We start from the raw sequence: 136,191 nt of genomic DNA, 5'->3' as shown, positions 1-136,191 counted from the left end.
TATATTGTGTAACTGTGAATTGCAAGTGAATTTTCTCTTAAATAGACAGATAGGTTTAGGGAGTAGGGACTAGTGTGTAATTGCAGCCCTTTTAAGGGCTAGGTTACAGCAGTTCCTAGCACTTTTTGCCAGGCAGGTCTGTGCCAGTGCGGTGCAAGTGTTTTTCACAGCATTTGGCTAAATCTAACTAAGCCAATCCTTTTGGGCCTCTAGCAGTGTGTGATAGTCAGTGGAGTAGCCTATCTGTGTTGCAAGCTACACCACCTGTGTATCTAATACCATTTTTTTACTGCACCTAGCCAAGTAAAACCTTTTGGGCATAGTAGCAGTGTCTGTTACTCATTGTAGTAGCCAATCTGTACCAAGCTCCACCACCTTTGAATTTAATAATTTTTTACTGCATCTAGCCCAGTAAATAATTTTGGGCCTGTAGCAGTGTCTGTTACTCATTGTAGTAGCCAATCTGTACCAAGCTCCACCACCTTTGAATTTAATAATTTTTTACTGCATCTAGCCCAGTAAATAATTTTGGGCCTGTAACAGTGTCTGTTACTCATTGTAGTAGCCCATCTGTACCAAGTTACACCACCTTTGAATTTAATAATTTTTTACTGCATCTAGCCCAGTAAATAATTTTGGGCTAGTACCACAGTGTATCCAATAAAATTGTTTACTGCATCTAACCCAGCCAATCCTTTTGGGCTAGTACCACAGTTTGGTCACTCAGCTCTGCTCGGTTTCCATCCATCGTTTTTGGTGCAAACAACTACAGAGTTGTCAATTAGTTAACCACCAAAATGAGTGTCAAAAGGCCTGCTGCTGGTGGAAAGTGAAATAGGCGTGTTGGAAAGGGAAAAAAAGGTTGTGTCCGTGGGGTAGGTGTAAAAGCAACAGTAACATCTGCAGAAGAAGACCATCTTCCAACCAAACTAAGATGTCTACTTCTTTTCGTGGACAATGTGATACGATCCCTTTCTTACGAACATGCCCATTGCTACAAATTCCAGATGAGGCACAAAAACAGCAGGTGCTTCAACGGATATCAAGTGCTCCTTCAAGTGGGCTCTCCTCCACTTCAACTTCAACATCACAAATACTCCAGTCCTCAGAGGTGTCACCCCAATCGCACTTGCTTCCTCACAGCTCCCAAGACTCCAGCTGCCCGTCTGAGTATGGGGTAACACAGATGGTTCAATCTGCAGAGCTGTTTACTCATACTATAGCCTGGGAATTGGAGGTCTGCTCCAGAGCTTCTGTGAATCCAGACGAGGAAATGATCTGCACTGATGCCCAGAATCTTTATGAGTCGGATCCAGGACCAGATGAAGACGGTTCTGAGCATAATGTAGACCCTCGTTCCCAAACGGTAACTCCTGTTGGTGGAGACAAAGATGAAGACGATGGTGAGACTCAAATACCTGATTGGAGCGACAACTTGACTTTTCGGTCAGGCAGGAAGAGGTTGGCTCTGAGGACGACGGGTGTGAGAACACACAGGGTGATGATGACGAGGTTGGAGATCCCACTTACTGTCAACCCACAGTCAGCCAGTCGATGAGGTCAGCAGAGGAGGTGGAGGAGGATGCTATTGATGACGAGGTTAGGTTACGCCTTCCTGGACATAGACGGAGTATTGAAAACACGTCAACAACTGCATCCTCAACCACAACTCTGCCTCTCACCACAAGTCGTGGTGGCTCTTCAGGTCGCATAGGCTCAAAGCCTTGCATAGCCTGGGCATTTTTTTCAGATCGATAAGGATGACCCAACTCATGCTATCTGTAAAATTTGTCACCAAAAACTAAGCAGAGGCCAAAAAATACATAGTTTGAGTACTTCATGCATGAACCGTCACATGGATATGAAGCATGAGTTGTAGTGGGAAGCTCACTGTGCTACAATGCGGCCTAGCGGGCCGGGCCAACCACCGTCTGCCCCATCTTGTGCATCCGCGGCCTCTTCATCCTCTGGGACTGGGGGGACAGCAGTCACACTTGTTTTTGGACGCAGATTGTGTGATTGGCAGATCATCATTTCATTTGGAAGTGGAAACACCAGCTGGTGTTGAGCGCTCTCCGACATCGAGATCACCACCTTAGGATCAAAGCAACCTAACATGTCCGCCTGCATCTTCCTCACAGACCGGCAGTTTGCCGGGGACACCCTACTCAACCCCGTCTAAGCACAACAGCCAGCCCTCGGTCCCTCAGATGTGGACAAGTAAAAGACCATTTCCGCCTAGCCATGACAAAGCTAAGAGGTTGAATTTCACCATCTGCAAGCTGTTGGCTACAGAAATGCTGCCTTTCCGCCTGGTGGACACAGAGGATTTTCGAGACCTTATGTCCGTTAAAGTGCCCCAGTACCAGATGCCCAGTCGGCACTACTTCTCAAAGAAAGGTGTGCCTGCGCTACACCAGCATGTCGCACACAACATCACCGCTTCTTTGAGAAACTCTGTGTGTGACAGGGTGCATTTCACCACAGACACGTGGACAAGTAGGCATGGACAGGGGCGTTACATGTCGCTGACTGGGCACTGGGTAACTATGGTGACAGCAGGGCAAGGGGCTGCTGTCCAAGTCTTGCCGTCCCCACGAGTTGTGCGTCAATCCTCTTTATCTCAAAGTTCCTCCACTGCTTCTGCCTCCTCAACCTCCTCTCGGTCCTCCACCTGCACCCAAAGCCTGTCTGGTAATGCCACCCGCTTTCTAACTGCGCAGAAGGAATCCTGCACACCTCCTTACTATACTTGCAGCAGGGCTCAACGGCATCAGGCGGTTTTTACTTAGAAATGTCTGGGAAATGTGAGTCACACAGCTGAGGAGTTGTGGTCAGCTCTGGAGACCCAGTTACATGAATGGTTGTCTCCACTGGAAGGCCGTGTGCGACAATGTTGCAAACCTGGGTAACAGTAACACAGTATCTGCTGGTAACAGCAATTTTTTGGAATCATTTCACCACTTTTTTAGACCATCCTTTGCAAGGCCACAGGAGACAAGAAGTCTGACACATAGTCAACGCCTAGTGAGGATGGTACAGGAGTATCTCCAAGTGAACATCGAAGCCATGACTCTGTCACTGGACCCTTACTAATTTTGGGCTTCCAATCTGGAAAAATGGCCTGAGCTCGCCTCTCACGCCTTGGAGATCTTGTCATGCCGCGCAGCCAGCGTTCTCTCTTAACGTGTGTTCAGCGCTGCTGGTGGTGTGCTGACAGATAAGCGCACGCGGCTGTCCACTGAGAATGTAGACTCACGTTCATAAAGATGAACAAATCATGGATCCGCAAGGACTTTTCGACCCAGTGTCATCCTGGGGAGACTAAAAGCTTGAGGATTTGGTAAAATCACCTCACCAACCGTTTTAAGCAACTCTGGGGCAATTGATGCCTCTTAAGTGTTGTTTGTGCCACAGTTTTTAGAAAAAATGGAGACTCTTTTTGGAGTCCCCTTGCTGTGTTTTACGCGACGTTGGCATCGTCAATTCCATGTGGGTTGGGTCGCTCCCCCCCCTTTTAACCGTAAGAAAATACATACACTATGGCTTGGGGTAACACAGATGGTTGAGTCTCAAGAGCTGTTTACTCAGAGGTCTGCTCCAAAGCTTCAGTGTCTGCTAGTAAGCATAGTAGCCCAGCTGCCAAGCAAGCTGCACCGCCTGTGTATCTAATAAGAATTTTTAACTGCATTTAGCCCAGGCAATACTTTGAGCGTAGTAGCCCAGCTGTGAAGCAAGCTGCACCACCTGTGTATCTAATAAGAATTTTTAACTGCATCTAGCCTAGGCAGACTGTGGGGACCCCCAACCAAACCCAGACGCTCAGCCCCCCTACCGCCCCCCTTTCCTTGACAATACAATAATGTAACTCTTACAACTGGATGGGTGAGGATCGGTCACAGCTTTATTAACTCTTTATACTCATTCCATTAGAAAGGCATTTTATTTCTAAAATAATTCAGCTTGTTGCAGCATGCCCTGTGTCTCCACACCGGCAAGTTGGCCAACAAGTGTAACTCTCCAACATGTCCTTTCTATTTCCAGGCCACGGAGGATCCTGCGTACTCGTATGCAGGACTCTGACCCCCATCCATCACTCTTAACGCTTCTTCCACTCCATCCTGGAGTCCTGACAGGAATATGTCCAGTCCAATATCCATTAAGTGAACACCGTCGGGCCGTATGAGGCCTGCTTTATCTCCTTCCAGTTGTCGGTGTCGTATCACTACACCGCCTCTGTCTCTTATACATTTTGCCATCCGAATATTTATTACCCGCCTTGTCCGTTCGATGGCCGTGATGTCTCGCGCACCTTGCCATACCGCGATCGGCACAATCTCTGACCATACTATAGTTAGTTTTGTGAAAAATTCTCTGAAGCGCTCAGTGTCTAGTTTCATTATTGCCATTAGTTATGCGCTCTTGTGATGACCTAGGTCGTTTCCCCCGGCCTGTATAACTAAGATGACTGGACCTCTTGCCTCTCTCCCTACCTTGATTACCTCCATTAGTACCTGTGGCCATTGCAGGCCTCTAATACCTCTCCAGTTGAAATATGTGTTATAAAACTCTAATTTCCTCCCGCCTGGGCGGACTTTCGCCCTCTTTTCTGCCCAATATATATATGAGTGGCCTATCACCCACACTGTTGGCTTAGCATAACCTGTAACAGAAACAAACCACGTTAGGATAACAAGTCCGGTCTTATGTATCTCGCCAAACACGTGGATCGCCATCTCCCTATCCTCTGAACTTCCGTTTCTGACAGTCCTGCTCTTGCTGCTTCCGTGGCCGCGCCTATGCAGAGTAAGTGTGTCCAGTTTTCCACCCTTTTATGTATTGTCTGATGATGAATCTCTTTGTCACATCTCCCCAATTCAGTAGTTGGAAGTGAAATGCTACTCCGGTCAGCCACCGCTGCGCTGATGCCCCTGATATGCCCCTCATCATTAGCTGGTGGAGAAATTCTATGGTGACTTGTAATCTGGCTTGTTCACATTGGTCAACCCGTCTGCCTGCTACTAGTCGTGTCCACAGTTCCCATGCCTTACCGTATGCTTGCCACGTCGACGGGGCAACTGACGCTCTGATTAATGGCATCAACTATTCGCCACTAGATCCCATAAGTAGGGTGGGCAACTGTTGCCCGATGGGTGGGCGTTGGGGAGGAGCGCTGTGAAAATCTGCCAATTGAATTGTGATAAAGCGTTAGACCCCTCACCATCCAGGCTAGCGCGGACCCATATATTGTGTTTTTGGCACAGGAATGCTAGACGGCGTAGTAGGCTTAGCACTGGGAGAGACGATGATGCCATCTTATTAATGCAGTGCGCTAGGCTGGTGTTTTTTGTTATGAAGCGTATATTTTTGTTAGCCAGGCGCGCGCCCCATATTTCTATTGCTACCACTATTGGGAAGAGTTCCAGGAGTGTCTGTTTTTTTGTCAGCACTTGTTCTGCCCAATACCGAGGCCATAAGCTTGTGCACCATTGGTTATTTAGTATCGCTGCATATCCGCCTGATTCTACCACCCCGGTGAATAATCTTAGTTCAATGTTGGACTGTTCTGCTGACATAAATAACGTGTGACCGATGAATGATAAGAAGGTTTTCCACACCTCTAAGTCCGCCCGTAGCTGCCTGCTGATTCTGATTCTATGACTCGGTTTTGATGCCCCTTTTGTTGCGGGCGATAAATGACGAGAAAAAACCCTTCCGACTGGCATCACCCGGCTCGCAAACACGAGGAGACCTAGTAATACTTGCATCTGCTGTAGTGTTACTTTCCATACTGCGCAAAAACCCTCGATCAGGTGTAATGTTTTGGTATTTTTTCCAATGGGAGGCGGAACAACCTTGCTGTGGTGTCGATTTCGATGCCTAAGAACGGTAGCTTTGCTGTGGGGCCTATGGTTTTTGTTGGGCATAATGGGACTCCAAACCGACGGGAGATGTTTGTGAATTCGTTGAGTAAGGGCAGCGAAAGGGGATGACCAATAGCTACGGCCCGCGGAGGGGCCACCACAGTCAGTGACTCCTTCCTTATTTAGTATAGAGTCTATCAATACTTTGGGCGTAGTAGCCCAGCTGTGAAGCAAGCTGCACCGCCTGTGTATCTAATAACTATTTTTTACTGCATCTAACCCAGCCAACCATTTGCTAGTATTGCTAGTAGCAGAGTCGCATGGGCTCTAAACCTGGCATAGCCTGGGCATTTTTTCAGATCGCTAAGGATGACCCAACTCATGTTATCTGTAACATTTGTCACCAAAAGCTAAGTAGAGGCCCAAAAAACAATAGTTTGAGTACTTTATGCTTGAACCGTAACATGGATATGAAGCATAAGTTGCAGTGCGAAGCTCACTGTGCTACAATGTGGCCTAGCGGGCCAGAACAACCACCATCTGCCCCACCCAGGTCATCCTGGGGAGACTAAAAGTTTGAGGATTTTGGAAAATCACCTCACCAACCATTTTAAGCAACTCTGGGACAATTGATGCCACTTAAGTGGTGTCTGTGCCACAATTTTTGGAAAAAATGGAGACTCTTTTTGGAGTCCCCTTGCTGTGTTTTACATGACATTGGCATCATCAATTCGAGGTGGGTCGGGTCTCTCCCTCCCCCCCCCCTTTCAACCGTAAGAAAGACGGATTTAGGTAAGACCTTACCTGTAAAATCCTTTTCAGCGAAGGAAGGGAGACACATTACTAGTGGTAGGCGGAGCCCCACAGGGATAGTTCACCTCAGATTAGAAAAAGTGACGACCGGCCCCTCCAGCTTAGGCTCCTCCTACTCCCATGTTCCTCAGTCCTAAAGAAGAGCAGATAACACCAGCAGCACAACACAACCCCTTCTGAAAAATCAGAAATACGAGAGAACAGGTTATGCATATAAACAGAAAGAACACACAGTCCCAGGCACTACTCACTGGACCTGACAACTGCGATGAGCTGGCAATGCTGGAACAGAGCCCTAGCGCGCTGACCCCAGTCCCGATGACTGCCATCAGAGAGGAGTCGCGCCGCATCTGGAAAACAATAATGCACTTCTGCCTGGGAGGGTGCTGTGTCTCCCTTCCTTCCTTCGCTGAAAAGGATTTTACAGGTAAGGTCTTACCAAAATCCGTCTTTCAGCAGCAGAAGGGAAGGAAGGGAGACACAGATCCATTACTAGTGGGACATCCCAAAGCAGTCCAGAACTCAAGGGTGGGAAACAGTGGCAGAATCGCCAACACCCCAACAACTTAGTCAAGCGAGCAACAAGCGCCAAAACTAGATAAAGAGATAACCTAAACCACCGCCGCCTGCAGGACCCTGCGTCCCAAGGCCGCATCGGCGGAAGCACTCACGTCCACTTTATAAAATTTAGTAAAAGTGTGGACGGAGCGCCAGGCAGCCGCCCGGCAGAGCTGCGCTGCCGAGGCCCCCTGACGAAAAGCCCACGACGAACCAACAGCTCTCGTGGAATGAGCTCGAACCCTTACCGGACAAGGCTCGCCCTTGACCCGGTACGCCTCCAGGATAGACGAACGTAACCACCGAGCTATAGTGTCCTTGGAAGCCCGCTGACCACGCCGACGACCAGCAGGAATCACAAAAAGAGAGTCCGACTTCCGAAACCCTTGCGTGATTGAAAGATAGAACTTCAATGCTCGCACCAAATCCAACGAGTGCAAGGCCCGCTCCTTTGGACTCTTCGGTTTCGGACAGAGGGAGGGCAACACGATATCCTGATTGACGTGGAACCTTGATACCAACTTAGGCAAAAAATCGCCACGGGTACGAAGCACCACACGATCCGAGTGGAATTCCAGGAAAGGGGGCGAGCAAGACAGTGCCGCCAACTCAGAAACCCTTCTCAAGGAGGTGACCGCCACCAGGAAGGCCACCTTCCAAGAAAGCAAGTAAAGTGTAGCTGAATCCAAAGGCTCAAACGGCCCATGTTGAAGAGCCTCCAAGACTAGATTGAGCCACCAAGGAGCCACAAACGCCCTCCGAGGCGGAAACTGACGTGCAATCCTGTGAAAAAATGAACGCACATCTCTGCGCGAGGCAATAGCCTTCCGAAAAAGCACAGACAGTGCAGATACCTGACCCCGCAAGGTACTAACTGCCAGACCCTTGACCAAACCACATTGCAGAAAGGCTTAAGAAGTTGGGAATGGAAAAAACCCTCGGGTTTCTTGATGAACCAGAACACCATGAATTGAAGGCCTCCCCAGTTCTGTGATAAATCCTAGCCGTAGCTGGACCTCTGGCCGCCAGCAAGGTGGAAATGACATCGGCTGAAAACCCACGACGGGTCAAGATCTCGGTCTCAAGAGCCAAACGAAGAGACTTCAAGTCCGGATGGCGAAAGGGCCCCTGGGTTAACAGGTCCGGACGAAGAGGCAGTGGAAACTGAGGCGCCGCCAGAAGAGACACCAGCGATGAATACCACGCTCTCCTCGGCCAATCCGGCGCCACCAAAATCGCCGAGATCTGTTCGAGTTTGATCCGCCGGAGCACTAGAGGGAGTAAGCATACCGGCGGAAACACGTAGATCAGCTCGAACTGGTCCCACGGGGCCACTAGAGCATCTACCGCCACAGCTTCCGGGTCCCTGTACCTGGACATGAAGGTCGGGATCCTGGCGTTCAACCTGGATGCCATAAAGTCCACTTGGGGAGTCCCCCAACGGGAGCACAGCAGTGCAAAAACTTAAGGATGAAGGCTCCATTCTCCGGAATCCACCTGCTCGCGACTGAGGAAGTCCGCCGTGATATTCAGCGCTCCTGGGATGTGAATCGCGGATATGGCTGGAACCTTGGACTTGGCCCAAACCAGGATTCGAGAGACCTCCATCATGAGTCTGGAACTCCTCGTCCCGCCCTGATGGTTGATATACGCAACAGCTGTCGCATTGTCCGTCTGAATCTGGACCGGCAGACCGCTCAAAGGGACCGTCCAATGTCGGAGACAGAGAAAAAATGCTCTCAACTCCAGGATGTTGATCGGCAGAGACGACTCCTCTGACGACCAGACCCCCTGAACCCAGATATCGTTCTGAACCCCCCCCCCCCAGCCAGACAGGCTGGCATCGGTGGTAAACACCAGCCACCGTGGGAGGAGGAAGGATTTCCCCAGGGATAAGGCCTCCGGACGTAACCACCATCCGAGAGACTCTCGCACCCTGCGGGAGATAACGACACAGCGATCCAGCGAAGCTGGCGATCGATCCCAGCGGGTCAGAATAAGATCTTGGAGACCCCGGGAATGAAATTGTGCAAACGGTACTGCTTCCATTGCCGCCACCATCAGACCCATAAGGCGCATACCCTCCCGAAGGGACATCGTCATCGCCGACCTCATAGCCTGGACATGGTGACGAAGGTTCGCTTGTTTGTCCGGAGGTAGGGACACCGCTGCCCGTACCGTGTCGAAATGCATCCCCAAGAACAGGATTGACTGTGAAGGCTCCAAAGACGACTTCTTCCAATTGACCAGCCACCCGAAGTCCTCCAGGTGCTGAAGGGAGAGATCGCGGGCTGTCACCGCCTCCTCCGCTGTGGGCGACACAATTAACAGGTCGACCAGGTAGAGGAGAATTGCAACTCCTTGCCTTCGAAGGAGTGCCAAGAGCGGCGCCAGAATCTTTGTAAAAACCCTGGGTGCCGAGGCCAACCCGAATGGTAGGGCCACAAACTGGTAATGGGCCTGACCTATGGCGAAACGCAGGTGAGCCCTGCCGATAGGGACATGCAAATAGGCATCGCGGATGTCGATCGACACCAAGACATCGTACTGCGACAGGGCCGCCACGACAGAGCGAAGAGACTCCCTACGGAATTTCCGGGTCCGGACATAAAAATTCAAATCCTTGAGGTCCAGAATGGGGCGAAACTTTTCCTCCTTTTTGGGGACCACAAAAAGGTTGGAGTAAAACCCCCTTTCCCAGTCCTCCGGCGGAACCGGAACCACCACACCCTGCTGCAGAAGAGTGTCGATCTCCCGCAGCAGTGCGGCAGCCAGCTTGGGCTCGGACAAGATGCGTGACTGGCGAAACCTGTCCGGGAGTCGAGAATGAAACTATGAAATAGCCTGCCGACATAACCCGCGTCACCCAGGCGTCCGATACGTGGGACGCCCAAAACGACCCGAATTGTAGCAGACCACCTCCCACCCAAGAACCCTCGGGTGGGTTCCTGGCGTCAGTCCGCCTTATCGGGCTTTTTGTCAACCTCCCGTTTGTCCTGACGGAAGTGTTGTTTCCAGGGAGTACGGGATTTCTGGGTGGTCTTTTTCCCGGAAGATGAGGGACGACCCAATCTCCAAGAGGGCTGACTGAACCGTCCCCTGGGCTGAAAGGACCGGCGACCACTACCTGCAATTGACTTGCCAGACGTAGAAGCCGCTACCTTCCGCTGCGGCGAAGCCGAATGCTTGGCCTTTGCCTTGGCAATCCGCTCCGTGAGGTCTGAACCAAAAAGCTGACCGCCCTTGTACGCCAGACTCAGCAAACCTTGTTTGGCTACTGCGTCTCCAGTCCACTGTTTAAGCCACAGTGCTCTCCTGACTGTGACGGCCGAGGATTGAGCCCTGGACAGAACCGAAGTAGTATCCAGCACTGTGTCCCTGCCATATCGGGCCGCCTCTTCCAAAAGCTGGAAGAGTCTTTCCACTTCAGGCGGCGGATCCAACCACCGCAGAGAAGCCTCACCAGCCCACATGGCCCCCAAGGCCGCTCGGAGTCCATGACCCGCGGCCTCGTAGACGGAACTCGCCGCTAACTCCGTCCTTCTGTCTAGCGGTTCCTGTAGACTCGCCTTCCCTTTAACAGGAAGCAAGGAGGATTTGCTCAGCTGAGACAATGGCACGTCCGCTACAGGAGAGGAGACCCAATTAGCGATAGTCTCTGTGGAGCAGGGATACAGGGCATCAAAGAACCGCAACCCCTGGAAGCGTTTATCCAGACACAGGCGTTCTTTCTCCACCACCTTGTTAAGTTCATCATGCGCCGGCAGTGTCGAACGAGCCCGACGCGACTCCTGATACAGACGGGCCGACTTGCCAGGCCTCGTCACCTCTTCAGACAGCTGTAACGCTTCCCGCATGGCTCCAATAAGAGCATCCACGCGGCCCGAAAGCGAAGCAGAGCGACCCTGCCGATCCTCTTCATCAGAATCGGAGATCTCACCAGCAGAGCTTGTCGGTGATTCCGAAGCCTCCGATGCGCTGCGCGGAGGGGACAGCGCCACCACAGGCCTGTGGCGCTTCCTGCCTCGTGACGCCGGATGGGACTTAGCTGATACCCAATGACCCAGGAGGTTAGACAGACTGTCTAGGGAGCGAGTGAGCGCCTCCACTTTAACATCACTGAGACCCCCGACAAGTGTCGAACCTGACGCCGTCGAAGACCCCGGCGCATCAGATACACGTGACCGATCCTGAAGCGGGCCGGGAGAGAGGTCTGCGCCCCCTGGACCCTGATCCGACATGCCCCCCACGCAGCTGCGAGCGTCGCGGATAAGGCGGTAATAACCCTTTACAATGGGTACAGTAACCGGGAATATGTGATTCCGTTATCACAGCCTGTTCCCCCACAAAAAAATTCACCAAGCACTGAAGGGTTAAAGCTTCTCCTTAGAGGGAGAAAAAACTACCCCAGCTCTGCAGAACAAAGGTTAACCTATTACAGAAAGGGTTAACTGTTCTGATAAGGCCAGACCCCCAGAAGGGGTTAATGCTGCTGACCACGCTAAGCACCTTTGCCTTAAAAGGTCAGAGGTGTGCGTTCAGCAGAGAAGCAGCAGCGCTCTGCGCTGCAATGGTGAGAAAAAACGAAGGAATCTTCTGCCTTAAGAGACAGAAGTGACTCACCAGCTGGCCGCGTTGTTCCTGGAGCCTGTGTGTGTGAGGGGGGAGCAGGAAGTAATGCAGAGGGCCTGTGAAGAAGGAGAAGGGGGGGGCGGGGACAGCTTCAGTGCGCGCTTTTCGGGGCTTCCTGCTTGAGGCTATGATGGCAGGCAGCCAAGAGCGCGAAGCCACGCCCCCCGACACTAACGGAGCCCGCGTTCCTCTGTCCCTGCTCCCCTGCCACCCGGGGAAGAGGAGAGGGCTGTGCATCACCAGCTACTGTTCTCTGTGCTCAGCCAGTCATGGAATCTGCCAGCATGTGGGTCTCTGAGGGTCTTGTGATTCCGGCTTGGGGTGCGGCAGGAAGGAAGCACCCGTCTCCTCAGCAGTCAGGGCCTTACACCGGGGTGCCATAACCCTCTGCCTGCAAGGACAAAAAGGCAGTCACCATTCTGTTAGTAACAGCGGCTGCCGCTGAAGCACTCCACACACACAGAGGGCACTTACCCAGCTGAGCGCCACAGGGACCCCCAGGGATGTGTGGCGCCATGGCCCTTCGCACCCCCCCCACGGCGGAGCGCGCAGGGGCCCCACATGAGCGGTGTGCGTCTCCGCCAGGGAGCGCCCTGTATCCCCGGGGCCAGCAGGGTTCTGCGGGGACCTCCTTAGGGGGTACGCAGATCCGCCAGGGGAGGGCCAGGGGTCCCAGCAGCGCTGAGACCCCCTGAGACCTCTAGACCACGGGAGGTCCAGGTCTCCTGGTAAAAATAAAAAATTCTTCTGAGGAGCTGCAAAGGCAGCGACTATCCTCTGCGACCTCAAATTTTAGACTGAGGAACATGGGAGTAGGAGGAGCCTAAGCTGGAGGGGCCGGTCGTCACTTTTTCTAATCTGACGTGAACTATCCCTGTGGGGCTCCGCCTACCACTAGTAATGGATCTGTGTCTCCCTTCCTTCCCTTCTGCTGCTGAAACTACATACACTATGGCTTGGGGTAACACAGATGGTTGAGTCTGAAGAGCTGTTTACTCATATTATAGCCTGGGAATCAGAGGTCTGCTCCAAAGCTTCAGTGTCTGCTAGTCAGCGGAGTACCCATCACCTGTAGATCTAATTACAAATTTTTAACTGCATCTAGCCCAGGCAATACTTTGGGCCTAGTAGTAGTGTCTGCTAGTCAGCGGTGTAGCCCAGCTGTTAAGCAAGCTACACCACCTGTGGCTTGGACACAATTTTTTCAAAGGAAACGCTTCGGGCCCCCGGGACACTCCGTGAAGCGCATCGGGGAGGCGCCCCAAGGCAAAGGGGCTTGGACTGGCGGTAGCACGCCTTGCGGTGTTCCGCCAAGCTCGATCCTTATAAAAGCTTTTTAACTGCAGCAGCTTTAGTGGACGCTACTGGAGCTGGAATTACCGCGGCTGCTGGCATCAGACTTGCCCGCCAATAGATCCTTATAAAAGGATTTAAAGTGTACTCATTCAAATTACAGAGCCAATTTAAATTACAGAGATTAGACCTGCCTCCACCGCGGGGGGTCTCGACCCACCAGCGGACAGGCACCAGTTTTGGGAGAGGGGGGCTGGCCGTCAGGGTCCACCTCGGCTCTGGCACAAACCCGGCGACACGGAGGTCGCACGGACAGGAACGGACTGGCCGTGTCGGCTTCGCACTCCAGCGCAGTCCCTCTGCCCGCTCGCGCCCATAACCTCAAAGGGATGCGCAAGCGGCTTTTCTTCCAAGGGATGTTGCCCGTCCAGCAGGAACGTGGGGGAGCTCAGGTCGGTCTTCCACCGTACTCCCTTACCTCCCTCGCCCTCTTTCCTTCTTCCGTTCTCCATCTAACCCCTCGGCTCTGTGGTGTCCGCTCTCCCTCCAGCTCTCTCCTTCTCACGGGTGGACTACCGCGTGTATTCACACTGTGGCGAATCTTTTGGGCCCAGGCATAAGAAGTTGTCGAGGTAATGGATAATATGTGCCCCCTTAGAAACATCCATGACAACCCATTCAAGGAAGCAACTAAACGCCTCAAATAGTGAGCAGGATCTGGAGCACCCCATGGGCAAACAGCAATCTATATAGTATGCTCCTTCCCAGAAGCAGCCCAATAGGCGCCCCCTCAATGTCTGTTTTGGCCATTAGGGTGCCCCTTCCCAACTTCTTGACCCACCTGATTGCCTTGTCAAAGGATGTACAGTATATACTTCTGTACTTGGTTCCGCGTCGATGTTGTCGTTTACTGACCTGCCCCTTGGATATGACAAATGGTGGATTAGTCCGAATGTATTGGGTTCCGTTTTTGGCATGACTCCCAACGGGGATACCACTACGTCTTGTAAGGAAAGTGTTCTGAATGGAACCGCCATTCTACCTAAAGATATTTCTTTTTTTAATTTTCTTGTCACGACGTCTGGGTGTTGGTAGGCTGATTTTAGATTTTTACTCCAGCCTTTCTAGGTTTTAGAAGGGCATGACATGCCTATATCTGTGTCTCCCCCTCTTTTTACTCCTCCACCTCTTTTCTTTTCGCATGACTATGTGTACTTGTCACTTTTCCATGTGTTAGTTGTGTCTTCTGAACAGTTTGTCAGCTTTTGGACACCTTTGAAGGTGTTTTCTATGTGTTTCTATGTGTTTTTGTTTGCCTGCCATTGATTTTAACGGTGTTCGACGAACAGTTCGACGAATATACCGGTGTTCGACTAACCGAACACTACGGGGGTGGCTCAACTCTAGTCACGTTACTGTTTGCTAGTATTTTCACACTGCAAGGTCTTTGTGTTTGTAGATTTTTGTAAATCCTATTCACACAATGCAATCAAAATCCCCTTTCAGAGTACACTGTTTTTTTTTTTTTATAACACAGCATGCCCTCCATGTTGTATCTATGTATAGTGCCTGCTATGTATTTTCTACCATGGATTGGTGCATCTTGCTTCCACACCACACAATGAAGGAAGCTTTAGCACTTTATAATTAACTAATAACATTAATAACTAATGCCACAATACACAAGACATAACAAACACTACCTCATAACCTTTGACATTTACATTTTTATTGGTTGATATTCAATTCTGTCAAATGTAACATCTTTCACCCATGTTAAATAGGCCTCAAGATTGATTTCAAAATCATTTTATACATGTGTCGTATATACACAAGGTGACTGGAGAAATGCACTGAAGAACATAGCAATAAAGATCTTATAAAAGACAGCGGCATACGGTGCACGATGCATCCTAATGTTCAGTGGTTTGGAGATTAGCAGAATATCAAATATGCTCAGTGTTACCTTACCCCATTTGTATTCAGAGCGTATGTTCAGAATATATAGAAACATATAAGGATGCCTGTCACCACTTTTTTCCCCAGGAATAGCAGGAATTAGAACTAAGGTGAATAACTAAAGTCAAACAATGTGACTTATTAAGAAGTGGTCAAACAGGCCCTAAATATCTATTAAGCTGTGGTCACCAAAAAAAAAAAAAAAGTCTATAGTGACCTACAATAAAGTCAAACATTAGCCTCTTGCATTCGGTTACTACTGGACATCAAGTAAAATGATTAATTTTATGGCTTTTTACCTTGGTTGAATCTAAACATAAATAATGGTGGTTTTCTTTAGACTTGTCAGGGACATTGTGTTTTAGGTCATGAACTACATAGGAAATCTGTCAGACGATATGTCAATTAGATAATTTTACACTACAAAAGTAATGAAGGTCTTATGAAGATCAGAAAATGGCAGCAATCACACAACGTTAAAGAGTACCTATCACCAGTCTGAGGCAGCCCTTATTGTCTAACAGAACGACGGGCAACCTCAGAATAGTGAAGTTCTAAATAACGCCATTTAAAAAAAAAGAGGTCACAAGTCTCCCTAATACTCCCTTTAAGAAACCAACTTTCTAGTAAAAAAGTGGTCCAAACTTTCGGGGTTAGGGCTCCCGGCAAGCAGAGCAGGATCTCACATCCTTCTTGGGTCCTCCTCGCGGTGAAAGAGCAAGATCTCACTCACTGCACCAAACCAGAGTTGCTGTGCACCTTACTAACCTGTTACCAAATGGTAATTGGTCCAATGATGTTACTATTTGGTAACAGCTTAGGAAGTTACGCAACAGCGCTGAGTTAGTGCTCCTCCTTCTCGTTCAATGCAAGAGGAGCTGTGCAGGGTTGTGGGATCCCACTTTGGGTGAAGGGGGACACTTAAGTAGCATCTATTAAAAAAGGGATTTCTCAACATTCACCAGAACGAAGCTGCCCACTATTTTCTTAAATAAAAAGGGCAGTCCTAGACTGGTGATGGGTACTCTTTAAATAGAAATTCTATTTAACTATGGTGGGAACTGGCTGTCCTTCCTAGCATGCTATAATGCATTGACGTAGAAGTAATGAAGTATCAGGTATGTACATTTAACACTTTGGATAGTAATGGCTTAAAGCAAAACTGTAGCTGAAACACAAGGTGTTCAATTATATCTTACAAAACAGAAAAATAAAAGGAGAAGATGGTCACTAGATGCCCTGGAAGATGACCTCTCACACAATCCTATGGTGCATCACATTCCATATACAGTACATTGTTGGTTCTAACAACTTGTATGTCAGCTATGGGTTTAGTAATTCTTTACAGCAGATAGGTGGTTATTGGAAAGATAAAGGCAACATAGGCAACGTATACGTGAAGGGATGTTGATTTTCCAAAGCAGCATCTCGGTTAAACACCAACCATTTTTTAAAGCATATAATTAAAAACCTAGACAAGAAGGAGAAAATAAACACAAACTTCCAAGCCAACAAAACGCTGGTGCAGCACTAGATTGGTAACTGAAACTTCACGTCAACTTGAGCTTGTTTCGCCAGTGATACAATTTCTGACAGTTTTACAACCTAGAAAGAATGAAAGAAGATAGGTATTATAATGTGCGCAACTCATAAAGCACCCTATTAGACTTCATGTTTTGGATGGATGTGGACAGTCCACTTTACCTTCAAATATGTTTAAAAAAGTTTAGTTTCTTATTCTATACAGTTTTGACAATATATTATGTACGTTTAGAGACCATGTAGGAAAAAAAAGATTAAAGACAATAAAATAAATAAGATGAACTTATTAAATTATTTTTAATCTCTTTAAGTGCTCCATAACCATTTCCGGCACAATTCTCAACACATAAGAGAATTTCTTGTGTTGGAATCTCATCATGAGAGGCTGGCTTACTGCTAATTTCAATAGTTAAGTCAGCCCATCCTCTGCTTATGTATTAGCTGCTATTGCTAGGTCAGCCCCCTTATCTATAAATACGAGCAGTTAGCCAGCCCCCTATAGGCACCAATGACGAGCAAAGGTAAATGTTTATCCTGGGTAAAGCACAGAGATAGAAGTGGCGATGCCAAAACCCAGAGCTGTGCTGATGAATAAAGATCAGGATATATTTGGAACCGAATAATTATAATCACAAACACGTTTAACTGCATCCAGTTCGCCCTTAGACAAAAGCCTAAGCAGACGCGTTTCTACTCTGCAGTCTTCCAAAGCGTCACTGCATAGGAGCGCAGCTACAAGCCACCGTGCAGCTGCAGAAGTGGGGATCTGGCCGCCAGAGTGCCAACAGAGAAGGCACACATGGTATTATTTCTTTATTTAGAATGCTTACTTATATATCGCCATCATATCCTACAACGCTTTACAGACATAATCATCACTGTCCCCATTGAGGCTCACAATTTAAATTCCCAATCATTATGTGTTTGGAACCTAGGAGGAAACTTACGCAAACATGGGGAGAACATAAACTTGCAGATGTCCTTGGTGAGATTTGAACCCAGGACCCCAGTGCTGCAAAGCAACAGTGCTAACCACTGAGCCATGGTGTATTACCATCTGTGCCTTCTCAAGCGCTGAGCACGCAGTAATAGGAAGAGTTGACAGCGCTTCCTCCTCCATACACAGCGGTCATGTGATCACTGTGTATAAGGAGGGAGCAAGAGATGCTGGGTTGTAAGACACAGACAGCTCTCCTATCCAGCCAGGAGGTGAAATACGATGAAAATAAAAATCTTTTAATATTTAAATGCCCAAAGGTTTGAAATGACCTTATGGGGAACACAATGTGCAATTAAATAAAAAAACATGTAAATAATAAAGAAATAAAAATGGCACTGTCAATCCATAACACCACCATGTAAGAAAAAAAAAAAACCTGTCCAATATATAAAAATATTTGTTACAGAATGACGAACACATTTTTTAATGTATTTTAGTGGTCCTATGTGGTCATAAAAAATAGGATAAAAAGACACTTATTTCCCTTTTTCCACCAATATCAGCAAGAAAGAAAAATACATAGAAATTACACCCCCTATATAATGAGAAAAGACGCAAAAATTACTTGAATATTCAAATAAGCTCTTTAAAGGGAACCTGTCACGTCCTAGCTACTATCTACACTGCCCCAATAGCGTTGATAGTGATGCAATGTGCATCACTAACAAGGTTTTTACATTAAAATTGGTGGTAATATAATGATTTTATTACTTATATCCTACCTGCTTGTTTTCAGTCATAGGGGTATGATTCTCACATTCAGTCATGGGCGGGCGCAGCATTCAGTCACTGCTGGCGCCGCCCATGTATTTGAATATAGCTCCCAGCAAGCGCTATTATTGTAGGGCGCATGCGCATTTGTACATGCCCGGCCGCTGGTCCCGTGCCTGCGCAGTAAGGCTCTGTGACTACCAGCTTCACTGCACACTATGTTCCCGCACGTGCAAAGTGAAGCTGTGTAGTTCGCAGCTTCACTGCGCATGCGCGGGGAAGAGGGTCATAGCGCATGCGGCGCCTGCCCCTGACTGAATGTGAGAATCACACCCCTATGACTGAATACCAGCAGGTAAGACAAAGTATATCAAAGGTTATAAAATCTGTATATTACCACCAATTTTAATGAAAAAAGCTCGTTAGTGATGCACATTGCATCACTAACAACGCTATGGAGGCAGTGTAGATAGTAGCTAGAACATGACAGGTTAACTTTAAACTGCATGTATAAAAACACCCGAAAGTGTGCCTGGTCAGAAACCGGTAAATAGCCTGCTCTTGAACTGGTTAAAGATTTATTTTTAAATGGACAACCCCTTTACCAGACTGATAGATCATTATAAGGACTAGATGCTTAGCAAACTATGAATGTGCTTAAAATAACACATTGTGCAATTCACTGCTAATGAATCCTAAGGATTGTTTTCCCCATAGCTTTTATGCTCACCTTTAAGAGCATCGTTCAGTGCTGAACATACCAATCTACAGTGCTGGCCAAAAGTATTGGCACCCCTCCAATTCTGTCAGATAATACTCAGTTTCTTCCTGAAAATGATTGCAATCACAAATTCTTTGTTATTATTCTCTTCATTTAATTTGCTTGCAAGGAAAAAACACAAAATAGAATGAAGCAAAAATCAAATCATTGATAATTTCACACAAAACTCCAAAAAAGGGCCGGACAAAAGTATTGGCACCCTCAGCCTAATACTTGGTTGCACAACCTTTAGCCAAAATAACTGCGAACAACCGCTTCCGGTAACCATCAATGAGTTTCTTACAATGCTCTGCTGGAATTGTAGACCATTCTTCTTTGGCAAACTGCTCCAGGTCCCTGATATTTGAGGGATGCCTTCTCCAAACTGCCATTTTGAGATCTCTCCACAGGTGTTCTATGGGGATTCAGGTCTGGACTCATTGCTGGCCACCTTAGAAGTCTCCAGTGCTTTCTCTCAAACCATTTTGGAGAGCTTTTGGAAGTGTGCTTTGGGTCATTGTCCTGCTGGAAGACCCATGACCTCTGAGGGAGACCCGGCTTTCTAACACTGGGCCCTACATTATGCTGCAAAATTTGTTGGTAGTCTTCAGACTTCATAATGCCTTGCACACGGTCAAGCAGTCCAGTGCCAGAGGCAGCGGAGCAACCCCCAAACATCAGGGAACCTCCGCCATGTTTGACTGTAGGGACTGTGTTCTTTTCTTTGAATGCCTTTTTTTTTTCCTGTACACTCTATGTTGATGCTTTTTCCCAAAAAGCTCTACTTTTGTCTCATCTGACCAGAGAACATTCTTCCAAAATGTTTTAGGCTTTCTCAGGTTAGTTTTGGCAAACTCCAGCCTGGCTTTTTTATGTTTCGGGGTAAGAAGTGGGGTCTTCCTGGGTATCCTACCATACAGTCCCTTTTCATTCAGACGCCGACGGATAGTACGGGTTGACACTGTTGTACCCTCGGACTGCAGGGCAGCTTGAACTTGTTTGGATGTTAGTCGAGGTTCTTTATCCACCATCCGCACAATCTTGCGTTGAAATCTCTCTTCAATTTTTCTTTTCCGTCCACATCTAGGGAGGTTAGCCACAGTGCCATGGGCTTTAAACTTCTTGATGACACTGCGCACGGAAGACACAGGAACATTCAGGTCTTTGGAGATGGACTTGTAGTCTTGAGATTGCTCATGCTTCCTCACAATTTGGTTTCTCAAGTCCTCAGACAGTTCTTTGGTCTTCTTTCTTTTCTCCATGCTCAATGTGGTACACACAAGGACACAGGACAGAGGTTGAGTCAACTTTAATCCATGTTAACTGGCTGCAAGTGTGATTTAGTTATTGCCAACACCTGTTAGGTGCCACAGGTAAGTTACAGGTGCTGTTAATTACACGAATTACAGAAGCATCACATGATTTTTCAAACAGTGCCAATACTTTTGTCCACCCCCTTTTTAAGGTTTGGTGTGGAATTATATCCAATTTGGCTTTAGGACAATTCTTTTTGTGTTTTTTTCATTGAAGACAAATTAAATGAAGATAATAATACCAAAGAATTTGTGATTGCAATAATTTTCAGGAAGAAACTGAGTATTATCTGACAGAATTGCAGGGGTGCCAATACTTTTGGCCAGCACTGTATGTATAGAGGGTATATTACAGCCAAGATCATACTCCTTTTAGCCAAAATGCTCCAAACAAATTCCTTTTGGCAAATTGGAGCAACCAAACAAGAATGGCAACTCCTAGTTTGAGTCTAATGTATTCATAAGGAGGAGTGCTCCTAAGACTTTTTAGATGACAGGCTGCTGTGTAAACCTGTATACATAGCAGCCCATCAGAAATTGTACAAAGAGGGCAGGGACTGGTTCCCCTATGAACTCATCAGATTCATAGGGAGCAGTCTGCTATAATCTTGGTCGCAAAGTCAAATACTTTTTTTGTTCCTTTTAGCTGTATCAGTAATATGTTACCATAACATAGTCCAGCAAAGTTGTCACACATCTTTTTATGGAAGCTAATAAATGTAAATTGTTATGTACACATGATCTATCTTTGTAAATACTTTACATATAATCCTGAGCAATGGATGGTACGACAGCCCAAAGCTTCACACACAACATTGCAACCTTCATAGCAGAAATCTCTCAGCATCTCCCCTGGCAGGCTAAAAAACATATCAAGCTTCTTCTGGCTATTTGCATTCAAGATTATGTAAGACTTTATTGTGGGAGAAAAGGGGTACTCTGGGGAGATAAAAATGTATTTGAATCTACATTCTGTCTACTTTAAAGAGTTGTATCTTTCTGCCTGTTCTTATTTAAGTACATGTGATTATACTACTCCTCACAGCACTGCTACTGTTCCTGAGTCCTGCTCCTCCTCCATTCTGGGACACTACTTCAGAAATCAGGGGACATGACTAGTGTTCTTACTGTGCATGCAAGCCAGCCCCTGACCAGGGCTTCTCATAGTCTGTATGTGGATTTGATGACACTCTTCCCCTCACACTCGTTCTACACTGCCTGCACTTTCACAGCTCGTCTATGACCTGTCAAGGAGCGTGGAGTAACAGCTGGAGAAGCAGGGAGAGGGAAATGATAAGTCAGTACAAGCTATAAAGGCGCAGGCAGTTCAAAACAAGAGTGAGTGGTGGGACATCAAAACTGCACACAGACTGTAATACGCCTTGTTCAGGCTACATAGCTTATGAGCAGCAGGACATGGTAGCTACGCCCCCTGACCTCTGATGTAACATCGCAGAAGACAGGGGGAGCAATTAGGGGGAGCAGCAGTACTGGTATGTGAGGTCACAGTGAAAAGTAGTAAAATCACATGACGTTACATATAAGAACAGGCAGAGCGTTCTGAGTTTTTGAAGTTTTAGACAGAATGTACGCTAAAATACATTATTTCCCCAGGCTACCACTTTAATTTACTTTCTTTTGGAATTGCTATTCATTTCAGTCCTCATAGAATTTGAGTTCTCAACTTCATTGAAAGTTAGAGGGTCTACATCAAGTAAGAGCTCAATGTACTCCGGAGACTTCGTAACTCTTTACACTGACAGGCGGTGTTGAGATCTAACAACCCTCTTGTTGCCACAGATAACACAGTTGATAGGGGTGTATAAACGAAGAAAGCAGCAACAAATCAGTAGTATTTAAAAGGTAAAAACAAGCCACATTAATATGGGACAAGTATTGGAAGAAATACATATGAATTTCTAGATAAAAAGCCAATACAAAAATAGTCGTATTATTTGGAAGTAACTCCTGTGCATTAGTCCCAAACGTTTCTTGCTATATTTTACAGCTGGGAATACACAGACTATTATTCTACCATGTATGACCTTGGCATGGCTGTGAGGCTTGTTCAATCAAACAAAAATAACCTCAAAACATCAAATGTACCTTGCTAAAAGTCAGCTACATTTATTTCCACTCTCTTGGTCATGCTTAGCACAGCAGGGAGGCAGTATATAGTTCCCTCCATCACTAAGCTTCAGAAGAACAGACTGGATCTTGCATTACAAACACCGTGTGCTCTTAAGTCCACTCTACCTAATTAATACAACCGTGAAGTAATTTAAATAATTATTTGCAAGCCAAAACCAGGAATTGGGGAGAAATACAGAAGTGGTGGCGTGTTCCTATTATACTCTTCCTCTGATTGTTCCACTCCTGATTTTGGCTTACAAATACTGATGTAAAATACTGACCAAATACAGAATGTGTGAACGCGGCCTGAGTCATATACTCCACAAATCTGGCCTTTATGGAAGAGTGGCAAGAGGAAAGCCATTTTTGAAAGCGAAGCTATAAAAAGTCGATGCAGTTTGCAAAAAGCCATGTAGAGGACACCGCTAGAATTTGGAAGAAGGTGATCTTGTCAGATGAAGCCAATGTAGAACTTTTGGGCAGAATGCAAAACACTATGTGTGGCGGAAAACTAACTGCACATCACCCTGAAAACACCATCCCCACAGTCAAACATAGTGATGACAACATCATGCTGTGGGGATTTTTTTTCTTCAGCAGGAACAGAAAAGCTGGACAGAGATGATGGCAAGATGGATGGAGCTAAATACAGGCCAATCCTGGAGGAAAATCTGCAAAAGACTTGAGACTGAGGAGTATATTCACCTTACGGCAGGACAACAACCCTAAAAATACCACCAGAGCTGCAATGGAATGTTTTAGATCAAAGCATTTTCATGTTTGTGAATGCCCCAGCCACAGTCACAGCCACATGTCAGCCTCTAGATGTGCAAAGTTGGTAGAGACAGATTTGGTGCATAGAAACAGGAATATGAAAGCTCCAAAACCTATAAAATATATTATGAATCAGCATAACATTTTAGAACTATTAATTTAAAACTTAGAGTTAAATTCTGAAAATATTTTGATAAGTGAATGTCTACAGTATGATGAATTTTCAGCACTGAAAAGTTTTAAAGTCATGGCTTCATAAAAACAAAAACAAATATACATTAAAACTCAAACATGACGTGTGACCCAATAGTACGTCATGGTGACCTGGGCCGATTGGACCAATGACGTATTATTAGGTCATATGGCGATTGCGCCCGCACACAAGCGGTGCGGGACGATCGCCGCCGGGTGTCAGCTGTTTGTCCCTGCACATTAACCCCCTCAATGCTGTGATTGAAGTCGATCGCAGCATTGCAGGGGCAAGGGGAGGTGATCAGATACTCACCTCTCCTGTTGTCGTCATGACAACATCCGGGTCACCAGACAGCAGGAAGATACTTTGGTCATGCTCAGTGCATGACCAAAGTATCTCCTCCCTCTGCAGCAGTGACAGCCTATATAGCACAGGGAGCTGCTGCTGCTGTTTTCTATGCTATACAGGCAATCTGAAAATAAAATGTGAAAGTCCCATAGTGGGACAAGGTGTAAAAGTAAAAAAAGAATCCGAATGTGGAAAAAAAAAAATAGTAAAAATATTTTTCTAAAAATGAAAAAAATAATCCAAAAAAATAAAAATATATTGTACTCATAAATAAATATTATTGTGGAAAATTAAAAAAAAAAAACACAAAGTACCCATATATGGTATCGCCGCATCCGGAACGACCTGTCCTATAAAACTGTCCCACTAGTTAACCCCTTTAGTGAACACTGTAAATAAAAAACAAAACAAAAAAAAGAGCAAAAAATCATGCTTTATCATCATACCGCCAAACAAAAAATGGAATAAAACGCGATCAAAAAGACGAATGCAAATAAAAATGGTACCGCAGAAAACGTCATCTTGTCCCGCAAAAAACAAGCCACGATACAGCGCCAACGGCCGAAAAATAAAAAAGTTATAGCTCTCAGAATAAAGCGATGCAAAAAAAATATTTCTCCTATAAAATAGTTTTTATTGTGTAAAAGCGCCAAAACATAAAAAAAAATATAAATGTAGTACCGCTGTAATCATACTGACCCGAAGAATAACGCTGTCTTATCAATTTTAGCACACGCGGAACTGTAAAAAAAAAAAAAAAAAATCCGGAATCGTTGGTTTTTGTTTATTCTCTCTCCTAAAAATCGGAATAGAAAGCGATTAAAAAATGTCACATGCCCAAAAATGGTACCAGTAAAAACATCAAAAATTATAGCTCTTAAAACATGGCGATGCAAAAACTAGTCTTTGCAAAAAAAAGCGTCTTTTAGAGTGTGACAGCTGTCAATCATAAAAACCCGATATGAATCTGGTATCGCTGTAATCGCACCGACCCGCAGAATAAAGCAGTCTAATCACTTATACCGCACGAGGAACAGCGTAAAAAATAAACTCTAGGGTTAGGGTTGTGCTACGGTTAGTAAAACATATAAAGAGAAATAGTGAGGCACCAGTCACGATGTGCAGCATTCGAATGTCGCGCACTAGTCGCTGCACTCTACATATGAAAGAGTGTTAGCCTGAAAACCACGTAGACAGGGCACTAGCTGTGTGCATGCGAGCCAGGTGGTGCAAATTCCATATGTAGTAAAACTTGAGCCGTCAAAGCTGTAGAAATAGAACAGTGGACCCGTTGAAGCGCAGGACCAGCGCAAAACGGCCATTGTCCTCTCACCTCTGCACCCCAAAACCTGCATCACCACTCTGCATGTGTAATCCCGAATAAACAGGACTATTATAAAGCAACACTGTTGGTGAGTGCATTATCTGTTCCATTTCTACAGCTTTGACGGCTGTGCTAGGGTTAGGGATGGGGTTAGGGTTAGAGTTGGGATTTTTTCAAAAAGTAAAGAAAAAAAATGACGACGATATGGCGACTAGAGAGCGCAAGTGCTCACTACTTGAGTTTGCATCGGGTGCTCGGGTATGCACCGAGTATCGCGGGTGCTGGAGTGACGTGCTTGAGTCTCCTCCCCATATGTTTTATACAGCCAAAAAAACCTTGCGGTACTGCACGAGCGATCCCTGCATATTGTTTTTTGGGGGGTGTCTAATAACCGTGAAACATGCGGGTGGGGACTCGAGCATGTCACTTGAGCACCCGTGATACTTGGTGCATACCAGAGTACCCGATGCAAACTCAAGTAGCGAGCACTTGCGCTCAAGACTAATGACAACTTATTCAATATGATGACCTAATGTTAGCAAATTCTGTGTCGTTCCTCTGGGTTCAAAATGTTCACTACACCCCTTGATAAGATGTTTGAGGGGGCTAGTTTCAAAAATGAGGTAACTTGTCGGGGGTTTCCACTGTTTAGGCACATCAGGAGCTCTCCTAAAGCAACATGGCTTCCGCTAATTTTTCAACCAAATTTTACATTCAAATAGTCCTTTCCTTCCGAGCCCAGCCATGCGCCCAAACAGTGGTTTTCCTCCACATATGGGGTATCGGCGAGCTCAGGAGGCATTGCACAGCAAACTGCATGGTGCAATTTCTCCTGTTACCCTTATGAAAATGCAAATTTGGAGGCTGAAAAACATTTTTTGTTGCAAAAATGTGAAAATTTTAATTTTACGACTCAATGTTCTAAACTTCTGTGAAGCACCTGGGGGTTCAAGGTGCTCACCACACATCTAGACAAGTTCCCTGAGGGGTCTAGTTTCCAAAATGGTGTCACTTGTGGGGTTTCCACTATTTAGGCACATCAGGGGCTCTCCAAACGCAACATGGCCTCCGCTAATTTTTCAAGCAAATTTTACATTCAAAAAGTCAAATGGCGCGCCATCCCTTCTGAGCCCTGCCATGTGCCAAAACAGTGGTTTGCCCCCCCCCATATGGGGTATTGGCGTGCTCAGGAGAAATTGCACAACAAATTATGGGGTCCATTTTTTCCTGATCCCCTTGCAAAAATAAAAAAATTGGGGTCTAAATTAACATTTTTTGTGAAAAAAGTTGAATGTTCATTTTTTTTCTTCCACATTCCAAAAATTCCTGTGAAGCACCTGAAGGTTTAATAAACTTCTTGAATGTGGTTTTGAGCACCTTGACGGATGCAGTTTTTAGAATGGTGTCACTCGTGGGTATCTTCTGTCATAAAGGCCCCTCAAAGTCACTTCAAATGTGATGTGGTTCCTAAAAAAATGGTTTTGTAAATTTTGTTGGAAAATTTAGAAATCGCTGGTCAACTTTTAACCCTTATAGCTCCCTATCAAAAAAAAAATTTGGTTCTAAAATTGTACTGATGTAAAGTAGACATGTGGGAAATGTTATTTATTAACTATTTTGTGTGACATATCTCTCTGACTTAAGGGCATAAAAATTTAAATTTTGAAAATTTCAAAAAATGTTCAAAATTATCACCAAATTTCCGTTTTTTCACAGATAAACGCAATAGTTATCGAAGAAATTTTACCACTATCCTGAAGTACAATATGTCATGAAAAAACAGTCTCAGAATCAGGGGGATCCGTTGAAGCGTTCCAGAGTAATTACCTCAAAGTGACAGTGGTCAGAATTGTAAAAATTGGCCTGGTCATTAACGTGCAAACCACACTCGGGGGTAAAGGGTTACAAATGCATTTTTATTCAGCTTGACTTTCTATCTCAGCTGATGGCTCTGAAGTACTTCTTTGATATGGAAAAAATCCCACCGAAAGTGATGTGTTTGTATACAAGATGAATAAGCCAGGAGAACATTACGTGGGCCACAGAGTTGTAAGGATGCATATTTAACCCTAAAAGGGGACTTTTAATGGATCACCAATAAATGTAATACATTAACTAATTTCTAAATCTATTAAGTGAACAAAAACCTTTCATGCATCCGTAAGAAATCATCCATACTTAACAAATGCACAGTTAGGCTGGAATAACTCAAAGTGAGCGGCCTACAGTGATATCAGCTCCATTGTGCAGGCTGAGCTAAAGATAAGATCTCTCCGAGTGTCTTATCGGATAAGCCAGGTTCAAAGGACATAAAATCTAAAGCTCTTTTTCAGAGATGTCAATGCTAGAAACTTCTTAACAATTACCATTTTCGCAGCTTCATCCAGATCATCACATGCCAGGATTTTCAATCCGCTGGCGGTTATCAGGGCTTTGGCATCATCAACTCTAGTACCTGAGGGAAAAAAAGAGAAACTAGCTTGGTAAAGAAAGAGTAAAGATCTCACTGAACAGAAATCTTTTTAGTTCGGAAATTTTACAAGGAAACCTGTTTTTTCGGAGTCTCTATCTCAGATTCTGTCATATGTGACCGGAAACAAAAGAGCTACACGCCACGTTACTCTTCTCCCATCAATATAATAGACAACTTGGAAGAACGTGACAAACCCCTTTATAAGTTATTGGGGACCATCGGGCATTGTCACAATGGAGTCTGCAGGTGTGATCAGAGCATTAAAGGTGGTGTTCCATAAACATATATTGGTTATCCACAAGATAAGAGTATGATCGTGGGGATTAGATCACTGCACCCCCACCGATCACATGAACAGGGAATGCTAAAACTCTCTATAAGAAAAGATCACTAGTGAGCATGTGTGACGAGTGCTCCATTCACGGTGTATAGAAGTGGTGGTTGTACATGCTCCTTAGTGCTCTGTCCACACAGGGAACTTTGAAAGCTCCCCATTTTTGTGACTGTTTGAGGTCTCAGCAATCAGAGCGTAAACCATCACACATGTATCATATATAATGTGGACATGCGGTAAATGTTGTTTATGGCGCAAGCCCTTTAATTCCAGAGGTTTAAGGATTCTACAGCTGGGAAGAAACATGTAGGACTAGTAACATACACTATGCTTAAAATCCAAAAGAAACCGGAAGCTAAAAAACGTGAGCTGAGCTGTTACTGTACTGTATATAGAAACATGTAAAAAATATCTGGTAGCATGCTTTGTGTATATGAGATTATGAGCAATTACCAATTACTGCATTTTCCATATATGTTTCTAAAGCTTATTGGTGACTCATCTCCAATGACTGAACTCTCTGTATTGACGTTTCTATTCTATCCCTCAACTACACCCCCTCCAATTAATCTTTGCTCTCCCTCTACATCATCTCATCTTCTTCTTTTCCCGTATGTCCATTGTACAGACAAAAACAAGCCTCCAGAATAAAGGTCATATGATTAGGTGCACCGAGTGGTAGAACACTAAATCCCAGCATCTTAAGAGAGGCCTCTTGCGTTCTAGCACTCGTCACTAAGAAAATAAATGTATCCCTAAAACAGAATGTGCCTTTTATCCTTCAACTAAGAAATAAAGAGAACACAATTTGTGCCCATAATTTTGAAAAAGAATGCAAAAGAAATGAGGGGGCAACACATGTAAAGTAATTTTATATTCATATGCACTGTGTTCCAAATTATTATGCAAATAATATTTTCGCAGATTTTCCCAAATTACCTATATGAATTGCAGTCATTGTAATTTTCCAGTCAAATAACTATTAGAGTACAATTGAAAGGTTTTTGTACAAACTGCCTATGATAACAGTATATTTTAAAAAAAATAAAACACTCAAACTGCACTCAAAATGCATGTTCCAAATTATTATGCACAGCAGAGTTTTCAACCTTTTCATTTTAATAAAGAACAAAAAAATGGTCATTTTTGAAATTATAAGCATTAGCAGGTTATTACAAACTGAAATCAAACAGTTTTCAACTCAAAACTTTATTCTAGGTGATGTTACATTTTCACATAGGACCCCTTGTTCGAAAGGAGCTTCTGAACTCTCTCGTCCATTGATGAGAACTGCTTCCCGCCATCATAGACACTCCTTTTGATGATGCTCCAGAGGTTGTCAATGGGGTTGAGGTCAGGGTCGCATGGGGGCCACACCATAAGTTTGTCCCCTTTTATGCCCATAGCAGCCAGAGATGCAGATGTGTTATGTGCAGCATGAGACGGGGCATTATCATGCATGAAAATGATCTTGCTGCGGAATGCACGGTTCTTCTTCTTGAACCATGGAAGGAAGTGCTGTTTGAGAAACTCAACATACATTATGGAGTTCATCTTTACCCCTTCAGGGATCCTAAAAGGGCAGACAATCTCTATCCCCATGATTCCAGCCCAAAACATTACTCCACCTCCTCCTTGTTGGCACCATAGCCGTGTTTGCATGGGGTGTCCATCAACCAGCCATCCTCCACTCCATCCATCTGGACCATCGAGATCATTTTCATGCATGATAATGCCCCGTCTCATGCTACACATAACACATCTGCATCTCTGGCTGCTATGGGCATAAAAGGGGACAAACTTATGGTGTGGCACCCATGCTCCCCTGACCTCAACCCCATTGAGAACCTCTGGAGCATCATCAAAACGAGTGTCTATGATGGCGGGAGGCAGTTCACATCTAAGCAACAGCTCTGGGAGGGTATTCTGTCCTCATGCAAAACAATTAAAGCAGAAACCATCCAAAACCTGACAAATTCAATGGACGAGAGAGTTCAGAAGCTCCTTTCGAACAAGGGGTCCTATGTGCAAATGTAACATCACATAGAATAAAGTTTTGAGTTGAAAACTGTTTGACTTCAGTTTGTAATAACCTGCTAATGCTTATAATTTCAAAAATGACCATTTTTTTGTTCTTTATTAAAATGAAAAGGTTGAAAACTCTGCTGTGCATAATAATTTGGAACATGCATTTTGAGTGCAGCTTGAGTTTTTTATTTTTTTTAAAATATACTGTTATCATAGGCAGTTTGTACAAAAACCTTTCAATTGTACTCTAATAGTTAATTTGACTGGAAAATTACAATGACTGCAATTCATATAGGTAATTGGGAAAATCTGAGAAAATATTATTTGCATAATAATTTGGAACACAGTGTAACGTATTAGTTATATATCCCCCTTGAAGCAGAAATATGTCCCCCTTAAAGCAGAAGTCAAATATCCTGAATATAAAACACACAGGGAAATGTGCTCATCTTGTGTAATAGACCGTGCACATTTAGGCTACACAATCTTAAAATATACCAGATTTATAAAAATGCCTAATGCGGGATGATAAGTTCAGGCCATTGTTAGACTATCTGACATTTATTTGTTGGCTTAATTTTGGATCACTTTATGAACCTAAAAACTAGAGTACAACTTTAATAATGTTATTTAGTGTCATGTTTTACATACAACCTTAGCCAAATAAGCTTTTCTAGACACTTTCTAAAAGTATCTAGTAAAGGGGAAAAGGGTGTTTAAAACCATTAATAAATGTTATACATGGTATTCTGGCATTTTGAGACCAAATTCTTGTGCTAGTAAATTTTCCCCACAGTATTCAGATATTTACGGTATCTGGTTTTAGCTGCTTTATAGACTATGTATATACAGAGCCTGGTGTGGGCGGAGTTATCTTCCTCAGCTCTGCTGCATTGCTAAATCTAAAATCAATGTCAGAACCAATGCATCCAGTAAACTAAATGATACATTGTTAGATTCAGGGTCTCTTTCTGTACATCATGCTGCTCTCAGATGAGGTAGCAAAAACCTGGTGACAAATTCCCTTTAAGTCTGATAAATCAAGTTATAAATTTGGCTTCCATTATGCAAATTAGCCAGGACTAGTCCTGCATTGATTTCCCCTGACTAGTCCTACCTTGGATCTTGTAATCACGTCTAGGGTGGCACCACACAGATGACATCACCAATAGAACTGTTCAACTCTTGCGCATGAGCATAACATTCTGTCTTCCACGTGCATAGTCTCTGTCTTCATCAGCGCACGGTGTATGCCCAGGTAGGTTTTACTGCTAGTCTTAGTGAAGCAGGATCAATGTCAGCAACAACTACGAGCATGTGCAATGTGCTGATGAAGTTAGGGTGTACACTTGGCTTCATTGCACATGTCCAGGAAGGCAGAAAGTCACACTCATGCATGAGGGTTGCAGAGATCTGTCAGTAATGTCGCCAATGTGGTGGATGTTCATCACACTCTGCTCCCCCTCCCCCCGGCATGATTATTCTCCCAGACTAGTCCTGTCATGGATTTTGTAAATGGCCTGTCCTGACTTATCCAGGCTAATGTGTCTATCACAAGCCAAACTTATAATTAGACTTTTCAGCCCTAGAAATATGGCACAAAGGATCTTCTTATAACCAAGTTGTTGGTGCTAAGGGTGGCCCAACCAGTTACTAGGTTTAGGGGGCAATCACTTTTTCACACAGGGCCCTGTAGGTTTGGATTTCTTTTTCCCTTAATAATAAAGACCTTCATTTAAAAACTGCATTTTGTGTTTACTTGTGTTATCTTTGTCTTATATTTAAATTTGTTTTGTGATCTGAAACATTTAAGTGTGACAAACATGCAAAAGAATAAGAAATCAGGAAAGGGGTAAACACTTTTTCACACCACTGTATATGGGTACGCATGATCCTATCGGATGCACCTGCTGCAATTGTTTTTTCAAGACGAATAGACATCAGAAAAAAGCACTGGTCGCCATTGCTCCATAGCAAACACTGGTCCGAGTGCTATCTGATAAAACTGTCTATTGTCTATGTACACAGAGAGCCTGGTTGGGTCAGGTTTAGCTTTCTCAGCTCTGCTTCATGCTGCATCTAAAAACCCTGATTGTGTCACAACTGCTGCACCCACTAAACTAAGTGATACATCATTGGATTCCAGGTCTCTTTGCCTAAATCATGCTGCTCTCAGATCAGGTAGCAAAAACCTGGTGACAGATTCCTCTAAAAGCAATCATTTATATAAAAGAAAGTTGCACGAAACAGACTTAACAAGTGCAAAAAAAATTACGTTAATTATTTACCTTGTAAGCGGACCACAATAGGTATCCTAAGTTCCAGATCTTTTACAGCCATTATAATGCCTTGTGCAATAACGTCACATCTCATAATTCCACCAAAAATATTCACTAGAATAGCAAGAACCTAAATAGAGCAAATAATGACAGAGGTATACATCAATACTGAAGAGGAGCAGTGCAAATTAACAAATATCTTGAGGACAGCAAGTAAGCACCAACAGAGGCAGATGTCATTCAGATATTTCCAGGGACATCATTTTCCAGAATGTACAAGGGAAATATTCTACATGAAACAATCTGTAGGTGTGAATCTGAAATGTGTTACATGACCATAGAGACATGATTCAGGCTTAATACTATACACCTCATGGGTCTGAGCATTTAGCACTATTATTTAGCATTTCAAAACGAGCATAAAATTGCAAAGAATTTGCAATGTCTTGTACAATCTGGTTAATAAAGTGCATCTGTAACTATAAAACAAATTTCCATAAATCAATTAAAATTACAGTTGTCCATAAAAGTCTTCAGAGAGAAGGAAGCAGCTGAAGAGTGAAACACAGAGATCGTACTGCAGCTTTCTAGTAAGCGTTTTATCTCACTCCAGTGCAGCTGCTTATGAGAATGTGCTATAGAAAGTTAGGGGAGCAGGGTCTCCTCTTCTGTGTATGTGCCTTGTGTGTACTCTGAAGACGGATCTCAATGAATCTAATCGGATATATAAAAATTGTTTTATCGCTCTTTAGCTATGGAATTATGGAAAGTTATTTTATAATCTTTGGCACATTTTAAGCAAAGTCAACAGTAAAAGTGCTTTAAGACACCCGACAAACAATACTGCATGAAGAATTACCAGCATAACAGATAATTTATAGATATACATAAATTTCCAAGTTGAAAATCATGCGTTCTTATAGTCATGTATAAGACTTGGTCAAGGGATTCCATTAAGACATTTTACTAGCTGCATAAAGCTCAAAAAGAAAAAGTGACTGGTACCTTTTTATCAGATGTGATAAGTCTGAAGGCTTCTGTTACTTGGTGGACAGTAGCACCTCCACCAACATCCAAGAAATTTGCTGGCGTTCCCCCATGAAGCTTTATGATGTCCATTGTTGCCATGGCCAGGCCAGCACCATTCACTAGATATAAGGAAATAAAAACAATCATTATTGGCAAAACACATTCTCAAATGCTAGATTTCCCAAACTGAACAGTACATAGAGATATTTCAAGCTATTCATATAGCACTTGCACTATTTGTGGTGGCCACTCCAAGTCAGATTTGGGCCATCTACAAGAATGAGTATTCTAAGGAATTTGCCCAATAATTATTTTCCAATTCCCAATGCCACACACAATGAGTTTTGTCTTGCAGTTCTGACAATCACTTAAAGTAGCAATCCAGTGATTGTTGTATACCTGATTCTGTGATTAGTTCCCCAATACACTGTATGTAATTCAGTCAATATTACTTTACTTTATTCAATTGTTCCATCTTAAGATTCACAGCATATTTGCTGCATGTTAGATTATGTGATCTTATGGTGACCCACCCAGTTACCAGTACTACCTGCAGGGGCAGAAGCTTCTATCATGGTTACTGATGAGGACTACACTTCTGTCATACAGTTGTAATGGAGCAGATCACAGTTGAGCCTTCCTGACTTTATAAAGGTAAAATCTGGGAAACAAAATGGAAGCTGAAGAAAGGCAAAGAGAAAAGTGAACTGCAGGGAAGAGAAGTGCAGAGTGGGAGGCAATCAGGGTGGGGTGCATAGGTGGCAAAAAACTTAATGGACTGCTCCTTTAAGTTATGTGCACACAACGTCTTTTTCAGGCAAACCTGAAAACGTGCAGCAAATCCGCTGAAACAAATTAACATAATGCACAGCAATGTAAAAACCACATTGCTGGGCACATGTTCAGTCTTTTGTTACTTCTTTTAACTGCTTCAGGGTTCAGAAACTTTGTATTGGTTAAAAGAAGTAACCTATTCAATCTTCCGGTGGCTTCATTTGGAAGCCGTGCACTCTTTATAGTTGAAAGTATAGGGAACTTACAGAACTTGTAATGTTATTTTATTCAGGTGTTTTACTGTAGCAGGGAATTGCTCTCATCTTTGCTAAGGAAAAAGCCTGCTAGTAAAGAAAGCAATTCAATCAACTATTTAGGAAGTCTGACTTTTGGAATTCTATGAAATAATCATTAAAGTAAGCCACTGCTCTAAAAGGAATGTAAAGCTCTGCTTCTAGTGTGTTTATGCGCACTTTAAACTGGCTATAGAAATGATCAGCTGAAAGGTCATATTTGGACTTTTTTCTTGACTGTTGTAGATTCAACAAAGTTCTTTTCTGCAATCGATCCAATAATCACTGTACGGACTATCAAAATTTTGCCTTAAAAGTACCTGAAATTTTTGGCACAAATGTCATATAGATGGGGAGGCCTGCTCAATGTGACTATTACTTGTATTGCGATTATCTAAAAGTAAAGTTGGCGATTTGCAAGCTACTTAACATGTCTACATTGCAAGTCAGGTTACTTTGTGGTACTAGTTAGAAAATATCTTCCATACTTCCAATCAGACCACAATTTGTCATATTAATTTCTCATTCATCAGAAAACGACCTACTGTTAAATCGGATCTTTGTATTGTATGTGTTTGTTAAATTTTTTGGCAATGTTCATTTTTTTCCCCAAGAAAAACGCATTTCCGACATACAAGTTCTAACTCCTATAAGTACCTGTAAGTAACAACTTGAATATCTGAAAAGCGCAAGTTGTTACCTTTGGATTCCCCTTCTTTTTAATGCATTCAGCTTATTTTTAGACTCTTGCTTCCTATCTTTTCAGGAAGCGTTTTCACCAGACTCCTTATCATCAGAGGCAGGATTACAATGACAAGTAACATCTCTACACATAGCTGACAACACAGTACCCACCAATCACAATAGGTGATTTCACAGCTAAACATGGTCACCATCCCTGGACAATGACCTTTGCACAGATTCATTAGACACTTCAATACAAAAGATAGGGTTGAGGTCTGACCACTGTGGTTATGTGTTGTTTCCATAAAAAATAGGAGTTAAGGCCCCGTCACACTAAGCGATCTCGCTAGCGAGATCGCTGCTGTGTCACGGTTTTGGTGACTCACCAGCGACCTCACCAGCGATGTCGCTATGTGTGACACTTTGCAACGATCAGGCCCCTGCTGTGAGGTCGCTGATCGTTGCAAAGTGTCCTGGACCATTTTTTGGTCGTTGGCCTCCCGCTGGCCAGCACACATCGCTGTGTGTGACCAGCGGGACCAACGATCTGGCTGGTAACCATGGTAAATATCAGGTTACTAGGGGCACGCGCGCACTTAGTAACCCGCTGTTTACCATAGATACCACTCTGCTACGGTGAGCGGAGGCTCCAGCGCACCGTAGCAGAGTGGTATCCATGGTAAACAGCGGGTTACTAGGGGCATACGCGCACTTAGTAACCCGATATTTACCATAGTTACCAGCCTGCTCCTGCTTAAGCAGCAGGCTGGTAACGGGAGCAGGACATCGTGGAACGATTCTTTCCACGATATCGCTGCTCCCCTCATCGCTGGTGAGCCTGCCTGTTTGACAGCTCACCAGCGATGTATTAGCGATGCAGCAACGATCCCTGACAGGTCGTATCGTTGTCGGGATCGCTGCTGCATCGCTTAGTGTGACGGGGCCTTTAGAGTCTATAAAACCCCAGGGGTCAATTTGAAAATGGCAAGATTTCTAGTTTTTATTTATAATACCGACTGTGATATGGAAAAAAATACATTTAAAACAAAAATTAGATTTAAACAATAGATCATTTTCTCATGATTACTTCCCTTTAAGAATCTCTTAACCTCTTACCGACATATGACATATAGTTACATCACGTGTCAGCTCCCTGACTTTGATGCAGGAGCAGAGGCTGAGCCAGCAACTTTGCCGGCAGAGTTTGACTGTGTTATTCAGCCTTCAACCAGATCTTCTTCTAACAGCCATGCGCGGAGCAGAGCTCTGCCCGTGGCTGTTAACCTGTTGAATGAAGCTGTCAATGCTGTTTTAACTGCCCATTGGCACCACCAACTAAGAGGCACCGATAGGTTGCTATGACAGTCGTAGGTCTGCTGAAGACCCCAAACATGTCATGATGGCACTCTAATGAAAGCCAGCCTGTGGCTGGTACTCATAGGAGACTGTGATTTTTCCTATATATAGCAATACAGAGGTCAGCTCTGCTCTTCTCGGCTGCCCCTTTTCCCACCTACTGTCAGTGCCGTGAGATGAGAGCAGCAGCAGAAAATGATTTCTCGATGTCTGGAATAGATGCAGAGAGGTGTATGTAATGACACACAGCTCTGCTCTCCACCTCCTGCACAGGTAAATATAGTAGGTACCGGCGGTGAGAGCTGTGTGACCTGGATAGACACATCAGTTTCATATCACATATAAAAAGCTGGATCTGACCTCCTCTGGGGGGCTGTATATTTTTTCCTGCATGGCACCGTTTGCTTACGATTCGTCAATGTCATGCAGGGGAAAAAGTCGATTCATGCTGCAAAAAAATGGGCAGCATGAATCAGAGCCTGGATACACGATTGCAGCCAGGTATGTTTTTTTCTGAAACTCCGGAGAGAACATAGTTTGAGGAGCTGAATGGGGACTAAAGGTGGATAAGCAACTAGTCCGATGCTACCAGTCTAGTTGACTGGCAGGTCTCTCTCATGTGTAGCTCTTCAAACTAGGTTTTCTTGGAAACACTGGAGCTGCAATCATGCATGAAGGAGTGTGGCTGATCCGGATTTTCATCTTGGGCAGCAAAAATCAGAAGTGACACCAATATTACACAAAAATGTGGGTGTTTTATCAAAGGTTTTTAGGACTATCTGTATGTTTATTTACAGCTGTTTTAGTGATGTAAATAACCTTTATAGATACCTCTGCTATATTCTACCTAAGATCTTGGTGCTCAATAAGGCTGGAAAAAGCATTGTTCATCTCCAAATTGCTCTGGATCATTGAGAGAAGATGCTCTAGGAGGATTGTTTAGATACCATTCTTTATGGCAGTGTTCTGAAGCAAAATTGTGTGTGAGCCCACTGCCTTGGATGAAAAGCAACCCCACACATAGATGGTCTCAAGATGCCTTACTGTTGGCATAACACAGGACTCATGGTGGTGCTCACCTTCTCTTCTATGGATAATCATTTTTCCAGATGTCCTTAACAGTCTGTAGGGGGCTTCATCACCTCAGTCCTCTGTAGTGCAATCCCTGAACCTCCTGCAGAATGTCAGTCTGTAAAGTGTAGAGATTGAACTGCAGAGGACTGGAAAAATTATTATCTGGACAAGAAAAGATGAGCACTACCATGAGTCCTGTGTCATGCCAACAGTAAAACATCCCGAGACCATCCATGTGTGGGCTCACTCACAATTTTACCTAAGAACATAGCCATGAATAAAGAATGATATCAAAACATGTTCCAAGAGAACTTCTCCCAATGATTCAGTAGCAAATTGGTAATGAACTATGCCGTGATGGGGCAGCACGTCACAACACAAAAGTGATAACTTAGTGTGTCCACGGCCAGGAAACTCCCAAGTTCTCAAACCCATTGAGAAGCTGTGATCAATTCTCAAAAAGCAGGTGGACAACCAAAAACATAGAAATTGTGATAAACTCCAACCACTAATTAAATCTACAAATTAGAGCAGCAAACTTTTTGAAAAACAAAATTTATGTCAGAGTCTCAAAACTTTTGGCCACGACTGTATCTCATGTGTTCCAGTAAGTCTGAAGTACTAGTGAAGTATAATAGGAGTCTCTTAGCTAGAAAAATGGTGTAAATGTAAGTGGGGTATATTTCTGGAATGGATGACAGAGAACACGGCAAAATATTTGTTCTTTACGCCTTTATGTATATTTTTTATCTTTATTCAGACTCCTTCGCTTCCTCAAGCAGCAAAGTTGCTATTGAACCTCAAGAGCAGTTAAAAAAAGGTCACATTTTAGCTTCTCCGATGACCCGCTGGACATCTGTCAGCTGGCAAAGTTAACAATCAATACTGTCAGATAGAAAGACTCCTAGTGAATAATGCCGTCATGCTGAAATACCTCGAACCTTGCACTGCAGATCAGCAGGGATACCAAGATCTGAAAAGCTAAGCTTTATTACAATAATGTCTTCCCTACATTTCACTGTTACGAAGAAATCTCTGCTCAATATATTTATTAATGATTCCACTTAACCACTGAAGAATTTACATAAGTGATGAATTACACTAAAAACTATTTTAAAGCTTCACATATAAAACTAAAATTAATTTCTTTCTTTTCTAACCAGTTTGTAACACTACTATTTTTCTACCAGTCGATATACTGCTATCCTTTTAGACAAATATAATTTTTATAAATTTGTCACAATGGGCAGAGTTTAGAGTTTCTAAATGTTTTCACCAGAGTTGATTCACAAAATTTGTCAAAAAAGTAGTCCAATACCCTAATGGAATGATTTAATGTACATGAAATATTTTGGCTCAATTTTTGTGCTAAAAAGTATTAAAAAAAGGTTAACAACAAAAATAAAGACCATTTTTGACAATGCACAAAATTCATGAACATGAAGCGTGGGCCATGTAAAGAATTTTGAACAAAAATTGGCAACGAACTCGAGACAAAAAAAATTTACTTAAAGGGAACCGGTCATATAAAACACACTATTAACTTGCGGATATGGGGTTAATCTGCAGGTAAATAGCGTTCTGAAGCAGCCCGATTGACACACTGAGAGCCCCATTGCCGGGAAGAAATCAACTTTATTCCTCCCGGCAGCTTAGGGCTTTCAGTCATAGGGGCACGGCTTCAGTCACTGCTCAGCACACAGTCAGCTATGGCTGTAAGCCCATCCCAGCACTGACTGACAGCTGGATCTAATGCCAAGGTGCAGCTTCAGTGACCGCTCAGTGCATAGTGAATGGCTGCTGAAACCAAGCCCCTTTACTGACTGACTACTACAGCGCATCAGTGCTAAGCCGGCTGTCAGTCATTGCCGGACTGTGGTTACAGTCGCCGCTCACTATGCAACTGAGCGGTGTTTGAAGCCACGCCAGCACACTTCATGATCCGAGGCTGCAGAGAGGGATATAGTTCACTTCCTCCAGGCAGTGGGGCAGTCAAGGTGCTTCGGGGTGGACGCTGTCCGGTTTTGGGAACAATCCATTGTATGGTTTGTAAGTATTTGATACTTCTGATATATGCCAACTATGTGGTTCAATGAATATTGAACATTCCATGTGCGTGCACATTGTTGCACTGACTTCCACTCTATCACAGATGTATCTTGGACTATTTTTTGTGGCAATTGGTTACCATATGAATTCTCCTCCCTCTCCCCTCCACTATATTGGTGTGTGACATACATCGTGCAATTTTGCACATGTGTGGAGAGATTTGTTGTTGATATACTATACATTATATATCATATACTCTGTACATTCTCTTGGGGAGAGAGGGAGATATTAGATGCATTTTCACTTTATATATTGTATATTATCTTCTGTGTACTACACTGTTTTTGCACTGGTTACCTATATGTATTTATATATACATCTGTGATTTATTTATTTGATCTTTTATTTATTCATTTATTTATTATTTATTTAATATTTGTTCCCAACATGAACTTTCTGTATATCATCCGGACATGCGCCCCTGTTTTTTATCATTGTATTAATTATGTATTTGGTCTGCTATCCATCTGTTGTCACCTGTTATTAATAAATATACCATAGTTGATACTTGGGACTCTATGGTCGGTTCTTTTCTCTCTCTTTCTTACTGTTTATTTTCCGACTGTCCCCTTGGTCTACATTTGTCCTTAATTCTGTTTGGTGAGATATATATATATATATATATATATATATATATATATATATATATATATATATATATATATATATATATATATATATATATATTTGCATCAACCAGAATTAAGGACAAATGATGTAGGCCAAGGGGACACACATATTATATATATATATATATATATATATATATATATATATATATATATATATATATATATATATATATATATATACATATATATATATATATATACATACTCCTTTTTATTATTTATTTATATCTATCTATATCACCTCCGGAAATATACTCCTTTTGGCATCCTTGTACTGTGTTATTATTTATGTTATTTTGTATGGTAGAGCATTTCAAAAACTAGCTGTTAGGAAGTCAGAATAATTTTCATTTCCTCACTGTGATGCCCTATATCATAATGCATCTCTAGAGTAAAACACACGAAAAACCAACAACAAAAATATACTGGAGTAAGGACAAAAAAAATGAAGTAATGTCAATCATCCATCTAATATCGGTAGCAGAAGGCTATGTATCCGGCAGATAAGGCAATGTATGGAGAACATATATAATAATCACCACAGCAGCTTTGTGATATTATTTTCAGTGAATTAAAGGGTTTAAAAAAAAAAAAAAGAGAAGCACTTTTCTAATATACTTCAATAAAAGGGAACCTGTCAGCAGAATTGTAGGGGCTGAGAGTCTGATCCAAGCGATGTGTCACTTACTAAGTTGTGTGCTGTTTCAATAAAATCAGTATTTTATCAGCAGGAGATTAACACTACGGGACTAAATGTCTCTTGCCTCCTAGTCAACTGCACTGTGTAACCACGCCCTCACCACTGATTGTATACATTGTACATTGACAGAATGCTGCCAGAGAAATCAACCACTATCAAAATTACAGCATGCAGACCAGTAAGTGACAATGCTTGAGTCAGGGTCTCCGCCCCTCTATTAGCTGCTGTCAGATTAAATAGCAAAAAAACTGGTGACAGATTCCCTTTAAAAATTCCCTACCATTTCCTCTCTACTCTAACTTCCTGTGTTTTTTATTCTTACTTCTGATTCCATTTGAGTCTCCCAGCATGCACTGAGGACATCATCAATGGGCGGTGCTGTGGCTACTGTCACAGCTGCTGTCTACACATTGGAATGGATTATCATTGGGGACATCCTTTCAGGCGCTAGGCTATTTTCTGCTATACTGTGCATGTGGCGGTTATCAATAACGACAGCTACTCTGTATGTTGTCCCTGCTTGCCGGTGTGTTACTTTCATTACACATGCAGAATGCGCTCCCTCAGCGGCTCTAGGGAGAAGTAACGAGCCGGCAAGAGAGCACTCTCGCCAGCTCATCCCTTCTCTCTACAGCTGGCAAGAGAGTGCCCTCTTTCAGGCTCATCACTTCTCTTTACATCATTAAAAATAGAATCATATCAAATTCAGTTAGGTTTAAGATAATACCTTTAAGGAATAAGAAAAAAAAACACTAATTTGGTTCTTACTATATAACCTTAAATGTCATTTTTTTTAACCCCTTTACCCTCCAGCCTGTTTTCACTTTCCTAACGAAGCCACATTTTACAAATCTGACCAGTGTCACTTTATGAGGTAGGAGGTGGGAGAAAAAAAATAATAATCTTGCAGCTCTGATACCTTTTAATGGCTAACAAAAATAACTGAGCTCTGAGAATTAATCCTTCAATGGCTTTGATAAGTGGTGTGAAAGTTTTATAGTCCCAATATCCATGTAAGATCAGGGACCTGGAGCCCTCTGGAACAGATTCCTCAGATTTTGTAGTATATCATAAATCTTTGTGACAGATTTACTCCTATGTGGAGGGAATTATTAAAAGGGTATCATAAGATTATTATTTTATTTCTCCCACTGAGAACAATCAATCTTTTTTCAACTCGCTAACACGGTACCAAACTTTTTTTTTTCTTTTAACTTTATGTGGTAATAACTTTGGAACACTTCAACGAATCCCAGGGATTCTAAGACTTTTTTTCGTGACATATTGTACTTTATGGTAGTGGTAAATTTAGGTTGATATTTTTTGCATTTATTTTGTGAAAATATCAGAAATTGTGGCAAAATTTTTGAAAATGTTGCAATTTTTAAACTTTTCATTTTTATGCGCTAAAACCAGATAGTTATATCCCACAAAATAGTTACCAAATAACATTTGCAACATTTTCACTCCTCAAAACCACATTAAAGAAGTTTATTAACCTTTCAGGTGCTTTACAGGAATTAAAGAAATGTGGAAGGAAAAAAAAAAAAGTTATATTTGCCCACAAAAATGTTGCGTTAGCCACAACTTTTCACTAGGGGAACAGGAGAAACTGCACCACAAAATTTGTTGTACAATTTGTCCTGAGTACGCAATTACCCCATATATGGGGGAAAACTACTGTTTGGGCGCACGGCAGGGTTCGGATGGGAAGAAGCACCATTTGACTTTTTTAATGCAAAATTGTCTGGAATAGATAGCGGATGCCATGTCGCGATTGCAGAGCCCCTAATGTGCCTAAACAATAGAAAACCCCCACAAGTGACACCATTTTGGAATCTACACCACTCAAGCAATGTATCTAGATGTGTGGCAAGCACCGTGAACCCACAGGTGCTTCACAGAATGTTATTAAATTGAGCAGTAAAAAATAAAGTCACATTTTCTCCCACAAATGTGTTGCTTTAGCCCCAAATTGTTTATTTTCACAAGGGTAACAGGAGAAAATAAACCATATAATTCGGTGTGCAATTTTATTATTATGGTGCGCTGATGCCTCAATATGTGAGGGAAAAAAAATTGTTTGGGCAGATGGCAGAGCTTGGAAGGGAAGGAACACTATTTGACTTTTCGAACGCAGACCTGGCAGAAATAGACAGCAGGCACCATGTCGCATTTGAAGGACAGCTATGGTGCCAAAAAAGCATACACTACCCCCACAAGTGACCCCATTTTGGAAAGTACACCTCTTGAATATGCCTAGGGGTATAGTGAGCATTTTAAACCCACAGATTATTCACAGAATTGTGTAATATTGGGCTGCAGAAATTAAAATTATTTTTTTCTCCACTATAATGATGTTTTAGCCCCAAATTTTCAAAAACGCTATTTGGAAGAAATGGACCGCGTTATTTGTTACGCAATTTCTCCCAAGTTCACCAATATCCTGTATATGGTCGGAAACTATTTTTCAGGCACAGTGCAAAGCTCAGACGGGAAGGAGCGGGTTATTGAAATGCAGAAGAATGGTTTGCAGGTGTCATGTCATATTTGCAGAGTTCTTGAGGTGGCAGAACAGCAGAACCCTCTATAAGTGACCCCATGTTACAAACTGCACCCCTCAGTGACTACATCTAGTGATGCAGTGAGGATACTGACAGTACAAAAATGTCCCAGAATTTTATACCATTCTGTGATGAACTAATAATTACATATTTATCACTAAAATACTGTTTTAGCCCCAGATTTTGTATTTTCACAAGGGAAAATTAGTTAAAAAAAAAAAAAAAAGGCCACATAATTTGTTACAAAACTCCTCCTCAACGTGGCAATACTACATATTAGGCTGTATATTACAGTCTGGCCACACAGCAGGGCTAGGGAGGTAAGGAGCGCTATTTGACTTTTGCAGTGTAGATTTTCTAGAATAATTTGCGGACTCCATTTGCAGAGCCCCTGATATGCCTAGACATGGAAACCCTCCTCAAGTGACCCCTTATTGAAATTTACACCCCTCTGGGAATTCATCTATGGGTGTAGATTTTTACTTTATGGGCATAAAAGTTGGAAGTTGCAGAGTGAAAATTGCAAATATGTAACTGTAGGGCAAAGTACATTGTAGTGCCCAATACATTGTGCCCAGCTTCTGCTTCTGGAGCCACGCACCTGTAAATTAAGTAGGCTCTCCTCACTACGTTAATGTCATGTGGATGCTAACTGCAGTTTAGGCACATTGTGGGGCATTTGGATTTAGGAGCGCAGATTTCGCTAGATTTCATATGGTGGGAGCTATGTTGCTTTTCTAAAGCCTTTGTGATACTAGTAACTTAGACACCCCCCCTATATTTCTGTTAACACGTGACAAAGCCGAGTGGGGACTTGTTTTTTGTGGCTTCAATTGAAGCTTTTATTGGTGGCATTTTGGATCAGTTCACAACTATCCTGTGCTCTATACTGAGCACTTAACATCAGGGTTTTCATCTAAATATGTGAAACGTGATTCCGATTACACCCCTGGACGGATCCATTCACTAATGAGACAGGTGGAGTTACTCCATATTCCATTTTTCGGTGTTCAGCTTTTCAGGGGTGTACAAAACTGTGTCCTACCATGCTTTTGTGCACCCATAAAAAGGCACCTAAAAAGACAGGACACCACTGGATCATAGACCAGATGGCATCCAAATTGCCTCCATCTGCCTCATTACAGGGAATGTTCCATCTGAATCATGTATTTCAGAGATTTACACAGAAATCCTGGTGTAATCATTCAGCACAGAGCACAGGATAAATGTGAGACTTGGTTATTGTGATCTTTGGGAGGCAGAATGAACAAATCAACAGCAGGTGAAGAATTGGTTTTATTGGTTCATCACGCGGTATAAGTGATAAGACGACTTTATTCCTTGGGTCTGTGCGATTACAGCGATACCAGATTTATGTCTTTTTTATGTTTGGCTGCTATCACATACTAAGAAACGTTTTTCTTTTTACAAAAAAAGTTTTTGCATTGCCATATTTTGAGAGCTATAATTTTTCTGTATTTCTGCCGTCAGCCATATTAGGGTTTGTTTTTTGCAGAATGAGTTAACGTTTTTATTGGTACCATTTTCGGGCTCAACATTCGCTTTCTATTCTGACTTTTGGAAGTCAGAATTAACAACAAACAGCAATTCATTGTTTTTTATGTTTTTTTTTTATGCCACTCCCCATGTGATAAAAGTGATAAGGCAGCTTTATTCTTTGGGTCAGTATCATTACAACAATACCACATTTATATATTTTTTATGTTTTGCTGGTTTTGCACAATAAAAACTATTTTATAGAAAAAAAGAATTGTTTTTGCATCGCTATATTCTGAGCTATAGCTTTTTTTATTTGTCCGCTGATAGAGCTGTATGACGGCTTGTTTTCAACAATACCATTTTTATTTACATACGTCTTTTTGATCGCGTTTTATTCCACTTTTCGTTTGGCGATTTGATAAAAAAACGTGGCCGAAAACTGTTTTTTTCATTTACTTTTTTTACGTTGTTCACTGAAGGGGTTAAATAGCGTGACAGTTTTATATATCGGGTCGTTCCAGAAGAGCCAATACCAAATATATGTACCATATATACTCGAGTATAAGCCGACTTTTTCAGCCCATTTTTTAGGCTGAAAAAGCCCCCTTGGTTTATAATTGGGTATATACTTTATTGAATATACAGTACAGACCAATTTTCTCATCTAAAGATTTTTCTGTATTTTCATGACTTTGAAAATTGTACATTCACACTGAAGGCATCAAAACAATGAATTAACACATGTGGAATTATATGCTTAACAAAAAAGTGTGAATCAAATTGGCACACAATCCAGACATGGCACATAAACTAAATAAGGTATAAATCAGGCATACACAATGGAATCTGTACCAGGTTTTTGTTATGTAAGGTGAGAGCAGCATGATGTAGGGGCAGAGATCTTGATTCCAGTGATGCGTCACTTACATTGGCTGCTTGCTGCAGTTTTAATAAAATCTGCTGCACATCTACCAGTTGTCACATCACCACCACGGCCTGCTCCTGCTTCGCCTGCTTCGGGCGCCAGGCGGAGCCATATTTATTCTTCAGGTGGCACTGGTGATAGAAGAGATGACTTATCCAGCCCAGTCTGACAGTATGGGTGTGTGAGCTGTCCAGCTGGAATGATCAGCTCCCTGCTTCAGCACCACACCCTACAACAAGCAGCCCAGTAAGCAACACATAGCTGGAATTAGGGTCTTTGTCTCTGAATCACGTTGCTCTCAGATTAAATAACAAAAACCTGTTAGCAAATCCTCTTTACCAATATCCTATGCCGCACTATACAAGAAATTAAACAGGATTTTGAGATGAACACACTGCCCAGTTTCTGCATCCAGGTGTATCACATTCAATTGTATAGCTGAAGTAAGTGATAAATTGTCAGATTATAAAAAGGCCATCATTCAATTTATTCCTAATCTGTTTAATTTGTTTTTGGCACACTATAGCCAACAAAATATTATAATACTAAATACTATACAGCAAGCAAGTGAAGTGACTTACCAAGACATCCAATATTGCCATCCAGGCCTATGTAGTTGAGGTCCGCAGTTGCAGCTTGTTGGTCTCGCTCATCTTCTTGGGACCAGTCTCGAAGATCAAAAATGGCTTTTTGTCTATATGCAGCATTGGAATCAAAGTTTATCTTTGCATCCATACACATCACTAGAAAAAAAAAAATAAAAAGAAAAGAAGAGACAATGGATACTGCACCAATACATAATATTAGACAGATGTAAAATTATACTAACTGCCAAATTCATCCATTAAGGTACATAAATACCACTGCCAAAGGAAGTGGGCACATACAAGAACACTCCTAATATACAGTCGAGGCCAAAAGTTTTTATATTTATACAAATTTTGGTTGTCAGTTTGCTGCTTCAGGGGTTTTAGATCTTTAGTTTCTGAAGTACAATTATCAGCATTTTAGATGTTTCAAAACTTTTATTGACAAATACATTAAGTTTACATAAAGACTCGATATTTACAGTGTTGTCCCTTATTTTTAAAGACTTCTGTAATTCACCCTGGCAGCTGGATATCGGCTTCTGGGCCAAATCCTGACCGATGACATTCTTGTCTAATGAGTTCTTGGAGTTTATCACAATATCTGTGTTTCTGTTTGCTCACCCTCTTTTTGAGGATTGACCACAGGTCAGATTAGGATCGGGGAGTTTCATTGCCATCGACCCAAAATGTCAACGCTTTAATCACAGAGCCACTTAGTTATCAGTGTTGACATGGTCGCCGTCATACTGGAGAAAGCATTGTTCATTACCAAATTGCTCCTGGATGGTTAGGGGAAGTTGTTGTAGGATGAAAAGCATCACCACACATGGGTGGTCTCAGGATGCTTTACTGTTGGCCTCACAAAAACTTGATGTGTTTGTCAATAAAAGTATAAAAACCTTATAATTGTACTTTAGTAATCATAGAATCATCTGACTAAAGATCTAAAAAATACTCAAGCAACAAACAATGTGTTTCAGTATCAAAACTTTTGGCCACGACTGTATGCCCTGTGTAGCTTTTAATGGTTCCTATACTTCCAGACAACATGATCCAATTTGAAAATGTGTTAAATAGGCAATCTGAAAATCCTATCTTTTTTTAATTATGTTGTTCAAAACCAGAAAAATCAAACTAGGTGTTTACCTTCAATCCAACTTATTGTCAACTGCCTGCCATCAAGTGGAACACATGTGCAGTAGTAGAGACGCCGAGACATCACTGGAAATGGGAGTGGGTTTATGACTTTCTGCTTCCACTCTTCTGTTTATCAAGAGGCTATACCTCCTTACTGGACGCTCCTAGGGAGCCAGTTCTGGCGTCATCGGACCCAGTCGGGCCCCTGCTACGCGTGGATACCAATCACCAGGGTCCTAGGGGCCCCCGCAAGGCTGTGCTGGGTATCTCCCTTTCCGTATGCACTAGACTGTGTTGAAAGCTTGAGTGACATTCTCCCGGTTCGTGCGTTTCCAAAAATCTAGTTTGTTTATCACTGGGACGTATCATATTCCCATAACTGGGTGTTGAATTATAGTTTCTTACACAAAGGACCACATGGCTGGGCTGTAGCAACTTCACAGCTACTGGTGGGGGTTTGCTCACTCATGGCCTATCTGCCCCTTCCTTTGCAAGCTGCAGTGTAGAATTACACTGAACATGGAGATCTCTATAAAACCGGCCAAACAGGGCACAGTGATTGACATGGGATTATCTTCAATATTCTTCACAGGGGGTAATACACATGGAGCTTCCCAGGCTATTAATGTCAGCTCACAGCTGTATACTTAACCTTTACTGGATATTAAAATGGGGGACCCCCCAAAACGCAAAGACGTGGGGTCCCCCATATAATTGAGCAAACGGCAAAAGCTAAGCAGACAGCTGAGGGCTGATATTAATAAGCTAGGAAGAGGCCATGGGCATTGGCCGCTTCCCAGACTAAGAACATCAGCTCTCAGCCATCCCAGAAATGGAGCATCCATAAGATGCGCCAATTCTGGTGCTTAGCCTCCGCTCTGTGTATAACATATAATACCTGATGAAGGCGTCAACCCGACTTTGAAACATGTTGTATGAATGAATAATGATCCAGAGAACATACACCCTTGTCTTCACTCTGTGGCAGCGCCCGGGAATTACCGCTCTATTCTCTGTGTGCTTTGAATAGGTTTCTTCTCACCAGCGTGTGGGTCAGCGGTCGAAGCAGGAGCCTTTCATTCTTACAAGTACGGAGTTGTGCCAGGTCACAACCCAGGCAGGTGACCATATAAAATCCTTTGCTCGCTGTGTCTTCTATTGAGGATAACATATTTGGAGCCCATTTCTTTTTTTCCTTTGTCAAATTGATAGCGGCATCTAAATGGTTAATAGCAGGGACCAGAGCTCAGATCTGGCCACTGATATGTAAGGAGTCCTCAGAGAATGCGATAAGATGGTACTCATTAGGATATATCTTCTCATTACTGAACACAACATTAGTTATCTCCAGCTTCACCCCCCCTCCGTCAAGCTGACTGCTTTATAGTAGCGCACGGAGGCTGACTGCGAAGAACGGGAATACAAATAAACATTGAGGAGGATGAAGGTGAAGATAATCCCCGTTGTAGTAAGTGAGAAGAACATATTTCTCCAAATATCACAGCACTGCTCCTGGCCACCCATTTATGTGTGATCCAGCTCTTCTGTTAGTTGAAACAAAGGTCTCGGGAACTGTATACGTCTTCAGTCTGCAGTGCGTCCTGACACGACTAGGCTGGACTCAAGTTTGAAGTATAGCCCTGGCACCATGTTTATCACGATACTTTTCTTGTCCTGATGAAGTCTGTAGTACTTCAAAATGCGTTGACTTAAGAAAAACTGCGTGTACTTTCGGTCTGGAGTTGGATTTAGGATATGTGATACCAGCAGCGCAGATCATCTGCAAATTCTTCTCATCTGTGTTCTCTTCATATTGGCTATTGTGATGATTGAGCTGTTCTGCCCAAAGTATGAGCTCAGTAACCCGCTCCCACCAATGGTATGACAACACTACTGTGAGGTGGGACTAAATTAGATTATCGATACCGATAAAAATCAGAATTGTGAAGCAGGCAGATGGCAAACTAATTAAATTAATTTGACTAGATGCTCAACCCTAGTTACAACATATTAAAATTGCCTCCACCGGGGATAAACAAATCCATGGTGAGGATGGCTAGAAAATAACAGCTAGTTACAGATGATCATTGCCTTTAAGTAGATCTGTCAGTATAATAATTATATGAAACCCCCAGGTCAGAAAAGTTAATAGGACAAATAGCACTTGAAATATATACTACAGAGTCTTTTTTCCTGAATGGCACATTAATAAGGGTCACACCTGAGGTTGGCATATAAATAATAACCTGTTGACAACTAAGGTATCTCCATAATTTTCACAGATAGGACACAACCATTAAAGTCTATGATACTAATCACATCTGTTTTTGATCAGACTCATGGATCAGCATTAACATATACAGTGGGTACAGAAAGTATTCAGACCCCTTTATATTTTTCACTCTTTGTTTCATTGCAGCCATCTGGTAAATTCTAAAAAATTCATTTTTTTATCATTAAAGTACACTCTGCACCCCATCTTGACTGAAAAAAAAACAGAAATGTAGAAATGTTTGCAAATTAAAAAAGAAAAACTGAAATATCACATGGTCATAAGTTTTCAGACCCTTTGCTCAGACACTCATATTTAAGTCACATGCTGTCCATTTCCTTGTGATCCTCTTGAGATGGTTCTACTCCTTCATTGGAGTCCAGCTGTCTTTAATTAAACTGATTGGACTTGATTTTGAAAGGCAGACACCTGTCTATATAAGACCTCACTTCTCACAGTGCAAGTCAGACCAAATGAGAATCATGAGCTCAAAGGAACTGCCCAAGGACCTCAGAGACAGAATTGTGACAAGGCACAGATCTGGCCAAGGTTACAAAAGAAATTCTGCATTACTCAAGATTCCTAAGAGCACAGTGGCGTCCATAATCCTTAAATGGAAGAAGTTTGGGACCACAAGAAGTCTTCCTAGACCTGGCCGTCCAGCCAAACTGAGCAATCGTGGGAGATGAGCCTTGGTGAGAGAGGTAAAGAAGAACCCCAAGATCACTGTGGCTGAGCTCAAGAGATGCAGTAGGGAAATGGGAGAAAGTTCTACAAAGTCAACTATCACTGCAGCCCTTTATGGCAGAGTGGCCCGACGGAAGCCTCGCCTCAGTGCAAGACATATGAAAGCCCGCATAGAGTTTGCTCAAAAACACAGGAAGGACTCCCAGATTATGAGAAATAAGATTCTGTGGTCTGATGAGACGAAGATAGAACTTTTTGGTGATAATCCTCAGCGGTATGTGTGGAGAAAACCAGGCACTGCTCATAACCTGCCCAATACAATCCCAACAGTGAAACACGGTGGTGGCAGCATCATGCTATAGGGGTGTTTTTCAGCTGCAGGGACAGGACGACTGGTTGCAATTGAAGGAAACATGAATGCGGCCAAGTACAGAGATATCCTGGATGAAAACCTCTTCTAGAGTGCTTTGGACCTCAGACTTGGCCGAAGGTTCACCTTCCAACAAGACAATGACCCTAAGCACACAGCTAAAATAACAAAGGAGTGGCTTCAGAACAAATCTGTGACCATTCTCGACTGGCCCAGCCAGATCCCGGACCTAAACCCAGTTGAGCATCTCTGGAGAGACCTGAAAATGGCTGTACACCAATGTTCACCATCCAACGTGACGGAACTGGAGAGGAGTAGGTCAAAAGGTCCCATTTATCAAGGTATACCTTGATCTTGCCATGTGGACTGAAAGCAGGGGCTGGCGGATTCAATGAGATCTTAGTTGACTGTGAGCTGCGTGGAGCTGGGGTCACAGCGGCCGGCTGTCCAGGTACTATTGCCGCAAGTCAACACGAGGAGGTTTTAATGCAAAGGACATAAAAACGGAATTCAATTAATTTTCTGGTATTTCTATCAAAATGGTTGTTCTAATAATGACTTTGGGGTATTATACAGCCAGTGGGATGTTGTTATGCAATCAATTCATTATGTTAAATGTACTGAATAAAGTGCACCTTGTAACGATTTCTTTGCCCATTCATATTGATTATTTTTCCATTGATCAGTGTGTTAAAAGCCTAAATAAATGTAATAAAGTGATGCAACACAACAGGATAAGGGACAGTAATACTTTCAATAAGCAATGTGGTATCCGAAAAAGCAAATGGCAAGATTTTATATTCGCAACATGAAACAGACATTTGCAGAATACCACAACATTCTCTAGATGGTTACTTTCAGGAGACACATTAGATTTGCTTTGTGGCATGAAATGTTTCAATTATCTGAGCATCCACAATGCTCAGCAATGGAGGGTGAGTCAGAGGCATTGATGCCATGGGGCAGGCGAGCCACTCCGGCATCTGATCAGCAAGGTAAAACCAATGGGGGAGGACGGGAATATAATCCAATATAATCAACTACCATTAGGCATTAGGACTATTTCTGTCACCAGAAAAAAATGAAATGAGCAAGAAAGGGAGTGAAAATGTATGTATCAGTAGAAAATGTACGCTGTATAGCAGAAGGTTAGTGAGGGAACGTAAACCAAGTCTACACAACACAAATACCAAAGAACATGATCATAAAAACAGCACAAAGGATAGGTTTATTCCAGTTGTTTGTTCTCCAGAACGACTAAACTTCCAGCACCAACTGACAGCCATTCTTACATAGTTAGAAAACACAATCTAACAGCTTATTACCAATGTGTTTTTAAAACCATAAGTCATTAGAATGAATTATGTGAACTCCACATTATTATGAACGGTATAAGCATTTATCAGAAATCCATTCAGTTGAATAGTTCATTTAAAGGGAATCTGTCACCAGGTTTTTACCATTTAATCTGAGACGAGCATGATTTAGCGACAGAGACCCTGACTCCAGTGATGTGTCACTTACTGGGCTGCTTGCTTTGTGCTGATTATCTCCTGCTGATGAAACAGTGAATTTATCACTAGAGGACTAATAAACCTGCTGCCATGTAGCCTTCCATATTCATGAGCTCTGTATAGCCCCACCCCACAACACACCTCTGATTGGCAGCTTTCTGCCTATGCCAGTGTACACAGAAAGCTGCCAGTCAGTGTTGTGGGCGGGTTATATAGAGCTCAGCTTTCAGAGAACTGGTAGATCTGCAGCCGATAAAAGTGAATTTATCAAGACTGCAGCAAGCAGCCCAGTAAGTGACACATCGCTGGAATCAGGGTCTCTGCCCCACATCAAGCTGCTCTTAGATGGAGTAAAAAAAAAACCTGGTGTCAGATTCCCTTTAATGTGATAACTGTCAATAGTATGATCTGAATAACTTACAAAGACGACTTTTATAATACTTCACAGACGCTAAGCTAACACCACTGCTATTACTGAACATAAACCATATCTTCATTTTGTAATCTTATTTACATTAAAACATCATACATATCCTATAGGTGGAAGTACATAAATACACACAGGCATATCACAGTATAAAAAAAAAATCACCATCAGCATAGACTATTTCCAAGGGATTCATGTTCATGACCTTTTAGTAAGAAAAGGTTACTGATAAGCCGAATTGACAGATTTAAGTGGTAGGAATATCTTCAGGATTTTTACACTTCACACAACCTTTCAAGGCAGATCAAGTAAATAAAAGAAAGTCAAAAGAAGCAAAATCAGGGGCGCAACTATAGTGAATGTAGAGATTGCAGACGCATCCGACCCTGGAGCCATATGGAACGACAAGTCCTAATAGGGGCCCTGTAGGAGATTTTGCATTGAGGCCCAAGAGCTTCAAGTTCTGCCACTGGGCAAAATTACAAACTTGTTATATTTTTGAGACGGTTTTTATGGTGACATGCAGTTCCATCTTCTTTTGGATTTGTCAACAATTATTTTGCAAACCACTCTTGGATAAGTTAGGATTGTCGCCTATCATACGGATGGAATTTCTCATTTTTGCTTTGGGATAAGGTAGGTGCCCAAACGTGCATTGAGGAACACAGATGGACTTCAGGCCTTTCAGCAGCAGTCTGGCATTTCAGAGGTTCACTTTTCGCAATGGTCCCTGACAGATATTGGTTACTTTTTATTCTCAATCCCCGACCAGCAAATCCTTAAGCTTCCAATAACAAACTACACAAAGTTTAATTGAGACTCATTTACAAACAGAAAGGAGCTTTTCTATGAGTCTCTCTGACCACGTTCATCATTTCTTCCAGGTTTTAGATTACAATTAAATCTTATTGCATTACCTGGGTTATTCAACTATGTAAGTACATTTATCAGTTAAATATTATGACATTTCTGATGGAAATTGTATTTCAATTTGTCTCGAATTTTAAGATATTTGCAGAAAATGGACATATTCTTGTTAACTGAAATCAAACAGAAATTTAACCCACACAACTGATATTCTGCTACAACTCTAACCTTCCTAAGCAGCACCTGTAAGCTAAAAATCCAGGGATTCAAGGATGATACATTTTATAAGCAGATACTTAAAGGGGTAGTCCAGTACCTAAAACATTCTTTTAAAATACCTATCTTTACTCTCTAACCACTTTTGTAACTAGCTTTATTATACAATGCCCTCCACTTATGCCTATCTAGCTAATCCCGAAATGTGTTTGTTACTTCACTTCCTGTGATGTATTATTGGAGAGGAGTCTCAAACGAGATGTCACAGGAGGCTGGGGCTGCACTCGCTTCCCTGTAGAGTATATTGCCCCTCCTAAAACAGGACGTCATCAGGAGGCGGTGATGCAGTTACTTACTACAGTTTCTTGCACCGATGCCCGCTGAAGATATCCTAGTTCAACAGCGTGGATAGAAGCAGTGGGAGAGGCGAGTACAGCATCAGCACTCTACTTCTATCTCCGCCGCTGTATCTTCTAACTGTGAAGCAAGATTTCATCAGGAGGTAAGGATAGAAAAAATATCAATATTTAAGGTAATATCAAAAGGTCATATTTATTTATATTCTTCATCTGGTTCCTTTGATAGTATATTTGCACGTCTTGCATCCTTAGACCTTTTCTATATTGGTGCTCCTTTTGTCTTTATATACTTTACACTTTTATATTTTGCCCTTATCTATTATTGTATATTTTGGAGGTGGGGTACTTACATGTCCTTGATGTGGAACTGTGGTGTGTTTTGCGAAAACAAATTTTTCTATGTTTTGCTTTTTAATTGCTTTTATTGTAATTGTGCGTTTGTTTACTTGGATTAATAAAATTATATTTTTATTCAGAGTATGCAGAGTAGCACGTATGGATATTGGTGCTATTTTTTACCAAGAAAACACTCCTTGTTTTATATTGTCTCCTCTCCTTTTTTGGTTACAGCACACTGCCATTTTCACTTTTGGGCAGTGCAGGTCTATCTTTATCCGATAGAAGTGAGTGTCATCAGCGCCCACTCCACAGCTTCTAGCACAACCCTCAAACAAATTGGGATCAGAGGGCAGTGCTGATGTCACTCATACTGCTTCTATTTCTGCCTCCTGAAGACATCTTGCTTAACAGGAAGGAATATGTGGAAGCGAAGATAGAAGTACAGTACAGTGCCAGCGCTGCACTCGCCTTTCCCACTGCTTCTATCAGCGCAGTAGAACCAGAACATCTTCAGCGATGCATGAAATCGTAGTAAGTAACTGCAGCGCAGCCCCCTGATGGCGTCCTGTTCCAGGAGGGGTGATAGACGCTGCAGGGAATTGAGTGCAGTCCCAGCCTCCTGTGATGTCCTGTTTGAGACTCAAATTAAATCAGGGATAGGGAACTTTTTTTTCTGCCAAGGGCCATTTGGATATTTAAACCATCTTTCGGGGGCCATAAAAACTGCGCAAACTCCACCCACAAAGTAAGTCTTGACGCTGGGACTGGTGTCAGGATGTAATCTTTCATCGCACGTGCCTCAGCATTTAGTAGCTAACACTGCATGCATGTGCTCATAGAGCAAGAAATTAAATGGCTGGTAGCCATAAAAACACAGCTGCTGGGCCAAGCACTTTAATCCCCAGGAATCTGCCTGGGGGCCGGAGAACAGGTCATCGCGGGCCTAAGGTTCGCCATTCATGTTTTACATAAAACGTCACAGGAAGTAAAGTAAAAAAAAAATAACATTTATGGATTAGCAGTATAAGAAGTGTGGGGTATTTTATAATAAACAGTTAATTACAGAAGTGGTTAGGGTGTAAAAATATATATTTACAAAGGACATTTTAGGTATCTGACACCCCTTTAATAACAACCTATCAATATAGGAATGATAAAAAAATTGTGCTCCCGTATTCCTATCATTTCTCTAACAGCAATTTTCTCACATGCTCATTAATAAACTGGGATATGAAAAAGACCGTTCTCCTCCCAGACCAAAAGATAAAAATGCGTCAAAAAGCAGCAAACTGCATAAAGTCTGCCACATCTGACAGCAGGAAGAAATGAATGGAATACACACCCTTCACAAAAGTGCTGCTTACCTATTCCAGATGCATCTTCTACCATGGGATTGATTTCGACCATTGTGGCATCGTACTTCATGAATAGATTATACAAGTTGATCATGCACTGGGCGGCCTCATCCACAAGATTCTCCGGAAAGCCCATTTTCTGTGCAAGCTAACATTTAAAAAAAAAAAACAATAAAAATAAATAAATCGCAGTCTGATGAATCAGCTAAATTTCCCTGGAAAATATACTCTATCTACTATTGTTTTAATGTATATGGCTCACAGATGGAACGTACATAATCAAGGACCACCCATACAGACTTCTGGTAGAAGCACAACGGATTGTTTTAATACATTTTCTTCAGAGGTTTTACACTAATAACACAACCAAATATTTAATGACTTGTATAAGATGTAACTTTTTCTCTTGTGTAAAATTACTTTAATAATCCAGCAAACTGCAGGTAAGCATAAATGTAAGAGGAAAAGCTAATTACGTGCATTTTCTCATGGATATTGAATCCCATCTTAAATGAAAATGTATCGTCCATATATTTTTTAATAACCAAAACCAGATTATTATATACTTTTTTCTCATAATAGTATTTTTTTTAATTCATGGTTTGGGGACAATCTTGCCAGAGATTCTCTTAACAGCAATCTGAGATGTGCTTTACAACAGCAAGATGGACGACAGGAACCACGCTGGAGAGGTCTATTGACCTCTATTAGAGTGGGGCATGTATGCTCTGTGATCTGTGCAGAGGTCATTGTGCAGTGAGGAGGAGGAGGTGAGCTGTGATCATCACCAATTGGGAATCCTGAACCTTCTATTGCCTATATGCAGGTGAAACCATTCCGGAATGTGAGGAGATGACTGCTGAGAAGTTAAAGGGGTTATTCCCTTTCAATTAAATGTTTTCCTCTGGTTGCAGTTTGCTATAAAAACAAAAACAGCCCAGGCGACGTCCGTGCTGCAGTCAATACCAGACACTTGGAATAGCGATGAGACTTGCCAATCGACCCAGGGATGTTGGGTACAGGGCAGTTTTTTTTTTTCATAGCAAACAGCCTCTTGAGAAATTAAACTGAAAGGGAACAATCCCTTTAATCGCTACAGTACTGGAAGTGTTACTTTATAGTGAGAAATTTCAAGATTTTGTTTTAAAATAGGTATTGACATGGAAAATAAAACATCAAAAATTCTTGAGAAAAAAATATTTAAACTTGAATAAACATTATTAACCTGCAGATATGGGGTTAATCTGCAGGGGGAAATTAACTTTATTCCTCCTGGAAGTGTTCGGCTTTCAGTCATAGTTGTGGTGCCGGCGCGGCTTAAGTCACCACTCAGCGTATAGAGACCATGCCCCCGACACTGACTGACAGCTCGCTCATCATTACTGCCGGCAGTTAGTCATTGCCGGGGGTGTGACACAAACTATACTGATGTAAACCCTAAATCAAAAGTTCAATGTAAACCATAAATGATTTTCTAAACCAAGTAAGAACAGAGGTTTTTCATCTGCCCAGCTTAGCAATTTCATGCTTCAATAAAAGGTCAGCACTTTATTTGGTATTGAGCGCCTCTATTTTTTCTTACCTGGATTAGAACATAGTTCTCACTATGAGCTGAGCACCACTACCTGTGTTTCCTTTTCTACCTGCCTTGGGAAGTGTATTTAGATCCAAGGATGGTTGGTTCCCGCTTTGTCCTACTAAGTAGCTGTTATCTGGAGTTTGCCAGTGCCGCTGAGCATTACTCTTTATCACAATAAATCATTTTATGATGGCACATTTCCTTTAAAGTACCTATCTCCATTCTGGGGTTGCCCTTTTAATTTAATACAAGAGTGGGCAGCCCTAAACAAGTAATTTTTCTGAATATAAATTATGGTCAAAATAGTGCTGAAGGGTCCCTAATAATCCCCAAAAGAGCCAGGCTGTCTAGCAAAAGTCAGGCCGAAAACCTCTGTGTAGTAAGACCTCGGCATGCTCCCACACTGAACGCACAATATCTCGCGGCCCCTCCCACACTGAACGCACAATATCTCGTGGCCCCTCCCACACTGAACGCACAATATCTCGTGGCCCCTCCCACACTGAACGCACAATATCTCGTGGCCCCTCCCACATTGAACGCACAATATCTCGCGGCCCCTCCCACACTGAAAGCACAATATCTCGCGGCCCCTCCCACACTGAACGCACACTATCTCGCGGCCCCTCCCACACTGAACGCACAATATCTCGCGGCCCCTCCCACACTGAACGCACAATATCTCGCGGCCCCTCCCACACTGAAAGCACAATATCTCGTGGCCCCTCCCACACTGAACGCACAATATCTCGTGGCCCCTCCCACATTGAACGCACAATATCTCGTGGCCTCTCCCACACTGAAAGCACAATATCTCGTGGCCTCTCCCACACAAAAAGCACAATATCTCGTGGCCCCTCCCACACTGAAATGACAATATCTTGTGGCCCCTCCCACACTGAAAGCACAATATCTCGTGGCCCATCCCACACTAAGGCACGAGATATTCTGCTTTCATCATGAGATCTTGCTCTTTGTACTAACCCGCATCCTTTATTATGCGGTTACCACTTTAATAATGTTACCATTCAGTGACCACTTAATAAACAAGGCAGCAGCGCTGGGTTAGTACACAGAGAGAGATCTAGCAATAGCATCACTGTGAGAGAGTTGTCCACAGAGTCCTCTAATGATATTCCCCCATGGCTCTCTTTTTCCATTTATTTCCACTCCATCGGTCCTCCAGTAGCTCTAATGCAAGCATAGGCTTAGGTGCACCTAATCACCTTATCTAATAAAAACATCTGCTTGCCAGTTTGTAGATTAACTTTCCCAAAGATCCCACTGATACCAGTTGCATTTGCACCTAATGACCCTGTCTAATACAAGAAAAGAATATACACCTATGATCTTGTATATAAAAATACATTCCCCAGATACTCTGACTGCATCCTCATTACCCTGACAGCAATGGATGGTAGCACAGTATGCCTGCAGGGGTGAGTGTGATCATACTCTGAAGAACCTTATGTACCAACAATAAAATGTGGACTTTGAGTTTGTAAACAGAAATTAATATTGGTCAACTATCGAGTCACAATCACTACACTCAAAACTATCAATACTGACTTCATCCACAGAAATAACATTTTCCCATGTTGATATCTACGAAACACATACAAGATCAGAGGGGGAGAGGTAGCCTGCAGCATTAAGGAGAAGCAGTGTGCTGCTTCTGTTTTTCTGTTTTAGCAGATAAGAAAAGGATAGCCCATTCAATTCTTTGAAGCTAAATGCACAAAGGGGCAGAAGAAGATAAAAAAAATTAAAAAAAAAACACAAACATGCAAGAAAATTGATGATGGGCACGTATTTTAAACAATAATCAGGCAGATATTATGCTTGGTAAAAAAATATTGGCATTGTGGGTCCACAAACGTAGTAATGTTTTATGCTCTGCCTGCAATAGGGCAGAGAAAAGTGTGTTTGTACAAGCCGATCATGTCCCTGCGCAAGACACGTCATCCACATCTTTCAAAGACGAAGGACAGCGATTACCAGAGGAGAGGAGGGACAGACACCGCAGCAATGACGCCAATGGGACCGGACCATCTAGACTTGCATATAGAGCAGGAGCAATTCAAAATGTTTTTGGGAGGTATAAAAAGGAGTCAGGGGATAATATACAACTTTGTGGAATGCAGCACAGGCACCGATTAAGATTGCGGTATTTGTTCACATACGAAAAAAATGATTTTATATTTTAAAAAGGGAACCTGTCACCATTTACCCTAGCAGCTTGTTCCTTCTGGATGCCTTGTACAATATCAATTGGCTCTTTTACAATAGCATCAGGATTTTCAGCAGCAACATCTTCAATGTTAACTCCACCTTGTGAGCTTCCAATCAACACGGGACCCTAAAAGAAAAAAAGAAAAACATTACAAGGAATAGCAAGAAATGTAAAAAATACAGCAAAAAAAAAAGTATCTGAATCAGCAAAATTCAGATTTCTGTTATATGTTGGCGCACATGACCTTATAGTAGGTAGGCCTCTGGGATCGGAGAAAGTTCATGTTGGGCTACCCATTTAAAGTATGGTCCATCCTTGATTACAATTGCCTCTTCCAATTAACCAAATGATCAATGAGATCCCAATAGATTGGATTTCTAAGGCTAGATGTGAACCAGTAGCTGGAGTGGTATAAAACACATAATTAGACTTTGAATAGGTGACTTCTAGAGTGATGGATTGTGCTCTAGTAGTGAGCACTTTTTGCCAGGATGCATTGTGCCACTGATGAAGGAGAAATAATAGCCTGGCACTTTGGCACAGTTTGCACTCTATCCCATAAATTTAGCCGAGTTGAACCTTAAAGGGGTTGTTCACTACTCAGACAACCCTTTCTTAATCCCTATGTTTTATCCCCAGTAAAATAACACTTATACTCACCTCCAGAGCCATTCCAGCAGTGTCAGCACTTGCTCTCTTGGGCTCACGTGACGTTATGTCATGCAATCCCAGCAGCCAATCAACGCCAACTTCACTCTCAACTCCTTCGGACAAATTAAGACAACCGGAGGACGTGAGAGAGATGCTGCTGCCCTCTCGCTTCACCCAGATTTATGTGATTTGTTCGCAGCAGAGCAGAGTGAAGCCGGCGCTGATTGGCCCCAAGGAACACATGACAATAACACGTGAGCCCCAGGAGAGTGTCGACACCACTGGAATGGCCCTGGAGGGGAGGATAAGTGTTATTATTTTACTGGTTGGGGGGGGGCGCAACACAGGGATTCAGAAGGGGTTGTCCGAGTATTGGACAACCCCTTTATGCTACGGTATACATTCTGGAGAACTGCGACATACAATAACACAGTTAAATGTGATTAGATCATTTTGATCAATGTGTGCATTAAAACTATGCAGACACACGCACACACACCTTATCCATTTACTTCAGCAACCGTTTATATAATTCAATAAAACATTCCACAAAACCCAATTACATTGTTGGTTCACAAAGTGCCCTGAATTTTAAGATAGAAAAACATAGCCCGAAACCTAGCATGAGGCAAGTTAGGTCAAGCAGCCTATAAAGACGCTGTCCGTTGCACGCAGTTACACATGAAAGCTAGGTGTGCATGACACTGACAGGACAGATCATACTTCAGGATAAACCGCATTAGTTGAGGTTATGTGGAATACTGCTGCCACCTTGTGCTTCAGTATGGTAGCAGCACATGGGACATTTTTATGGTTACCCTTCTATTAAAGTAAGAAAAAAACACAATGGTCACTGAAATAATTACTTTTGTCAGTTTCAAGTTATCAACTTAAATTTGCAGAAAATCAACTAATGAAAATCAGACATTGCTTTTGAATTGTGGTTCAGCAGAAGAGTAACAAAAAATAGAAATAAATAATGAAAACCCCCTGGACAAAAATTATAGGACGCCTAGAAAAGATTCAAAATAATGTGACCACCATAGGGACATGTTAAGCTAAGGTGTGTCTTGTAATTAACATCACAGATGTCTACAAATTTGTAATCAGTCAGTCTGCCTGTTTACAGGGAGAAAAGTAGTCACTGTGCTGTTTGGTATTACGGTGTGTATCACACTGAACATGGACCAAAGAAAGCTAAGGTGAGAGTTGTCTCAAGAGAATACAAAGACAATTCTAGACAAAAATGTTAAAGGCAAAGGATATAAGACCATCTTCAAACAGCTTAATATTCCTGTTACTACAAGCGCACATAGTATTCAGAACTTTAAGGTCTATGCAACTGTAGCCAACCTTCGCGGGAAGCGGACACATTAAGAAAATTGATGACATGTTTAAGAGACGGATAATAAGAAGAACTAAAGAGATTTGAGGTGATCTCCAAGGTAAAGGTACATCAGTGTCAGATCACACCATCTGCCGCTGTCTTGGCCAAAGTGGACTTCATAAAAGACTACTGAGGTGGAAACCCCTGTTGAAAGCAAATCATAAAAAAGTGAGACTTGAATTTGACAAAATGCATACTGACAAGCTATAAAGCTTCTGGAGAATGTCCTTTGGACAGATGAGACAAAACTGGAGTTTTTTGGCAAGTCACTTCAGCTCTATATTCACAGACACAAAAATGAAGCATAGAAAGAAAAGAACATTGTACCTACTGTGAAACATGGAGGAGGCTCAATTATGTTTTGAGGCTGATTTGCTGCATCTGGCACAGGGTATCGTGAATCTGTGCAAGGTACAATGACATCTCAAGACTATCAAGTCATTCTGGAGTCAAATGTGCTGCCCAATGTCAGAAACTATGGTCTGAATGGCAGGTCATGGGTCCTCCAAAAGAATAATGATCCAAAACACAGCTAAAAACATCCAAGAATGGCTAAGAGCAAAGCATTGAACTATTCTGAAGTGGCTTCCATGAGCCCTGATCCATGATCTAAATCTTATTGAAAATCTGAGGAAGGAGCTGAAATTGGCAGTCTGGAGAAAGCATCCTTCACACATGAGACAGCTGGAGCAGTTTGCTCACAAGGAGTGGGCCAAAACACCTGTGGACGGGTGCATTAGTCTCATTAAAGACGCAGTCAGACGGCTGTATAACACTACCTAGTGCTATCCGATGTTCTATGCGATACCACTCGGCCTAATGTTATACTATGGGGCAGTGCAGATTTGCAATTTTTTTTCTCAAGCCGTGTCGGCATGCTGCGGGTGCATACAATGATCTACACTGCTCAAAAAAATAAAGGGAACACTTAAACAACACAATGTAACTCCAAGTCAATAACACTTCTGTGAAATCCACCTGTCCAGTTATGAAGCAACACTGATTGTGAATCAATTTCTCCTGCTGTTGTGCAAATGGAACAGACAACAGGTAGAAATGATCGGCAATTAGCAAGCTACCCCCTATAAAGGAGTGGTTCTGCAGGTGGCGACCACAGACCATTTCTCTGTTCTCATCCTTTTTGGCTGTTGTTTTGGTCAGTTTTTCATTTTGCCATTGCTCTCACCCCTAGAGGTACAGTAGCATGAGGCGGTGTCTACAGTACAACCCACAGAAGTGGCTCAGGTAGTGCAGTTCATCCAGGATGGCACATCAGTACGAGCTGTGGCAAGAAGGGGAGCTGTGTCTGTCAGTACAGTGTCCAGAGCATGGAGCAGATACCAGGAGACGTGGAGGGAGCCATAGGAGGGCAACAACCCAGCAGCAGGACCGTTACCTCCGCCTTTGTGCAAGGAGGAACAGGAGGAGCACTGCCAGAGCCCTGCAAAATGACCTCCAGCAGGCCACAAATGTGCATGTGTCTGCACAAACGGTTAGAAACCGACTCCATGAGGGTGGTATGAGGGCCCGACGTCCACAGATGGGGGTTGTGCTCACAGCCCAACACTGTGCAGGATGCTTGGCATTTACCACAGAACACCAGGATTGGCAAAGTCGCCACTGGCGCCCTGTGCTCTTCACAGATGAAAGCAGGTTCACATTGAGCTCATGTGACAGAGTCTGGAGATGCCGTGGAGAGCGACCTGCTGCCTGCAACATCCTTCAGCATGACCGGTTTGGCAGTGGGTCAGTAATGGTGTGGGGTGGCATTTATTTGGAGGGCCCCACAGCCCTCCATGTGCTCGCCAGAGGTAGCCTGACTGCCATTAGGTACCGAGATGAGATCTTCAGACCCCTTGTGAGACCATATGCTGGTGCGGTTGGCCCTGGGTTCCTCCTAATGCAGGACAATGCCAGAGGTAGCCTGACTGTCATTAGGTACCGAGATGAGATCCTCAGACCCCTTGTGAGACCATATGCTGGTGCGGTTGGCCCTGGGTTCCTCCTAATGCAGGACAATGCTAGACCTCATGTGGCTGGAGTGTGTCAGCAGTTCCTGCAAGATGAAGGCATTGAAGCTATGGACTGGCCCGCCCGTTACCCAGACCTGAATCCGATTGAGCACATCTGGGACATCATGTCTCGCTCCATCCACCAACGACACATTGCACCACAGACTGTCCAGGAGTTGGCGGATGCTTTAGTCCAGGTCTGGGAGGAGATCCCACAGGAGACCATCTGCAACCTCATCAGGAGCATGCCCAGGCGTTGTAGGGAGGTCATACAGGCATGTGGAGGCCACACACAATACTGAGCCTTATTTTGACTTGTTTTAAGGACATTACATCAAAGTTGGATCAGCCTGTAGTGTGTTTTTCCAATTTAATTTTGGGGGTGACTCCAAATACAGGCCTCCATTGGTTAATAAATTTGATTTCCATTGGTGATTTTTGTGTGATTTTGTTGTCAGCACATTCAACTTTGTACAGAACAAAGTATTCAATGAGAATATTTCATTCATTCAGATCTAGGATGTGTTATTTGAGTGTTCCCTTTATTTTTTTAAGCAGTGTATATAGATCTATAGGTACATTTGAAACATCAGACTGCACTCGGATGTCAAAGTGCAGTCACTTTCCTCCCTCCACTAACCTATCTATGCCCGATATTGCTCTGTCCATTTGTGGTTCTACCATTGCTCCCCAGCAATATGCCAACTGTCTTGGTGTCATATTTAACTCAGATCTTTCCTCCACTCCCCACATTGGATCACTTGCTCACTCACGTCACCTACACCTCAAACATTTCTAGAATTTGACCTTTGACTCGGCAAAAACACTTACTGTAGCTCTTATTTATTCTCGTCTGGACTATTGCAACGTTCTACTGATTGGTCTCCCTCTTACTAAACTCTCCCCTCTCCAATCTGTCCAGAATACAGCGGCCAAGATCATATTATTTTCAAACCATTACACCGATGCCTCTACCCTGTGCCAGTCGTTGCACTGGTTGCCCATCCGATACAGAGTTCGATATAAACTTATCACTCTCACCCACAAAGCTCTCCACAATTCAGCACCACTCTACATCCCCTCCCTCGTCTCAGTCTACCACCCTACCCGTGCCCTCCATTCTGCTAATGACCTAAGATTAACATTCTCAATAATCCAAACCTCCCATTCCCCTCTCCAAGACTTCTCGCGTGATGCACCAATTCTTTGGAATGCACTATCTAGGACAATTTGATTAATTCCCAATACCCACAGTTTTAAACGTGGCCTAAAAACACATTTCTTTAGACTGGCCTATCGCCTCACCACACTTATCCAACTATCCCCGTTTAGCCCAAAAATGATTCTTCAAAATCATGACTCTCGTAGCATCTGTTCACACACCCTCCCATGCACTTAATAGCCCTCTGTCTGTACTTGTACACATACTGGCTGGTGACCGGTTTATGCAGCGTTATGTGAATATCCTATTTATTATAATTATGGCTGGACCATACAATGCAAGCACTTTATCATTTACCTTTTGTGTCTCCCCTATTTCCTCATAGATTGCGAGCAGGGCGCTCACTTCTCTTGGTATCTGAGTTATGTGTTAATCTGTAATGATAATGTCTTTATTCTCTGTACAAGTCCCCTCTAAAATGTAAAGTGCTGCGGAATATGTTGGCGCTATGGAAATAAAAATTATTATTAGGGCTGCACCGCTCCCTTGCCTTGCGGCTTGCTATGTGCTGGGAAGGCGATTCGTTCCTAACAACTTGGACCATCGGAATTGTTGCACCACTGATCCAAACTATGTACTCTCCCTTACTCCTACTTCTGCCTCGGTGTCATTGGAGGAGTACAAAATTTTACAATTTAATTATTAAAAATCCTTTCCCTTCTCAAGAACAGTGGGCTTTTAATTCTATTGATTACTGCCGGTTGGGTTAACAGTCACTTCTGCAGTGTATCAGTGGTAATCAGTCTCCTAGGCAAGAAGCGCAGCACGTACAAGCTCTTTCCAAATAAAGCTTGAAAGCGAGCGCTGCTCTGAACGTGGCTCCGGCCAAGCTTCAGGGTGCCTGCGCTCCTCCAATGCTGCACAGACAAAGCTGCCACTCTGCTTACAGCATTGGAGAGTATATAGTTTGGACCAGTGGCGCAACAAATCAATGCCAATGGTCCAAACGGTCAATCAATCAGGAGCTCACTACCCCCGGCACTAGGAGGCCGGGAGGCAAAGGAGCAGTGCGCTTCTAATTGAGAATATGGGTCAAACTTTTTAAAGAGCTGGTCTAGGATAACTATATAATTTAGAAAGTAATCTAACACGAAGGAACCTAACAGTGATGTAATGTACTCACTGTAAGGATTCTGCTATTTCTACAATCCAGGTGGTCATCATATGCAGTTTTCCCTACTGCTTCTCTTCACTGTTTCAACTGAGAGATGCAGAAGAAAAACCGGTCGGCACGTGATCACAAATGTAAAAACTTAACAGTGAGAACAATACACATAATTAGGATTATGCAGGTTATAGTCTCCGCTAAATGAAAAAGTCCCAGACAGTCCCTTTAAGTGCTAAACATACTTAATAGTCAGGAACCCATGAATGGTCGGTAATATGGCATTCAACTTGAAGAAATAATTTTCTTATTAATTTTAATAAAGCTTAACACATTACTGCACATCTTTGATTAAAAACAAGTTAACATTTAAAAAGGCAATGAGCGCAGACCTATGGGGAATAGGTTAAAATGTTTGTCGTGATGTGATTCACAACTCTCGCAGATTTCAGGAAATTAATGTGAGGTATCTGTTCTCCAGGGCACGTTAATATTGGCTGCTAAACATCTGACAGCGCAATAAATCATCGCAGGCTTCTTCTAAAGAGAGATGAAGAGATGAAATACTGGCTCTGCTCTGGGGAACCACCAAGCACCACACACACTTCAAGGCACAGATAGTATATAAGTGTGCAAAGAGTATCATAGAGACACACAAAGCATCACGTACATTACTGAATGCCGGAATACAAAGAATTCTCCATGATCAGTCTCCATTCTACAGGGGTGAATGACAAGAACAGGGTAAAGCTACCACAAATACATTGCTCTGGCAATCAATTCACATAAACAGTCTACTCATTTTTATGACTTCTGTCTGCATTTTACTTACATGCATTAAAGAGGTTGGCCACTTTTTTTTTTTTATTATTATTGATTATGGGGTGCACCCCTGCCGATCAGCTATTACCGGAACCAGTCGCGGACGGAAGATCTCAGATTCTGCCAGAACACAACAGCGCCGTCACTCCTATAGACCCCAATGGATCCCATGTTGAGGACCTATCCTAAGGATCGTAGCACTGGACAACCCCTGTCTGCCCACCAAGACCAGCCTTTTGAGCAGACTGAAATGCCATGTCTAGTGTAAAAGTGATGGCCCTCACTGCTAGGGATGAGCAAACCCCAGGATGTTCGGATTCGTCCGAACATTAGGCCAAAGTTTAGTTAGGTTACGAGAACTGTACATGAACCCCAAAGAATCTGGAAAAGCTCTCTCTCTCAACACTAAAACAGACTTCCGGGAGAAGTCCATGTTCGCAGTTCAGCACCAGACACTAGGTGTCTGGCACGAACACCAAACTTTATCATCATCTCTACTCGCTACTGCTTTGGGAAACCCTGAGAATTCATGGTCTTTAGACTCATGATATGCCAATATACACAACCTCTCCATAAAGATGTAATGGAAGGTCTAAAGTCGTAAAATGGGTTAAAATATTCCAACCAATGTAGCATCCAATAATAACACAAACAGTCATAAAAAAAAAATGAAAATTATGCAACAACTAGAATAAGAAAAAACAATATTACAGTAAGTTCCATCATTCTGGATTATCATCGGAGTTTTTCGTATATAAGGATGATGCACTGAGAAACTCATGGCTGTCATTTTACTTTCTCTGAGCGAGAAATTGCTCATGATTGCTCTCTGCAGCATGCACAATCCCTATAGCTTATAAGCCTTAAAAACTCTATAAGAACGCGGAACTCACTTGAAATGACCTTTCCATAGTAATTGCAAAGTAATATTCTCTCCTGGGATATCTGCGCTCACAGATGAACACATGGTTACATATCCTGCCCTTCTCTCCCGTCTGTTTCGTAAACAGCAACTTCCCAATCATCTGTGAGGAAATAGCTTTGGCTTCTTCGGGACTAAAATGAAAGAATAGAAAATGAAGTATTAGGGTAAAGACGAAAAAGCAGACATGTATTTTAAGTGCTAGCACCCTGCCACTGCTCTACATTGCCCCCGCTCAGATGGATAAACAAATGACCATTATGGGAAGCATTCCCAGCAATGTCACCTCCACAAATTGTCCATCTCTGACATTTTCAACTTGTGTAAGGTTAGAGATGAGAGCAGATTCTTTGGAAATTCAATCACTGCATTGGAATGATTGGAAAAAGCTCATTTTCGTAGATATGTATTACCATGCACGGCTCGGAGAGCACTCAATAAAAGCATCTAATTCTGAGCAAGCTAAACTAAACTAGAAATTCATGATGTGCACATGTTCCTGTCAAATTACCTTTAACATCATTTTATATCTAGAATGAAAGTATTGGAAAAGGAAAACATGGCTGCTTTCTTCCAGAAACAAAACTTTTGTCTATGCTATTGCCCTGGTATTACAAGGCCATTCAATTAAAGTTAAAGGGAACCTGTCAGCTTGTAATGCTGTTCAATCTATAGGCAGTACAAAGGGAGTATAGGCAGGAGCCGAGGGGGCTGTAATGCTGTGCAATCTATAGGCAGTACAAAGGGAGTATAGGCAGGAGCCGAGGGGGCTGTAATGCTGTGCAATCTATAGGCAGTACAAAGGGAGTATAGGCAGGAGCCGAGGGGGCTGTAATGCTGTGCAATCTATAGGCAGTATAAAAGGAGTATAAGCGGGAGCCGAGGGGGCTGTAATGCTGTGCAATCTATAGGCAGTATAAAAGGAGTATAGGCGGGAGCCGAGGGGGCTGTAATGCTGTGCAATCTATAGGCAGTATAAAAGCAGTAAAGGCAGAAGGAGCCGAGGGGGCTGTAATGCTGTGTAATCTATAGGCAGTATAGAAGGAGTATAGGCAGAAGGAGCCGAGGAGGCTGTAATGCGGTTTAATCTATAGGCAGTATAGAAAGTATAGGCAGGACCCGAGGGGGCTGTAATGCTGTGCCATCTATACGCAGTATAGAAGGAGTATAGGCAGGAGCCAAGGGGGCTGTAATGCTGTGCAATCTATAGGCAGTATAGAAAGTACAGGCAGGAGCCGAGGGGGCTGTAATGCTGTGTAATCTGTAGGCAGTATAGGAGGAGTATAGGCAGGAGTTGAAAGGGCTGTAATGCTGTGCAATCTATAGGCAGTATAGAAGGAGTATAGGCAGGAGCCAAGGGGGCTGTAATATGCTGTGCAATCTATAGGCAGTATAGAAGGAGTATAGGCAGGAGCCAAGGGGGCTGTAATGCTGTGCAATCTATAGGCCATATAGAAGGAGTTTAGGCAGGAGTTGAAGGGGCTGTAATGCTGTGTAATCTGTAGGCAGTATAAAAGGAGTATAGGCAGAAGGAGCCAAGGGGGCTGTAATGCTGTGCAAACTATAGGTCATATAGAAGAAGTATAGGCAGGAGCCGAGGGGGCAGTAATGCTGTGCCATCTATACGCAGTATAGAAGGAGTATAGGCAGGAGTTGAAAGGGCTGTAATGCTGTGCAATCTATAGGCAGTATAGAAGGAGTATAGGCAGGAGCCGAGGGGGCTGTAATATCTATAGGCAGTATAGAAGGAGTATAGACAGGAGCCGAGGGGGCTGTAATGCTGTGCAATCTATAGGCAGTATAGAAGGAGTATAGGCAGGAATCCGAGGGGGCTGTAATATATATAGGCAGTATAGAAGGAGTATAGGCAGAAGGAGCCAAGGGGGCTGTAATGCTGTGCAATCTATAGGCAGTATAGAAGGAGTATAGGCAGAAGGAGCCAAGGGGGCTGTAATGCTGTGCAATCTATAGGCAGTATAGAAGGAGTATAGGCAGGAATCCGAGGGGGCTGTAATATCTATAGGCAGTATAGAAGGAGTATAGGCAGGAGCTGAGGAGGCTGAATGCTGTGCAATCCATAGGCAGTATAGAAGGAGTATAGGCAGGAGCCAAGGGGGCTGTAATACTGTTTAATTATAGGCAGTATAGAAGGAGTATAGGCAGGTGCTGAGGAGGCTGTATTGCTGTGCAATTATAGGCAGCATAGAAGGAGTATAGGCAGGAATCTGTAATGCTGTGCAATCTATAGGCAATACAAAAGGAGTATAGGAGATAGTAATAGAAGCAGATATTAATGCTCTGCTATCTATAGGCAGTATAGAAGGAGTATAGGCAGAAGGAGCCAAGCAGATAATAACGCTGTGTAGTCTATAGGCAGTATAAAAGGAGTATAGGCAGAAGGAGAGGGGTAGATTGTTATATAGTTTTGTGGAAAAAGATTCAGTATAACAAAGGTATTAGTTGATAAAATTGTGTACTTTTTCTATGCTTAGAGGAGTCTGGAGGGCGATCCTATCTAGTGATTGACAGTAATTTCTGTGCGCACAGGCTGTCAAACACTGACAAGGTATGCCCACTGGACGCACAAACAAAAATAAGCAGGGATTCACATCAATAAATTGCATGTTTTACTGAACCCATAATATAGAACTGAACTCTGGCTGCAACAATACTTTCTAAACCAGGAAAAAACAAACAAAAATAGTAATGGGGCCCCAAAAAAACTCTAATTAAGAATAAAAAACGTGTTTGTTTTGAGGGAAAAAATTATTTACTGCATTCAGTTTGTAGAAAAAAGAATTAAATAACTTTATAGTACGAGTCATGATGGGGGCAGGTATACTACACCTTATTTTTTTTTTTTTTTATCTATTTTTTTGCCATTGAGATTTGTTTGTTGTTTTAATATATTTTAAAATTGTGATTTTAATTTTACGCAAAAGTAGTAAAAACTAACTTCATAAAGTTTGGTTTTATTGCAATGGCACACACCTGCAGAATAAAGTTAATTTTGTTTAAAAAATAACTCTAGAATTGTTCATTTTTGCTCATTTCATCTCCAAAAACATAATAAATGTGCCATAAAATGGTACCAGAGAAAACTACACAGCTTGTCACTCCAAAAAAAAGGCCTTCACGCATGCCAGTTGACGGAAAAATTTAAAACATTAGAGTATGGTAAGAACAATGATTTTTTTTCTCAGTTTATATTTTGTTCAAAGGTAATACAAACATGAGTATAACTATATAAATTTCATAGGTAAGGAACTTGCGCTGTTAGGGTGCGAACAGAAGTGATGGAGAGAGTAAAATATTTAAAAAAGAGCAAATTTATTTGATGAATATAATGAAAAGTATTAAAAAGTAACTAAGAAAGTTTAAAGAGTTCAAATTTATACTAATACGGAAGGGAACACTTGAGATTGTTGATTGTGGTCTGGAATAAGGTGCAACGTGCCTCTTTAGTAAGTACGGTAGGTAGAGGAGGTCCCCCGATTAAGTAGATGGAGGACGTGGCGAGTCCGGTCTGGTAATTCTGTCTCCAGATAGAGGTGAAACTGTAGCGTTATAGACGTGGTCTGGCAGTGTGGAAGCGGATAGGGAGGAGCGGTCCCAGCAATAGCCTATAGGAGCGGCGAGAATCTGTGCTGGCCAGGTTATTTTAAGGACAGCCACTGTTGATAGGTGAATACCCGTATTGCCTGGAAACCAGAGGTACTTGCCACTGACCGGGTGTGGATCCATGAGTGACTAAGACCAGGTTGGTGTCCTGATGAAGTAAGTTAGAGTGGAATTCCGACAGCACAATAGGAGCGCGAGTAGCTGCCTGGCTTGGCACTGAAAAATCCTGGTGCTTAATTTAGGACTTCCACCAGTTTCTTCATGCTCTTCACTCCTCAGCCACCTGCCCTTTACATAGAGTATAATGATTTTATACAATACAGTCTTTCTTGTTTGAGCAAGACGGACTTGAGCCACTTTTTCACAGTGGATGACAAGGTCAAGAGGCGGACAGAGGGGAAGAAATGTCTGATAAGCAAAGATGGAAACTGAGTTCTGATATACAAAGTTTCTTATATGTGCCTGAGTGATGATACAGCCTAAAATCTTAATAAGCTAGACATTTAGATTTGTTCATCCAAGAGAAATACTCTATTATCTTTGTGTATTTGTGTCTGGTCAATAAGAACAGACCAGTATTTGTATAACCCTGAATGTTGAATGATATTCCTTTGGAAACAATCATGTTTACTATGCGAATGATAAATTGTACTAAAAGTCAGCTAGAGCTTTATTTACAATAGCCCCTGTGACACCAACTATGTAAATTGATTAGCTCAAACAATGATAGATGAGCCCTGAACCTTTACCTCTTACCTGTGACTAATGACCGTTGACCTGAGGATGTGTACTTAAAAAGGACATGTGCTTCTGTAGCAGAGAGACTTTAAACATGGATGTATTTAGTGCTGCAAGCAGAATCAAGGAGCATCAGAACGACTTTACAAGGAGAATGAGACATCCTTCAGGACAGCAGATGGATTGTGTAATGCACACGCCCGGACTGACTGGCGTGTGCGTGTTTATGTAGTGATTCCACTGTGCAATGAATCGGAGAGTGCCTGGAGGGGCGTAACTAAGTATCTGCCCGATCCAACCAAGGTCGCACGACGGCATACGACGCCAGTGCACCAGGGAGGAACCGAGCAGAGGAACCAGGGTCTACTCCAGGTCAGACTCCGGACAAAGCTGTTGACCCACACCGGGGAATACAGGAACAGGCAGACTAGAACGCAGGCTGGGTAGGGTCCAGTACAGACTGGGAGACAAATTCGAAACCGCAGACGCGGTGGACAGGGCAGAGCAAAGCGAAAACCGCAGACGCGGTGGACAGAGCTGAGCAAAGCGAAAACCGCAGACGCGGTGGACAGAGCTGAGCAAAGCGAAAACCGCAGACGCGGTGGACAGAGCTGAGCAAAGCGAAAACCGCAGACGCAGTGGACAGAGCTGAGCAAAGCGAAAACCGCAGACGCAGTGGACAGAGCTGAGCAAAGCGAAAACCGCAGACGCGGTGGACAGACCTCTGTACACACGGAACAGACTAGAAGGGAAAGGCAGAACTAGATACCCACAGGGTACTTGCAGAGAAGTAGCGAGTGGACCACAAACTCACAAACGGAAGTACAGTGACAACGAGCAGGAGTTCGGTACGAGTTCAGACTCTGCAGAAAAAGGGAAAGTACGGACATAGAGAAAAACAAAACAGGCTAGGAGAGTATTCAGATAAGAACAGACACAGCAGCAAGATACAGGAGCAGGTTCACACAGGCCTGGAAATACAGCCTCCAGGATAGGCAGAAGACAACAGGCTAGAAGATAATACAGACAGGACACAGTTCAGACACGGGAACAGATACCGAAGGCAGGAAACATAAACGGGACCTGGCATATCAGTGACCAAAGGCCAACTGACAGAACACAATGCTCAGGCCGGGATTCATTGGAGCAGCTGGGTTAAATACCAGATGGCAGACAGCAACAGGCTGAGGACGCACAAGGGGTGTGTCTGCAGCAGGTACAAGAAACAGGAAGTGATCGGGCGCCGCCCTTAAGCAGCAGAAACAGAGGCAAACAGACAGCATGGAGGGAAGCCAGGCTAGCAAACTGGACTGGAGATCAAGTGCGCGCTCTTGCACAGTGGGAGATGGACCACTATGCAAGGACGCCGCCAGGTATGTTACAGATTGTATGGCATTACCCAAAGAGACACAGATTTGTATTCTACATGATTCTAGTCTAAGGGTATCGGCCCTGACTGGAAAGATATGGATCTGCTTCATTAACCATCAGAGAGACCTTGGATACATTTTGGGGAGACCAGGGTTGGGACGAAGAAGTCACCTGGCCGCATGGATATATTGCTTGGGGTTGCCAGAAGGGACCCACGAGTCGCCTGCAACCCACGGAGACATTCGGAGAAGCCAGATTGGGACCCACCGGTCATCTGGCCCCATGGAAACTCTCGGAGAGGCCAGCTTGGGATCCTCGGGTCTCCTGGTCTTGTACCTCGATGGACTGCTAGCTTCCCAAGTTTGCCGCTACCTCCTTTGCAAAGTTTGTTAAAAGTACAGTTCCTTTTTCAGTGAATGCTATCTCATTCGACACACATGTACGGAGAGATCCGTCACTCAAGAGGAGCAGGGAGGAGAGAAGATGCCAGGGACCGGCTTCTGGGACTAGTCACCCAAGCAGGATGGTCCCCAATAGGCGGGAAAATGAATTTTTTTTCAGAAACACCATAGCTGAATTGACAGAGCCAGTGTCTGATATATGCTGCCTGTGGTCCGGTCAGCATGCGTCAATTGTCAGGGTGCCTTTAAAGCCCCTAATATGTGTTATGAAATAATTAGACACAGATTTGGGGCCTAAGAAGTAATACGAGATTAGAAATGTTGAGAGCAACTTTATAGGTATTCTGTGGCTGTACTAATAGGGATGTTTTGGGGTTGAAAGTATACAGAGGATGAACTGCAAACATAACCATATGTCTACTGTTTAACTGAGATTTTAATGTGAGACAAGTATGTGTACTGCCCAAGTCTAAAAGGTAATAAGTCAAACTTACGAATAGACAATCTTCACTCCTCCTTTCAGACCACCTTCAAAAGACCCCTTTCCTCTTCCACCAGCAAGAACTTGGGCCTTTACAACCAAATCCTTGGAGCCTTCAGGTAGAAGACAGAAAATAGTTGTTAACAAGAAAATTTGGGGAAACTTTCATAATACAAAGCGCCCACCAGTTACAATACTGACATAGAAAGCTGAGCTACAGTCTTAAAAACTAGGAAAGCACATGTACAACTGCCACTCTATTCAGATGGGGGGCATGGGACCCTCTTCCAAGCAACGAGTACAAGTCTTGGTGCTCAAACCCTCATCAATCTAGCGGTTATCACCAATCCTGCACATAGGTGGCAACTAGTGATGATCACAAGTGCTCATTACTCGAGTTTGCCTAGGGTGCTCAGGTATGCATCCAGTAGCACGGGTGCTCGAGTGACATGCTCGAGTTCCCACAGCTGCATGTTTTGCATCTGTTAGACAGTCACAAAACATGTGGGGATTGTCTTTGTAAGTCAATCCCCGCATGTTTTGTGGCTAACAACCGCGAAACATGCAGCCGCAGGGACGTGAACACCTCACTCGAGCACCCGCGCTATTCGGTGCATATCCGAGCACCCTAGGCAAACTGAAGTAATGAGCACTTGCACTCATCACTAGTGGTAATATATTATAACCAGAATATCCCTTTAACCACTAATTGGCTACAGTGTAGTTAACTGGTGATCGGCACATCAGCTTCTGGTTCAGCAGAGATCGTTGGGGTAGCGGCTCTGTAGCAGTAAGAGAGAAAAAAAGGAGGCTTTTTTTTCCCCACCATGGCAGCTTCCACTTTTTACGTTAAAAAATATTGTGGAAAACCCCTTTAAACTGGCTAAAAAAAAAACATGATTTTCCGAAAACTAAAGATCACATCTATACAAAATAGATCATTCACTTGTAGAAAAAAATCAATCTGTACATGCACAGAGACAGTCTGACAATTCAAGGTATCAAGGATCTTTGCTGAAGGCTGAGAAAAGAGAAAACTATTTACTTAGCATATGACACTTATCTGTTGAGACGACAAAAGTAAAAATGTACAAATGTGTACAAAACTAGGCAAGTTTAGCGCAGACAGATGGAAATCCCAGACTTCTAGAAAAAGCTATCTGGAGACACATCCATAACGATTCAACTTATTCTGCAGTCTTGGATAAAATTATATATAAACAGCTCTAAACTGGATAATGAAAAAAAAAATCTGAATTCTAGATAAAAAGGAATGTGTCACAACATAAATAACCTTATTTTATTTTAAATATAAATGTTTGTTATTTTTTTAATTTCACATATAAACTATCTATATAAAAAAATTGTAAAAAAATAAATAAAAAAAACAACACAGGAATCTTGAAATTTTCACTCTGATCACTGGGGGTATTCTAGACTCATACTTCATTGTTATTATCACAGACAGGATCACAATTAAGGCAATATCTCTGTATACCACACAACACGGTATTCACATGCCACAGAACGTGATGTCACAGCTCCCCTCCTCCCCCTCTCTTCATAATGACTTATGCTCAGATAGCTCTCCTGTACAAGACAATGAGTCACAGTCAGGGCTCTTTCACACGTCAGTGTGTCCGGGACATGTGGTGACAGTTTCCACACGTACTGGAGACACTGACACACATACAGCCATTCAAATCTATGGGTCTGAGCACGTTAGTGTGTTTCCACGGACCGTGTGTCCATTTGCTCCACACGCATGTCCGTTTTTTCCGGCTGCACAGTCCGCAAAATGTCTAAAACTGAACACACACGGATAACATCCGTGTGTCATCAGTGTGACACGTACCGGCGCCTGGGAATCTGTGTACAGTTAGCGCTGTTCCCAAGCGCTGGGTGCTGAACACTGCCCTCATCATTGTCTCTTGCTCGCGCTGTGATGTTGGCAGTAGTAGTGTCTGCTCCCGCAGTGTCCCTGTGTAAAAATAAGAATAAAATAATAAAATCCTTAAACTCACCTGTCCGGCTGTAATCCTCTGACGGCTGATGCCGAGGAGCCAGGGAGAATCAGCTGCTCCAGCGAGCTGGCCCTGCACTGAGCAGAGCTCACTGAGTGACAGGATACCGCTCCTGAGCTCAGCGCAGCTCTGGGCCCCGCTCATTCTCCCCGGCTCATTTCCTGGTTCAAGTTTAACTTGGATACCACTTTGGGAAGGAAAAAGGGATCCAATCTGAGAACCAACCTGTCGTTTAGTACTTTCAGGTAAGGATCTAGAATCGAGAGTGCTTGGCTCTCCCCTACCCGTTTTGCCGTGGTGATTGCTACCAGAAAAACTGTTTTCATGGAGAGTAGATCTATCCCTGACTGCTCCATAGGCTCAAATGGAGATTTGCATAAGGCTCCTAACACTAGATTTAGATCCCATAACGGTACAAGATTTCTAAGCGTAGGTTTTAGGCGAGAGATTGCTCTGGTAAACCTTGATACCCATGGGTGGTCTGCTAAGGGATAGTCTTAGAAAGAACTCAGGGCAGAAATATGCACTTTTAATGTGTTCGGCCTAAGGTCTTTATCAAAGCCTTGTTGGAGAAAGTCTAGAATTTTAGGGATGTCGGGCTTATCCAAGCCCATGCCTGATTCTCCTGTAAATAAGCAAAATTGCTTCCACACCCGGGCATATATGGTTGATGTTATCGGTTTTTTGTTGGCTTGCAAAGTCGAGCTTACACGATCCGATAAGCCCTTGGAAGCTAGGATGCGCCTTTCAGGATCCACGCTGTTAACTAAGGAAGATGGACATCTTGATAATACAAGGGACCCTGAGATAGAAGGTCAACCCGGCGTGGAAGAATAAATGGGTGATCCATCGACATTTGTTGTAACAACAGAAACCAGCTCTTCTTGGGCCAATATGGCGCTAATAGAATCAAAGTTGTCTGCTCCTGTTTTATCTTCCTCAATACTCTTGCAATTAGGGGCATTGTAGGGAAGGCATATACAATATCTCTTCCCCAGGGCTGAGAGAGCGCATCTAACCCTTCCGGGTTGATGGAGAAGAATCGCTGGAGCTTCCTGTTCTTTTTGGTAGCAAACAAATCTATGGAGGGCAAGCCCCATTTCTGGATTATTTGCTTGAAGACATCTGGGTTCAGCTCCCACCCGGAGAACCAGACTTTCTCTCTGCTGAGGTAGTCCGCTATTGTGTTCTCAGATCCTTTGAGGTGAATTGCTGACACCGAAAGAACATTCACTTCGATCCACTGGAAGATTTGAGTTGCTAGCATCTGCAACTGTATTCCGTTGGGGCCTCCCTGCCGAAGAAGAAAGGCAGATGAGAGTTTAGAAGTACTCCGTAGGCTGTGTGCCCACGATGCGTTTTTTAAGCGTTTCCGCAGCGGCAAAAACGCTGCAGAAACGCTTAAAAAATGCATGGTAGAACGCCTGCCATGTTCCCCAATGATAATCCGCATGTGCTACGCACATGCTGCAGAAATTTCCGCTGCGGATTATCATTGCGGGAAAAAAACGCAGCACTACCAGTTATTTTGCGGAAGCGCTGCGTTTTCACCACCATTGACTTGCATTGGAACGCATGGATTCCGCATCACTGTATATGTAGATGCGCCTTCCATGCGTTTCAATGTGCGGATGGTACCCGGGTGTGGAGGAGAGGAGACTCTCCTCCGGACTCGGGTACCATAGAACCTGTGAAAAAAAGAATAAAATAAAAAATAAATGTTATATTTACCTTCTGGCGGCCCCCGCTCTCCTTGTCTTCACTTGCTGGCAGATCGCGATGGACTGAAGGACATGTGACGGGTCACGCGATGCTGACGTCGGCAGGTCCTTCAGTGTACCGCGATCTGCCGACAAGGGAGAAAGGAGCGAAGCAAGACTCCGGGGGCCATCAGAAGGTAAGTATAGATTTATTTTTTTATTTTTAAACATTCTTCACGGTCACACTATATAAATCCATGTCTTTTGCATGGATTTATATAGTGTGACCAAGTTGACAAGCACTTTCCAAGTGATGCTAAAATCGCTTGGAAAGCGCTTGTCAACCAGCATGTGGAAATGCATGTGAAGAACGCTTCACATCCGCATGTCCCTGGCAGGAAAAACGCATGTACAATCCGCATGCGTTTTTTCTGCCAGGGGAGATGCAGAAACGCTCAAAAAAAATCCGGAGCATTTCTGCATCGTGGGCACATAGTTTAAGAACACCTTTTCGGTGCTTGGCTGGAGACTTGATTTTTCCCAATTGATTCCCCATCCTAAGGTTTGTAGGGTTTCGATTGTCTTTATTTGTTGTTGGAGAAGAGCGGGCTCTGATTCGGCCACTAACAATATATCGTCCAGATATGGTATTATAATTATGCCCTGTTTTCTGAGGAAGGCTGCAACCTCCGTTATTAGCTTTGTAAAAATTCTGGGAGCGGATGACACACCGAAAGGAAGACAAGCAAACTGGAAGTGATATAACTGTCTCCTCGCTCTAGGGCAAATCCCAAATACTGATGATGGGTCGGATGGATAGGAACATGATAATACGCATCCCGGAGATCTAGGGTGCACATAACCGAATCTTTTTGTACTAGAGGGATGCTGGACCTGATTGCTTCCATCTTGAATTTCTGTACTGCACTGAATGATTTAGGGGCTTTAGATTTATTACCGTACGTCTTTTGCCCGACGGTTTCAAGATCGAGAAGAGGGAGGAATAATGGCCTAATCCTATTTCCAAGGGAGGTACTTGTTCCACCGCCCCTATAGAATCCAGGGTTATTACATCAAGCCAAAGGGCTTGAGAGGCCGAGGGAGAGAGAGAGCGGGTAGTCTGAAAACGTTGTAGGGGAGGATGGGAAAATTCTATTTTGTACCCCTCTTTTATTGTGCGCAGGAGCCATTGTTTTTTTGTTATGGCTTGCCATTTTTCCCAAAAAATCCGAAGCCTCCCCCCAATCCCCATAGAGTCAGGGTCTACTCGGAGGGCCAGAGAAAAACTGGGCTGCTCTCTCTCTTCCCCCTTTTCTGTAGCACCATCTCCCCGTTTTACCTTTATCCCTATAGTCTCGTTTAGGACTGGACCGAAAACCTGGGAACCAGAAAAGGGGATAGAACAAAGCTTATTTTTTGAGTGGCTATTCCCAGTCCAAGTTTTGAGCCAAATCGCGCGCCTTGCCGAATTAGATAGGACAGTACTTCTGGATGCGAATCTAACAGATTCAGCTGAAGCGTCAGCCAAAAACTGTGTCGCTATTTTTAATAATGGCAGGGATTTTGATATTATTTCTCTAGGGGTATTAGAGACTATGTGATCTGACAGCTCGTCTATCCATAGAAACATAGACCTAGCTACAGAGGTAGCCGCTATATTGGTTTTTATAACCGCAGCTGATGTTTCCCAGCATCTTTTCAGCATAGTCTCTGCTTTCCTGTCCATTGCGTCCTTTAGACAGGAAGTGTCCTCAAAAGGAATAGACGTTTTTCTTGCAACTTTTGCAATAGGAATATCCACTTTGGGAACTTCCTCCCATAGCTTGATATCCTCAGGGTTGAATGGAAGCCGTGCCCTAAATTCTTTCGGGATGGTGAGTTTTTGCTCTGCATCATCCCATTCCTCGAGAATTATAGCTTTAATGTTCTCATTAACTAGAAAGACTATTTCTTTGTCTTTTAAGGCCTGAAAACATTTCATCCTGCTTAGAAATGGGTATGTGAGTGTCTTCTAAATTCATAGAGCTCCTCACGGACTTTAATAGATCATCTGTACGTTCAATTGAAAACATATATTTTTTCCTTTCTTCCAAAGGCATTTGGGATAGAGTTTGTTCCTCTCCTTCCTGACTCCAGATATTCCCCTTCCTCAGATGATTCCTCCATTTCCCACCTAGGTCTTTTATGGCGGGAGGAGGACTGTACAGTCTGGGGTATACAGAGTCAAACCCACAGCGTCCAGATGTTACAGCATAGTGGATGGGATTTCTAGAAATCCCATGTCCACTAAGCGTGCAACTGAGGCAGCGAATCACACGCGGACACTGACATGCGGTGTGTCTTTCACGACCACAGCATGTCGATTTCTCTTGTGGAGTTGCTAGTCATCGCAACGTAAATTTTACCACTAGAATGTATTGAATGCGGTAAATCTGCATAGTTCAGTGAACACATGTGGATTTACCTGTGTTCAATAGAATGCAGCCCTTTAGACGCAGCAAAAATATGCTGTGTCCAAAGCGCTGCTACGTCCAGATCGTGGGCACATATCCTAATACTAAATAAAATGTCGTGGGCTCCCGCGTCATTTTCATAACCAGCAGAGGGAAAGCCAAAAGCTGAGAGCTGATATTAGTAGCCAGAGAAAGGGTCATTAGCCAAAATTGTTGCCTGGGTATTAATAACAGCCCATAGCTGTTTACTTAGCCTTTACTGGTTAGATTAAAGGGGACCACTGAAAAAAAATAATATATGGTCCCCCTATAAAATCTAACCAGCAAAGGCTAAACAGACAGCTGCGGGCTGATATTAATAGCCAGGGAAGGGGCCATGAGTCCTGGCCCCCTCCACAGCTAATAATATCAGCTCTCAGCTGAACTGGAACTGGCGCATCCATAAGATGCGCCAAATCTGTCGCTTAGCCTCCGCTCTTCCCACTGCCGAGTGGGGTAATAACGTTGGGGTTCATGTCAGTTTTGTATTGGCGGCTGATATGAATCCCAGGTTAGTAATGGAGAGGAGTCTATAAAACGCCCCCATTACTAACCCCGTAGTAAGGTATTTGACGTTTATCAATAAAGACACGGGCAGATTTTATTATATTTAAATAAAATTACACACAGTTTTAATCTTTTATTCAAAAATAAAAAAACACTGTATACTCACCTAACTCCCAGTCCCCAAAGCCCTTGTCTCCTGTAAGAAACCAAAACTAAAAAACAATCATATCCCTCACCTGTCCGCCGTTATGACGTAATCCACAGTGTCCCACAAAGATCTGGGTCACTTCTACAGCAGCCACATCAGCAATCACTGATGTGACTGCTGTAGAAGACAGCACTTTATACGCTGACAGGAGTGTAATCACTCCAGTCAGTGCACATTGCTGCGCTGCTGGGGCTGAGTTCACCGGAGTTCATCAGCAGAAGATCAGCTGATAAGCCCAGATGCCCTCATTTACAGCATCAGTGCTGCGTGGGAAAATTCCCATGCAGCACCGGTGTCCTAAAAGGAGGTTCTACAGCTCTCAGCTGATCTTTCGCTGATGAACTCCGGTGAACTCAGTCCTGGCAGTGCTGCGATGTACACTGCTCGGAGCGATCGCACTCCTGTCAGTGTATTGCCGGCTGATCGGATCACCATGGGACATCGGGTGGAAGGCGGACAGGTGAGAATAAGGTGTTTATTACACTGTGCACAGACGCCGGCTGAGGAGACTACTTCTCTCCTCAGCCGTGCATGCTCCCGCTGTTATCACACAATGATGACTGTGCGGTTTTGCGGGGTTTTTGACTCATTGACTTGAATTGAGTAGGTCAAATACTCATCAAACATCCATATCAAATCCGCAAATATATTTATACCTGTGTTTTTGCTGCAGATTTGACTGACTCAATTCAAGTCTACGGGTGAAAAACGAAGCAGAAAAGCACAAAGAATTGACATGCTGCAGATTTAAAAGCAATGACAGTCCTGTCAGGAAAATTCCTGATCATGTGCACAGCGCTTCAGGATTGTCATTGCATTAGCTGGCACAAGGATTACATAGCCTTTTTGGTGCATTTCCGAGTGGAAAAAACGCAGCGCAAACGCATCAAATAGCCCAGTGTGCACATAGCCTAAGGCTGCGGCAGACCCACGAGGAGAGAAATGCATAGGACTGGAGAAACAAATGGGTTTTTCTGTGCTGCCATAGAGAAAAAGTGAGAGAATTAACCATTTGAAATTGAATTGGCATCCTACATTTTTTCTCCACAGCAGCGCGGAATAACCCATTTGTTTCTCCAGTTTGATGCATAAATCAGATAATGGTATTTTCTATGTGTTAAAATCACACAAAACAGCCAAGGATTTAATGTATAAGCAACAAAACAACATTTTCACCAGTTAATTTTTTATTAACCTGTAACATATACCGTACCTAATAATTTTGTTCATATCCGTTACAATTGTAAAAATATTAAACAGGCTTACAAAGATTAACAGGAATAAATTTGTATGAAAGACTCAAGCTTCCCTTTTTCCAGCCCATATTAAAAGGTCTAGATCAAAATCATACACAGTCAGCCTGCAGCAAAGACAAAGCAAGGTGACGATGAACGTACAAGACTTCAGTAATATGAGCCAAAAGATAAAAATTCTCCAACATACCCAACATAAAAGATGCATAAAATGTATAAAGACCTAATACATGAAATGTATTCTGAGAGTATCTATTTATCTATCTATCTATCTAATTGTCTTATCCCGTCTGTCTGTCTGTGTCTGTCTGTTCAGGAAATCCCGCGTCGCTCATTGGTCCGGCCGCTGTCTGTCCAGGAAATCCCACGTCGCTCATTGGTCCGGCCGCGGCCAATCAGCAACGCGGGATTTCAGAAAAAAGATGGCAGCCGTTAGCGGCTCATTTGCCGCACGGAGGTTAGCAGCGATGCAGCGGGGAGATGAGCGGCGCTAGCAGCAGAACTACCCCGACCGGCGCCACTGACCTCCATGAGGCTAACGTCGGGAGATCAGCGGCTGGGGCCGCTGATCTCCGGACGGCAAGTGTGAACGGAGGACCGGGGAGCGGCGCCGCCGGTCGGGATGCTTCTGCTGCGAGCAGCCAGTCAACTCCCGGCTTCTCGCAGAGGAAGTAGCCGCACAGGTAGCGCCGCTCCCCGGTCCTCACTAATACGACGCTGATTGGTCGCGGTGGCCGGCCGCGACCAATCAGCGATATGGCCGGCAAATTTAAACGCCGCTCTGCTGATTGGTCGCGGTCGCGACCAATCAGCATTATTGGCGCCAAATTTAAACACCCCTCTGCTGATTGGTCGCGTTTGCAGGCCGCGACCAATCAGCATTATTGATGCCAAATTTAAACACCGCTTTGCTGATTGGTCGCGGTCGCGACTAATCAGCGATTTTGACGCCAAATTTAAACACCGCTCTGCTAATTGCGCCCGGTCGGCCACATACATATTCTAGAATACCCGATGCGTTAGAATCGGGCCACCATCTAGTTCTTTCTATAGTCAGAAGAATACATATGAAAAGCATAAAAGGAAATAGGTAATTAGTACATGAACTACAGTTTAAATCAAGATTTTATGTTAGGCATTTTTAAAGAAGTGTTGGTATTTTTGGTATTTTTTTTTTTTTCATGTTATGGAAATAAACAACTATGAAATCTTTCTGCCTTCACTCGTCACTGAGCTTATTAATAGGCTGACACCGGCTTTTCTGTAGATATCGCTTCTCAGCAGTCATCTCATCACCATCAAAGGTTTATATAGGTAACACAGGATCCACGAGTCACAACAATAGTGGACGGTCACAGCTCACCTCCTCCTCCCTGCAGAAGTCACAAAGTATACCAAGAAAACTCTCTCATAGATGTCAATGAATCACTCCAATCCATTATTTCTTATGGTCCAAATAGAATATATCTAAATGCTATTGACAGTAGATGTGCGCCCCATCAACCCCCCATTATAAATAGAACAAAAAAAAACTACCAGAATATCGGAAGAAAAATATTTACTTTAGGTGACTTGTTTCCTTACAACGAATATATTATTATTATAGCAGCATTTATTTCATGGCGCTTTACATGTGAAAAGGGGTATACATAGCGAAAACAATTACAATAATCTTGAACAAAACGTGACGGCGACTGGTACAGGAGGAGAGAGTATATCATCGTTTGCTGACATTAAAACTAGCTACTGAAATATCATCTTTTTCCAATCTATTTTTTTTTATTGTAGAATTAACAATTCTGTTCCCCACATAATCGCCTTCTCTATCTTTCCGATCTCCAACAATGAAAAAATGGAAGTGGAAGAGCATAGAGCTGATGTAGGCAGCAAAAGTGCGTTATTGGATCTACATTGGAAGCAGCAGGACAGCGAGTCATGTCAAGGTGTTGTACAGATTAGCAGGAAATGTTTAATAAAGATGATTTAGGGCAGAAGGTATACAATAAAAAAAGTGTGTGCTACTGCTTAGCCAGCAGTCTCACACAGTGGCGTAACTAGAGTCATATGAGCCCTGATGCAAAATTTGGACCAAACCCCCACTAGCATATGGTCAGATGTATGGGCCCCATACTGGAGTAAAGTCTCCCCATCCTGTAACAATGTCCCCCATCTTCGCACCTATTCTGTATATTTTCCCCCATCCTGGCCCCTTCTTTAAGTAATGTCCCGCTTCTTTTAATAATGTCCCTAGTCTTGGCACGTGTCCTGTAATATTTTCCCCAATCGTGGCCCCTTCTTTTACTAATGTCCCGTATCCTACAATAATGTCTCCGATCTTGGCCCGCATCTTTATACGATTGCCTCCATCCTGGACCCTTTATTTAATAATGTCTCCCGTCCTGGGATCCTTCCTGTAATAATGTTCCTCCTCATAGCGCTCTCCTCAAACACATATAAGTAACAAAAAAAAAATAAACGATTCCTCTTCGCTGTCCGCGCTCCCGTGGAGAGTAGTGCCCTCTCCCTCTTTGCATAGCAATACATTTCAGCTGAATGTACGTCCAAGGACACATGTTCAGCTGAAAAAAGGACTGTAGACTGCAAGCCCCCTGACTAAACACACTCGGTGGAATCAATGCCATCGCGAATGTTACGCACTTGGTCTCACAAAGCGTTAGATCATACATTTTCATAATGAGTATAATAAAGGATTATTTGCTATTTGTCTACTGAAATTTCAAAACAACATGATAAAATAACTCATACCAATCTCTTTAGCTACTGAATAAGCCTCTTCTGGTGTCTTTGCTACAAAACCCTTTGGTATGGCGATGCCAGCATCTTTAAGAAGTCCCATGCTAAGATACTCGTGAAGTGACAAGTTCCTGTGTTGTTGTGCTTGTACTCCTTGAGAACCAAGTACACCGGGGAATCCACCGAGAACCTGAAAAAAGAAGACAAATGAGATATTTATAGTTTACAAGCAATGAGCAAAGGTTCCAGCTAAAATACTGTGGTGTTTTGTATAAGGAAACATAATTGAAAAGTAAAATGTGCCCGATATTCCACTGTCTGAGGTATAAGTGAGTAATAAAACCATATTGCAGAAGACATCTCCAGCAACGGCGTTCGTGATGCCCAGCGTGTCTCCCACCGTTCCCACTGCAATATCAGGATTTTTCACACCTGACACTTCCAATTAATCTTTCTAAATTACAGAACATGAGAGGTATATAAGAAAAGCAGCATTTAGTGTAGAAAGGAAAGTCTCTAAATACTAGAATTACACCTTACAATCTCTCTATTTTACGTGGACAGAGGAAATATAACAACATTATTGATATTGGGTCAGAAAAAATGGCCTGGAGCTACTTGTTGGGGACATGACGGACATGCACACTTCTTCCTTCCTTTGCGACGATCAGCAATGCTGACATTCTGCTTTTATCTATTGGAAGGAGCCAGAAGGCCATTCACTAATAATCCCAGATACAATAATTATGGTTTTCTTAATTCTGGGATTAATGAGCAAACACAGGCAGATGTATGCAGGATTAAAGGGGTCGTCCACTACTTTTTTTATTAATAATATAGGAAAGACCATAGCACTACTTTGTGTCAGAGAAGAGAATTACATTTATTCATGTTCAGGGGCACCACACACTTTACAAGTTGACCGACATTTCTGTCTATCCAGACCTTGATCACAGTCTGTTAGGAGAAGTTTGTGGTTGTTCTGCGGAGAGGCTGACATTTACTACACTGCGGTGCCCATTTTGGTGGAGTTGGTATAAAATGGACTGACTCCTAAAATATATAATAAATTCGGTACAGTAGTACAATGCAGTATGTGATGGAAATTTTTTCATAAGAATTTGGGAAAGTTATGAAATGTCCTATAAATGTCTGTTCTGTTCCTGATCTAAGGATCTCAGCTTTTAGCTGAGATGAATCTGTGCTGCACTTTATGTACACGCTCAGTAGTGAGGCAGTGCTGAGGAGTCAGGAGTCAGGGAAATTGAGGCTTGGCTTGCCGATTCCATAGCCCTGCTCCTAACCTCCAATAACAAAAGTCTGGGCGTAAAGTGTGGTTCTCCTGAACAAGGGCTGTGGAGTCGGTAAGCCAAACCTCCAACTCCCTCATACATGGCTCATGTTTAAGTGATCAATTTACTGTAGCACAGATTCATCTCAGCTAAAAGTCTAGACCCTCAGATCAGGAATAGGACAGACATTTATAGGACATTTCATAACTTTCACAAATTCTTATGAAAAAATATTCCCCACAAACTGCATTGAACTACTGTACCCAATTTATTATATATTTTAGGAGTTGGAGTCGGTCCATTTTGTACCGACTCCACAGCCCTGCACTGAACAAAACATGCTGACGCATGAGCGTCTTTGCATCTACTCTCTCGTTTTGTATACCTTTTGGATCTTCCCTCTCTTTTTACTTTACTCTATGACAGTCATTATTGTCAGTAGTGTATCTTCTCTACTTTTTCTATTTAATCGATAGTGGCCTAGTGGTTATTATTTGGTCTGGCAGGGCACACTTTTGGTATTTTACAATACTGTATTTATAATATTTATTACTAATTACTATCACATATATTATTATTAATATTTATTGCCTGCCTATACATACCACGTTTCTTGGAAGTTTCTCGATAGAGAAATATATGAGCGACTACTATCATGTGTTTTATATGTCCATAATTTTTTTTCTTTAATAAAGGTATTTTACACACTATATCCCTGCCTTTCCATTATTATTTTTTGGATCTTATGTTCGGTTATTTTTCTTTTCTTTTTTTCAATTTATTATACCGAATGGTCTGCCATTTAATGGTCCTTATATTATATTTCCAGCCTTGGATTTCAGCCAGTGACTGGAGTGATTTTGGTCTTGCATATTCTAAATATGTTGTACAGTGGTTTTTCTCTTTTTTCCTAATCACCTGTCGTTGCAGACTTGCAACAATCACCGTCCACGTCCTTGTCCCAGTGCAGCGTTCAGTTGTCCCTACTCCATTACTTGGAATGCAAGCGCAAGTACACAGCCAGCCACCCACCCACCGGCTGCAATATTATACTGTAATTTTTGACAGCTGCTTGCACTTGAAATGTGGCCTTTTAGGCTCGTGGAGGCGGAAGCTTTTCATAACCTCATGCCGGCGGCGGCCGGGTGTCCTTACTTGGTCCTCCGCCACCACTATTTCTCCTGGTATCGTCTCCACCTTCCACAAGCACGGGTCCCACAAAATTACCCGTGCCCTCCCCAGTGCACTTACTGGGAAGTACCGCCTAACCACAAACACGTGGACAGGTGAATGTGGCCAGGGACGGTACGGAGTCAGTCCACAACTTTTTTTTGCTAAGAGTTGTATTTAGCTCGGTGAAAGGACTGGCATAGAGGGAAACCGTATCTACCCTGCGTGTCATTTCTCCCAGGAAGTCCTCTAAAGCTGCTTGCACTTGAAATGTGGCCTGAACATTACTGCTGGTACTTTTCTGTGGTAATTTACTCGCCTTCTACCAGCCTGGAATATTTCCAGCAAACTATGGTACAACGCCATGGTATTAGCACTGCCCCCAGTACCAGTAGTGAAGCCATCCCCAATTTCCTTCTCAGGAATTTTATTTGGTAGACTGAGTGGCTGCCCAAATACATTTTCTCACAAAAGGAGCTGAAGATAGAGTGGCAGTAGGTGCAAGTTTCTCCAGCCTGTTAGATATTAGAGGGTGAACGGCAGCACATTGGATCAGTGGTTAGCACTGAAGACTTGCAGCGCTGGGATCCTGGGTTCAAATCCCAGCAAGGACAACATCTGCAAGGACTTTGTATGTTCTCCCCGTGTTTGCGTGTGTTTCCTCCTCAGTAAAAAAAAGCAGCGATAGAGTGTCCGGGAACCTTCCCATACACTTTTCTTAGCCAGGACTGCTTCTCAGTAGGGTTGGACAGTCCCAGCAGAGAATCCTCTGGAGTGCCTTGGCTTCTACCTCAGGAGAGTTCATGATAGCGCTAACTTTGCAGCTGCTATGGGGCTCTTGAGCAGGTAAGAAAGGTTAGCCCTCAGAATCAAATCCTCTGGTGGGCACAATGTTTTTCAATCTAAAACAGCTTCTCAGTGGGAGTTGTATTTCACCACAGCCATATTCTTTAGCTCGGTGAAAGGGCTGGCATACAGGGAAACCGTATCTACCCCTGCTGTCATTTCTCCATCACCAGGTTCCGCCCATTGTCACACACGACCATGCCTGGCTGTATGTTCAGCAGTGAGAGCCACAGATCAGGCTGCTGTGTTACAGCTTTCAACAACTCTGCAGCACTGGGCTGGTTTGCCAATTAAGCATGTTATCTTCAGCATAGCCTGTTGCCGCTTGGCCAAGGCAGTGCTGTCAGCTTGTGACTGATGTGATCATTTCGGAGATGGAGGAGGAGGTGCATGAGCTGAACAATGTGATTACATTGAGGTTAAATTGGTGACGCTGTTTTTTATACTAAAGAAAGATCCTATTGTTTTGGGTTTTTTTACGTTATTTTTTTAAGACAAATGTATTCACCGGGAAATGTCATTTTAACATTTTACAACCTTATCTGGCAATGTGGTGTGTGACATCATCAGACACATCCTTTTTTATTTATGATGGAGGGACTCTGAAAGTCAAAAAGCCTATTTTTATAGGGACATCAGACGGCCCTTACTATTATTAAAAGGCCAGCAGTCGGCCCTAGCTATTTTTAGAGAGCCATCAGCAGGCTATGCTTTGTTGTTCCCATTATTAACAAGTGGGTCTCCTATACTGTTATTGTTATCCAGTGTCTGCAAGGGCTACCAAAAATTTGGACGCAACCCAATACCCCTTTGAAGAAACAGAGGAGGGTCTCAGTAAAAAAAAATGTTCCCAGTATAAAGGAGCGGGTCTCCTATAGTGGTAATGCCCATGCTGTGACTGCAAGGGCTGCCAAGATTTGAGAAAAACCCCACTAAGAATTTAAAGACACATAGAGCAGGGCCACAGTAACAAGGTACGACATGTTCCCATTAGAAAGGAGAGGGTCTGCTATACAGTTATAGGGTATGCAGCGAGTCCAACGGCTGACCAATTTTAGGAAAAACTCCACTAAGAATTTAAAGAGACACGGAGCAGGGCCACAGTAACAAGGTACGACATGTTCCCATTAGAAAGGAGAGGGTCTGCTATACAGTTATATGGTATGCAGTGAGTCCAACGGCTGACCAATTTTAGGAAAAACCCCACTAAGAATTTAAAGACACAAAGAGCAGGGCCACAGTAATGACAAATTCCCATTAAAAAGGAGAGAGTCTCCCATAGTGTTGGCCTATGCAGTGAATGCAAGGGCTGCCAAAAATTTGGAGGCACTTCAATACCCCTTGGAAGAGACGTGGAGGAGGGCCTCATAAAAAAATGTTCCCATTAGAAAGGAGCAGGCCTCCTATACTTGTAATGCCCATGCACTAAGTGTATGGGCTGACAAACATTTACCCCTGGGGGATATACATGAACATAATGTATCAAAAAAAAATTTCACGGGCATCATAAACACCCTTTAAAAAAATGATGTGGGTGTTGCATCACGGACCACGGTCACCCTGCTGATATGGTGGTGGAGGCTGAGGAGAAGGAGGAGGACAAGAGCAAATAGACAAAATCAGGAAGCTTATACCCATGTGTGGGTGTTAAAAGGTGCATGGGAATACACCTCCCAAGAAAAGACACTGGATTTGAGTTTGTTACGCTGCTATCATTCAGTGGTGTTGAGAAGTCTGGCCCAATCCAGCCCTTGTTCATTTTTATAAGAGTCAGCCTGTCCGCATTTTCAGTTGACGGGTGTATGCGCTTATCAGTTATAATTCCACCAGCGGCACTAAAAACCCGCTCTGATAAAACGCTGGCAGCAGGGCAGGCCAGGACCTCCAAGGCATAGAGAGCCAGTTCATTCCACGTATCCAGCTTGAATACCCAATAATTATAAGGCATAGAGGAAACACGGAGAAAGTTGGAACGGTCGGCAAGGTACTCCCTCAGCATCTTCCCAAACTTAGCACTCCTTGTCAGAGTACCTCGCGCCTCAGGGCCTGTGTGATGGGCAGGTCTGAGAAAACTCTCCCAGAACTTTGACAGTGTTCCCCTGCCTCTGCTGGATTGCATTTGTGTCTCTCTCGCCTGTACTCCTTGGTTGTCCAACGAAGTGTGCACTCTGCCGCCAGCGTTTTCAGAAGGGAACTTTTTTTTGTAGTTCCGCAACAAAGGCCATCTGGTACTGCCCCATTTTTGTAGACCTGTTGGCCTCAGGAATAAGAGATATAAAGTTCTCCTCGTAGCGTGGGTCTAGAAGTGTCACCAACCAGTAATGACTGTCACCCAAAATTTTGAGAACGCGAGGGTCACGGGAAAGGCAGCGTAACAAACTCAGCCATGCGTGCCAGACTACTAACAGGCAAGACTTCCGTGTCCTCACCAAGAGGATCACTGACTATGCTCTCCTCCTCCTCCTCTCTGTCCTCTGGCCATCCACGCTGAACAGATGGTATGGCAGCTGTGCAGGTAGTACCGTCTATAGTGCATGAAACTAGCTTCTGTCCTTCCTCCTCCTCCTCCTCATTGTCACCCAATCCACGTTGGGATGAGATGAGGCTTGGCTGTGTGTAATCACCCTGTATGGTTCCTTGCTCCATCTCATTGTGCTCCGCCTGCAATGCATCCTCTTTGATTGTGAGCAGAGAGCGTTTCAGAAGACAGAGAAGCGGGATGGTGACGCTAATTATGGCGTCATCGCCGCTCACCATCTTGGTAGAGTCCTCAAAGTTTTGGAGGATGGTACATATGTCTGACATCCATGTCCACTCCTGAGGTCTTATGTGTGGAGTCAGAACTGAATACCGACGGCCTTGTTGATGCTGGTAGCTAACAACTGCCCTCTTCTGCTCACAAATCCTTCCCAACATCTGCAGTGCAGAGTTCCAACGCGTGGGTACATCACACACACCAGTCTGTGAGCTGTAAGCTGCAAACGCTGCTGAAACACTGCAAGGGCGGGGGAAGCTGTAGCTGACTTTCTAAAATGGGCACACAGGCAGCGTACTTTAACAAGCAGATCCAGCAGCTCCGGGTAGGATTTGAGAAACCGCTGAACCACGAGGTTAAGCACATGGGCCAGGCATGGTACGTGTGTGAGCTCGCCTCGCCTCAGAGCCGCCACCAGGTTCCGGCCATTGTCACACACGACCATGCCTGGCTATAGGTTCAGAAGTGTGAGCCACAGATCAGCCTGCTCTTTCAGAGATGTCCACAACTCTTCAGCATTGTGCGGTTTTTCAGCTAAGCATATTAGCTTCAGCACAGCCTGTTGCCGCTTTGCCGAGGCAGTGCTGCAGTGCTTACTGCTTGTGACTGATGTGGTCATTTCGGAGATGGAGGCTGAAGAGGAGGAGGAGGCTGAGGAGGATGAGGTGCAGGAGGCGTAGATCGTGGGGGCAACCCTGATTGACCTAGGGCTCGCAATCCTTGGCGTCGGAAGGACGTGTTCCGTCCCAAGGTCCGACTGGGTCCCGGCTTCCACTATGTTAACCCAGTGTGCCGTCAGCGAGATGTACCGTCCCTGCACACAAGTGACGCGCCCCCTGGGACATATTCCTTTCTGAGGGGAATACCCGGCACCGGATCAGATGGGGGGTTGTAGTCTCCGAGCGGCTGTGACCCGGTCCCGTGCCCAGGGCGTCAAGCTCAGTGTTATGTGGCAGTCTTTACTGATGTTATTAAAGTTCGTTGTGTCGACTACGCCACCCGTTGTGATGCGGTCACTGTGGCCGCCGCTGCAGCAGGGTCCGCTGAGGCTGATGGTGGATGCGCAGCTTGGTGGGATAACCCCCAACGGGAGGGGTATAGCCTCAGAGGGGACAGGCGCAGAGGATGGGGGTTGTGGTGGTGCGGTGCAGCCGGTAATGATGACAGACTCGGGTTGTGCAGTTAAGGGTCTTTACTTACTGCAGATGTTCCTGGTCACTCTAGCTCCAAGTGACCTCCCGAGCCGTGCTGCGTCCACCAGGTCCTGGATCCGGTCAACCCCCAAACAAGTCCGGAGCGTGGCCCTGAGCTCTCCCTCTGTCCTTTCTTCAGCCGTCCCCACCAGTGATTCACCTAAGTCCAGCTCCCTCGGGCCTTCTGTTGGGCAACCTTTGGCCTAAGGTTCCCTGACCCTTCCTGTGGTGTGCCTTCAGGGTGAATGTAGTGGGTGACCGTGACAGACACTGCCCACGGTCTCCGGTCTCTGGCTGGGGAATGTCTTTGCCCCCACCAGCTTGGGTTCCGGTACCCTTCTGCTGACTCCTCACCCGGTGTTCTTATTTGGGTTCTTGGGTCCCTTCTTTGTCCCCCTCTGGGTCTTTCTTCACTCCACTCTCTCTCTCTCCAGGGCTGCTGTTTCCTGCTCTCTGCATCTGACTTGTCCTCTGCAGCTGACTGACCCTGATTCTAAGTTGGTGCCCTCCTTATATATCCCTCTATGTGTGAGCTCAGGTGACCAGCACCCAATGAGCTCCTATCACTACCCAGACTGCTCCCCTATCTGCCCCTACACTACATGGGATGTTCCTCCCCCCTCCCACTCCAGCCAGGAACAGGCTCGGTCGCACCTGCACATTTCTAAGTGGGAGTGCCGTCGGCCTGCTCCTCTGGAATGGGATGTATGTAGTGCATGCAGTCTATCTGAGCTCAGTTCCACACTCCTTCCTTACCCGGGAGTGGAATATCACACCTCTGGGTTGAGGTGCAATACTCCTGTAGCAGCCGAATCCTCAGGGTGCTACATTCCCCCCTGGTAAATCACAGCACGTCCTCGGGCTGCAAAGACAAAAACACCAAAACATACAAATTTTTATAAACATATAAAACATATAAAATATTATATATATAAACTTTTTCATATAAACATCATTATAACATTCTCGTCGTCTCGTTCTTTCTTCCTCCTCTGGTCACCGTGCAACTCGTGACCAGGTAAAGTGCGACAGTCTTTTGATAAGCAGTTTCTCATAAAACCAGTAGGGGGCGCCTTAGAAAGCGCAACTATGTACAGGGAAGTTTTGGCCGTTCTCAGTCCCCGGCCAAGTAAAGGGAAAGGGATGGCTGCTCACAGTCCTCAGCCTGGTTTGGGTAGGGGACACACGGGTTAAACTGTTCACTGGTCCCAACGGGGACTAAACTTTAAAGCAGCCACGGTTACTTGGGTACCCCGACAGGTAACTATTTACATCTCCTTTGTACTATTTCAGTCATAGTACCTTCTAGCCTTGAACCCGTCCGGGTCTTCTGGCTCCTCCTCCCTACACCGCAACTCCTCCTCTGTCAGGCGATGCACGTGGAGGGCGTAAGGTCCCTTGGCACACTTGTGCCGGGTGAACGTTACCTCGTCACCGACGTAGAGGTCACGGCCTTTGTGACCCTCTGGCAGGTGAGACTCGACATCCCGTCGGGTAACGAAGACGTCACCCATGGTGTTCCGGTCCTTTATGAAGCCCCACCCATGCTGCGCATTAAACTTTATTACCGTCCCGATGGTACGGGGACGATCTGCTGCATAGGGGTCCCTTCTGGTCCGACTCTTTTGCTCCGCGCTGCGGGTCCGGGCCCATTGCTCTCTGGCCCGCCTCTCCTCCCGCTCTCTCTTGAACTCTGCCAGCTGTTGACGGCAACACTCGGTACGCTCTGCTGCAGCTGCCCGAGTCTCTCCGGTGAACCCCATCAAATCTTCTCCCGTGGGGTCCCACACGAACTGGGCTTCCTCGAGTGGAGGCGAGACCCGAGTCACGGGCTTTGGAGCCGGGATCAGGGGCTCACACAGGGGACCTAACTTCTTTTGTCGCTCCAGTTCCAAGAATTCTTTGGGCCAGATGAAAGGCCGCCCGTCCGGCCACACTAGCTGGCTGAAGGGGTCCTCTCCCAGATATGGCACCCTTGGTGTTGCGGGTGCGGGCGCGATGGTGGGGGCGCCCAGGTTACCCAGACCTTGCGGCCAGGCCGGGGGCATCTGGAAGGTAAATGGAACTGTTAACACGGCGGCACCCTGGGCCACCTGGCCTTGCGGCCAGGCCGGAGGCTCCGCGGAGGTAGATGGCTCTGCTGGGGATGCGGCGCCCGGAAACGCTAGGCCCTGCGACCAGGCCGGAGGCTCCTCTTCCTTAGCCACGCTCCGGGTCACGACGCGTGACGTCACCGGGGTCGCGACGGCGGCTTCCGGTCGGGGCCTAGTCGGTGGCGGTGTCATGGCGATCTCGGGTACGGCCGGGGGACCTTCGGGCTCTGCGACGGGGAGCTGGGGCAGGTGGGCGGTCTTCCGGTATGGGGTATAGGCGTCCCCCTTACCTGCTGCCATGCGTCTCGCTCCCTCTTCTGCGCCGTCTCCGGCCTTGGGTCCTCCCGCGTCATCCGCAGAGGTAGTCGGTGTCTTCTTCCAAGGGAGCGGGTTCCGTGGACGGATTCCAGCTTGCTGGGCCATCTCCCGGCCCCACTCCGCCAGGATCTCCCTCTGCACTCGGGCCATCCTTCCCGCGAGGCCCTCCAGGGCACTCCGCGCGCACTCCCGATCTCGGGGAAGCTGCGCCAGGATCTCCGCTAAGCCTAGCGGGGTTGTTGACTCCAGCAGGCTCCTGACCATCGGGTCGGTGCTGCTCTGCTCTGCTTCCGGCAGGCTCCTGGCCAGCGGGCCGGTGCTGCTCTGCTCTCCTCCTTCTTCCTTCTGCAGGCTCCTGGCCAGCGGGCCGGTGCTGCTCTGCTGCCGCTCCATTCCCGGGTCTACTCTTCCTCTTCTCGACTCCGGGTGCTCTCGCTCTGGACACCTTGCCTCCGGGTGCGCTCGTTCTAGACTCCTCCAAGCGACACCCATCTTTTCTCTTCTCTTTCGTCTCCTCCCCCTCCGAGGGCGGTCCCGGGGCAACTCGGTGACTGTCAGCTCCAGGGGTAGTTCTTTCACGCTGACAGACACCTCCAGCATCACAGTCTCTGTTGATGGGGGCGGTTTCCACTTTTGGCGCCATTTTCTGTCCTGGCCCACGATGGGAGGTGGCCTCTTGCCCTCCTTTGGCACGCCCATAATGGCGTCCGCTGCTCTTCCAAGGCGGGAAATCTGCGGTTTTGGCGGGAAGCGTCGCCCAGTGGCGGGAAACTCTGCAGATGGCGGGAACAAGCTGGAAATGGCGGACAATCGGCGGGAAACGACTGGTGATGGAGTCCGATGGCGTGGACCCTCCGGAACCGGCAGGAGTCTTCTTTCTGAGGTAAACTTGCACTTTTCTTCAGGCACGCAGTACCCGGGTGTTGCGGGCACGTAATCCTGCCGACTACGCCAAAGTTGACGCGCCCCCTGGGACATATTCCTTTCTGAGGGGAATACCCGGCACCGGATCAGATGGGGGGTTGTAGTCTCCGAGCGGCTGTGACCCGGTCCCGTGCCCAGGGCGTCAAGCTCAGTGTTATGTGGCAGTCTTTACTGATGTTATTAAAGTTCGTTGTGTCGACTACGCCACCCGTTGTGATGCGGTCACTGTGGCCGCCGCTGCAGCAGGGTCCGCTGAGGCTGATGGTGGATGCGCAGCTTGGTGGGATAACCCCCAACGGGAGGGGTATAGCCTCAGAGGGGACAGGCGCAGAGGATGGGGGTTGTGGTGGTGCGGTGCAGCCGGTAATGATGACAGACTCGGGTTGTGCAGTTAAGGGTCTTTACTTACTGCAGATGTTCCTGGTCACTCTAGCTCCAAGTGACCTCCCGAGCCGTGCTGCGTCCACCAGGTCCTGGATCCGGTCAACCCCCAAACAAGTCCGGAGCGTGGCCCTGAGCTCTCCCTCTGTCCTTTCTTCAGCCGTCCCCACCAGTGATTCACCTAAGTCCAGCTCCCTCGGGCCTTCTGTTGGGCAACCTTTGGCCTAAGGTTCCCTGACCCTTCCTGTGGTGTGCCTTCAGGGTGAATGTAGTGGGTGACCGTGACAGACACTGCCCACGGTCTCCGGTCTCTGGCTGGGGAATGTCTTTGCCCCCACCAGCTTGGGTTCCGGTACCCTTCTGCTGACTCCTCACCCGGTGTTCTTATTTGGGTTCTTGGGTCCCTTCTTTGTCCCCCTCTGGGTCTTTCTTCACTCCACTCTCTCTCTCTCCAGGGCTGCTGTTTCCTGCTCTCTGCATCTGACTTGTCCTCTGCAGCTGACTGACCCTGATTCTAAGTTGGTGCCCTCCTTATATATCCCTCTATGTGTGAGCTCAGGTGACCAGCACCCAATGAGCTCCTATCACTACCCAGACTGCTCCCCCTATCTGCCCCTACACTACATGGGATGTTCCTCCCCCCTCCCACTCCAGCCAGGAACAGGCTCGGTCGCACCTGCACATTTCTAAGTGGGAGTGCCGTCGGCCTGCTCCTCTGGAATGGGATGTATGTAGTGCATGCAGTCTATCTGAGCTCAGTTCCACACTCCTTCCTTACCCGGGAGTGGAATATCACACCTCTGGGTTGAGGTGCAATACTCCTGTAGCAGCCGAATCCTCAGGGTGCTACACAAGCACTTGTCCATGTGTTCGTGGTTAGGTGGACTTTACCGGTAACTACATTGCTGAGAGCACGGCTAATGTTTTCGGACACGTGCTTGTGTAATGCGGGGACGGCACACCGGGAGAAATAGTGGCGGCTGGGGACGGAGTACCGAGGGCGGCCGCCGCCATCAGGTTGCGGCATGCTTCCATCTCCACGAGCCTAAAAGGCAACATTTCGAGCGCAAGCAGTCATGAAATGTGAGAATTTAGTAGTGTGGCCTGTGGGGCGTTGGCGGCATATTTGTGCTCCAAGGACTGGGGTATGGACAACTGAACGCTGTGCTGGGACAAGGATATGGACGTGCTTCCTGATGCTGCTACTTGAGAGTGTGCAATGACAGGTGCAGGGCAGGAGGCATCTTCGCATGCACCATGGACAGGGGATTGGCTTGCATGCACAACAGCGGAAGAAGCAATGGTGTCACCCGCAGACACTGTATCTGGACACTGGGGTTCGGCCCACAAAGTCGGGTACTTTGCTGCCATGTGCCTGATCATGCTGGTGGTGGTCAGGCTAGTCGTTTTGCCACCCCTGCTGATGATGGCCTGGCAGGTGGTGCAAATGGCCTTTTTGGGGTTATCGGCAGAGTCTTTAAAAAACAACCAGACTCGGGAAGACCTAACAGTTGTACTGGCAACTTCCTTCGTGTTGGTGTTACGGGGAGCGGTTGCCTGCCTTCTGTCTGCGGCCACCACACTGCTTCTTCCTGCCTGTTTGGGTGCTCTGCCTCCCTCCCCATGTGCTGCTGTCCTCGCTCAGCATGTCCTCCTGCCAGGTTGGGTCAGTTACTATATCGTCCACCACCTCATCTTCCACTTCCACACCCTGGTCCTCCTCCTGACTTTCTGGCAATTGTGTCTCATCATCGTCCACCTCTTGTGACACTTTCCCACCGTCGCCTTCGTGTGACCGTGGCTGCTCAAATATTTGGGCATCGCTACACGTGATCTCCTCTTGCCCCATTTCAAGTGGACCGGGCGAGAGGCCCGAATCTATAAATGGAAAAGTGAACAGCTCTTCAGAGTGTCCAAGTGTGGGATCAGTTGTCTCTGGGTACTCGGCATGGTGGGAGGAAGGAGGATCAGGGTGAGGAATATGAGGTCCAGACTCACGGCTATTGAGAATTGACCGTGTGGAAGACACGGTGGTGGTGGCTAAGTGACTGGAAGCATTATCCGCTATCCAACCAACAACCTTTAGACACTGCTCTGGGTTCAATAGTGGTGTGCTGCGGTCCCCTAGAAATTGGGACAGGAAGGTCAGACGAGAAGATGTGGGTGTTTGTTGTGGCACAATTTCAGCTTGCCCACGGCCTCGTCCTCGGCCTCTGCATGCACCATTACCATCACGTCCAGTTCCCCGTCCCTTGACCATTTTTAATGGAGGACAGTATCTTCCAAGCTCACTAGAAATGACTGAGTTTGGAGCGAACTTATGTGATCCATTTGACGGAGAAAACAGAGTTTTAAATACCTGGCCTGTAGGTAAGTAGTTTGAACAGCAAACTGCGGTGAATTGCTTCAATGACACACTAAAGGAAATTTTTAATGGAGGCCAGAAATGGCAGTATTTTCTGACAACGTATATGTGATCCGTTTGACGGAGAAAATACAATGTTAAATAGCTGGATATCTAGCGCTCTAATATGGAAAGGACCTGGCTGTATTCTGCAGTGCCAACAAGCAAATGGCGCAGAAAAAAATGGTGTTCTCTGGATTGCTTTTTAAGCAAATAATGAGGATTAAGATCCAAAGAAAAGTATTCCTGGCCCCTGAGACCTGGGCCTTTGTATAGAAATATCTAACAGCAGCAGAAGGCAGAATTGGAATGGAGCCTCTTGTGCTATATGCACTGCAGTCTGCTATATACACCGCCTGCCTATACACCCTGCCTGCCTGATATCTCTGCAGATGGATTAGTCCTCAGAAGGACTGTTTGTTAAGATGGATATGTGTAATGTACGGTTTTTCTACCTACACTACCTAATACACGATCAAATCTCTATCTGACACAGCAGCAGCTCTCCCTACACTGTCTGATCCGGAGTGACTGTGACGAGCATGGTGGCGCCAGGTCTGATATAGACCTGATGGCGCTGTGCGGCCAGCCAATCACTGTAATGCCCACAACCAACATGGATACGGCATTACAGTGCATGACAGGCAATCCCTGCATGTTCATTGGCGCTCTAAAGAGCGCCAAACATGCAGGGAGGCGAGCACCGAGCAGTAGCGAGCATGTTCGCTCATCACTAGTTGCTGTGTGTTTTCCACTAGAAAACTAGAATGATGGCACCTGATCATTACAAAATCTATGGGTTCAGGAGCTAAATATTACAGAGGTCAAAAAAGATATTGCATGTATGTGACATGCTGCAATCTCTACTATTTGCAAAACTCAGCATGTAAATGGTATTTGGCTTTAAAGGGAACCTGTCAGTAGGATCAACCCTCCAAAGTCGTCAATATGGGAGACACGCAGGTCAAAGAGGAAGTTGCCAGTGTGAGACATGTAGATCAGGAGAGCAGTCTGTCAGTCATTACATGTCTCACACTGGTAACGAGTCCTTTCATTTAAAATAAGTTCTCCCGAAGAATCTGCCTCCAGATCTGTGTCCGGCCCATAGACCTTGAAGGGGTTTTTCAGGCTTGGATTTTATGTGACTGCAGACTTGTGAATCCTCAGAGTGTGCAGTGTGCGCGCTGTCAGTATTCTCGGGTTTCGGGAGTGTGTATTGAAAATAAGCTCTGGAGGCAGATTCCTCAGCAGATCTGTGTCCAGCCCATAGATTTTGAAGGGGTTGTCCAGGCTTGGAGTTAATGTCTGCAGTCATTCTATGTGACCGCAGGCTTGTGAATCCTTAAAGCGTGCAGTGTGCGCGCTGTCAGTATTCTCCGCAGCCGGGAGCATGACAGAAAGAATGCAGTTTGCATACATGTGGTCAGGTGCTGACTAGGAGTGTGCAGCCTCAGGCTGCGTGCCCACTATGCGCTTTTCAAGAGTTTTTGCCGCGGAAATTCCGCAGCGAAAACGCTTAAAAAACGCTTGGTAATACGTGCCCCATGGTCCCCAATGATAATCCGCATGTGTTGTGCACATGCTGCGGAAATTTCCGCTGCGGATTATCATTGCGGAAAAATCCACAGCATGTCCATTAATTTTGCGGAAACGCGGCGTAATTGCCGCCATTGAATCGCATAATATAATATGACTACATGTACACATGCGGATATTAAGCGATTCAATGAGCGGATGGTACCCGGGTCTGGAAAAGAGGAGATTCTCCTCCAGACCCGGGTACCATAGTACCTGTAGTTAAAAAATAATTAACATAAAAAAAAACATTATACTCACCTTCTGATGGCCCCTGGTCTCCTGTACGGTGAGTCTGGTGTCTTCGGCGGCTCACGGTGGTGTAAAAGGACCTTCCATGACATCATTTAGTCACGTGACAGGTCACCCGACCGCTGACGTCGGCGTTGACCAGTCACATGACTAAATGACGTCATGGAAGGTCCTTTTACAACACCGCAAGCTGCCGAAGACACCGGATAAGGAGACCGGGGGCCATCGGAAGAGGAGTATAATGTTTTTTTTTTATTTTTCACCATTTTATTTATTTTATTTTTTTTTACTATTGATGCTGCATTTGTAGCATCGTAACTTGGTCACTCTATATAAATCCATGCCGGTTGCATGGATTTATATAGTGTGACCAAGTTGACAAGCACTTTCCAAGTGATGCTAAAAATCGCTTGGAAAAGCGCTTGATAACCCGCATGCGGAAATGCATGCAATAACGCTTGACAAACGCTTCTACCTGGCAGGAAAAATGCTTGTAAAATCCACATGCGTTTTTCCTGCCAGGGAGATGCAGAAAAAAATCCGGAGCATTTCTGCTTCGTGGGCACGTAGCCTAACTCAACAAAAGTGAATCGAGCGAGGTCGGACACGTCTAGTCGTAATGTGGCCAGAAGTTTGCAAAACCATTACTCAGACTCCTCCACTCTGTGCCAGTCATTGCGCTGGCTGCCCATGAATTATAGGATCCAATTTAAGTTGCTTGTTCTCACCCACAAAGCCCTCCACAATGTGGCACCCCCCCTACATCTTTTCCCTCATTTCTGCTTATCAGCCTACCCGTTCTCTACGCTCCGCAAGCGACTTTCGACTAACATCCGCACTAATCCGTACCTCCCACTCCCGGCTTCAAGACTTCTCCTGAGCTGCACCTATTCTTTGGAATGCTCTACCCCAAGAAATTAGGATGAACCACAACTTAACACAGTTTTAGGCGCTCCCTAAAAACACACCTGTTTCGGGCGACCTAACACCTTCCCTAATCGAAGTCTTTTTATCTTCTTATAGCCCATCCCTTATTTCTCTAAACATAACTCTCCGCCGAACCAAAAAGCACTACAGATACTGGCTGGTGATGAGCTTATGCAGCCTTTATCTATCCCTCATCCCCTCAAGATGGCTGGACCATCCTTTTAAATAAGCCATTGTACTTTGTATCACCCCCACCTCATTGTAGATTGTAAGCTCATACGAGCAGGGTCGTCATTTTTGCGGTAATTATTGTATTATCTTTAGCTATGTTACTTATGACTGTTGTATATGAACCTGTGAATTGTTAAGCGCTACGGAATATGTTGGCGTTATATAAATAAAGATTATTATCAAATCAAATACTTGCAGTCACATGACAGTCCGCTCCCAGCGTCGGCACTGGCACAATCCCTTTAACCGCTCATTTACATATTAAGTAAAACACTGATTTCACTGGAATAAGACATCAGACTGCAGATATCAAGGTATCATTTATTTGATTTTCTATGACCTACATGCCCATATTGACAGCTTAAAATGGCTAATCCTACTGATAGATTGATTCCCTTTAAATAACAAGAACAAACTCAAGTGAGAAAATTGAAAAAACGATGGTTAGTGATTTTTTTTTGTCTGTTAAAGTGTACAGGAACAGACAGCCCACAGGAAACGTCCAGCCTGTGAATTACACAACTGCACTGAGGAAATCAAAGCAAGTCACATTGCTTAAGACATTCCAAGAGTTTCTTTTTTTTCAGAAAGAATCGTTGCGAGGGCAGTGGAGGACACCTGGAAAAGTTCCCTCCCATTCAACCAATTATAGCCCAAAAGATCATATTACATAGAGAATATTAATCTGTGCTTCAGACAGTTCTGCCTGTACAGTTCTCTACACACAGCCTGATGTACTGAATTATATTCTAATAACCCAGAGCAATTCTCACACCCCAGACAAACAGCTGATCACACAGCAGGCCACCACCGCATATATGAAGCCATTACACACAAGTGGATGTTTAGCATTTTTAATGCAGAAATATGGCTAGGGAATTTTACCAAGAACCATCGCTGACCAAACTCTACCTTGTAGTGGCTCTAAAGGGGATTTCTTATGAAAACTACCCCTGTCCACATACAGTTAGAACAAATGGACGACATAAAGGGGGATCCGTCTCTACGAGCTAGAATGAAGACTTTAGTTGTCCAAGTCTTTCAAGAAAAAGCGTCACTCAGGATTTTATTTGGGGGTATCAGACTACAGGCAGCTGAATACAAATAGACAACACAATGTTCAGATTTATATTTTTAAAATAATTAGAAAATCATGAATCATTTCCTTTACTCTTCACAAATACTTGCTACTCTGTGTATTTATATCACATAAAATTCCAATAAGATACACTTAAGATTGTAGGTGTAAAGTGAAAAAAATGTGGAAAAGTTCACGGGGGATAAATACTTCTTTAAGGCACTTTTGATGCCATAGTGTGGGGCTGGCCAGCTGAGGACACCCTGTTTATGAGCCACAGGCAAGTAGTGGCTCCAGCTCTGAATGGCCGGCGTGTATTACTGCAGGGCAAATGTATCGAACGAAAATTACCCAGGAAGAACAATCATTGTGGTAATGTGTAAAGGGCGTTTTTTTTACGAAACGACACATTAAACTCTTGGGGCATATATGCATAAAGGGGTTCTCAATTACTTGGTTGATCCCTTCTAAAAGAAAACCTTTCATTCGATTTTTTTATTTAATCTCCTCCAAGTGCAGCTGTGCCACAGATTCAGGAACAGATTTTATTTTTGGTTTGTGTCCATTCATTATAAAGTTATACCCATTCCAGCACGGTTGGCACCGGGTCTGCCGACACTCGCATGACATTGTTATGCTACAAGAGTTTTGAACGAGGGAAGTGTGAGCGCTGCAACCAATCAGTGGCCTATGATCGAGCTCATGTGTCACTACAATGTTATGCAAGCACCAGCAGACCCGGCGACATCGTTGGAAAGGAGCGAGTTTATTTTATTTTGCACAGGAGATTATAGCATTCAAAAGGAGTTGTCCAATATTTTAATACTTCTGTTTTTGGCGGAATCCTTGTGGATTATTGTACTAAAATATGCAACAGCAGTCTGCTCTGACTATTGCGCTTCTGATGCAGTTTTTATGCTTTTCCCTTTATGTGCAGATTTGACAGCATTTTTGGCGGACCACTCCACCCTGACAGAAGAGAGATGGATAACAGCAAAAAAAGAGTTTGAGCTTTGGGCGGAGAGAAAAGAACAAATGACACGAGCACAACAAGAGGTAGATCTAAATAGGTTCAGTGGCAAGGCAGGGAAAAATGCTAGCTAACCTGGCAAGGGGACGTAGACCCCTGACATTAATCCCTAGCCTGAATAAGAGAACAGGAGGCACCACATCGAATCATGGGGAAATAAGCAAGATTCTGGGCGATTACTATAGAAATCTATATGATACAAAACAAGAGAAAGGGGGAGGGGAATTGTTAAAGAAGACTCACATGCAAAGTTTTACTGAACAGGAACTAGAGCTCTTAAATGCAGAGATCTCGGTGGAAGAGGTTAAGACGGTGATTGGGGGATTGAGAAATGGCAAGGCCCCGGGACCCGTAGAAGTATTTTATAAGGCCCTAGGAGAACAAGTATCGCCGGTGCTGACAGCTTGGTTTAATGCAATAGTGGGAGGAGAGGCGTTACCTCAGTATGCCAATTTGGCCTACATCAAATTGCTGCCAAAAAATGCCAAAGACTTAGGTGATCCCTCCAATTACCGACCGATATCGCTTATTAACCAAGACCTAAAAATGCAGTCAAAGATCATGGCTGATCGGTTAGCAGTGGTTTTGCCTAGAATAATTACGCCCCACCAAGTCGGTTTCGTGAAAGGACGTTCCGCCGTAACGAATATTAGAAAGGCCATTTTGATTATGGATGTGGTGAGAGGGGGACAGATAGGGGACCTTCCAGCCATGGTCACACTAGATGCTGAAAAAGCATTTGACAACATACAGTGGCTATGGCTGGAACAGGTACTGCATGGAATAGGTTTGAGAGGTGCAATGCTCACCTTTATTCAGGATCTCTACTCCAACCCCCAGGCGAGAATATATACACCGGGGTTTCTATCGGCCATCTTCCCTTCCCTCTGAAGAAAGGGACACATCAGGGATGCCCGCTATCTGCTATTCAACCTGGCTATAGAACCGCTATCGAGAGTCCTGGTGGGGACAGTTTTGAAGGTATAACGATAGGGGGTAGGGAGATAAATACGACGATATTATCTTATTCATGAAAGATCCAAGAAAAGATCTAGGGAATATGCTATCTTTGATAGAGAAACTTGGAGATTTTGCAGGTTCTAAAATTAATAAAAAGAAATGCGAAATTCTACTACTTAATGATGAAGGGAAAAAGGAAAGGCGAGCCGACGTGTGTGGGATCCCAATAGCGAAAACATCAATTAAATATCTAGGGGCTCATCAGGGCCGCACCGCAGATACAGTATACAACCTAAACTATTCGCCTCTAATATCCAAAAAGGAGAAGCAATTGCAGGGCTGGAGTGGTCTGCCACTACCCTTGTTAGCAAGAGATCACTTAATTTTCATTATGTGCTTTCCAAGATTGCTATACCCCTTACAGACAATTCCTTTACTGCTTAAACGCAAAGATATTCGCAGATTACATAAAATATTCTCATCTTTCTTGTGGAAGGGAAAAAAAGTTAGGATTAGTTTGAACACTCTAATGCAAGCTCCTGAGCGGGGAGGACTAAACACTCCTAATGTCAGAGCACACAATTTAGCTTGCCTCACCAGACACGTAATAGACTGGCTTAGGTGATCGGAGAGACATTCGGATATTAAACTAGAGGGCGAATTTTGTAGTCCTTGGGCCCTGGTCTCCATGCTACTTTCCCCCATGTCATGTATTAGCCCGAAAATTAGAAACTCCATAATATGTTGCGACACGCTGTTAACTTGGAAAGCGGTACGGAAAAAGATGGGGCTTTCGTGGAAAGTGTCTAAATACTTGGAACCTTGGGCATATCCAAATTTTAAGCTGGGAAAGGAAAATAAACTCTTTAAGGAATGGAAGGAAAAAGGGGTGAGACGGATGAAAGATATGCATGTAACAGAAAAAAGATGGATGACTGAGAAGGAAGTGGAGGAACGATTTAATCTCAGTCCCTTTCAAAGTATACAATACTCACAGCTTAAAGGCTGGATTATGAAAGATTTGTGTTCGATTGAGAGGGAGTTATGTAAAAATGTTATAGACAAATTACTAGAGGGTGATCTGTATGCTCTGAATGTATCAACAATTTACGGCGCGTTGAGAGAAACTCTATCCCCGGCAGGCGAGCAAACAATTTTCAAGGGCTGGGCGAAACAGCTTAATGACCCGACATAGCTGATAAGATCCTACAAGGATGGGCAACAATGAAAAAAAAGTGATTAATGAGGTATGGAGAGATACCCAATTTAGGATTATTCATAGGGTCATTTATGGGTTCAGTGTCCCGATTCGGGGGGGGGGGGGGGGGGTGGAATCCGACGGAGGACCTGCCCGAAATGTCAAGAAGATAATACTGACATGTTTCACGGGTTATGGAGATGTAAAACAATACAAATTTTTGGAAGAGTATTAGGAGTCTGGTTAAGAGGATCTGGGGGGGGGGGGGAATTGGGCATTAGATCCATACTTCTGGATTTTTCATTACAGAGGAGACGGGTTTGAAGGGGAGGATATAGGTCAACGGGGACGCAGACACACCCGAATACACAGTATCATGATCTTGGCAAAAAAATGCATTCTACGAAATTGGATATCGGAGAAGGCTCCCTCCGTGAAGGAAGTGGTGTCCAACCTAAAACAGCTGATGCTTTTAGAAAAATTGGAGGCAAAAAGGCATAAGACCGAACTGACTGGGAAATTCTTTGAAAAGTGAAGACAATTCCTAGAAAGGAAATGCTCACAAGAAGAAATCGTGAGAGTGGTTCAGCCATTTGCTCATTCTGAGTGGTACTTATTAAACGACATTCAAGGCACTTTGGGGATCCTGAAGGTCTAGTCAGGTGGTTTCTGGACACTTGTAACCATGTAACATGGACAATAGGGCGGACAAAATTGAAAACGAAACAGAGTTGCTGGGTAGATGAGAGTTTTATTTCAGGTATGGAGGACGTTATACATTACATAAATTGCTGCATTTTGGGAGGGGAGAATGGTAGGGGGGATTTTCTGAGTATTCATGTAAAGCTTTGATGTGAAATCTTTGTATTCATGCTTTATTCAAATGTTACAACCTTTAATAAAAATGATTGTTAACAAAAACATTTTTTTGATCAAAAACAGTGCTTACTAAGTACTCTATGTTAATTATATGCACTTTTGCTTATAAATTCTCTCTCTGCCAGAATTGATCAGTCATTATCAAAATTCTTTATTTTGAGGTCATATCTGTATTCAGTGAAGACTGATTGTTACATTACTGAGACAGATGACAGTTTCTACAGATACAATTTTATGTAGATGGGAGGAGGAGGGTGAAGCTCTGCCTCTAGTTCCTCCCACCTTACATCTACATAGAATCTTATCAGCACCAACTGACATCTCCTATCTCAGTAATGTAGCAATCTGTCTTCACTGAACAGAGATTTGACCTCAAAATTAAGAATTTTGATAATGACTGATCAATTCTGGCAGAGAAAAAAAAGCAGATTTCCCTGATAAGATATATTACAACGTTGCTTATTTTCAAGTGTACTATTGATTTACGATATAAAAATTAAAACGACGGTTACACATTAAAACCTATTCTGTGCATATGAAATAACTGACCCAGATAAAACAACCCTTTTAATGTTTAACCTTACACTGTCGCTAGTTGACCTTAAAAAAAAATCAATTTCCAAAGAAAAAAAATCTGCATTAGCAGCTAGTGCACAGATTACGTGTTTAATGTTTTGAAGGCCATGTGGCAAAAAGGAGTATTGTTATCAGTGAATGTAAAGGTTATGGAAAGCTAGAAGTCTCCTGTCACGTGAGGTCTAGAGTACAAGTCTGTACAGTGGCCAACTACTAAATCAGTGAAGCGCACAACTACTAAGCAACAGCCAGGCTCCTTGTGTTGCAACACAGCTGATCTTAGATGTCAGTACAAGGACACATGGCTCCTTCTCCACTAGTAACACTACACCCTGTGGATTTCACATGCCCTATGCCCAATACACTGGAACCTTAGTATGTATTGATTCATGCTATTGCCATCAGTTTTAGGACCCAGACGACCATACAGCGAAAAGATGGCTCAGTGGTTACAGCACAAAAGTAAAGTCATAAAGTGAGATATGCACTAGGAGTTGCTGTAATAAGGAACTTATAGAAGTCTATACAGCCACACAGTACCTCCTAGGCAGATGTTTTTATATAGAAACATAGAGGGTTTTTTTTCCATACAATTTAAATTGCCATGTTTGATCGATTGCCATAAACAATTGCTTTTAGGCAAGAATATCTCCACAATATGGTGCCTTACAGAAGCCCCATACCGTGGCACAGAGAGGACTTACAGCTGCCTACAGGGACCACGCACATTACTATGCAATTTACCAGTCTTTCCCTATTCTTAGGATTAGCTGTCAATATCAGATCAGTGTAGGTCTGACTGCCAGCACCCCATCAATCAACCTAATGAGGAGTTTCCTTCCTTCATTGGCACAACTCCATACATACTGTGCTGCCTGTGCTTGGTGCTGCACCACAGTCCCTTATACATCTACGGTGCGGTGCCTCGTAGGCAATGAAGAGGACACGGCGCTCATCAGCTTCTTCAGTTAGGATAGGCAATCAATGCTATAGTCCAGGTAAATCCCTTAAGAGATAATCTAAACACTGATGGCTATTTTTATTTATTTATAGAATTCTAAATATATGTATTTACTTTAATTTATAGCAATTTATTTGATTTAAACCTAAAAAATAATTCTATTTCAACAAAAAAATCTGCATATACTTTTCAGATCAAAATATATATGTGCATATTTGAATAAAGATGTCACAGGATCAGTGAAGCCTGTGATTGGCTGCAGCAGTCAGGTGACTAGAACAGCACATGATTCGAGGAACCTCAGCCGATATGATGTTTCAGTCAATCACAGGTGTCAGCAGCCATGCGATAACAGGCCGCAGTCATTGCTTCCAGAACCGACCATAGGAGAAGCCTGTGCTGGATCCACGGGGGCGAGTAAGCCTCAGCTTGTTATTTTATGACAACCCATGCCTACGAAATAGTATGGACACTGGACAACCCCTTTAAAATAGAGTATGATGCATAGTCAGGTACTTTGTATGACCGATCTCAATAAATCAAAATGGTGCTTGTCGGCTTCTGCTGTCGTGTCTGACACTGTGACAGGACTAATATTGCTGCACAGGACAGAGAATCCAGGTGAGATATACAGAAATATAACATCTCATATCACTATGGATATACCGTACATCCCTGCAGCCACACACCAGCAATAAAGAGAGAAACTGGAACATTACTCATCTCTGCCACACATTGGTACAAACACTGATCCATCAGAATGACCACAATATCCCCATGTCTATTGCTTAAATAGAAAACACAGTTAAAGGGGATGTCCAGCTAAATAAAATGTGCTGCACCCTCGCTAGTGGTGTCATCCACCTTAGTGGATTGTTGCCTTCATCTCCTAACTCAATCGTGCACTGACGTTCTTAGCACTGCATGGCCGCTGCCCTTTCCCCGATGCCTGTTACCCCCCAGCCGTACTAATCAACTTCTCTGCTCCCCCAATCCCACAAATCTGCCTCCTCCACATTCTCCTCTAGTCAAAGGCTTTTTTAGTGTAAGGTAAACAGGTCATAAAGATGGCCGTTCTACATAATTATGGTTACAAAGTAACAGTAATTTTTTTTTTTTTATTTAATATATCAATAGTACATGAGAAAATAACCAACTGTCATATCTAGTCAGAGAAATCGGCTTCTTTCTCCTCCTGGACTGATCTTTCACTCTCAATTCACAGGTAAAACCAGTATTCAGTGAAGACTGATTTACCCATCACTGATATACGACTTGACAGTTGGTGCTTATAAAATTCTATGGAGGAGGAGCTAGAGGCAGACATTCTGCTGCAAGTGCTCCTAAAACTGACAGTTGCAGTTCTCCATAGAACTTTATAAGCACCAACAGTCATCTCTCAGTAATAGGAAAATCCGACCGACCTGAATACAGATTTTACAGCTTTTACCCATGAATTACAATATAAAGATCAATTCAAGAGGAGAAAGAAGCAGATTTCATTTCTTATTTTCACATTAATTTATGAAGAAAAAAAATAACGAAATTGACGGTTACTCTAAATGTTAAAGGATTATTCTGGCTACACACTTCTATTATCAGGAGAACTAGCGATGTCATGCATAATGATACATAACGAGACACACACGTGATAACCTGGTATCGTGATCTTGTCCTATTCATTAAGACAGATGGGACAAGCATCCATGTAGGTATCTGTAGAGGCACCTACGGCAATGAGCACACAGGAATAATCCTTTAGACATTAATGTAACTCTACTGGAAGTTCTGTGCCATTTGGGCAGCCTTAAAAGATTATTTCATCACTGCTCACTTCCATATCTGGAGGCGAGCGGTACTAGTAATGTCACTTCTACAGATGCCTGCTGGGAGGTGGGTGCCTGTGCTCTTCATTAGACTAGGACTGGTATAGGAAACTATACCTGCCAAAGATGCCCACATCTCTAGACGTGTTATCTCCTGGGCCACCCAACTGCCGATACAGAATTGAGCTGAACCAGAAGAACCCTTTAACAGCCAGTGATTGATATATCTATCACTGTGCGCATCCATGAGTATGGAGAGTGCTCAGAAGCTGTCTGCTCTCCATACACTGCGGGTGCTGGCTGATTTCCATTGTCTGCAGCGTAACCCCAGAGATGCAGCGGTCAATATAGACCATGGCATCTGAAGCAGTAGTGGGAGGATATCCTGCTACCTCGTTTCAGTTGTTTCTATTTCTTATATAACTTCTATGACATCTTCCCATAGAAAATAGCTAGTGGCTTTATTTCAGCGTGGAATTGAAGCTCTCCAGGTAAAACAGGGTTGGGGACCCCTGGCCTAATGCACCTTCATTAAACAATTTACTTCTTTCATTGCTTTCATTCTTCTCTGTGACACAGTAGCATGGTCTCCTTGGTCTCCTTGATACAGAGAAACCTGCTCCCCTACCACCACAGCAGAAGCTCCAGGGGGCTGCAATCATGTGATACCTGATGAAGTCTCGACACAGACATGAGACAGAGCAGTGTTAGGATCACCACACAAAAAAGGGTTAAAAGTGATGGAAGTCAACATTATCAAAGAAAATGCAATAGAGAATTGGAAATTTTAATGTGAACTGATAGTTTTTTCTAATATTGTTCTTTAACCCTGTACGTCAGAGGTAGTGTCCCTGCCCTTTGATGTGTGTTCGCATGCCAAGCTCACATCTTTCCCCGAACATGATCACTGATGTAATCATCCATCAAATGTCAGTTAAATCCTGCTGTCAATCACTAACAGTGGGATTTAACAGATGCAGGTCGGGTGTGTGTCATTAAGCCCGCCCATCGGCGCCTCTGTTATGTGATCGCATGGTGCTGATGGGTTGTGATGACAGAAGGGAGTCTGCTGAAGACCCCTGTGCCTATCATAACGATACTCCTGTGAACGCCAGCTCTGGGCTGGCGCTCAGAGGAGATCATGATTCCTGCTATATATAGCAGTGCTGAAGCTCTGCTATGTATAGCACAGGCAATCAGACGATTGCCGCTTCAAGTCTTCTAAAGGGACTATTAAATATAATTTAAAAAAATGGGAAAAAAAGAAAAAAAAAGTTCACCCGCTTTTGCCTCACTGAAAAGAACATTTTTTTTTTTTTTTTTTTTTAAAACACATTTAGTATCGCCTCGTTCAGTAACATCCGATCAAAATATAAAGTAAATCAATTCGATCGGTAAACGGCGTAACGAGAAAAAAAAAAAATCGAAACCACGTTTCTTTAGCCGCCGCAACTTTGCAATGAAATGCAATAACAGGCAATCAAAACATCGTATCTACCCCAATATGGTATCATTAAAGGTAATTGGATAATGGCGACTTTTTTTTTTTGGACACTTGTGAAAAAAAAAAAAAAAAAAAGTCACAACTTAAATAAAAAAAAAAAAAACAAGTTTGGTATCTGCATACTTGTGCTGACGTGGGGAATCATATTGCCAGATCAGTTTTATCGTATAGTGAATATGGGAAATAAAAAACACTCCACCGCACTTTGATTTTTTTTCCCAGTAGACTGTATGATAAAATCAATGGTGCCATTCAAAAGTACAACTCGTCCTACAAAAAAAAAAAAAAAAGCCCTCACACAACTATGCTGACGGAAAATAAAAAGTTATGGCTCTGTGAAGGGGAGCGAGAACTAAAAAACGAAAAATGGCCGGGTAGTGAAGGGGTTGAGATGGAGAATCCCTTTAAGTGCTGAGATCCTGCAGGCAGGGAGCGCTGCTGTGAGGTGACGGGCAGTGACAGCTCAGCAGCTGCTGACCTGCAGGATGACAGCTGAGCGGAGCAGACACAACAGACCAGCAGTAACTTTATCACATAGACCTGCCCCGTCCTCTCACACCCGGCCGGGGAGGACGAGGAGCCCCCTAATGTCCTGCCGTCATCCCTCGGACACACAAGTCACCTGTGCAGCACCGCCGAGGACAGCCCGGGGCGCCCGACTCCTCAGACCCGCTGTCAGCCGGCTGTACATCATGGAGGCCGCCATGTTGTTCTCTGTTGTCTCTGACAAGACACGCCTCAACAGTCAGCTCAGTGCGCAGGCGCACCCGCCAGTCTCATAGAGACGCCAGACTGTGGCGCTGCACACCTGGCGCAGGATTCTATACTGACGTAGACGATCTAGCTCACATTGTGGGTAGAAGGTCATACTCTATGGTAACCAGTGCAGGTTCAGTTATGGTTGTGTCCAAAGCATTTGGTCCTTCTTTTCCTGTGGGATTTCGCCTTCTCATACAGAGCCGGCTGTACCCTGGTGGGCAGTGGGACCAGGTCCTATAGCTCACCGGGATTTCCTCTATAGATAACAGTGCTGAATTCTAAGGGACACAATGCAAATACATAGAACCCCACTGTCATTGTAATTTTACCAAAAATGGGGAGCAAAGGACTAGCTATAAAGTCTGATGACGGATATTGATATTTAGGTGACGTTTATACAGTGTAATTTTACCATTGATTTCTGTATGCACAATATACTTCACCGATCACATCCGGGTCCCCTTTCATTTACTGGTAATCATTTCTGTGGATTATACAGCTGCATATTTTTTCCATACAGGTCCTAGGAGTGTATTAATACTGATCCTAGTGGGTTAAAGGACCAGGTCCCTAGGAGTGTTCTAACCCCTTCACCCTTAGGCGATTTTTAGTTTTTTTCCTCCCCTTCTTTCAAGAGGCATTAAAGGGAATCTGTCACCCCATGGGCGATATCAGACCTCTACTATGGGCATACAAGTGATAGAAATGTAAATCTATACATACCTGTATGGCCCATAGCAGAGGTCTGATTGCAGAGAAATCTGGTTTTATAAAGTCTGTTTTCCAGAGGCTTGGCATCCAGGAGATGCCAAGCAAACCCCTCCTATCTGCTTACTATTCCCCTAAATCGCCACCTGTGTGCTAAATTACCATATTCCCCCCTCCCCTGCACATCACAGGGCCCTGTGACTTGCCCTGCTCTGCCTACCCTCCCGCGCAAAGCGCTGCTCCCATGGAGTGCGCTTTGTTTCCCTCCGGCCCCGTTTGGCTGCGTACTGCCAGCGGAGCGGAAGTCTCAGTGACTCAGCGTCGCTTGTGCAATACAAGGCTGCGGCGCAGTCTGGCACTGCAGGATCTGAGTCCCTCGCGGCATAGTGTGTTACTGATGGTAGACTGTGTAACGGTGGTCCCAGATCTCTGCAGGTCATTCACTAGGTCCCCCCGTGTGGTTCTGGGATTTTCGCTCACGGTCACCGTTCTTGAGATCATTTTGACCCCACGGGGTGAGATCTTGTGTGGAGCCCCAGATCGAGGGAGATTATCAGTGGTCTTGTATGTCTTCCATTTTCTAATTATTGCTCCCACAGTTGATTTCTTCACACCAAGCTGCTTGCCTATTGCAGATTCAGTCTTCCCAGCCTGGTGCAGGGCTACAATTTTGTTTCTGGTGTCCTTCGACAGCTCTTTGGTCTTCACCATAGTGGAGTATGGAGTGTGACTGTTTGATGTTGCGGACAGGTGTCTTTTATACTGATAACAAGTTCAAACAGGCGCCAGTACTACAGGTAATGAGTGGAGGACAGAGGAGCCTCTTAAGAAGTTACAGGTCTGTGAGACCCAGAAATCTTGCTTGTTTGTAGGTGACCAAATACTTATTTTCCACCAAAATTTGAAAAAAATTTCTTTCCAAATCAGAAAATGTGTTTTTCAGGATTTGTTTTCTCATTTTGTCTCATAGTTGAGGTCTACCTATGATGTCAATTACAGGCCTCTCTCATCTTTTTAAGTGGGAGAACTTGCACAATTGGTGGCTGACTAAATACTTTTTTTCCCCACTGTAGCTTTGCCGGATAGGTTCACTGGGGGTAAGGATAAGTTTGTGTTTTTTAGGGAGGCCTGCAAACTATATTTTAGGTTACATCCCTATACCTCAGGTACCAAGGAACAGTGGGTGGGGATTGTAATCTCTCCAGGGTGAACCCCAAGCCTGTGCATTTTCTCTCCCCCTGATTCCCAATCGCTTCAGACAGTCAAGGAATTGTTTAATGTTCTGGGTCTAATTTATGATGACCCCGACCGTGCCTCCGTGGCTGAGTCTAAATTATGTTGGCTTCAACAAGGAGACCGGCAAGCGGAGGAGTAGTGCTCGAATTCCACACATGGTCTACTGATACTAGATGGAATGATCCCACTCTGCGTTGCCAGTTTTGTCTGGGGCTCTCAGAGAAGGTGAAATATGCCTTTGTTCTATATGAGACCCCTGTCTCCCTGGAGGCTGCCATATCTCTAGCAATCCGAGTAGACCACCGTCTATGAGGGAGACAAAAAGAGACACCCAATCTTTGGGGGCGTCAGGTATCAAAGGAAGCTAGGGCTGAATCTATCGAGGAACCTATACAGTTGGGTGGAACGACCCGTTGCACTGGTCCTCCTGCAGTCCGGTGCAAAGAGGGAGTGTGTTTTTTTGTGGCAAGAAGGGGCACATGGCGTACACCTGTCCATCCTTATGTAGTTGCAAACAAACAATCGGAAAACTAAGAAGCACAGGTTGCTGGGAGGTTACCAACCTGGGTGTACATATTTCCTGTGTGGGCTGGTCGCAATTCGTTTTACCCACCGAGATCCATTTAGGCAAAAGTAAGGTGGTAATTTTGGCCTTTTTGGACAGTGGGGCGGGTTTTAATCTGGTTGACGCCCGGTTCGTCCAGGACCAGGGTCTCAGTTCTCATAATTTTTCTAGGCCTATATCTATTATATTTATCGATTCTGCACCCTTAAGCCAGGGGTATTTTACTCAGGTCGTTCGAGAAATACATCTGCAGGTAGGATCCATGCACTCAGAATATTCTATCGAATGTTATGTGTTAGAGGGCTTTCCCTCCCCAGTGGCTCTTGGACTATCGTAGCTGACGTTACACGATCCCGTGGTGGACTGTCAGACTCAGGAAATATTAAGATGGAGTGATTACTGTTAAAAACACTGCACATGCACCCGTATAGCCTGGGTTACCACTCGGTCTCTGCCGGAATACCTGTCTGATTTTGAGGATATATTCTTGGAACAAGGGTGTCAAAAACTTCCACCTCATCGACCATATGATTGCTCCATGAATTTAATTACTGGGGTCAAGTTGCCTAAGAGCAGGTTATATAACATTTCAGGACCAGAGAGGCAGGCCATGAAGGACTATATCACTGAAAGTCTGGCTAAGGCTACGGCCCCACTATCAGTATTTGGTCAGTATTTTTCCTCAGGATTAGTAAGCCAAAACCAGGAGTGGGTCAAAACGGCAGAATTGGTGCACTGGTTTTGGCGTGCAAATACTGAGGAAAAAGAATGACCAAATACTGATAATGGGACCGTAGCCTAAGGGTCATATCAGACCCTCCTCATCTCCCGTTGCAGCAGGGTTTTTCTTTGTTAAGAAAAAGGATGGGGGGTTACGTCTCTGCTTAGATTTCCGAGAACTAAATCAGATCACAGTTTGGGATCCGTACCCTCTCATTCTGGATTTCTTAAATCAGATCATTGGGGCTAAGTGGTTTTCTAAACTGGACCTCAGGGAGTCATATAATCTCATCTGTATAAAGGAGGGGGATGAGTGGCAGACTGCTTTTAATACACCAGATGGACACTATGAAAACCCTGTTAGGCTATTTGGGTTGACTAATGCTCCCACCGTTTTTCAGCACTTTGTAAACAACATTTTCGGTCAACTGGCAGGTAGATTTGTGGTAGTCTATCTGGACGACATATTGATTTATGCGCCGGACCTCGAGTCAGATCAGGTACATGTCAGGCAGGTCTTACAAGTACTCAAAGAAAATAAATTGCATGTCAAATTAGGAAAATGTATGTTTTCGGTTCAGGAGATCTCTTTTCTGGGGTATTTATCATCGTCCACCGGTTTTCGCATGGATCCAGCCAAGGTACAGGCAGTACTAGATTGGGATCGTCCTGAAAACTAAAAAGCTTTACAAAGGTTTTTGAGTTTTGCTAATTATTACCGTAAGTTCATCAACAACTTTTCGGTAGTGGCCAAACCATTTACAGATATGAACAGGAAAGGGATGGACTTTTCTAAATGGTCCAGTCCGGCCTGTGACGCATTTGCTACTTTAAAGAGATGTTTTGCTTCTGCGGTGATTCTTATACAGCCTGACGTCACTCAGCCGTTCATTGTAGAGGTTGACGCATCAGAAGTGGGGGTTGGGGCTGTATTGTCATTAGGTTCATCTCCAAGTAAATAGCGTCTGTGTGCATACTTCTCCAAGAAATTGTCGTCCACGAGAAGAACTGTGACATTGGTAATAGGTGTAAGGTGGCTGCCGGACAGGTCGTGGATGGGAGGTATGTGTCCCCGAAGTGCCAAGCTTCTGTGATGTAGGACCCGGAGAAGCAGGCTCCAGGACACATAGTGCTGAGAGGAATTTAATGGGCCCCGATTACAGGGCCGGGTTTTACGAGCAGCTGAAAGAGCTGGGGGGGAACAGCTGCTCACTTACCTCCAGTCCAGGTCTTGGAAGGCTGATTTAAGACAGCTGGACCTGTCTCAGTCTGTCTGTGTGTGTTGGGCAAGGTGAGCAGACCTTGCATGTGCTGCTCAGTCTCTGCTGGAGGCAGAGAAAAGCACTTTTGTTTAAACGGTTGAGGCCGTGCTGCATGGATTTTGTTATTTTGAGCTTTGTTCTGTTATTCCTTTTTTGTGCCAGGAAAAGGCTGTTACTTTTGTTTCCTCACTGGTGTATGGACACTAAATAAACTACCAGTTTGTTTGAACCTACGAACTGCATCACTGTGTGAACCTGTGCCTACCTCCAACGAGGCTCAGTGAGTGCAAACCCCTACATAGGGAACTCTTGACAATAAAGTGGGCCTTTGAGAAATGGCATAATTTTTTGGAGGGGTCAGTTCATCAGGTCATGGTAATCACTGATCATAAAAATCTTTTGTATCTGGAATCTGCTAAACTTCTGACACCTAGACAGGCAAGATGGTCAATGTTTTTTTACCAGATTCAACTTTTTGTGATGTATTGGCCGGGGAATGAGAATATTAAGGTGGATGCATTATTTCATTGTTTTCTGCGGAGAGGAAGAAATTGCGAGCCGGTTCTTATATTAGAGAAAGCAGCAGTTATTGCTGCAATATGTTCTGATCTGAAGAAGGAGGTCATAGAGGCTCAGGGGGACGCCCCTGCTGACTGTCCTTCAGGTAAACTGTTTGTCCCTGTGAACCTCCATCTTAGAATTTTGAGTGAACATCACAATTTGGTCCTGGCTGGACATCCTGGTATTAAACCCACCATAGATCATCTTATGTGTCTTTTTTGGTAGTCTGGGGTGCATCAGGATGTTCGGGATTACGTAGCTGCCTGCAGTACTTGTGCGCGTTCCAAGACCCAACATACTCACCCACCGATTGGATATCAATGACCTATCCGAGCGATGAGTCATCAATGTCATTTGCCAAAAGAAGTTTCTTAAAGTTATGATAACCCTTTCATAAGTATGATGATCCCCAAAATGTTCTCCCATATATAATATTATACCCCCATAATGAATTCCTCCACACAAGCATACTATCATGATTCATGACCTAGAGTGATCCCAGCAAGTTTTGATACAAACTAAACAGTATAATGTCCCAACAGTCTTGTATATATAGTATAGTGGTGCACAGACCCCATTTATACACAGTATGATGACCCACAGCTCTCCTATATACAGTATGATGTCCCCACAGTCCCTATACACAGTATTATGGGCCACAGCTACAATTATACAGTATGATGACCCCACAGCTACCTCATATACAGTATGATGGCCCCTACAGCTCGTTATACAAAGTATGATGGCCCCAGAACTTCCTATGTACAGTATGATGGCCCCTATAGCTCCCCATACGCAGTATGATTGCCCCCACAGTTTCTTATATAAAGTACAGTATGATGGTGTCCACAGTTCCCTATATATAGTTTGATGGCCCCCACATTTCCCTATATACAACTTCCCTATATAAAGTATGGGGCCCCACAAGTAATGACTGATAAAATAATGAAAAAAAATACTTGCCTAGCTGCATTTCCCGATGCGCTGCCCCAATCTCTGCCGTTTGCAGTGTGAAGCTTGCTGCAACAGGTGCGATCTAATGATGTCATAGCGTCTGCTATGTCCAATCTCAGATGCACAGACTGAATGGCGGAGGAGCTGTATTCTTCAGGATGCAGACATCTTCCCAACTCAGGGGGCCGCGAGATCTGCCGCTATGGACCCCCTGAAAGAGAGGCTAGGATCCACTGGAGGATTCTCCGTTTCTTTGGTGGGTCAGTCTCATGTTGAGCACAATGCAGACTTCTTAAAAAAATAAATCAGAATTGGAAAAACTACTACTATATAGAACAATAGATAAAAAAATTACACTTTATTGATGTTAATAAATATAAAACTAGAAAACACATAAAATTTCAAATGGCAACAAATAAATCAGTGGTAAGGCTATATTAGGCACCACAGATAGACATCCACTTAATCAAAAGGAGCATACAACCCCTGGCAAAAATTATAGAATCACCGGGCTCGGAGGATGTTCATTCAGTTGTTTAATGTTGTTGAAAAAAAGCAGATCACAGACATGGCACAAAACTAAAGTCATTTCAATTGGCAACTTTAGGGCTTTAAGAAACACTAAAATAAATCAAGATTAAAAATGTGGTACTCAGTAAGGGTAATTTTTTTCAGACCAAGCAGAGGGAAAAAATTATGGAATCACTCAATTCTGAGGAAAAAATTATGGAATCATTTTCATTTACAAAATTACCACCTGCATCAAATTAGATCTGCTCGTTAGTCTGCATCTAAAAAGGAGTGATCACACCTTGGAGAGCTGTTGCACCCAGTGGACTGACATGAATCATGGCTCCAACACGAGAGATGTCAATTGAAACAAAGGAGAGGATTATCAAACTCTTAAAAGAAGGTAAATCATCAAGCAATGTTGCAAAAGATGTTGGTTGTTCGCAGTCAGCTGTGTCTAAAATCTGGACCAAATACAAACAACATGGGAAGGTTGTTAAAGGCAAACATACTGGTAGACCAAGGAAGGCATCAAAGTGTCAAGACCGGAAACTTAAAGCAATTTGTCTCCAAAACAGGAAATGCACAACAGAACAAATGAAGAACGAATGGGAGGAAACTGGAGTCAATGTCTGTGACCGAACTGTAAGAAACCACCTAAAGTAAATGGGATTTACATACAGAAAAGCTAAATATAAGCCATCATTAACACCTAAACAGAAAAAAACAAGGTTACAATGGGCTAAGGAAAAGCAATCGTGGACTGTAGATGACTGGATGAAAGTCATATTCAGTGATTGTTTGGCGCCGTTCCAATTAGATTTATAAAGATGACTGAATGAAGAGAACATGCAAATTTCCACAGTCATTGATGATATGGGCTGCTTGTCAGGTAAAGGCACTGGAGAGATGGCTGTCATTACATCTTCAATAGATGCCCAAGTTTACATTGATATTTTTGACAGTTTTCTTATCCCATCAATTGAAAGGATGTTTGGGGATGATGACATCATTTTTCAAGATGATAATGCATCCTGCCATAGAGCAAAAACTGTGAAAACATGCCTTGAAAGAAGACACATAAGGTCAATGTCATGGCCTGCAAATAGTCCGGATCTCAATCCAATTGAAAATCTTTGGTGGAAGTTGAAGAAAATGGTCCATGACAAGGCTCCAACCTGCAAAGCTGATCTGGCAACAGCAATCAGAGAAAGTTGGAGCCAGATTGATGAAGAGAACTGTTTGTCACTCATTAAGTCCATGCCTCAGAGACTGCAAGCTGTTATTAAAGTCAGAGGTGGTGCAACAAAATACTAGTGATGTATTGGAGTGTTCTTTTGTGTGTTTGTTTCTCATGATTCCATAATTTTTTCCTCAGAATTGATTGATTCCATAATTTCTCCCTCTGCTTGGTCTGAAAAAAATGACTCTTACTGAGTGCCATATTTTTTATCTTGATTTCTTTTAGTGTTTCTTAAAGCCATAAAGTTGCCATTTGAAATGACTTTAGTTTTGTGCCATGTCTGTAATCTGCTTTTTTTCAACAACATTAAACAACTGAATGAACATCCTCCGAGCCCTGTGATTCCATAATTTTTGCCAGGGGTTGTATATATAAAAGTTTGGACAATTGAAAAGAGTGTAAACTAAAATCACTCATAAGAGCTACCAAGAGCTCACATACTTATACTATAGGTAGATGCTAAAGTGCACAGTGTTAATATCAGTTCATTATATAGAGACATCCAAAACCAAATTCAAGCAGGATCAATATGCTCTAAGTACTTACATGTGTATGGTGCCATAGACTGACATACACATGTAAGTACTTAGGGCATATTTATCCTGGGGCAGAATCTTCCAATAGATACAGTAAATCTCTGTAAGAGTTTTTCAAGTATCAAAAGTGACATGAAAAGGAGTTCATAGAAACGAAAAATCAAGAACACATGAAGAAGTTGAATGGTACATGACACATGTTCAATATTTCCCAAATATAAAAATGATAATACATATAGTAACAGTCAAAAATTCATTCAATGGCTTTCTTTGTTCTTATTGGTAAGTGCACATTGTAGATTCAGATTGAAGACTGCAAAACCATAAAGGAACTTTTATGGAAGCAAGGAGTAAAAATACCCGCCTTTTACTCTGAAAACAGCTTTACACAATCTCAGCATTGTCTAAAGCAGCTTCATAACATCAAATGGCTTCCAACAGTCCTGAAGCATTGTTGGCTGCTTCGCCTTAACTCTGCAGTCTAACTCATCCTAAATCATCTCAATTGGGCTATGATGTGATAAAGCCATGTTATCTGACACAGCAGTCCATCTTTCTCCTTCTTGGTCAGTTAGCCCTTACATAGCTTGGAGGCGTGTTTTGAGTCAGTGCTGTAATCTGGGGCGGACATACAATTGGTGCAACCTGTGCAGCTGCACAGGGGCCCAAGAGGTAAAGGGGCCACTTCCACCTCTAAAGCAGGAGGAATTGTGTATTATGATGAGGTATTGCAGTGCAAAGGGCCCCAATATTGTTCTTGCACAGGAGCCCTCTTCTGTCTGTGTCCGCTCCTTTAATCATATGAGACAGCAAGCCATGTGCGATGGCATGTCATTGCAGAATGCTGTGGTAGCCATGCTGGCTAACTGTGCCTTGAGTTAGGAATAAATAAACATCAGTGTCACCAGTAAAGTACCCCCACACCATCACACCTTCTCCTCCATGCTTCATAGTGAGCACCACACATGTAGAAACCATCATCTAACCTTTTTTTTGCATCTCACAAAGACATTGCAGTTGGTACCAAAAATTTAAAATTTTGACTTACACTACAATACAGAATTCCACTGATCTACTGTCCAATACTTGTATTGCCTGGCTCAAACAAGGTTCTCCTTCTTGTTTGCAGCCCCCAGTACCACTATTTGACCATAAAGTTGATGTTGAAATGTGTCTTCTACTCGATGTCCGTGAATGATTGATGAGGATTGTTAACTGAGGCCCTGCCAATTTGTGGTTTCTGATTTTGGTGAATCTGAAGAACAAAGCCTCTGCAACACAGGTAATTCTTGGTCTTTCTATACTGGGGCAATCCTCATGTGAGACAGTTTCAGCACAGTTATTGATGGTTTTCATGACTACACTTGAGGATGCCGTCAAAGTTCTAGCAATTTTCTAGATTGACTAACCTTCATGTCTTAAAGTAATGATGGACTGTATTTCTCTATGCTTAGTTGAGTAAAACACACCTGTTCATTGTAAACCATTACAGGTGATGAATAAAACTGCTTGAAAGAATGCCAAAGGTATTAAAAGCTACCATCAGAGTAAAAGGGGGTACTTTGAGTAATCTAAGTGTTAACAAGTATTCTAGTTTCTTATGCATGTTTATTACTGCTTGTTTGCATGTGTGTTCCTCTGTCGTTTTGCTGCACTTAGTCTGAATATAAAATGTGCACATTCCATAAAAAACAAGGAAAACCATTGCGTGAACAGGTGTGTCCAAACTCTTGACTGGTGTTGTATGCCTATATAGAATATGGAAGAATTCTATTGGTCAATGATTAGTCACATGACCATTGCCACCCGTGCGGCCAGGGCAATTTGAACGGTAGTTGGCAGTTGACAGTGACAGTTGGAGTTGACTTGCGACGGTGGAGGAGATGTCTGCCAACCCTAAACAGAGTGCGATTATGGAGGTGAATGAAGAGAGAGGACGACAGAGTAAGAGGAAGAGGAAGACAGATGTCATCTTGATCTCATCAGATGAAGAAAAGAAGACATCAAAGAAGAGGAGCCAAGGGAGGAAGAAGAGAAAGATAACATCCAGATCAGCAGGGAGGATGTCTTCCAAACTCAAGATGGATCAAGTGGATGAAGAAAAGAGAAAATGTGCCAAGAAGAGAAAACACATCCTGAAGTCTCCAGGTGAAAAAGAGCCATTGCCCAAGAGAGCTAAAAGTTTCCAGAAGACAGAAAACGTGCAGGACGATCAGAGTGGCTCAGGTACGTATGTATTTATGCACACATGTAGATTACACAATGGATTATACTTTTTTCCTAAGCCATGTGGGTTTTTTCCCCTTTTTAGAACTGTGTCCCAAGATTTACATTCTTCAGTCAACAAAGCCAAGTTTCTATGTGGATTGGGTTGAGCTGTATTTTTAGTAATATAATTTTGGGGTATACGTATATGCAGCCTGATTTATCAAGTAGTTTTTGACATGTTTCGGTCATAAAATTGAATGAAACATTGCGAAAAATTTGGATTACTCATAGAGTCTAATTGGGGGACTAAGATGAGAGACACGGGGCCATTGATAGGTGCCCAGATTAGTATCCTCACCATTTTACGAGTACGGCTTTTAATATCAATCGGGTTACTGCAGCTGATGGTGCACAGTCAGTACCTGCACAATCAATAGGATGGATATATCTATTGCATCTGAAACTTTGCATGTTGTTCAGTATGGACTAATGATATTTTTATAAATCTTGTGTAAAAAATACTGTACATCATTTGTTAATTTCTGTAAAATAGTGTATTTATTCTATGTAAAATCAATTACAAATGGCGTCTTTAAGATGACCGGTCACCAGTTCAAAAGTGGACAGTTTTTGCTCTTATTTTATTCCCACTGCTCCCCTGAGTATTTCAGTTTTAACCTTTTATTGTTAAAACTGTCATTCCAGAGAAATGGTCCTTTTTATTTAGTGTTAATTTTCATGGTCTTTACACAGGGGTGCGGCTCACAGGATTCTCTTGGGGCCTGTTATTAGGCTGCTTTGCATTATTCCCTGTGAGCACAGCCCATTGATAAAGACCATCACAATTAGGACTGAATAAAAAGGCTCATATCTCTGGAAACGTATGGTGGTTTTAAAAAGACAAGCAAAAAAAACCCGGAATACTAAGGGAAGCAGCAGGAATAAAATAAGAGGAATAACTGGTCACTTTTGACCTGGTGCAAGGTCCGCTTTAAAGGGTTATTCCCACAATGACAATTTTTTTTTACAAAGCACAGTATCTGCATGACTATTGTTGATATACAGTACTAGCACTAAATAAAGTTTCTTACTTCTTTCTTTGTGTATTTTTTCGTGTCTTTCTGCCCCTATGTGTATCCACTTTCACTTCACAGAGCTAAATATGCGATCTCAATATGCTAAAACTACAGGGTGGGCCATTTATATGGATACACCTAAATTAAATGGGAATGGTTGGTGATATTAACTTCCTGTTTGTGGCACATTAGTATATGGGAGGGAGAAAACTTTTCCAGATGACTGGTGACCATGGCGGCTATTTTGAAGTTGGCCATTTTGGATCCAACTTTATTTTTTTCAATGGGAAGAGGGTCATGTGACACATCAAACTTATTGACAATTTCATAAGAAAAACAATGGTGTGCTTGGTTTTAACGTAACTTTATTTTTTCATGAGTTTTTTACAAGTTTATGACCACTTATAAAATGTGTTCAAAGTGCTGCCCATTGTGTTGGATTGTCAATGCAACCCTCTTCTCCCACTCTTGACACACTGATAGCAACACCGCAGAAGAAATGCCAGCACAGGCTTCCAGTATCCGTTGTTTCAGATGCTGCACATCTCTTATCTTCACAGCACAGACAATTGCCTTCATATGACCTAAAAGATAAAAGTCTAAGGGGGTCAGATCGGGAGGCCTTGGTGGCCATTCAACTGGCCCACGACGACCAATTCACTTTCCAGGAAACTATTCATGTAGGAATGCTCAGACCTGACACCCATAATGTGGTGGTGCACCATCTTGTTGGAAAAACTCAGGGAACGTGCCATTTTCAGTGCATAAAGAGGGCAACACATCATCATTTAGCAATTTCAGATATCCAGTGGCATTGAGGTTTCCATTGATGAAGAATGGCCCCACTATCTTTATACTCCATATACCACACCATACCATCAAGATACGAGATGTGCAGCATCTGAAACAACGGATACTGGAAGCCTGTGCTGTCATTTCTTCTGCAGTGTTGCTATCAGTGTGTCAAGAGTGGAAGAAGAGGGTTGCATTGACAATCCAACACAATGGGCAGCACTTTGAACACATTTTATAAGTGGTCATAAACTTGTAAAAAACTCATGAAAGAATAAAGTTACGTTAAAACCAAGCACACCATTGTTTTTCTTATCAAATTCTCAATAAGTTTGATGTGTCTCATGACCCTCTTCCCATTGAAAAAAATAAAGTTGGATGCAAAATGGCCGACTTCAAAATGACCGCCGTGGTCACCACCCATCTGGAAAAGTTTTCCCCCTCCCATATACTAATGTGCCACAAACAGGAAGTTGATATCACCAAACATTCCCATTTAATTTAGGTGTATCCATATAAATGGCCCACCCTGTACATTTCCCAGCAGCACCCTGCGTCTCCTTAGTGCTGCAGTCCCTCCACTCTGATCTTTTGGGTGCTTCCTGATAGAGATAGCTTGATCTCAACATGGACAATTTTCATTTATATAGATGAGATGACCATTGATAGCATTCATTGTAGTGGCTGTGACCCACTATTTGACTGATAATCATTAATATATACATGTTGGTTTGTGGGGATCCACAGAGCATGATGTCAGGGCTGAGCATAGCATAGCTGAGCCGTGCTACAACACGGCTAGCAGGGCAATGAGAGTTGTGTGTCTGGGGGTCTTACATGAATTACACAGGGTCATTATTTGCATAAGCGGCTGATTACAGTGGGATCTTTAGCATAACATAGATAAATTGTTTTACAACCCGGCTGTATCATTTTTTCTTCGATAGGGTCATTAGGTGCATCTGAGCATGATTTACTGACAGTTTTAGAGCTATTGAAGGACTGATCCAGTGATAATTGAAAATAAACAGAGTAAGGGGTCATCAATGGGGGATAATAGCTGCAAATCAGTGCACATTTAAAAACAGATTAAAACTATAGGAAAAGAGAGCACACCAGACCATAGGATGATACCGTTATAAAATAATACAATAGATCCAGGTAATATGTTCACCTGAACGAGTTGTGTTGGCACAACTCCTCTAAAAGTTCAAAAACGGTTGCTGCTGCCCTATGTCTGGGGGATAAACTCCACCAGAATGCTTAACAAGAGAGACAATTCACAGTTTCAGGCTGGGCTACCAAAATAAAGATCCTTAAAGGGAACCTGTCATGGCACTTTATATAGTTATAACTTACTTGCTCGTTCAGTCATAGGGGTGTTATTTACTGTATTTAGTCATGCTGCTCGCCGCCCACTAATTCAGCACTTACGCACTTTATTGTATTAGCCAGCTTGCTCAGTGTGTCTGTGACATTACCTGCGCTTGCGCAATGTGTAAGTTTAATTGGCGCATGCACATTGTTCCTGGGGTCCCCACGTGTGCGCTGTGACCTCCATGACACACGGCTCTCCCGCGCCTGCGCCAAGACGTGTGGCATGCACACACAGTCAGTGAAGCTCTGAACTAAACACAGCTTCACTGCGCACGCGCGGGGAGCCGCACATCAAGGCGGGACTCCAGGAACTATGTGCAAGCGCGAATTAAACTTATACATTTGTCGCGCCCCCAGGGCAATAGGGTACTCGGAGTCCGGGCCGATAGATGCTGGGGGAAAGGGATATGTCACAGTGGCCGGCCCGGTCCATGGCCCAGGGCGGTCAACTAAAAGGGGGGATAAAGTTTATATGGCGTTTATAGTTCGATTGTGACGCCACCTGTGGTTTCTGGTAATTTGTACCAGCGCTGCTGCAGACCTCTGAGGCAGTTGATAAGGCAGCTGGGATGGAATGGCTCCCCACAGGTGGAGCGGGCTTCAGGGCAGGGTAGAGTTTGATGGTGGGTGGTGATGCTGGGACTTGTAGTGCAGAGGGAGAGATGGCGTAGCTGAAATAATTGACGGAGGCAGTGCAGTGCAGTCATCCGAGTTTTTGCTCACAGTTCTTATGTAAATTCCACAGGTACACTGTACGGGTGTCAGCCTCCCACGTCGCACTGCGTTCACCAGACCGGAGTTTCAGCTCTTCCTCAGATTGATCAGGAGCACTTGATGAAACCCCACTTTCCTTATGTTCCTTACTAGACCGACTTCTCACGCTGGGTCTTCTCCCTCCTGCCCTGTATTTCCCCACACACAGTCCCGATCGGGTACTCTGAAGTCCCTCTGGGCTACCTGGAGTTCCCGGACCTACTTGACCCTGACGGTGACTACGATGAGGCTGTGGCAACTGCACCATAAAAGTCAGAAGCCTCCGGTTTTTCCAGCCGAGACCTGGAGTAACACGGCTGGTCCAGGGGCTGGTCCCCTTCTTGCAGCCTGATCCCTCTGACACCTGGCAGATTCGGTGCGTACGGGTGCCCTCCTGCACTCGCCGTACCCCCTGGGATCCCTTCTATAGAACGGAGCCTTCCTCCTCTACTCCCCTCCTGGGCCTCGAACACTAGGCCCCACTTGTGGAGCAGAGCCCCTAACGAGACTCTGCTCCCTGACTGACTGTCCTCACTCACTGATCTTACTGACTGACCATTCTGTTCTGCCACCCTAAGATGGCTTCCCTTTATATACCTCCTACTATGGTGCTCCCCTACCCTACTTCCTCCACCCACACCCACTACTGGTTCCCCCTACCTTTGGTTCCCCCCACTCCAGCCAGGGACAGGGCTCAGCAGGAAAACACAATGCATCTTGCCCTTCCAGCCGGCCTGGAGCAGTGTAGTGTTGAATGCTGGTGTTGGGGTTCCGGGCAGCACTCCCTCCTTACCTGAGAGAAGGAGATACCACACCTCTGGGTGAGGTGCAGTACCTGTGGGGCGACTGAACCCTCAGGGGCGCCACACATTGCGCAGGCGCAGGTAATGTCACAAACACACTGAGCTAGTGCGGAATTAGAATTCAAATTGAGTGGGCGGTGACCATCATGACTAAATACAGTAAAGAACACCCCTATGGCTGAACGAGCAAGTAAGTTATAACTATATAAAGTGCTTTTGGCAAATGACTATAACACTGATTTTCATGGAATAAGCATGTTAGTGATGCACATTGCCTCACTAATTGTGACCTGGGGACAGTTTAAATTATACAAATGACATGACAGGTTTCCTTTAATCCAACTCTATGAATAAGTATTTTTTATTCCCCAATGTGTTTCTATGCTGGTTTGGCGTTTTTATCAATTGTAAAGAACAACTGTACAGTTGGTTTTTACACTTGATAAAGACACCTGTCCAGCGTTGAAACACGTTGTGGATTAAAAACAGATTATTCTTATCGTTGGATCAAAGATCTTTATTTCGGTAATGCAGCCTAAAACAGTGAATTATCTCTTCTTGTAAAATTTAAAAATAGGTTGTATTGCCAGGGCCACACATGATTAATTCAGTATGTACAAAAACTGACACCGCATTATGATTTTGGAAATAAGTGGTGCCTACAGTGAAACATGGTGGTGGCAGTGTCCTTATGTGAGGCTGCATGAGAGCTGCTGCTGTCGGGAAGATAAATTTCATTGATGGTATCATGAAATCGCAGATGTACTGCTCTATATTGAAAGAGAAGATGCTACCATCACTCCTTACTCTTGGGAGACGTGCACTTTTCCAACATGACAATGATCCAAAACACACGTCTAAAGGCCACTGTTGCATGAAGAGAAAAGGTGAAAATGTTTCAGTGGCCAAGTATGCATCTTGATCTGAACCCAACCGGAACACCTATGGGGACTTCTGAAGAGACAAGTTTAGCATCACTCTCATCAAGCCTCTTAGAGAGGCTGTTCTTAATTAATGGAAAAAGACAAATATTGCAATATGTCGCCAACTTGTTCATTCCATGCCTAGAAGACTTGATACTGTCCTTAAAAATCATGGAGCTCATACAAAATACTAGACGTAGTAGTTTTTGAAGTGGAATGTACTCATTTTTTCATCAACTAATTTGAGTAAAACTGAAGATTTTTTTTAATGAAAGTTATATTATTAAACTTACGTTTTTGTTATGGGTTAAAAATGTTCTATGAAACTCAGTCTTATAAAAATGTTGGAAACTGTTCTTGTGTTCAGTGAGATATTGATTAAAATCTTACTTTTCAAAAGGTGTGTACCCATTTATGCTGAGCGCAATAACTGGGAGCAAAGCACTCATGTACAGATATTTTAATGTAGCCATAAGAGTAGTTAGGGTCAGGGCTAGTGAGCAAAAATCAAGTGATTTCTGTGGATTTGGTAAAGCATCAATTCTGTAATTTTATGTGAATCCATGAGGATAATGTAAAATGCAACCACAAAAAATACCATAGTGCAGAGTGCAGCTTCCAAAAAGAGCTTCAACCCTGCAGATCAGATTTGTTAGCTTCTATATAGACAGTGTGAACAGCGTGCAGTAAATGTTAAAAATCTAATTTTCCTTGATAGGAGACAGTGCTCGGCCAACCTGCTCTAGAAGCACAATCTCACACAACATCAGAGAGAGATTGGTTTTCCATCACATGCTCGGGCAGGGAGGTTTTGGGAAGGTTGTGCTGGCAGAGGATGCTTCTAACCATCAGAAGTATGCTGTTAAGATCATCAGCAAGAGATCCCTGCTCGCTTCTGGCAATGAGGAATATGTGATGGTGGAGCGCCGAGTTTTGCAGCTGGCAACTGGGAGCCCCTTCCTTGTCCACGCAGACTTCGCATTTCAGACCAAGGTACAGCAATGGCTATTTGTTTATGAAATGTCCCAATATTAAGAAGTATAGCTGGGGAGCTACTGGGAAATTTGCCCAAGGTACCAGCATATTAACCCCATCACAACATATGACGTATGTATATACGTCATATGTCGTGTACCTGACTTTGACTTGCACACTGAGCCCGCATTTTTCCCTGTAGATGATGGCTGATTTATTCAGTCATCATGTGCCTTTACAGCCGTGGGTGGAGCGCTCCCTGACAGCAGCATGTAATACGCGCCGGTTGATGACGCTTCATTCAATGCGCCCGTCAGCACGCACAGGATTTGATCGTAGGGCACCGATGTGTTGTCATGACAGTCGGGGGTCTGCTGATGACCCCTGTGCCTGTCATTACGAATCTCCTGTGAAGGCCAGCCTGTTGCCGGCATTCATAGGAGATCATGATTTTAGCTATACATAGCTCACACAGATCCATATCCAGAAAAATAAAAACATTTCGGGTCTCGGAATATGGCAACCAAAGCAAAATGTTATTATTTCTGCAAATTTCAGAAATGATTTTTACCACTTAAATAAAAAAAAAAAATACACGTTTGGTATCTGCACACTCGCACTGACTTGGAAAATTATATTAAAGGGTCAGTTTCACCATATAGTGAACATGGTAAATAAAAACCTAATTGTGGAATTACACTTTTTTTTGTAATTTCAGCGCACTTAGAATTTTTTTCCAGTACACTATATGGTAGAATAAATGGTGTCATTCAAAAGTACAACTCATCCTGCAAAAAAACAAGCCCTCGTATGGCTATGTGAACGGAAGAATAAAAGAGTTATGGCTCTTGGAAGAAGGGGAGGAAAAAAGGAAAACAAAAAAATGGAAAATCGCCATGTCATAAAGGGGTTAAAAATGTGCCTACAAGCCAATTTATTGTTGTCCGACTATTTTTATATAAAATTAGGGCAGGGGAGTGAACCCCATGTAAAGGAAGTCAAGCTATGACCATACATAATACAAACTCAACTCCTGTGTATATAGTAACTGCCTTATATACAGTAAGATCTCATGTACAGTGTGTTATTATTATGGCTCCACTTTGTATGGATCCATAAGGGGTCCTTAGAAGTTTATGGGTCATTTAATGTATTGTTTCTCCATTTTCCTAAAAATTTATATGCAGCCATGGAATGCTTCTTGGGAAGAATAGCTACATATACAGTGGTAGCCAAAAGTATTGGCACCCCTGCAATTCTGTCAGATAATACTTTAGGACAAAAGAATTGTCCTAAAGCCAAATTGGATATAATTCCACACCAAACCTAAAAAAGGGGGTGGACAAAAGTATTGGCACCCTTTGAAAAATCATGTGATGCTTCTGTAATTCGTGTAATTAACAGCACCTGTAACTTACCTGTGGAACCTAACAGGTGTTGGCAATAACTAAATCACACTTGCAGCCAGTTAACATGGATTAAAGTTGACTCAACTTCTGTCCTGTGTCCTTGTGTGTACCACATTGAGCATGTAGAAAAGAAAGAAGACCAAAGAACTATCTGAGGACTTGAGAAACCAAATTGTGAGGAAGCATGAGCAATCTCAAGGCTACAAGTCCATCTCCAAAGACCTGAATGTTCCTGTGTCTTCCGTGCACAGTGTCATCAAGAAGTTTAAAGCCCATGGCACTATGGCTAACCTCCCTAGATGTGGAGGGAAAAGAAAAATTGACGAGAGATTTCAACGCAAGATTGTGCGGATGGTGGATAAAGAACCTCGACTAACATCCAAACAAGTTCAAGCTGCCCTGCAGTCCGAGGGTACAACAGTGTCAACCCGTACTATTCGTCGGCGTCTGAATGAAAAGGAACTGTATGGTAATATACCCAGGAAGACCCCACTTCTTACCCCGAGACATAAAAAAGCCAGGCTGGAGTTTGCCAAAACTTACCTGAGAAAGCCTAAAACGTTTTGGAAGAATTTTCTCTGGTCAGATGAGACAAAAGTAGAGCTTTTTGGGAAAAAGCATCAACATAGAGTGTACAGGAAAAAAAAGAGGCATTCAAAGAAAAGAACACGGTCCCTACAGTCAAACATGGCGGAGGTTCCCTGATGTTTTGGGGTTGATTTGCTGCCTCTGGCACTGGACTGCTTGACCATGTGCATGGCATTATGAAGTCTGAAGACTACCAACAAATTTTGCAGCATAATGTAGGGCCCAGTGTGAGAAAGCTGGGTCTCCCTCAGAGGTCATGGGTCTTCCAGCAGGACAATGACCCAAAACACACTTCCAAAAGCACTATAAAATGGTTTGAGAGAAAGCACTGGAGACTTCTAAGGTGGTCAGCAATGAGTCCAGATCTGAATCCCATAGAACACCTGTGGAGAGATCTCAAAATGGCAGTTTGGAGAAGGCACCCTTCAAATATCAGGGACCTGGAGCAGTTTGCCAAAGAAGAATGGTCTACAATTCCAGCAGAGCATTGTAAGAAACTCATTGATGGTTACCGGAAGCAGTTGTTCGCAGTTATTTTGGCTAAAGGTTGTGCAACCAAGTATTAGGCTGAGGGTGCCAATACTTTTGTCTGGCCCATTTTTGGAGTTTTGTGTGAAATGATCAATGATTTGATTTTTGCTTCATTCTCTTTTGTGTTTTTTCATTGAAGACAAATTAAATGAAGATAATAATACCAAAGAATTTGTGATTGCAATCATTTTCAGGAAGAAACTGAGTATTATCTGACAGAATTGCAGGGGTGCCAATACTTTTGGCCACCACTGTATACACAGTATATATACAGGCCCAGCGTCAGCACCCGGGCAAGTGCCGGGGCCCTGAGCAGGCGGGGGACCCAATCGCTTTCGGGTACCCGACGTGCTATGGGGCCCGTGAGCGGAGGAGTGCGGTGCCTGCACGTGGGCCCCCCCTGCTTGCTCAGGGCCCCGGCCGGCACAATACTTACCTCTCCCCGTGCCTCCGCAGCTCTGGCCTCTTCAGTCTCTTGACCGTGACGTCTCAGGTCAGACGGTGCGATGATGTCTTTCCAGCGCGCCCTCTGATGAGCAGTCACAGTGCAGAGAGCGGGAAGACACCAGAGACACTGAGGAGTCCGAAGCAGTGGCAGCAGGAGAGGTGAGGTGAGTATTTGATTTTTTTATTTTTTTTATGTATGGAGGCATGGGGCATTATTTGGGGCCCATACAGGATGGAGCCCATACAGGATGGAACAATCTATGGGGCCCATACAGGATGGAGCAATCTATGGGGCCCATATAGGATGCAGCATTATATGGGGCTAATACAAAATGGAGTAATATATGGGGCCCATACAGGATGGAGCATTATATGGGGCCCATACAGGATGGAGCATTATATGGGGCCCATGCAGGATAGAGCATTATATGGGGCCCATACAGGATGGAGCAATATATGGGACCCAGCCTGCATGGGGCATTATATGGGGGCCAGTATACTGTATGGAGGACTATGTGGTACCCATAGTACTGTATGGTCGACTATATTGTCTGGTCTGCACTGTGCGCTGTGAGGATTCGCCGGTTTCTGAGATATTGTAGAATTTACAATAGATATCACTCATGTAATGTAAGAAGTGAGTGAAATCTTTGGCATTGTACTATATCTATATTCCTCTACCTTATCTTGGCATCATGAATCAAGGTATGTGTTAAAGGGGCCCACTGAGACTCTTTCGCCCGGGGCCCACAAAAACCTGGAGCCGGCCCTATACTGTATACAGGTGCATCTTACAAAATTAGAATATCATCAAAAGGTTAATTTATTTCAGTTCTTCAATACAAAAAGTGAAACTCATATATTATATAGAGTCATTACTAACAGAGTGATCTATTTCAAGTGTTTATTTCTGTTAATGTTGATGATTATGGCTTACAGCCAATGAAAACAGAAAAGTCATTATCTCAGTAAATTAGAATACTTTATAACAACAGTTTGAAAAATGTTCTTAAAATCCAAAATGTTAGCCTACTGAAATGTATGTTCAGTAAATGCACTCAATACTTGTTCGGGGATCCTTTGGCATCAATTACTGCATCAATGCGGCGTGGTATGGAGGCAATGAGCCTGTGGCACTGCTGAGGTGTTATGGAAGCCCAGGTTGCTTTGATAGCAGCCTTCAGCTCGTCTGCATTGTTGGGTCTGGTGTCACTCATCTTCCTCTTGACAATACCTCATAGATTCTCTATGGGGTTAAGGTCAGGTGAGTTTGCTGACCAATCAAGCACAGTGATACTGTAGTTTTTAAACCAGGTATTGGTACTTTTGGCAGTGTGGACAGGTGCCAAGTCCTGCTGGAGAATGAAATTTCCATCTCCAATAAGCTTGTCAGCAGAGGGAAGCATGAAGTGCTCTAAAATTTCCTAGTAGACGGCTGCGTTGACTTTGGTCTTGATAAAACACAGTGGACCTACGTCAGCAGATGACATGTCTCCCCAAACCATCCCCAATTGTGGAAACTTCACACTAGACCTCAAGCAACTTGAATTGTGGCCTCTCCACTCTTCCTCCAGACTCTGGGACCTTGATTTCCAAACGGAAATTGGAACTCTGGGACCTTGTGGAGTGGGTCAATGACTGCCTTCTGGACACCTGTCAAGTCAGCAGTCTTCCCTATTCATAGAATCATAGAATCATAGAATGGTAGAGTTGGAAGGGACCTCCTGGGTCATCTGGTCCAACCCCCTGCTCAAAGCAGGATTCACTAAATCATCTCAGACAGATGTCTGTCCAGCCTCTGTTTGAAGACGTCCATTGAAGGGGAACTCACCACCTCTCGTGGCAGCCTGTTCCACTCATTAATCACCCTAACTGTCAAAAAGTTTTTTTCTAATATCTAATCTGTGTCTCCTCCCATTTAGTTTCATCCCATTGCTTCTAGTCTTTCCTTGTGCAAATGAGAATAAAGATGATCCTTCTACAATGTGACAGCCCTTGACATATTTGTATACAGCTATTAAGTCTCCTCTCAGTCTTCTTTTTTGTAAGCTAAACATTCCCAAATCCTGCAACCGTTCCTCATAGGACATGGTTTGCAGACCAGTCACCATTCTGGTCGCTCTTCTCTGAACTTGCTCCAGTTTGTCTATGTCTTTTTTAAAATGTGGTGCCCAAAACTGTACACAGTATTCCAGATGAGGTCTGACCAAAGAGGAGTAAAGACCGATAATGACTTCACGTGATCTAGACTGTATGCTTCTGTTAATACATCCCAGAATTGTATTTGCCTTTTTTGCTGCTGCATCACACTGTTGACTCATGTTCAGTCTATGATCTATTAGTATACCTAAGTCTTTTTCACATGTACTGTTGCTTAGCTCTATTCCTCCCATTCTGTATATGCTTTTTTCATTTTTATTGCCCAGATGTAGTACTTTGCATTTTTCCCTGTTAAAAACCATTCTGTTGGTTGCTGCCCACTGCTCCAGTTTATTTAGGTCTTTTTGAATCCTCTCTCTCTCTTCTCTAGTATTAGCTATCCCTCCTAGCTTTGTGTCATCAGCAAATTTAATCAGTTTACCCTCAATTCCTTCATCTAAATCATTGATAAAGATGTTGAACAATACAGGTCCCAGGACGGAGCCCTGTGGTACCCCACTTGAGACATTCATCCAGCTGGATGTGAAGCCATTTACAACCACCCTTTGAGTCCAATCACTAAGCCAGTTATGAATCCACCTAACAGTTGCCTGGTCCATTGCATACTTGGTCATTTTTTCAATAAGGATGGTGTGAGATACTTTGTCAAATGCTTTGCTGAAGTCAAGATATACTATATCTACAGCATTTCCCTGATCCACCCAGTCAGTGATTCTGTCATAGAAGAAAATTAAGTTAGTCTGACATGACTTGTTAGTTACAAACCCATGCTGACTCTGGTTAATCACTTCATTCTTATCCAGGTACTACTATTATTGTGGAGCCTACTAAAACAGACTAAGGGACCATTTTTAATGCTTAGGAAGCCTTTCCAGGTGTTTTTTGTTAATTATTCTAATTTACTGAGATAATGACTTTTGTGTTTTCATTGGCTGTAAGCCATAATCATCAACATTACAGAAATAAACACTTGAAATAGATCACTCTGTTTGTAATGACTCTATATAATATATGAGTTTCACTTTTTGTATTGAAGAACTGAAATAAATTAACTTTTTGATGATATTCTAATTTTGTATATATATATGTAAATATATATATATATATATATATATATATATATATATATATATAT

At 43.7% G+C, this 136,191-nt stretch overlaps 1 protein-coding gene across 1 annotated transcript; it reads right to left on the bottom strand.

The window, feature by feature from the left end:
- Positions 1-14,894: 14,894 nt before the first annotated feature.
- On the bottom strand, positions 14,895-112,738 carry SUCLA2 (succinate-CoA ligase ADP-forming subunit beta). Its single transcript, XM_073663835.1, has 11 exons — positions 112,583-112,738; positions 85,600-85,777; positions 74,663-74,762; positions 68,009-68,171; positions 59,914-60,042; positions 56,114-56,252; positions 46,553-46,714; positions 33,337-33,479; positions 32,341-32,461; positions 27,584-27,672; positions 14,895-16,724 (listed from the first exon to the last, which is right to left on the bottom strand). The coding sequence occupies exons 1-11, from the start codon at positions 112,664-112,666 to the stop codon at positions 16,650-16,652; spliced, it is 1,383 nt and encodes a 460-aa protein (XP_073519936.1). The 5' UTR covers positions 112,667-112,738; the 3' UTR covers positions 14,895-16,649.
- Between the last annotated feature and the right edge of the window lie 23,453 nt (positions 112,739-136,191).

The sequence above is a fragment of the Phyllobates terribilis genome, unplaced genomic scaffold, assembly GCF_046119375.1.
Source record: "Phyllobates terribilis strain yellow unplaced genomic scaffold, ASM4611937v1 Scaffold_2__4_contigs__length_985480577, whole genome shotgun sequence".
Classification (NCBI taxonomy): Eukaryota; Metazoa; Chordata; class Amphibia; order Anura; family Dendrobatidae; genus Phyllobates; species Phyllobates terribilis.
The sequence above is the reverse complement of the archived record's forward strand: the minus strand, read 5'-3'. Positions and strand labels throughout refer to the sequence as shown.

Bases quoted from the DNA above. Each gene is read 5' to 3' on its own strand.
- SUCLA2 (XM_073663835.1), bottom strand. From the start codon at position 112,666: ATGGCGGCCTCCATGATGTACAGCCGGCTGACAGCGGGTCTGAGGAGT. The intron at 85,778-112,582 runs GTGACTTGTGTG...TTCTTTTTTCAG, and splicing joins TCCTCGGCGGTGCTGCACAG to GTTCTCGGTGGATTCCCCGG. The intron at 68,172-74,662 runs GTAAGTTTGACT...CTTTCATTTTAG, and splicing joins GGAGTGAAGATTGTCTATTC to TCCCGAAGAAGCCAAAGCTA.